Source organism: Macaca fascicularis, chromosome 2 (genome assembly GCF_037993035.2).
Source record: "Macaca fascicularis isolate 582-1 chromosome 2, T2T-MFA8v1.1".
NCBI classification, from domain to species: Eukaryota; Metazoa; Chordata; class Mammalia; order Primates; family Cercopithecidae; genus Macaca; species Macaca fascicularis.
In genome coordinates, this window is record NC_088376.1 from 180,510,882 (window position 1) to 180,655,060 (window position 144,179).

At 36.0% G+C, this 144,179-nt stretch overlaps 1 protein-coding gene and 1 long non-coding RNA gene across 3 annotated transcripts; both read right to left on the reverse strand.

Annotated features, from left to right (window-relative positions):
- Nucleotides 1-19,660: 19,660 nt before the first annotated feature.
- On the reverse strand, nucleotides 19,661-22,464 carry LOC135969417 (uncharacterized). The gene is made up of 2 exons (XR_010584670.1): nucleotides 22,348-22,464; nucleotides 19,661-19,821 (listed from the first exon to the last, which is right to left on the reverse strand). It is a non-coding gene; the product is annotated as an uncharacterized lncRNA (long non-coding RNA).
- Nucleotides 22,465-43,269: 20,805 nt separating this feature from the next.
- On the reverse strand, nucleotides 43,270-104,078 carry ZPLD1 (zona pellucida like domain containing 1). 2 transcript variants are annotated; one of them, XM_015445343.4, is made up of 11 exons: nucleotides 103,931-104,078; nucleotides 84,214-84,327; nucleotides 69,666-69,886; nucleotides 66,433-66,614; nucleotides 64,968-65,040; nucleotides 60,397-60,494; nucleotides 58,858-58,938; nucleotides 54,013-54,184; nucleotides 52,651-52,759; nucleotides 46,137-46,166; nucleotides 43,270-45,727 (listed from the first exon to the last, which is right to left on the reverse strand). In XM_015445343.4, exons 2-11 carry the CDS (start codon nucleotides 84,317-84,319, stop codon nucleotides 45,552-45,554), a joined length of 1,248 nt encoding a protein of 415 aa, XP_015300829.3. In that variant the 5' UTR covers nucleotides 84,320-84,327; nucleotides 103,931-104,078; the 3' UTR covers nucleotides 43,270-45,551. The 2 variants fall into 2 exon arrangements, with proteins under 2 accessions (XP_015300829.3, XP_065395311.1); XM_065539239.2 differs by lacking the exon at nucleotides 103,931-104,078 and having other exon boundaries at nucleotides 84,214-84,360.
- Between the last annotated feature and the right edge of the window lie 40,101 nt (nucleotides 104,079-144,179).

The following is a 144,179-nucleotide window of genomic DNA, read 5'->3' on the forward strand; positions in this document are numbered from 1 at the left end:
ATCCAATCAAGAATCATAAATTTGAGAAACAGCAATGCCACAAAAGAGGAAAACAACTTTAACAGAGAAAATAACATATCTGAGATAAACACAGTTAATAGAGCGAGGAAAACAAGATTTTAAAAATATCTTAGAGATTTCGGCTTGAATACTACACTCTTTTTAAAAATTAAGCAGAAGAATTTTGCATCCAAATATGATGATATAACTAATACCAGTCAATCCCTCTAACATTAATAATTATAAAGCTTGCCGGGCGTGGTGGCTCAAGCCTGTAATCCCAGCACTTTGGGAGGCCGAGACGGGCGGATCATGAGGTCAGGAGATCGAGACCATCCTGGCTAACATGGTGAAACCCCGTCTCTACTAAAAAATACAAAAAAAAACTAGCCGGGCGAGGTGGCGGGCGCCTGTAGTCCCGGCTACTCAGGAGGCTGAGGCAGGAGAATGGCGGGAACCCGGGAGGCGGAGCTTGCAGTGAGCTGAGATCCGGCCACAGCACTCCAGCCTGGGTGACAGAGCGAGACTCCGTCTCAAAAAAAAAAAAAAAAAAAAAAAAAAAAAATTATAAAGCTGGACAAAATGTATGAGGCCATTATTTTTAGATTGGATAACATGAAGTGCAATACTGCAAACCTTGAGGAAAGGGAAAGCCCGTGAGGTAAGTCCTATGATAACCCTAGTTTTCTGCCCAGTGACAGTTTCATGACCAATGCACAGTGAGCTGGAGCCCAGAGAGAATATGACAACTGCTTCAGCTACCCTACACCCTGATTTTTACCTCTTCACCTTAGTAGGAGCTTCAGAGCATCAGGAGGAAGAAGCTGTACAGAGGATGGGCAAGTCTGTTTGGGGGTTCCAGGCAAGTCTTTCATTAAGGGATGAGTTGCACATGTGCAAGCTGAGATCTCATCAAACTTAACAGACAATAGCTGCTGCATGCTTCAGAGCTTGATATAAGAGACTGAATATTGCTAGAAGATGGAGTCTGGCCCAGACAGTCTCTTAAACACTTCAAGAACCCTGGAAATTAAGCTGAGACACTGCAAGGTTTAAGACAGACTACTCTAGACCTGTCCAATAAAGCCAAAATCTAAGCCATGTCAAAAGTTTCAGGAGATAAGTAATTTGGAAGAATTTAAATTCTGGCAAGTTGCAGTGACCTGGGAAACATGTTACGCTGTTGTCATACCTACACTAACCAAGTGAAAACCATGTTTACACAAATTCAAGTTATTTAACAAATGATTACTTTTTTTGCTAGAATGAACACTGGGACACTTAGAGTAAGACAGAATAATTTATATTCTTTACAATGCATTATCCAAAATGTGCAGTACACAGTAATTATTTGTGAGATATTCAAAGAAATAGGAAAATGTGACACTAATGCAATAAAGCAGTTAATAGAAATCAACCCTGTACTAGGCATAATGTCCACTTTAACAAAGATGCTAAAGGAGTTATTATAAATACCTTCTAAGAATTCAAGGACAAGATGCTCAAAGAATTACAGAAATATATAACATGAATTAGTATACTGAAAAGGATCCTTTGCAACAAAAAGGAAATTTAAAACCAAAAAATTAAAGGAGCAAATGGAGATTCTAAAACTGAAAAGTAAATGAAACTTGAAAAAAAAATTCCTTGATATCAGCAGATGGGAGATCTTGAAGAGGGACTTAGAAAATTTGATAATAGATTGATATACATTATCCAGTCTCAAAAACAGTAAGAAAAAGATTGAAGAAAACTGAAGAGAGCAACATTTACCTTTGAGTAATATTTACATATGGTCTAGAAGGTATGTAATTTGAATCCCAGCAGTGGAAGAGATTGTGAATGTAGGAAAAAGTGCCTGAGGAAATAGTGACCAAATTATTCCTAATTTTGATGGAAAAAACAAACACTGACTTACAGACCTATAAGTTCAGCAAATGCAAAATAGAATAAATACAAAGAAAATACCCACATACATCATAATCAAACTACTAAAAAGCCAATACAAACTCTTGAAAACAGAGAAAGAGAAACATTACCTGCATTCAGAGAGAAACCAATGTACTTGACAGCTGACAATGATACAAATTATAGCTAATTTTTCAAAAGAAATATGAAAATCAAAAGATAATAAAAGGATATTTTTTAAACACTCAGAGGAAAAAATAGCACTATCAATTCAGAATTCTGTATCCAGTGAAAATATCCTTCAGAAACAGTAATGGAATAAATATATTTTAATATAAATTAAATCTATTATCAGCAGGACTTTACAATAAGAAATATAAAAGGACTGGGCACAGTGGCTCATGCCTGTAATCCCAGCACTTTGGGAGCCTGAGGTGGGTGGATCACCTGAGGTCAGGAGTTGGAGACCAGCCTGACTAACATGGTGAAACCCCATCACTACTAAGTACAAAAAATTAGCCAGGCATGGCGGCACATGGCTGTAATCCCAGGTACTTGGTAGACTGAGGCAGGAGGATCATTTGAATCCAGGAGGCAAAGGTTGCAGTGAGCCAAGATTGTACAATTGCACTCCAGCCTGGGTAACAAGAGCAAAACTCCATCTCAAAAACAAAAACAAAATATATATAAAAATATATAAATGTAAAATATTTATATTACGTAAAATAAAATATTAATATAGAAAATGTATTTTATATAAAATATATTCAAAATATATTTATATATTTCACATTATAATATATATAAAATATATATATAAAAGTATATTCTCCAGAATGAAGGAAAACAATGCCAGGAAAAAACTCAAATCAATAGGAAGAAAGGAATACCACTATAAATGGTAAAGAGGTAAATATAAAATACTACCTTTTTTGCCATAAATTCCTTAATATACAACTGCCTTAGTCTGTTTGGACTGCTATAGCTGATTACCATAGACTTTGTGGCTTATGAGCAACAGAAATTTACTTTGGGCAGTAATGGAGGCTATGAAGTCCAAGATCAAAGTGCCAGCAAATTCTGTGTCTGGCAAGAGCCCACTTGTTAGTTCGTAGAGCACCATCTTCTCTTTCTCCCTTCACACGGCAGAAGGGGCAAGGGAGCTCTCTGGGAACTATTTTTAAGGCACTAATTCCACTAGTGGACTCTCCGTCCTCATAACCTAATTATCACCTCCCAAAGGCCCCACCTCCAAATACCATCACACTAAGAGTTAAGATTTCAGCATCTGAATTTTGGAGAGCTGCAAACACTCACACTCACCAGGAAGACTCAAATGTTGGACAATAAAACATTTCTGAATATATTTCAAAAGACTTAGGTCATCAAATATGTTCCCTGACCATTAAAATGAGATACTTAATCAAAACAATAAGATACATAGAAAACAATTCCAAATTACTTGGAACTTAAGTTAGACACTTCTAAATAACCCATAAACCAAAGCAGAAATTACAAAGGAAATTAGAGAAAACTTCGAACTGAAGGATAATGAAAACATATCACCTATATCAGCATTTAGAAGAAAATTTACAGTTTTAAATTCCTCTATTAGATAAAAAGATTTTAAGTGATCTAATATTTCATATTAAGATGCTAGAAAAAATTGAAATTCATAAATGAGAGGAAAGAAACAAAGATAAGAACAGAACTCAAATTAACAGAAAGCAAAAATAATAGAAAATTTTAAAAGGTGAAAAGTTTGTTCTTGGCAAATAATAATAAAACTGATAAACTCACAGTGTTAAGGGAAAAAGCCACAAATGACCAATTATCAAGAATAAAAACAGAGATACCTCTTTCACTCTTACAGATATTAAATGGATAACAAGATAATATGAACAATTTTATGATAGTACATTTGATAACTTAGATTAAATAGGAAACTTAAGAAAAAAATAATACTGATTTTACCCAAATTTTTGTTTAAAAGACAGGCAGAGAAAAATCCCACATCATTTTATGAAGTCAACATTACCTTATACCAAAGCTTTAAGAGATAATATAAGAAAAGAAAACGTTTGTGTCATAACGAAGACATAAAAATTCTCAAAAATAGTAGAAAATCAATTTCAGCAATATATATAAAAAGGACAATACACCATGACAAAGAATGCAAAGTTGGTTTTACATCTTAAAAATTATTTAATATAATTTGTCATACTTAGAGAATAAAGATATATCACATGATAATTTCAAAAGATCCGGAAAAAGCATTTGACTTGTATTAGTTCATTTTCATACTACTCTAAAGTACTGCCCGAGACTGTGTAATTTATAAAGTAAAGAGGTTTAATTGACTCACAGTTCAGCATGGCTGGGGAGGTCTCAGGAAACTGACAATCATGACAGAAAGCAAAGGGGAAGCAAGGCATCTTCTTCCCAAGGCAACAGGGAGAAGTGCCCAGCCAAAGCGGGAGAGCCCCTTATAAAAGCATCAGATCTTGTGAGAACTCACTCACATAATGAGAACAGCATGGGGAGCTGCCCCTGGGATTCAATTACCTCCACCTGGTCCAACTCTTGACACGTGGGGATTGTAGAAATAACAATTTAAGGTGAGATTTGGGTGGGGCCACAGAGCCCAACCATATCAGATTAAATTCAAACCTACTGGTTAAAAAAAAGCAGAAACGAACTTTCTCGTCTAATAAAGAATATTTTCTAAAAGGTTATTAAGTAACATGAAACTTAATAGTGGAAGAATAACTCCTTTCTCTTCAGATTAGGAACAAAAGCGAAAGCATCATTTTATTGTATTGGAGGCCCTATCTATGTAATAAGGCAAGAAAAAATAAAGTATGCATGTTGAAAACCAAGAAGTAAAAAAGTTTCTATTCATAGGCAGTATGATTATTGACAAGGAAAATCCTTTTTTAAAGTCTCAGAAAAAGTACTACATTAACAAATACAGAGTTTACAATATAGAAGTCCAATATAAACCAACCAACTATATTCTACAGACCAGCAATAAATAACTGAAATTTGAAATTTAAAAACAACATCATCCAAAATACAAAACATTTAGGGGTCAGTTTGATAAAAGGTATTTGTAAACCCTACTATAAAAACTTCACAACATTGCAGAGTGAAAGTAAAGATCTAAATAAAATAAAATACAACTTGTTCATGGATTAATCAGCTCAATATTAAGATGGCCATTCTCGCCAAACTGATCTATACATTCAACACAGTCACAAACATAATCCCAACAGGCTTTTTATTTTGCAGACATTGACAAGTTGATTCTAAAATTCATCTAGAAATATAAAAACCTAGAATAGGCAAAATAATTTTGAAAAAGAACAAAATTGGGTAATTTATTGGATTTTAAAGACATGATAATGAAGACTGTGGTATTAGCATAAAGGCAGGAATACAGATCAAAGGAAAAGAATACAGAGTTTAAAAATAGGCCGACACATATAAATCAAGTGATTACAACAAAGGTGTCAACATAATTTAATAAAATTCAGATATTCCAATTGGGAAAGGATATTCATTGTTTTCTAAGCAGCTACAGCTGCTTAGAAAACAGGTAGGAGGTACAGGAACACTCCTCACAAACCCACAAGGGGCACTATCACTGCCAAGAGGTCATGGATAATTAGGCAAAGCTGAGATTAGTACTGCAATTACCCAGTTTCCTGTCCTTGATTTAATCCACTGAATCACTCAGTCCCTGTATTTGGTTTAAAGCAACATAGCAAAGTTTCTCTAATTGACTTGCAAACAACTGAAAGCCAAATTGCAGTTATAGTGGAAAAAAAAATGTATACGGGATGAACATCATAAGATGGGGAGGAAATTCTTTTTTTCTTTTTCTTTTAATCAAACTGATTTAGGTTTCACTTTTCTGCTTCTTTGTTTGACCATTGAAACTTCTTGGAACAAAAAAAAATTTCCATTAATTAGATGTAATTTGCTTCTGTTATGAGTGAAGGAACGTTAACAGAAAATTTATTTTTGTTTCATACAATGTGTAAGTGAAAATAGAATGTATTTTTGCCAAATACATTATCTTTACTCTAAGTTATTTTTAATTGTAGAAAGCTAATTTTGGTGGAATCATTTCTTAATGAAATTTAGCTTGATTTGAGTAAGAAAAAAAATCACTGCATAAATGCTTCATTTGTTCCTGCTCATTTGAATAACAGCCAAAGTAATATTGTCTCAAAGAGATTTTTTTTCTAATGTGGTTTATACAGTAATAAGTTATTGATGTTAACATTTCCAGTCATTATTACTACAAAGCTAAATATCACCAAAATCTATTCATTTCTATTTGATACACAGGATGTGATCAAGGTTGAGAGGTCCTACATTGAACATATTATATTTTTCTCTTATCTCCTAACGAAGTCCATATAATTTAATTTCACTGCATCATGTTCTGATAATATGTTAATTTTTAAATGCCATTCTTCCCAACAAGCTAAAATACAAACCTCGTATATAGAGAAAAAGTCATGTTGTCACCGACCACTGTTTAAACACGAAGGCTGTTGGATTTTTGTTCTGAAAAGCTTCATCTTCCTCTTCTGTTTCCCATCAACACAAAATAAGTGGAGCTTTGGTAATCAAATATTTCAGTGAATTTGGATTGTGAAAAAGCGAATTTGGACCTTGTATCATTTAGCACTTATTGTCCATGAGAGATAAAGGTGAATGCTTTAGTCTGAACTATGCTAACCATCTATAAAGCTGGGTCATGAAGCAATTGTAAATTTTCTTGATTGGGCAGGAATTCCCTGCTCTAGTTACATTATTTCACCAAATACATAAACATAAGCCTGGAAATTTTTATTTTTATTCTCTTCATTGTGCAACTTAATTTTGTAAGGATCTAATTGCATTTAGTATCCACTGTTCACTTTATTTTACTTTAAAACAAATAAATGGGCAGCAAATCATGGAGTACAGGAAACCAAGGACAATACATAGGGAATCCATTATATATGAAACTATTTGCATACTGTTGAAATCAAGAGATCTTTAAATTGTGCCTCTTCGCTTTCTTTGCCATTCTCATAATCACTTAAAGGGAATGAGTCATCATTAATGTAACCACTAAGAAGGGCAGTAAAGACCTCAGAGAAAAGGACTCAACTTGAGAAGTCATTGAACTCCAAGATTCAAATAACACAAATATGCATTGGCATATTAATGGGTACATCACAAGGTAGTTTTATCTCGCTGCAACTAGATTATACTCCGTATAAATTTCCTAACTAGAGGGAACCTATTGCAAGAGAATGTCAGTGAAAATTATGCATGTCTTTCAGAAGAACATTCTGCCCCAGAACTTGTTTTTAAAATGACAAACTTTCAGACCCTGAAATTTATCATTTGCCATAACTGTAAAAACTACCACACCAACGTGCTGAAGGTTCTTTGAGCCAATGCTTTCAGTTGCCAGTCTTTACAAATGTCTTCCTTTCTTCTCTAATCTGTTCCTGGGTTCTTCTGGCTGGAAAAACTGGAATTGTGCCACAGTTTGAATGCAGTGGACTTGCTGTGTACATAAGAAAATCCTCCCCACTTTCTACCCAATTTGAAAGTTCCCTATTACTAGCCTAAATATAACATTACTTAATTATAGATTGCTTTATTGCAAAGTGGTTTTTTTTCAGAAATTAATTATCAAAGTTGCATAATCAGCAACCTAAATATAATATGATGCTAGTTTCACCTTTTATAGCACAATTAAGTGCTCTAGAAATTCATCGAATTCTTATGCTTCAAATGTTTTATAAATAACATCACCTAGGGACTTTACCAAAAGCATCAAAGATTCACTTTGCCTTTTATGCCAGCAGAATTGCTTCAGTGTTGCTACTTCTTGTCTCTGGTGTTGGAAAAATTTCTTAACTCATCCTGTATTGCAATGTGGAATTACAATCTAAGAATGGGGAGGGTTTCCTTACTTACAGGTCCAGAATGAGAAAGAGTTTTGTCAGAGCAAGAATCCATCAGCTTCTTGATGCCAGGAGTTGGGGTGTGGGTATCAGCTGTTTACAGGAGCTGTCTGAGAAGGCTAGCTGCCCAGCAACTGGAAACCTTGTAGCGTATAAGATGCTGGCAGAGTAAAGGATTCATTAATGCCACGGGAAGGACGCAATGTCACCCTTCCCACCTGAAGAGAAAGAAGAAGGTCTCCCTGCTGCCTCACTGTCCAGTCAACTCATACTTAGCTCTTGGGACCCCTTTCAGATGATTCTGCTCAATGCTTCTCACATTGTTTTCAAAAATGTCCTTACTAAAGTATTATATCACATGATTTGGGAAAATAAGCCAGCAAAGCTCAGGTTAATTTCCTTTCAGGACTTGGTTCCAGGAAAGTTTACTCATTATTAAACCTTTGACGATAACAGAAAGACTCTGGTTATCCCCAAAACAAAGAATGGTCTTGAACTACCAATGTTTTACCATCAAAGTAATACTGACTGACTTCTATCTGCTGACAGTTACAGAACACAGCAGAAAATTCCTTCAAAGATGACCTTGTCCCCAAAAATACATTTAGTGGGCTCTATCCCATTAGATTCTACAAGAAATGTTGACTCCTTTAGGAAAACATGTATTCAGTTGATTTTTATTTGCTTTGCCTTTTGATCCAAAGATCAGAACACTGTTAAATTCTTTGTCAGCACCACAATTGTTACTTATTCATCTTTTGTTTTATTATGATTATCTATTTCTATACTAGCACATATGGGTGTTCTCATCCATTGACAAGTTGAACAAAGCAAGGACGAATTATTTTAGATTTTCAGGAATTCTAGGTGCATGCCATTTATTGTTACCAAACTTGTTGGAAGACTCCTGGTGTCAATGTTTTCATGTTCCTGAATACTCATGAATAAATCTTATTTTATACATGTCTCCAAAGAAACTTTGAGTTTTACAGGGATTTCCTCCTCCATGCAAATAATCATGCTAGAAAGGAAATAATTACTACGTTGTTAATTTGTTTATAAATTTGAAATTGAATTGCTAATATTTTCTAAAGTCAGGATGTATGTCTCATGTGGTAAAGAAAACAAATCATCTTTTTCAAAATGGGTACTTCTGTTTTTGAAATGGCATTTACAAAATCTTCGGGATAGGTAAGACTGAAAAAGTATCATATTAGCAATGTTTATGACTAATAGACAGCTACATTGTATGTATTTATGCATGAGCTGTTCTGCTCCTGAACCAGCCTGTTTCTGTGTGAGTATACTGTGGCATGAGGCAGTGCTAAGTTGATGGGACTGTATGTTAATGTTCACAGATTTACTGAGGCATCATATTACTGGAGTGATTAGGTTTGGTATACATAATGCCATGATGTCAGCAATGTTGATGTTGGCTCAGAAGCTTTTGAAATTAGCATTGCTCGTGGCATTTTTTATATACCAAGATGTTACTCATAATGGCACTACTGAAGAAAATACTTCTTTTGTAGGTGTCACACAACACCCCCAACTGTCAGCAAAACAGATTAAGCAGAATTTAAATTCAGCTTTCAGAAAATAAAAGGATGGAGCATTAGAAATTATGTGATCATTTACAAATGACTGTTCCAAAATTCTTACGTTTATATATTTACTGCAATTTTAGGCTGTGTTTACGTTATGAAGACATAACTCCTGTGCATGCTGTTGGGTTTTATAAAGGCTTCTTTCAGACATTTGCATTAGGAATTCAGTTTTGAAATAAAAGTCATTCCCAAATAAGGCTGATGTTTTTTATTAAAATAAAATTTATGCCCAGTCCCCCAAATGGCTCTGGTGGTAATTAAGCAGAATCAAGTATTGGAATGTAGCAATTTTTAAAAACCAAGCTGACAATTAGTTTTTAAAGAGAGACAGTCACCTAATAGAGATCAAATTTTAATGCATTTTCTTAGCCTGCTGCCATTTCCAGAACTTTGTCAGACATTTTCTGTTTTCCAAGTAGAAGAAAAAGTGGCACATTACAATAAATTTTTTTCGTTTTTACAGTAGTATTTCTTTGCTGAAACATGTACTCTGTTGAGCTTATTTACATGACCTCTTCTCTTCCAAAAGCTCATTGTATTTTATAATATAATCTAATTTTAGTAATTACAGTGTCTGTATAATACCAGCCAGTGAAAAAAGAGCACTCCCATTTTTCAGCTGAGTAATTGCAGAAAATAAAAAATAAAAGGTAAGTCACTTTTCTAAGGTCACTCAAATGAGAAAGGCATAAATATCTAAACAGAATTCATGGCCCAAACAGCTGCAGTTCCTAGGGTACATCCCACAACTCCCTTGAGCATTCCATTCACTTTATGATGAATGATGGTATAGGATTTAATCTCATAGCCCCAAAAGTTTACGTGAAACTTTAACATATGTTGTTACATGTAATTCTTACGACGATGTGAATTTTTAATCCCATTTTACTCATGATGAACAATGCCAACTTTAAAGACATAAATTGTAGGTTCTGCATATTAGCCCTTTGTCAGATGAGTAGATTGCAAAAATTTTCTCCCATTCTGTAGGTTGCCTGTTCACTCTGATGGTAGTTTCTTTTGCTGTGCAGAAGCTCTTTAGTTTAATGAGATCCCATTTGTCAATTTTGGCTTTTGCTGCTGTTGCTTTTGGGGTTTTAGACATGAAGTCTTTGCCCATGCCTATGTCCTGAATGGTACTACCTAGGTTTTCCTCTAGGGTTTTTATGGTATTAGGTCTAACATTTAAGTCTCTAATCCATCTTGAATTAATTTTCGTATAAGGAGTAAGGAAAGGATCCAGTTTCAGCTTTCTACTTACGGCTAATCCAGAACCTACAAAGAACTCAAACAAATTTACAAGAAAAAAACAAACAACCCCATCAAAAAGTGGGCAAAGGATATGAACAGACATTTCTCAAAAGAAGACATTCATACAGCCAACAGGCACATGAAAAAATGCTCATCATCACTGGCCATCAGAGAAATGCAAATCAAAACCACAATGAGATACCATCTCACACCAGTTAGAATGGCGATCATTAAATAGTCAGGAAACAACAGGTGCTGGAGAGGATGTGGAGAAATAGGAACACTTTTACACTGTTGGTGGGATTGTAAACTAGTTCAACCATTATGGAAAACAGTATGGCGATTCCTCAAGGATCTAGAACTAGATGTACCATATGACCCAGCCATCCCATTACTGGGTCTATACCCAAAGGATTATAAATTATGCTGCTATAAAGACACATGCACATGTATGTTTATTGCGGCACTATTCACAATAGCAAAGTCTTGGAATCAACCCAAATGTCCATCAGTGACAGATTGGATTAAGAAAATGTGGCACATATACACCATGGAATACTATGCAGCAATAAAAAAGGATGAGTTTGTGTCCTTTGTAGGGACATGGATGCAGCTGGAAACCATCATTCTTAGCAAACTATCACAAGAACAGAAAACCAAACACCGCATGTTCTCACTCATAGGTGGGAACTGAACAATGAGATCACCTGGACTCAGGAAGGGGAACATCACACACCGGGGCCTATCATGGGGAGGGGGGAGGGGGGAGGGGGGAGGGATTGCATTGGGAGTTATACCTGATGTAAATGACGAGTTGATGGGTGCAGCACACCAACAAGGCACAAGTATACATATGTAACAAACCTGCACGTTATGCACATGTACCCTACAACTTAAAGTATAATAATAATAAATAAATTAAAAAAAAAAAAGACATAAATTGACCTTTCTAAGGTTACATAGATGATAACTGGAAGAGCGGAAATAGGAGCTTCAAGAATAACATTCTTTCCTCTTCCTTATAACTACAGTTGCCTTTTCCTGAGTTATTTCTGTCTCTGCCTTTAAAGTGTATTTCGCCCTTCAGGATCTGTCTCAATGCTACCTACTCCACAAACACACTAATGCCCCAACATTCCCACAAGGAACTTTGTACAAATACCTTGCATACAATTATAATATGTGCCTTATCTCTTTTTTCTAGAGTAAAGCAGTAAAGGGAAAGGACTGATGAATCTTGTTCATACCAGTTATCAAAGAACATAGATTGGATTAATGAATGGAATGAATGAAAGGACTAACGAAAAGGACGGATTAATGAGTGGAATCATTAAGAAAAACAATTTGTTTTTTTATTTTCCATTACAATAATAATAAGATGAAAGTTCAAATACTATTCTGGCCTATTCTCAAGGAAAAGAGAATATCTATGGCTCTGCTATGGCCTGAGTATAGAAAAAGGCAGGGATAATGCTCAGCTGTGGAAAGAACGAGGTAGGAATTAATTCCCAGTCCCAGGTGAGGTGTCCAGGAAACCTGGCAAGTTCTGGAAATTCAAGTCAAAGGAAGCAGATAGAGATGGATCTTGTATTCTACAAAACTAGACACTGGTTACAAAACAAGCTTGTCAAACAAGCTTTTTTTTTTTTTTTTTTTTTTTGTGTGTGTGTGTGTGTGTGTGTGTGTGTGTGTGTGTGCATGTGAACCAAGAGGTGTTTATCTAAGCAACTTATCCACACAGGTCTCAGAGCATCTCATGCATCTAAATTTGCGTTTGCAATCACAGTTGAGTTGAAATTAGGGCAAAAGAAACTTTTCTTGCTTGTTACTTCACTAGACTCTAAGCTCCTTGGTGGCCAGGACTGTGTCTTAATCATCATTATGTTACTAATATCACTGATACAAAGCAAAGTGCCTGACACATTTGAAATATTTAATACTTTTTAAAGAATAAATAAAATGCCAAAATCCAGAGTATTATAGAAGGGAGGCATTCCCTCTACATTCTCTGTGGAATGCCAGCATATTCTCCTCCCAAGATGTTTTTCAGAATTATATTAACTTAATAATTTTTCTAGGACGGAAAATCTGGCCCTTAGCCTTGAAGAATATGAAGCCTTATTTGTCAGCACAAATAAAGTGATCTGTCTCTCAGAAGCAGATTCACATCAACTACACACAAAACTGATAACTAATACTAGTGACAACTGATTAATTTTAGTCTAAAATCTATTTGATTCAACTTCCTCATTTCTATCCAACGCATTATCTCCCTGAAGACAAAATATATGGGAAATTCAATTATAATAAAATGTTGTTGGGTGAAAATACAATTGAAAATTGAATATTCAAATAAAACCACTATCTCCTATAAAGGATAATTTTGATAAAAGAGCAGACATAGTCAAAGTCATTGGCCAAAGGTCTTCTCCACTCACCAGACTGTGCCAGCATGGGTCTTTCCTGTTTACCTCCCTAACTCTTTTTATTTGTTCTGGAGGCTCTTAGTACTTTTTTCTGATAGATTCATTCATTTTAAAAATAGTCTTTGTTAATATATTTCACTGGGTTTCTATCAAGTCTTGTAGGACTGGAAGCTAGACTCCTTTGTCTAGCTGTATTGATATAAAAATGTGACTCTCATAGCAAACAGAACAAATAGATTTCCCTCATTTCAAAGTTCCTAGGAGAAACCACATTGTATTATGATGACATCACAACAATTAGATACAAGAATAATTAAGGAGAGGAAAAATTGTGTTTTTTTCCTACTAAAAGAATTAAACTTTCACAATGCCAAAAAAAGAGAACGATTACTATTGAGTCTTACCTGGGTTCATGATGCGTTGCTGGCTTCACAGAACAAGCCTGTTGACTTCATCTGCAATGCAGATTCAGCTCACTCAGAAGCTTTTCTTGATTGTTAACTCACTACACTCTAAGCTCCTTGGTGGCCAGGACTGTGTCTTAATCATCATTAAGAACAAATATGTAATCATAGGCAAAGGAGATTCAAGAAGTTTTGCCCTGAATTCTGGATATCTTCCTCAAGCCTCCTTACAGTTAGCCATATCTCTACTCTTACTACAGTATGACAACTAGGCATTTTACATGAACTGGAGACTGTATCCCTTCATGTGCTAAACTATTAGATACTCTGAGAGAAGAGACTTGGGCAGCTTGAAATGAACCTTTAGGGAGTGATGTGACTGAATATATACTTTGATCTCAGTCCCCTCCTTCCTTCTCCTAACTCCCCTCTAATCTCCTCCCGTCAGCAAGAGTAAGGTGGAGAAGGATGCAGAGTGTATCCACAAAGCAAATAGAAGATACTTGAAACCATAGGAAAAAGTGCAAACGAGCCGTGTAAATTTGAACAAGTCTCTTCTCTAGACCTTAATCTCTCCTTCTTTTTGGAATATCGATAACAAGAGCTACAGAATTGGCAGGAAAATTAACTAATTCATGAAAGAATGTTTAGCAAAGCACTTGGCATCTAGTACAAGTTTTAAATCTACCAGCTCTCATTGATGCCAGCGTTATTATTATTACAATTACTATCACAGTCCATTCTTTGGCACAAATTCACTTCGAACAATACTGCCAGCAAGACTACATCTTCCTGAGGATGACTTTGTCCATGAACCTTGACTTGTGAGAAATACCTTCTTGCCTGATTATCCAGGTGATCAAGGCTGAATCCCTGCCTCCTTGCCTTTCAGATCCCCCATCACTGGGTTCCACTGACCATTATTGCTTCCCTGAAAAACATTGCCTTACTGGACTACTCACTGATGAGCAGTGCTACCCCTATTAAATATTTGTATTAGTCCACTCTCATACTGCTATAAGGAAATAATCTATAAAGTGTAATTTATAAAGGAAAGAGGTTTAAATTGACTCACAATCTGCATAGCTGAGGAGGCCTCAGGAAACTTACAATCATGGGAAGCAAACACATCCTTCTTCACATGGAGACAGGATAGATAAGTGCTGAGCAAAGGGGGAAAACCTCCTTACAAAACTATGAGAACTCATGAGAACTCACTCACCATCATGAAAATAGCAGCATGAGGGTAATCACCCCCATGATTCAATTATCTCTCACTGGGTCTCTCCCATGACTACAATTCAAGATGAGATTTGAGTGGGGACACAGCCAAATCATATCATTCTACTCCTGGCCCCTTCCAAATCTCATGTCCTTCTCACATTTAAAAACACAGTCATGTCTTCCCAACAGTCCTCCAAAGTCTTAGCTCATTCCAGCATTAACCCCAAAGTCCAATTCCAAGAGCTCATTTGAGACAAGGCAAGTCCCTTCTGTCTATGAGCCTGTAAAATCAAAAGCAAGTTAGTTACTTCCTAGATACAATGGGGGTACAGCCATTCATAAATACACCTGTTCCAACTGTGAGAAATTGGCCAAAACAAAGGGTTTATAGACCCCATGAAAGTCTGAAATCAAATAGGGAAGTCATTAAACCTTAAAGTTCCAAAATGATCTCCTTTGACTCCATGTCTTACATCCACATCACGCTGATGAAAGAGGTGGGCTCCCATGGCCTTGGGCAGCTCCACCCTTGTGGTTTTGTAGGGTATAGTGCCCCTCCCAGCTGCTTTTGTGGGTTGCCATTGAGCGTCTGAGGCTTTTCCAGGTGCATGGTGCAAGCTGTTGGTGGATCTCTCATTCTGGGGTCTGGAGGATGGTGACCCTCTTCTCACAGCTCCACTAGGCAGTGCTCCAGTGGGGACATTGTGTGGGGGCTCCAACCACACACACATTTCCCTTCTGCACTGTCCTAGCAGAGGTTCTCCACGAGGGCTTCACCCAGCAGCACATCTCCACCTGGAGATCCATGCATTTCCATACATCCTTTGAAATCTATGTGGAGGTTCCCAAACCTCAATTCTTGCCTTCTGTGTACCCACAGGACCAAAACCACATGGAAAATTCCAAGGCTTGGGACATGCAATCTCTGAAGCAATGGCCTGAACTGTACCTTGGCTCCTTGTAGTCACTGCTGGAACAGCTAGATGCAGCGGCCGAGGCTGCACACAGCAGGGAAATCCTGGACCCAGCCCAGGAAATCATTTTTCCTTCCTATGTATCTGGGCCTGTCATGGGAGGGGTTGCCTCAAAGGTCTGTGACATACCCTGGAGACATTTTCCCCATCGTTTTGGCAATTAGCATTTGACTCCTTGTTACTTATGCAAATTTCTGCAACCAGCTTGAATTTCTTTTTAGAAAAATTTATTTTCTACTACATCATCAGACTGCAAATTTTTCAAACTTTTATGCTCTGTCACCTCTTGAATGCTTTGTTGCTTAGAAATTTCCTCTGCCAGATACCCTAAATCATCTATCTCACGTTCAAAGTTCGGCAGATCTCTAGGGCTGGGGCAAAATGCCGCCAGTCTCTTTTTTAAAGCATAGTAAGAGGCATCTTTGCTCCAGTTGCTAACAAGTTACTCATTTCCATCTGAGACCATCTGCACCTGGATTTCATTGTCCAAATCACTCTCAGCCTTTTGGTCAAAGCCACCCAACAAGTCTCTAGGAAGTTCCAAACTTTCCCATATCTTCCTGTCTCCTGAGCCCTTCAAATCTCTCGGAAATTCCAAACTTTTCCACATTTTTCTATCTTCTTTTGAGCTCTCTAAACTATTCCATCCTATGCTTGTTAACCAGTTCCAAAGTGGCTTCCACATTTTCAGGTATCCTTATAGCAGCACCCAACTCCTGGTACCAATTTATTGTATTAATCCATTCTCACACTGCTATAAGGACATACCCAAGACTGGGTAATTTATAAAGGAAAAAAGTTTGATTGACTCACAGTTCTGCATGGCTGGAGAGGCCTCAGGAAACTTGCAATCATAGTGCAAGGACAAGCAAACACATCCCTCCTCACAAGGCAGCAGGAGAGAGAAGTGCCAAGCAATTGGGGAAAAGCCACTTATAAAACCATCAGATCTCATGAGAACTCACTTCTAGCACAAAAACAGCAGCATGGAGGTAACCGCTCCCATGATTCAATTACCTTCCACTAGGTCCCTCCCAGGACACATAGGGATTATGGGAACTACAATTCAAGATGAGATTTTGGTGGAGGCACATTGAAACCATATCAGTATTACAGTCTTCTTACCACAAGGGTAGAATAGAGATAGAGATGGGCTTAGTCCCTGGGTTTTAGACTTTTTAACTCCATGTCTTTATTCTTAACTAACTACAGTTGATATAATTATATTCCATGCTATGACAAGGAAAAGAGTTTTATTTTTAATGCCTTGGTATTATTCTGAATCATATGCATTACTGTAGCATTTAAGAGTGACATTTAGAGAACGAAAGGATGCACCATTAGGAATTATGAGTCTGTGCACAAATGAATACAAATGCAAACATGAAATGCCTTGGTCATTCCCTGTTTCCTTCCTGAGTCTATGGTTTATGGGAGAAAGCTTCATTGCTCACAGAAACCATTTTGGAAGGATCATTACCAATTGCATAAAAGTTTTTGACAGTCAGAACATATTAGGTGATTGTTGACCATAACTTACTGAAAATATGAAAGTAAGTGAAGCAAAACTGAGACTAGGGAATTACTCTGAGGCTCTGAACACCAACAATTTAGTTGAATCCAGTAATTTACTGTTGCCAACTTAGTATGGCTCTCTGAAGCACTTTAAGCTCTACTGCTTGCCAGAGTGGTCAGTTGGTGGGTGAAACGGTTTTTTTTTGTTGTTGTTGTTGTTTTATTTTCTAACATGTTTAGTTTTTTTTTTTTTTTTCTGGCAATGAGGTTCTAATATTGCTTCTTTTCAACCCTCAAAACCCTACTCTTCTGCCCAGCTTGAGGTGTCAGGGAATGATATGGAAAATAATATTATTTTTACTCCAGGACTGTGCCCAAAAATCAGGTAGAAAGACTTGCTTTGTTTTCTCAAGGGCTGGAAATCACTGCCATAGGAATGAAAAAAGGGTGAACTGGATAGAGTAAGACATCTATCTCTTAAGCTGGGCATCTGTAAAATACCTAAAGGGACGTAATTTACACTCCAGGATTTCTCAGCCTGATTTAATTTTTTGTGCTCTAAATGGCAGGCTTGGTGTGATATATTGGATATAATCTCTGTGGAAGGTAAAATTACAAGATTGTAATTGTGAGGGCATGAATTACAATTTCTGTAATAATGGGCAATCAGAAGATGTGACATCCTCAGTCAGTGCTGCTGATTCCTGGACGAAGGCCCTGCCCGTGTCTTTGCAAAGCCTCACATATGGTGTTTGAAGTATACTAACAAAAAAAAAAAAGAAGAATTATGAGTGGTATTGATGCTGGTGCTGTGATTAACAGTGATACAAAATCCTTTGAAAAAAATATAAAATGGCATAATTTAAAGTTCCTTCAGTATCATAAAAACAGCATGGAGGAATAAATGAATCTAAGCATTCAAACCCAAAGGAAAATAGCTATCTCAGCCATTTGTCAGGAAATTGAATGAATTCTGTAATCTTTCTTCGATCAGTTGATTGGGGGTTTTAGGAAATGGCGTAATCACTTGAAAGTGGTAGGATTCCCCTAGATGCACACAGAAGTGCTGCTCACAGTGTCCTAGACAAAACGTAGAATCTAGTGGTGGGGAAAGGTTTTCCAAGACCATGAAACTTGTCCCTCATTATGTGGTGCAGCACCTAAGCACTAATTAGCTGTGAGATCTTGGGCCATTTACTTAGCCTTAATCTTCAAATGTAAAATAAGAGGTTTGAGAAAAGTGATCTTATATACTCTTATGATGATTAAATTATGAGATCCCAGGTAGATACCTGACTTCCTCTGGAATGGAAGGGCAGTCAAATGAGCAGGTGTTTATTATCACATTTCTTTTTTCTTTTCTTTTTCTTTTTATTTATTTATTTATTTTTGAGATGGAGTCTCGCCTATTGCCCAGGCTGGAGTGCAGGGGTGTGATCTCGGCTCACTGCAGCCTCTGCCTCCCAAGTTCCAGCAATTCTCCTGCCTCAGCCTCCTTGGTAGCTGGGATTACAGGCACACGCCACCATGCCCAGCTAATTTTTGTGTTTTTAGTAGACACAGGGTTTCTCATGTTGGCCAGACAAACTTCTGACCTCAGGTGATCTGCCCGCTTCAGCCTCCCAAAGTGCTAGGATTACAGACGTGAGCCACTGCACCCACCCCAACCTATTATCATATTTCTAATTTTGATTATTATATGCTGTATTTTTGGTTGGCAAGGTGATTGACAATTTTAATACCTTGGTTTCTTCAAGAGCTAAAAAATAATTCTTCCTAGAAAGTTATATTATTGTCAGTTTCAAATAAAATATATAAAGCATGCCAAGTATTACTGTAATATACTTTTCCCAAGCCACTTGTTCCTGTTCTTCCTCCTCCTCCTTCTCTTGGTTATTTCTTTCTTTCATATCACTCATTAACTGGCCTGAATTGTCTACTCACAGTTCAATGCTCATAAAAGAAATAAGTGACTTTTACATAACCAAAGATGCTCGATTCTAACCCCTATGTAATTAAGCTTTAGACCACTTTATACCAACACTAAAGGCACTCAACCCTACAATGACCCTTATCTACTTATCTACTACAGTCTTTGAGGTATGTCCTAAACTTAGACACCCATTCATTGTAGGTACTCTATGCTGTACTATAATTATTTGTCCGACTACATGGTTTTTCTTGAAGAACTTGAATACAAAGAATAGAGAGACTCAGATGATATAGCAGCACAGAAGAAAAGTCATGAAGAGTTTTCAGTAAACAAGAGCCATAATACAGGAATAACTGCAAAAATAGAAACCAGTTAGCTCAAGTCTCAGTCAATAGTAGAAACAGAAGTAGAGAAAGAATTATATAGAGAGATTGAAACTGAGTTGCGGGAATAATTTACTACCGGAATTGTTGTTGTGCATCTAGAGTAGCTTGAATTTTTTGAGTTCCAGTTCTCCATGCGACCTGATTATGTACATGCTGAGGCCTTTTTCAGTGTTTCCTGGTTCTTCTGTGTGAATCCTGATCAAAACTAACATTATCTGAAAAAAAGAAAAAAAAAAACAACTTGTGTACCTTTTTGTTCTTTGCCACCTTAAAGAGCCTAATATAAGGAAGTGTCAATAAAATTAGCCTGTTGTTTCTGGTTCCAAATGGGCTTATTCCTGAATATGAAAAAGCATTTCAGTAAGGGTAGGCAGAAGGGAATTACAGTAAAGCCTAGACACGTTAACCTATTTTGTTTTGTATTTCAGGTTTTAGTTAAGGGATAAGTAGTCAAGGAATCTGAACCTAAAAGTTTACATGAGGTGAGTATCTATAAACTGCATGTATCCATATTATCTCTGTTCATGATTTGTAGGGATAGTCAAGGTTGAGGTGTAATAAGATTATTTAGTAAATAGAATTTGGTTAATGTTGTTATTACCTTCGTGAATCCCTGGTATCAGCAGTGTAGTTTATCATTCCCTACCAGAGAATGGTATAAATTAGACTGCAGAATGCTTATTCTGTCTGCTAGTCATTGAAGTATTTGTCAGTGTGCTAATTAGAGTCCTGTTTATGAGGCTGAAAGAGCTCAGGGCCAATTTCCCACATAGCTCCTGTTGGTGGGCATAGTTTCCAGAGAAGCATGGTTACATCTGGTGTGCATGTTGTAGCTCAGCATTGATATTTTATTCATTTCATAGCTAGCAGCAGTTTTTCAGGCAATATCTGTCTGAAACAGTGGATTCCGTAGAAACGGCAATGTAGCTCTGATATGCTCTGTTCTATCAAGTGGAAAACTTTAAAGGAAAACCTGTGTGATTTGAATATCCTCGTAAATCATGTTTAATGCACCTTTAAATTAAAGGAGAAGAGTTGATCACAGAAACAATAGTGCTTAATACAAATCTCTTCCCGGTCTGATGCAAAGTAAGCCTCATACGATGTCATGAGAATGAAGCCATAATCGTAGGGCCAATTCAGGAACCAAGAAGAGCAGAATAATATTTTGATCCATGGAAAAAAGGGCGGTGCTTTCTCCACTCCGATTTAGTTTGTCAGTCAGGCAATAGAACATTTACAAACTTACTTGTTTTGGTCAGCATGACTGTGAATTTGAGGGTGAACATACTTTCTTTTTTTCAGTCCATCTATTCCTATGTTTAAATTGAGATCCAAAACAGGAGGTACTAAGATCATGCATTCCTCACAGGAGAAACTGACTAATTTTCATTGTCCATAGGTCCAGTTGAGATGCAAGTTTAGCTGCTGATCAATTTCATTCATTTAGAAAAGCAGGTGCCTCTAGGTGGATTTAAACATCTTTAAAGGGACAATGCTATTTATCCAAATTATTACTCTATCAAAGGTATGACTAGTTTATGACAGTATCTTGTCCACAGCCATCAACACTGTGGTCCCTAAATGACCCACCCAACTATATTATCGACACAGTTCACAGCAGTGTCCTGTGACTTACATGAAGGATGAAAAAACATTTGAAAAGCCTGAGGTCATCCTCAAAATGTTACCTGCTTGATAGACATAGTAGACATTCATAAATCTGCACCTCTCTGGTGTTGAAAGCCAAGAAAATATTTTATAACTCTGCCCTTCTATTTTCAACATCTCACCTGGAAAAGCAAGTTAGGTCTAGAGAGAACCATAAAATATTGGGGTAGAGTTAGAATGCAGAAAATGAGAAGAAGGGTCATTGATAAAATGTTCTTTTGTTCTGTGATGACTTTTCTCCTTACCCTGAATATTAGACTGGCCAGGTCAGGTTAATACAGGTTGCCATCAAATGGCAAAAAGAGAAAAGAAAAGTCAGCGAGCGATGTATGCACTTTGTTGCAGTTGCTGAATGACAGTGGGGATTTGTTATGGGACTTTGTGAAACACTTTAGATTTTGGTCCACAGTGATGCTTTTGGTTTCGGGAGAAACTTTGTTTCTCCCTCCATCTTTTATCCATGACCTTCACCTAACACTTTTATCCTAGTGAATTCTGGTTAAAATAAAATAAATATCAAAGGAATATACAGCTTAAGAGAAATACATTTTAAAAAAGAGAAGGAGGCATCAAAGCCAACCTCTGTCCCCTATGGGTTCAGGGATTTTTTTTGAAATCCAGCTACTGTTCTATTTTTCGTTCTCGTATTTTTTAACTGCAGCTTAGTATTGGTAAATACATCTACAGAGAAAAAGACAATATTTCCTCTCATGAATTAGCACCTATCTTGCAAAAGATGTTCTACTTAGCATTGTAGAGAAAACGGCAACCTGATTCTTGCTCAGGCCTCTCAGATTATGTTGTGAATGAAAAACTAAGGTAGAAGGATGAATGTGAGTATGTTCTAGAAAATGGAAAACAGGCAAGGGAGACATTGATTCTCACCTAAGAGATCTGAGAAAGCTACATTAAACAAAATTTAAAGGTGGAATTTGTGATTCTAGCATTTTAGGAGGCTGAGGCAGGTGGATCAATTGAGCCCAGAAGTTGGAGACTAACCTGGGCAACATGGCAAAACCATATCTCTACAACTATAATACATAAAGTAAGCCAAGCATGGTGGCACATACCTGTGGTCCCAGCCAGTAAGGAGGCTGAGGTGGGAGAATAACCGGAGTCCAGGAAGTCGAGGCTGTAGTGAGACATGATCATGCCACTGCACTCCAGCCTAGGTGAAGAGTACGACCCTGTCTCAAAAATAAATAAATAGAAATAAAGGAAGAATTTGGGGCGTAGAAATAGTGGAAAAGAGGAACCTTTTGGTAGAGAGAGGAGACATATGAAAAACTCCTCAATCAATATTCGTCTGATTAACTAAAGAGTTGACTAGCTATATAAGTCAAGAAAAATTAGAACAAATTCAAGGAATGGCATCTTTTTGCATGCTGGAGAATAAGATGCTGGAGAGATCTGAGGAAAATATTAGAAGACGAGGTAACAACAAAAGACAATGGCTACGTTCAATAGAACATTATTCGCTGTACTGAGGGGCCATGGAAGTGTTTTGAATAAAGTTGTAATCTGAAAATATAGGTTTTAAAAGGTACCTCTACCAACACCATTAAGAATGGATTAGGAGGTGTAATGACTAGTAGGTAGAATACCAGTTAATTAGTTACTATAGTTCTGGTAAATTTCAATAAAATGTTTAAAATTCTATGGTGTGCTGTAGTTTGCAAAGTTCTCACACACAGCAAAATTCAAAGTCTGCTCATTTGAATAGTACCTGATTCAAGGGAGAAGGGCATGACTGAAAATAAAGCACGGATGTGAGAGATATTGTAGAGACTGAATTGAAGTATCTGTCTGCTGTTTAAACGACGACGATACAAAAGCTATCAAAAGACATCAGTCTTAGCTGAGAATCACTTATCATCGTCACCACCAACAATATATTGAGGACATCCTGAGTGTCAGGCCCTGTTCTGAGGTGATCGCCTTTAATTCTCACAACTGCGTGTAGTCACTCCCATTTTAGAGATGAGGAAACTGGGCATTAAAAAAGATGAGGAAATTTGTTCAAAACCACACTACTGGTAAGTGACAGAGTCAAGATTTGTTTGAATTTGAAACTGTCAACCACTCTAACATTGAGTGCCTTCTGTAATACTGGTGAGTGACAGGCATGGAAACAATCTGTTTGTTTGTATTTTCCTGATTTGGTGCAAGAAATAGGGGTCTTACGAAAAGTTTTAATTTGACTTTTTAAGTTATTCATTATTTGATTCAAGATAGACAGTACTTTATTTTAAATTATTAGCCAGAAGCTTGTCAGATTTGATTATAATGGCAACAGATCCCACTTAAAGAAACTTGGCAATCTCTTACCACACTAGATTTTAAACATGATGGCGGGCAAATAATGGGAAGCTTTTCTGCCAAGGTGCTGCAGCATCATGAAAAAATCACCTTCACTCTCAGAAACCGTTATATCCAAAATCCTCAAGGCTTGAGTGATAATTTCCTCTTACCACCCATACACATATGATAATATGTGCATTCTCAAAGTTATTGTTATGCAGTCACAAAATGTATTTCCAACATGTCTTACTTTTAGCAATCCCGTATCAACTACTGTAGATTTCTTTTGGAGCCCAACTTAAATCTTTCAGTCCCCAGGGATCACTTAATAGGTTACTGCTTCAATGCGCTAAGTGGGCCCTTGGTGGCATGAAGCAATTAATGAGTTGTCCAGAAATGCCTGGTAATAGCTTAAATCAAGAATACAAATGAAGCTCTCATTTGCTACATCTTCTACAATGTATTTTCATGTAAGTGTAAATGTGCACTATCTGATGGTTTCTCTATGATTTCTTTCTATGCTGTGCTTGAAATCACAGTACAACTAGTACAAATTTCTTTTTCTCTATGTACTTCTTTTAATTATATGATTATACACTCTCCAGAGAGGTTGTATTGGAAATGACCTGTGGAAAGAAATGTTTAAAGGTGCAAAGTCATACTATTATGAGAATGTAGAACTCTTAGTTCAAATGAGAGGGCCATTTAGTCACAAATATTTTTTAAAAATAGTAAGTATCTATGCGCAAAGTAACCATTATTATGTTTCTTATCTTGTCTTTCCCTTATATGGCACATTACTTTATTTTATTCATAAATTTGTCCTGAAGTACAGAAGAAAACACAACAACAGGCTGTATTAAAACTATTTCTTTCCAGAGAAAGCACTGGCATGGGAAAAATCTATTTAAAGAGCATTGTATCTTTGGTTAAGCAGGAAATGAATTTGCTACAAAGGGCTGTGGAACCCTGCTCTGATAGAATTGAAGGTAATTAAAATCTAATGGTAGAATCTAACCATTTAAATTGCAATTTAAATTGGTCAAATAGGATTGAAATCAGAATATTTGACAACTTTAAAATGGGACTATAAGAGATTCACTGTGTGCATATGAAATATTTTCCTTCCTCTGGATTGAAATTAACATTGCATGGAAGAAATGAAATAGTTTTTACATTTATATGACTTTTCATTCGTCTAAAAAGAGAGTTGAGTTGTGAGCATTTTTATTTTATAATACATCATGATAAAGAACAATTGGCAGTAAATTAAAAGCTTTCAATAACAAATGAAAGATGATTAGGTATTTGCTGTTTATGAGATCTTATTATTTTAGCATGTTTACTTTATTATATAAAGTCTGAAGATGAGAATTTTATATTATCAAATTACATTTATTGCTGGTTTAACTTAAGGCTGCGTGGTTAGGAACAGTTTTTCTCTTCCTAAGTGTGGAAAACTTAAAGTTGCAATGCATATGTTTCCACATGTAATTTTACTATTTTTATTAAAATGTTAATACATTAAAGTGGTTTGACACATGAAGTCAAGGTAAAGCTAATTTTACTTTTTACAGGAATTAATAAAACACAATGATAAAGACTAATGGAAGTTTAGAGAGATTATGATTTGCCTAAATGAATAATTCTTCCAAGTTTTTGCTCAACACTATTTTTTAAAATTATTTTAAGTTTAGGGTGACATGTGCAGGTTTGTTTCATAGGTAAACTTGTGTCATGGGGGTTTGTAGTAAAGATTATTTTGTTACTCAGGTATCAATCCTAGTACCCATTTGCTATTTTTCCTGATCCTCTCCCTCCTCCCACCCTCCACCGTCCAACAGGCCCCACGGTGTGTTGCTGCCCTCTATGTGTTCATGTGTTCTCATCATTTAGCTCCCACTTTTCTAGTACATCACTAATTCTTACCATTTTGCACATTATATAAGGCCCTAGGTACAACTATTCTTAGTACCACACCAAACACCAGATGTCCAGTGTTTTTGAGGATATGATCCACTGCATCTACATCTGTCAGACTCCATCTTCTATCAGAAGACCACGGAGAAAGTTTTCAGGCCTTATTGGCCACATACAACCTACATCTCTGAATAGGGCTAGGAATTGAAATACACCGGTAGAAGAATGGCTAGCTAAAGTGCTAATAATAAAAGATAGATGTAGGTAAAATCATGTAAGTGTAAATGTGCACTATCTGATGGTTTCTCTATGATTTCTTTCTATGCTGTGCTTGAAATCACAGTACAACTAGTACAAATTTCTTTTTCTCTATGTACTTCTTTTAATTATATGATTATACACTCTCCAGAGAGGTTGTATTGGAAATGACCTGTGGAAAGAAATGTTTGAAGGTGCAAAGTCATACTATTATGAGAATGTAGAACTCTTAATTCAAATGAGACGGCCATTTAGTCACAAATATTTTTTAAAAATAGTAAGTATCTATGCGCAAAGTAACCATTATTATGTTTCTTATCTATAAATATAAAATAAAATATAAAATTTTATTTTATATTTCAATAGCTTTGTTCTTCATTAAAATTGTTTTCTAATTAAGGATTTTAGGAGGGGGGTTGTAATACATTTATACAAACAATTCTCTCCTACACCCCCCAAACACACATACAGGCACATTTTAAGAACTTTAGTTTACGAGAATTTTGTATCTCAAGGAAATGTGTGCTTAACTCATAGTAAAGGACTCCAACACTACATAAAGTAACCACATAATTTGAAGTGAAATCATTATTTCAAAAGGGAAACATAGGGAGGAAATAAAGTTCTAACAGCAAGAGGAAAATCTGGTTCTCCATCCATTAGCTTCATTGAAATTATAGACAAGCAGATGTTCATGAAAGACAATATATTTATGTATTTTCCCATAGGAACAATGTTAAAATTGAGAGTTCTATTCTTGACAGGAGATTTGGCATAAAAGTAAGCCTAGCTTAGGCCAACGATGTCATTAAAAAACCCATAAAATTCTTCCATATATTTAATAGTAAAATTATGCTCAGAGCCCAATAAAATGAGCATAAATATCCTATACACATTGATTATACAAGAGGGCACTCTATGCTATAAAGTATACATGCTTCACATAAATAAAATTACACTATACTATAAATTAAAACTACTTAAAATTAATATGCTAGCTATAATAAAGATTGAATATTTAATTAACAATATTTTTGCTTGCCTTCTTAGAAATTTTATGATTTGAACGGATTGGGTATCTTAAATTGCTGTCTAAGGAAGATTGAAATAACTTATTTTCTTTGAAAGATTCCCTGTCTTAACTCACACCATCCAGACTGCAAGAGATGGTGAGACTGCTCAGCAGACTATTGCGTACGAGAAGTAAGCTGAGAATAATCATGGATAAGAACACACAGGCACTGGACCCTCTGGCATTGGCCAGCCATCCAAAAATCAAAATCAGACCTCAGACAGATTTACACATGACTTGAGCTAGTGTAAAATTCCAAAAGGGGGAAGAGATGGAAGAGACACAAAAGAGAAATCTTGCAACATTAGTGATACTTTTGGTCAGGAAGCACTGCAGCTCTTGATTCCTCTATATAGCAGGAAATACAGCCGGGGAGCAACTGACAGAGGCAGGGAAAAGGGCTATGGAGATTATCCGAAAAGTGAGTAAGTCAAAGATTAGAGCTAAGGTCTAGTCTTGAGAGGTGACAGTAACAGAAAAGGGTGCTACTTGGTGGATATACAGATGTCCGGAGAATTCCCAGAGATCTAATGACAATGGATCTTAGAGGCAGCAAGACAAACTTAAGACCCTATCATCAACCCTGATGGAGGAGGGGTCTCTAACACACAGTCGGGTTTGTCTTTACTGGCTCCAAAATTGGATCTTCAGTAATCTGCAGTTAGGTGGCCTGGAGTAAGAATTGATAGGCCGGGCGCGGTGGCTCAAGCCTGTAATCCCAGCACTTTGGGAGGCCGAGACGGGCGGATCACGAGGTCAGGAGATCGAGACCATCCTGGCTGACACGGTGAAACCCCGTCTCTACTAAAAAATACAAAAAACTAGCCAGGCGAGGTGGCAGGCGCCTGTAGTCCCAGCTACTCGGGAGGCTGAGGCAGGAGAATGGCGTGAACCCGGGAGGCGGAGCTTGCAGTGAGCTGAGATCCGGCCACTGCACTCCAGCCTGGGCGGCAGAGCAAGACTCCATCTCAAAAAAAAAAAAAGAATTGATCAGCACTTCCCCCAGTAGACAGAAGCTCAGCTGTCATCCAGTGACCCTCACATGATGCTCAAAAATTGAGTTCTTATTTTCAGAACAAGAATTTTATTTTATTTTAGTCCATTCAGATATCTATAATAAAAATGTCATAAACTGGGTGGCTTATAAACAACAGAAATTTATTTTCACAGTTCTGTGGGCTGGAAAGTCCAAGAGCAAGGCACCTGCAGATTCAGTATCTAGTGAGGGCCCCTTCCTTATAGACCGTGCCTTCTGGCTGTGTCTTCACTTGGTGGAAGGGGCAAAAAGCTCTCTTAAGTCTCTTTTATAAGGATTCTAATCCCATTCATGAGGGCTTTGCTCCAAATACCCAATAACCTCCTAAAAGCCACACCTCTTAATAGCATCACTTTGGAGATTAGGTTTCAGTATATAAACTTGAGGGAGGAAGACACAAACATTCAGATCATAGAAATCTTCGTGGCATATAAATGTTCATTCCAAAAAATAAACTTAGTAATATGCACATAATTGCAGCAGTAAATCATTTGCTTTTACCCCTCATCTCATTCCACCAAGACCACTAAGGCTGCCAAAAAATGCAAATAAGTTGTCTGCTTATGTTATTGATTGCTTACTTTGCTGTGCATAAGTATGTTTATTGGAGCACTATTCACAATAGCAAAGTAATGGTGTCAACGAATGTGTCCATTAAGAGTTCATTGGAGAAAGAAAATGTTGTACATATACACCATGTAATACTATGCAGCCATAAAAAAGAATAAAATTGTGTCCTGTGCATCAAAATAGATGGAGCTGAAAGCAATTACCCAAAGAAAGTAAGTCAAAAACAGATACTCAAATACAGCATGTTCTCACTTATAAGTGAGAGCTAAACAATGGGTACATATGGACATAAAGAAGGAAATGATAGACACTGAGGACTTCAAAAGGAGGGAAGCTGGAATGGGAATGAGGGTTGAAAGATTGTCTGTTGGGTACACTGTTTATTATTTCGGTAATGGATTCACTAGAAGCCCAAACTCCAGCATTATGCAATATAGCCATGTAACAAACCTTCACATGTATCCCATGAATCTGAAATAAAACAATAAAATAAAATAGAAAATGCAAATAGCAAACTGAGGAATGTGATTTGAAATGAGCAGCTATCGCTATCTTCCTCTGCCTTCATGTTGTATAATCTGGGGAGGTGTTGATTGTTCAATTATCTGCACATGGCCTTGAAGCTTTTTATTTCAGTTTTTGGAATCACGTTCATTACCTCATTTTATTCACAATGCTCTAACATAGATACTGGGAGAATTATTATTATCCCCATTTTACAGATTAGGAAACTAACTTGAAGAAATACAAAGTAATAAATGCAAATTTGTGCTTCAATAGTATTAGGCAAAGCATCTATCTGTGCTCAAGTTCTCTCACGTGGTAAATCCTCAAAAATATTTATTTGCTAAATGAATGAAGTAATGGATGATTTTTTTCCACCAAAGTATTATGTTTTAGGGTACAAGCAGAGTAAGGTAGAGATGTGAAGTCACACCAACCTGATGAATGAAGATGATAGTCGTAGCTAACATTAATTACATGCTTACTATATGTCAGTCATTTGATAAGCACCTTATGCTAATTTATTCCTTGGAAGAACTTATGAAGGTGGGTAATAGTATTTTTTACATTATACACATGAGGAAACGACAGGATGTATTTTAGAGCTGGAATTCACACTCAGGTAGGCTGACACCACAGCCTATGCTCTTAGCTCCCACCACTCCAGGTAGAATCAAATCTAAAAGTCAGAAGTCACAACGATGGCAAAGAGCAGCCTTTGGAATAGCAAGGGGAAGCCAGGCAAGTTGGGAGGTCTAATATCTACCATGTGCCCGGCCTTCAACTAGCTGCTTTACATAGATTATCCCTAGTTCTCAACTTAAGCCTAAAAATTGATATGACAATCTGACTTCATAGATAAGGAAGCTGAAGCTCAGAAGCTAAATGACTCCCTCAAGGTCATTCAACTAACAATTGACAGAACTGTGGTTCACATCAGGCCCAATACCAAACCAGGTCATTTTTTTCATTATACATAATAATCTATGGAACTAATCTGCAAAGGAATTCATATAAGTGTCTTTTTCACCAAGGAACAGTCTTTCTCAGTTTGAAAAGTTCACCCCTTTTAATGGAACATATATATTAATGCCTCCCGAGAATAAACAAGGAGCTATGAGGAAAAAACACACTGTTGTAGACGTTGTGTGGTGTGTATACTTCTTTGTATTTGAGGATATAAAAATGATGCCACATATCGATGATGATCTCTTTTTAGCTTTCTGGAATTGAATTCAACTTTACTCTAGAGCAGTGGTGCTCAAACTTTAGGATCAAGTGGAGGGCTTGTTAAACAGAAAATCTGGGGTTCTACCCCCAGTTTCTGATTGAGAAGGTCTGAATTTGGTCTTGAAGAATTGCATTTCCAACAATTTCCCAAGTAATACTTATTTTACTGGTCAGGGAATAATGCTCTGAAGACTATGGTTCTAGAGTTATTACAAGTTTCCAATTTATTCCTCTTTACCCCAGACCCATGTTCACCATGACACAATATTAACTTTTAGGAATGAGCAATATGTTCTTTGAGCAAAGCGCTGAATTCCTTGACTTCGGGTATAACAAGGCCTCTAGGGAACTAGGTACTGACTTGCAGATGTTATGCATTTCATAGTGAGTTCCACATTTTCCCTAAGCTAAAAAGCATGGATATAGATGATAACTAAAAGTTAAAAATAATAATGCATACAAATGCAATGTATGCATAGGTCCTATACTTTTTAGATTATTTGAGGTAGCCCTGCAAAATAAACATAATCTAGAAAGCTTCACCTGATCAATATTGTAGAATTTGTTCATTTTTTCTGCCAATAATCAAAAAGAAATAAGGCGTTGCTCATGTTTTGCAAATGTTTTAAAAACAATTTTCATAGCTTCACAGCAAGCCTTGGACTTTTCTAGTTGTCAAAATTCAGCTAGGAAAAGCTATGACTGACTGTTTCATTCTGACAGTTCCTTTGGAACAATTATTTAATGTGAGCATTATTTAAATGTGAGGGTGGAATGAATATATCTTGGAGTGGCTTTTAAAATTTAGTCTCAACATCTTATCTTCCACCTACATTTAAAACAGCGCATTATCCTTCGCTTCCTGCCTTCTATCTAGAGTTAGCCCAGAGTTTACATATTGGGAGAAGCAATTTTGATTAAAGAGCAAAGGATAAACATAGTAATGTGCTATCCTTGGCTCTGTTACTCTGTTAATCCCATCTGAAGAAAAATAATGTTGATTTTTAAGCTGAGAAAAAAAAATATGATCCCTTTTGAACTGTACAGTTGACATCAGAAACCCACACAGTCTTCAAAGCACTATTTTAAATCTCTTGGGTATGTATAAAATGACTTTCACTGGTTGCCATTTTGAGGAAAAACCCTGACGTGAATAGAGTCAATGAAGGAAGGCTGCTGTAGCCTTTCTCTTCCGACATGCGGGAATTACAGTTATATTACAATGCAGTTATATTATAGTTATTTTTATAATGGAGTCCTGGCCACCCATTCTAAGATATTTAACAGGTAATGAAGGAAACATTTGAGAGTCGACAAAGCAATTATCACTGTTCTCCTGGGGAGATGGGGTAAGGTGGAAATGCATAAAAAAGAGTTAGTCATTTACTTCCAAAAAATGGGTAGTGTTCAACTGAAGGGGACAATCTGAAGAGTTTCTGTATCTTTTCCACATGCCATTTCTCTCAAAAATCATCAGACAATGGTGTTATACTCATTCTGGAAATTGCCTTTATGTACAAATAGCATTCATTACATGCAGCTTTTCTCAGCTCTAAAGGGCAAGGGGAAAACAAATTATTTGTAAAATAAAAAACAATAACACTGGCATGGATTTTTTTTTTCTGGATGAGTGAGAAAATGCCTGGATGTTGTTTTCAAACATTCTGGCCATCAGCTCCAGAGAGCATGGACAAACATAATTTTCATTGTTGACATAATGAAGATGATGATGCTTTTCAACCATTTCCCAAAGCATAAACTCATTTTCTGTGTGAGCTTGGCAGTGTGACCATAACAAATGCTAGTGATGTGGGAAAAACAAATGCACAAATGAAAAACAATGAGTCAGATAGCTCATTCATTGCTGTCGGTAGGAGCCACAGCTCCCCAAATCTGCTTAATATGCTGCTATTGTATAATCTGAAGTTTGTTGCAGACCATTTTCACTTTGAATAAAATGTTAGAACTGGTTAGGAATAAACAAAGCCATTATGTTTTCACTACATCTCAAAAAAGATTTGGAAATTTATTTTCTTGCTGTACGTACTCATTAGATTAGGTACAAATAATTTTTTTTCAGTAGGAAAAACTAAATGAAGTTGAAAATTGATGTAATTATCTCAACAGTATAGATAAAACACTTTATTCTGCTTATCAATTATCAGACAACTAAAACTGTTCTGATTTAAATTACCTGAATATTTTCTCATAAAAAGATAGCATTATAGATAGTAGCATAAGAAGACTAGTATTAAAACCAATTATTTTTCCTTACTGTTCTTAGTCAATATTTTTATCAACTTCCTTCCTGTAGTTTTTTCTGTGTAAACTCTTATTATATATAGTTGTGTATTAGTCCACTTTCATACTGCTCTAAAGATACTACCTGAGACTGGATAATTTAAGAAACAAAAGAGGTTTAATTGACTCACAGTTCCACATGGCTGGGGACACCTCAAGAACCTTACAATCTGGCAGAAAGTGAAGGAGAAGCAAACGCTTTCTTCACAAGGTGGCAGGAAAGTGAGAGAGAGAGAAGGGGGAACTGTCAGAAACTTTAAAAACCAGTAGCTCTCATGAGAACTCACTCACTATCATGACAACAGCCTGGGGGAAACCATCCCCATGATCTAATCACCTCCCACCAGGTCCCTCCCTCAATACCTGGGGATTACAATTCAAGATGAGATTTGGGTGGGGATACAGCGCCAAGCCATATCATATGCCACTGGCTCCTCCCAAATCTCATGTCCTTCTCACATTTCAAAACCAATCATGCCTTCCCAACAGCCCCCCAAAGTCTTAACTTATTCTAGTATTAACCCAAACATCCAAGTCCAAAGTCTCATCTGGGACAAGGCAAGACCCTTTCACCTATGAACCTGTAACATCAAAAATAAGTTAGTTACTTCCAAGACACAATGGAGAAACAAGCACTGGATAAGTGTTCCCCTTCCAAATGGGAGAAATGGGCCAAAATAAAGGGGCCACAGGCCCAATGCAAGTTCAAAATCCAGCAGGGTAGTCATTAAATCTTAAAGCTCCAAAACAATCTCCTTTTACTTAATGTCCGACATCCAGGTCATGCTGATTCAAGAGGTGGGCTCCCAAGGCCTTGGGCATCTCTGCCCCTATAACTGTGCAGGGTACAGCCCCCATGACTGCTTTCACAGGTTGGCCTTGAGTGTCTGTGGCTACCATTCTGAGGTCTGGAGGATGGTGGTGCTATCATTCTGAGGTGCACGGTGCTACCATTCTGAGGTCTGGAGGATGGTGGCCCTCTTCTTACAGCTCCACAAGGGTAGCAGTCTTCTGCTTGGACATCCAGGCGTTTCCATAGATTCTCTAAAATCTAGGTGGAGGTTCCCAAAACTCAACTCCTGTCTTCTGCACTCCCAAAGGCCCAATACCACATGGAAGCCACCAAGGATTGAGGCTTTCACCCTCTGAGGTGCAAGGTCCGAAGATATGCCTTGTCCCATTTTAGCCACGACTGGTGCTGGAGCACCTGGGATGCAGGGCACCAAGTCCCAAAACTGCACAGAGAAGTTGGGCCCTGGTCCCTGCCCAGAAGCCATTTTTCCCTCTTAGGCCTCTGGCCTGTGATGGAAGGGGCTGCTGTGAAGGTCTCTGATATGCCCTGGAGACATTTTCCCCATTGTCTTGACTATTAACATTCAGCTTCTGATTATTTATGCAAATTTATGCAGCCAGTTTGGATTCCTTTCCCGAAAATTGTTTTTTTTTTTTTTCTATCACATGGTCAGGTTGCAAATTTTCCAAACCTTTATGATCTACCTTCCTTTTAAACATAAATTCCAATTTCAAACTACATCTTTGTGAACACATAACTGGACACTTTCAGTATAAGCCAGGCTACCTCTTGAATGCTTTGCTGCTTAGAAATTTCTTCTGCCAGATACACTAAATCATCTCTCTTATGTTCAAATACACTAAATCATCTCTCTTATGTTCAAAGTTCCACAGATCTCTAGGACAGGGGCAAAATGCTGCCAGTGTCTTTGCTGAAGCATAGTGTGAGTGACCTTTACTCCAGTTCCCAATAAGTTCCTCATCTCCACCTGAGACAACCTCAGCAAGGACTTCATTGCCCATGTCACTATCAGCATTTTGGTCAAAATCATTCAACAAGTTGCTAGAGTGTTCCAAGCTTTCCCACATCTTCTGAGCCCTCCAAACTGTTCCAGCCTCTACCTGTTACCCAGTTCCAAAGTCGCCTCCACGTTTTCAGGTTATCTTTATAGCAGTGCCCTATCCCCAGTACCAATTCTCTGTTTTAGTCCATTTTCACACTGCTATAAAGATACTACCTGAGACTGGGTAATTTATTTAAAAAAGAGGTTTAATTGACTTACAGCACCACATGGCTGGGGAGGCCTCAGGAAACTTACAATCATGCTAGAAGGTGAAGGAGAATCAAGCACCTTCTTCACAAGGTGGCAGGAGAGAGATTGAGAGGGATAGAGAGAGAGAGAGAGAGAGAGAGAGAGAGAGAAAAGGGGGAACTGCCAAACACTTCTGAAACCATCAGCTCTCATGAGAACTCACTCACTATCGTGACAACAGCATCTCTTTTTTTTTTTTTTTTTTTTTATTATTATTATTATACTTTAAGTTCTAGGGTACATATGCATAACGTGCAGGTTTGTTACATATGTATACTTGTGCCATGTTGCTGTGCTGCACCCATCAACTCATCAGCACCCATCAACTCGTCATTTACATCAGGTATAACTCCCAGTGCAATCCCTCCCCCCTCCCGTCTCCCCATGATAGGCCCCGGTGTGTGATGTTCCCCTTCCCGAGTCCAAGTGATCTCATTGTTCAGTTCCCACCTATGAGTGAGAACATGCGGTGTTTGGTTTTCTGTTCTTCTGATAGTTTGCTAAGAATGATGGTTTCCAGCTGCATCCATGTCCCTACAAAGGACACAAACTCATCCTTTTTGATGGCTGCATAGTATTCCATGGTGTATATGTGCCACATTTTCTTAATCCAGTCTGTCACTGATGGACATTTGGGTTGATTCCAAATCTCTGCTATTGTGAATAGTGCCGCAATAAACATACGTGTGCATGTGTCTTTATAGCAGCATAATTTATAATCCTTTGGGTATAGACCCAGTAATGGGATGGCTGGGTCATATGGTACATCTAGTTCTAGATCCTTGAGGAATCGCCATACTGTTTTCCATAATGGTTGAACTAGTTTACAATCCCACCAACAGTGTAAAAGTGTTCCTATTTCTCCACATCCTCTCCAGCACCTGTTGTTTCCTGACTTTTTAATGATCGCCATTCTAACTGGTGTGAGATGGTATCTCATTGTGGTTTTGATTTGCATTTCTCTGATGGCCAGTGATGATGAGCATTTTTTCATGTGCCTGTTGGCTGTATGAATGTCTTCTTTTGAGAAATGTCTGTTCATATCCTTTGCCCACTTTTTGATGGGGTTGTTTGTTTTTTTCTTGTAAATTTGTTTGAGTTCTTTGTAGGTTCTGGATATTAGCCCTTTGTCAGATGAGTAGATTGCAAAAATTTTCTCCCATGCTGTAGGTTGCCTGTTCACTCTGATGGTAGTTTCTTTTGCTGTGCAGAAGCTCTTTAGTTTAATGAGATCCCATTTGTCAATTTTGGCTTTTGTTGCCATTGCTTTTGGTGTTTTAAACAAACCACTGCTCAGTGAAATAAAAGAGGACAAAAACAAATGGAAGAACATACCATGCTCATGGATAGGAAGAATCAATATCGTGAAAATGGCCATACTGCCCAAAGTTATTTATAGATTCAATGCCATCGCCATCAAGCTACCAACGAGTTTCTTCACAGAATTGGAAAAAACTGCTTTAAAGTTCATATGGAACCAAAAAAGAGCCCGCATCTCCAAGACAATCCTAAGTCAAAAGAACAAAGCTGGAGGCATCACGCTACCTGACTTCAAACTATACTACAAGGCTACAGTAACCAAAACAGCATGGTACTGGTACCAAAACAGAGATATAGACCAATGGAACAGAACAGAGTCCTCAGAAATAATACCACACATCTACAGCCATCTGATCTTTGACAAACCTGAGAGAAACAAGAAATGGGGAAAGGATTCCCTATTTAATAAATGGTGCTGGAAAAATTGGCTAGCCATAAGTAGAAAGCTGAAACTGGATCCTTTCCTTACTCCTTATACGGAAATTAATTCAAGATGGATTAGAGACTTAAATGAGACCTAATACCATAAAAACCCTAGAGGAAAACCTAGGTAGTACCATTCAGGACATAGGCATGGGCAAAGACTTCATGTCTAAAACACCAAAAGCAACGGCAGCAAAAGACAACAGCATCTCTTTTACTTGCAATGGACTGCGATTCTAACCAATACAAAAATGTGTACCTTAAAATGACATGAAACTAATAATCAAGTAATCTAACACAAATTAACTCTATCTATAATATTTAAAATTTTACTAAACAGCTAAATCAAGTTGTTATTAGTTTACTCAGCTGTCTACTAATGGTACAATATCTATAAAACTATATTAATACTAGCGAATTTCCCTGTAATCAATGTTCAGTTCTTCAACCTTTATCTTTCACACACACTAACACACACCTATTAATATACAAGGAACTTTGATCAACTCTGTAAACTGGAGTTCTTTATTCTCTCCCTTTCTCTCACATCCCAAGTGGTGAATGAGAACTTTGTCAAGGGAAACAATTAAAACATTAAAAGAACAATGGCTACAAAAGGTGAACTAACTAATTAATAAAACTTAGAAGGCATATTACACCTCCAATATATTCAAATAAAATATGACTGAAAGTTTTCTAAGTAAATTAGGAAAATATCATCTACTTCATGAAGTTGTTACAATATGTATTAGATATAAAAAGTATCTACAAGTAGTAACTATTCCCTTCTTCTTAGTTTTCCCCTATTACATATAGATTAAAATAATACATAACAGGAAAAGCTAGATGATTCAATTATAATTCATAATTTTTCTTAAAAAATCTAATATGCAAAAAATTATGAGATCAAATTAAACTATATGTAGATATTGCCTTATTTGCCTTAGAATAAAAAGATTTAATATAAATTTTAAAATGCAGATTTCTTTTAAGAGTGCAACATAATTTTTTAAAAGCTGTTGAAATATATAATTCTCTAGTAGATAAGTACTTAGATTTCAATTACACTAAGGAGATTTTATTGCCCCAAGGCTTCTGAAAAATGTGATATTGTTACTAATCCCCTAAGATAAGGCTTTTAAGAGAAATACAGTGTAATTTATTTACAGTTCCTTTATCTCTCAAAGAGGTCAGGAAATTCGGAACTTTAATGTAACCGTAACCGTTCTTTGACAATCTATGGGAAAAGCAATATAAGTTTTAACAACTTGGAAAATTTATCTTACAAACTGAAAAAAAACGAGTGATTTGTAAGTGACTACCTCTAGATAAAAGTACATAAAGGCAACCAGCCTTTTAGTATTTCCCCATGTCCTATCAACCTGAAGAGATTAAAATGAGGGAACAAGAGTCACCATCATGTAGGCATTAAATAAACCATACACAATGAGTCAAACACTCACCAGCATCACTATTGGGCACCTAGTGGCCCAGTCTGTTACTTCCCAACTTTGTTGCTTTATCTGTTCCCTCAGTAAACTTGGGCTGAGAAGTCCAACCCTGGCCATAACCTTTGATGTGCCTGTCCTCTATTCCAACATTGCTTTCCTCATTAGAAGAGACAGATGGCTAATCTTAGTGCCTTAAGTGACGCTAGTGCGGGGACTCTTTCCCTATGGAACTCCTCATCCCTGTCCATCACTTGGCTTGGGATGAGTGCTAAGGGACAGCATATGCAGCATGTAACTTTCCTCATTGGCTCATGGTACACTAATACCCACCTCCAAAAGCAAATTTTAAAACATAAGGTAAGTTTGATGAAAAAATATAATAACAATCAACATGTATGAATTTACCAAATGCATCCACAAATATCACATTTATGACTTATGTAGGAGCTGACAAAAATCAATGTCCTTTGATCATTGTCATTCACCTACTTCTGCCAGGCAGAGTTTGACTTTCAGAACTAGCCTTGGGCTAATAACACTTCCAGAAGTTCCCCATGACACAGAATACTTCCCTGAATGACTAACACTATTTAGTAGCATTCCAAAAAGCCCTTTGGAGAAACCTTCACATAAGAGACAAAGATAATAAAATGTGATTAAATAAAAAATACAGACTGGGCACAGTGGCTCAGGCCTGTAATCCCTGCACTTTGGGAGGCCGAGATGGGTGGATTGCCTGAGTCAGGAGTTCGGGACCAGCCTAACCAACATGGTGAAACCTCATCTCTACTATAAATACAAAAGTTAGCCAGGCATGGTGGCATAGGCCCGTAATCCTACCTACTCAGGAGACTGAGGCATGAGAATCGCTTTACCCAGGAGGCATAGGTTGCAGTGAGCCGAGATTGTGCACTCCAGCTTGGGTGACAGAGCAAGACTCTGTGAAAAAAAAAAAAAATTCCAAGGATGTTGCTGAGAAAAATAAAGGGTACTTTGAATGAAAGCGTTTGGCTCCAGGGCCTCATTGTGGACTTTGGGTGCCCTGAACAGGTCTGAGGGAATCCACAGCCAGAAGGGTTATAATACAAACTTGATACTCTGTCAATAGTGGTAAATAAAATATAAAAACAAAATCACTAATATTTGTATCCAGCAGCAATATGTAATTAGAAAGTTTAGTTCCTAGAAAAGATTTCGTTTACAATAGCTGCCAAAACCTATGACAGCTACAAATAACTGTAACAAAAGTTTTATATTATGAACTTTTATGGAGAAAGTACTAGACTCAATTGAAGGTATTGCAGGAAGACTTGAATAAATGGATCCATAAAACAAGACTGATGATGGAAAAATCCCTCAGTATCAAAAATGTGGCAATTTTTCCCCATTAATCTACAACTTCAATGAAATTCCAATCAAAGTTTTAACATAATTTTTCTCATATCAGCTTTGAATAAAAGTAAGATGCAAAAAGAGCCAAGGCAATTCTCAAGGCCAAAGAGGGGAGAAGGAGAGAAAAGGACTTTCTTATAAGATACACAAAGTAATAATTGTTGGAACATAATTCAAGCCGGAAGTTATTGAGGCAGGAATGTAAAGATGTCATGAAACTGATCTGTCTCAAGATAAAGAGATTTCAGTAACATGCTATTGACTTCAAAAATCAGCATGTGACATAGTGTGATAAGGAAGTATAAAATATGATAACATTAAAACTCTGTTGTTCGAAAAATATCCACATGTAGTAATCATTTTTTAAATGGATGGAAAGAAAGCATGCAACTTACTGACAATGATCCCTCTGGACAGACAGTTAAAAGAAATAGAGTAGAGAGGAGGACAAAATGGACTTCAACTTACATGAAAATTTTTTTTGTAGATCTGAAACAATTAAAAAATATGTGCATATTTGTTAATCCAAGATGATAAAACTTCTGTGGTTGTTACATTGCTGTCTGCAGTTTTCTATAAGTTTGAACGTTTCAGGAATCAGAAAGAGAAGAAAATTATAGAAATTATGGAAGACAAGTTTGAGGAGAATTCCTATGGGTCTGTGGAAATACCTCCTCGGGGAGTGAGCCACATGGATTTGGAAACCACTGCAATGGTAAACAGGCAAAGTTCTTTACACATCTAGCTATGAATCCAAGGCCAAATGTGTGCACACTTCTTCAGCCTGGCATATCTTTGTAAAAATAACCATAGGTCCTACTGGTTTAATCACAATATTCATGGCAACTTTCAAAAGAGTTTCTGATAAAGTCTTAGAGGCACGAATCGTCCATGTTGATGATTAATTTGTGAAATAAGAGAAACTCTCAATATATATCCATTGACAAGGTAGAAAGAAAGCATTACAGTTTTTCTATTAATTTTTAAATTTTTAAATTTTTTAAGTAGAGATAGGTTTTCACTATGACCAGGCTGATCTTGAACTCCTGGGCTCAAACAATCTGCCCACCTTGGACTCCCAAAGCTCTGGGATTACAGGCATAAGCCACCATACCCAGCCTGTATTAAAATTTTTAGTGAGCATTAGTGAATTGCCTTTGTTCCACATTGTATTTATAGAGTGAGATGAGATACCAAAGAAGCACCTATGTCTTATCTTTACAGGATTCAGAAGAAATTATTGGGTTCCATTTTCTTTACAATGAGAACCCTACATCATTTTCTACCATCTCATTTTATCAGTCACAAAATATACATTAGCAAAATGATAGCTTTTAAATAAATAAGTTCAAATTTCCAAGTCATAAATAATTGCTAAACACAACTATATTTCCTCTGGAGTAATTTTTCAGTTTAGCCAATTGTTCCCTACTATAAAAATAAATAAATAATTTACAAAACTACATACAGGAGAAGAAATAGCTTCAGGACCTGTATAACTCTGAGTCAGGGTTGCATGAAATTGTCAAACCACAGCTCTCCCAAGATCTTCTAGTGTTAGTTGATTAGTTAAACCAGCAGGATTATTCAGTAATGGATTTTGCTCTGGGCAATGCTAACGCAGCTATGCTCCTGATGAAAACTAACCTCAAAATTTGGGTCCCGTTGCCTTTGACTAAAGCTCCATGTAATGATTAGCACTGCTCCTTTCTACACAGAAAATGGAAGAGAAAATTGAAGTAATTATGTTGGCAATTTAAATAAAAAAGGAAATATCCAGATACTTGAGGCAAAGAGGAATTGGAGATTTGAACTAAGCAGATAACAATCTGAGTTCTCAATTTCACTTTGCCAAGAATACAAAGCATTTTATAAATGAAGATTACTGAGCAGAGATTTCTAAAGGTTACGTCTAGTCCACATGAGCAGAAGCCCCCAAACTAATCCTCTTCTGGATATCTCAGCAAAATGTGGCATTAATTAAGGCTATTTCAGTTTTCTTGTGTTATTCAAATTTTCAGAGACTGCATTTGCCAATAAGCTGTCAGGCAAGATATCCTCACAAACATAAATATATAACTTTTTAATTCAATTTTCACTTACCTTTGAACTTCTGCAGGACGGGCAGCTGTCATGAGGAATGTGGGTAACAGCTGTCAATAATTCTCGTTCTGTCTCCCACCAAAGAACTAGTTCCTCCTAAGAAGTGGCAGCGGCCTCTTCTCCCAGAGTCCAGCGGCCCCTTGTTGCATTTGCCCCCTATTATCTCAGCTACTCTGTTTTATGTTCTTTACTGCTTCCAGCCTGTTGTCACTGCTGATGTCATTATTCTTCTCCTTGGCTACCAGCATCCCCGATGCCAGCCCTGTAGGATATGGGTCCAATAAATACCGCCTGGCCATGTATCTTTGTACTCTGTTTCTCTTGATGCCGAGGAATAATTTTGTATAACTTTAGAGTTCATCACTCCCCACCTACTCATGGCCCTGTTTTTCTTCAATTTGATCAATATTATCCAGGTAATATAAAAGAGGACCCTCAATTCATGAACCCTTACCTCCAGACAGTAAATAGTTTTAAACCATTTCAATTGCACTGTCAGATTTTGTAACACTTTTATTTATTAATTGCTTAATATTCCTGGACTGATTAGGAAGTTTAGCCTTTTAACAGTATGATACCTCCAATCAGTTTGGCCCTCCTGTGAATAATAATGATTTCCTTCTGCCTACCTGCCTTTCAAAGTTGGACTTTTGTTTCTCCTGCCTTTGGATTGCATGGAAACATCAACTCTTCCAGGGCCTCAAGCCTACCGGCTTTTGGACTGGAACTACACCATCAGCTTTCCTGGGTCCCGACCTTGCCAACTGCAATTCTATTCTTAGGACTTGTTAAATCTCTAGAATTATGTGAGCCAATTCCTTATGTTACACACACACAAATACTATATATACACACACACACACACACACATCTTATATAACACACATACTTATTAAATATATATAATATGTGACATATATACCAATATCATATATTCTTTTTCTCTGGGGAACACTGACTGATACACCAACTCCAGCTCACTCTGATATTTGTTTTGTTTCCTATGCAAGTATTTTTAAATTTTTTTTCTAGATTATGAGTTTAGATTGTTTTATTTTAAATGTTTCCCCTCTTGTAAATAATTGAAGAATCTCATTCCCAAAGGCAGTTGCTCTATGATCAGCTTTCTCTTTTTCTTATAAATATGGAATCAAAATAAATGCGTGCTGGCCCTCCATCCTGTTGCAATTCTTCAAACTATTCTTCATATTATGTTCATGACCCGTGTTCACAAAAAAGGGTCTCCCATGAACTTCTGCTCTATTCTAACTTCTGGAAGTTTACTGTCTGTGAGGCTCCATAGAGTGGCCGTACATTTTCCACAGCTGACAATGCCCCTCATGAACCACCCTGTCTTGTGAGGCTCCCAAAGCTAATTGTCAATACTTAGGGCTCCGGGTAGTGCCCAGTTGTGTGGGATTGGATTATCCCTGGGTCAGGAAAAGGATTTTGCCTCAACACTATGCCACTTTCCTACCAACCCTCCCCCAAGACACAGATCCTGCTGGCACTTAGGAGAGACTGTGAAATTCCGGGCAGAAGCCAAGCTCCTTGTCTTTCCAATTTTTTTTTTTCTGTCCCTACCAAAGTTTTTAAAATTGTAATTTCCATTTTAGTTAGAGCTCAAGCTCAAAGAAAAATGTCCTTCCTTACCTTTAGCTGATATTAAGAATGTGTCTCCCTGCACAGGGCTCAGTATTGAGAGGGCAGACTTTACCTACATACAGAGATCACTGGCCTTCCCTGTTGCATTAGGCAGCTTATTTTACACTAAATCTTTCTCAATACAGATGCTCCTCAATTTCCAATGGCGTTATGTCTCAAAAAACTCATTATAAATAAAAAAAAAAAAAAATCACAGGTCAACAATGCATTTAATGCCCTGATAAGCCCATCTTAAAGTCAAAAATTGTAAATGTAACCATCATAAGTTGGAGACCCTCTGTATTTGTGAAAGTAGGAATAGGATGTCGAGAGCAGGAAGGAGGAAAAAAAAAAAAAACAGGTCAACATTTTAAACCATTATTTTATTAAACGATCATCTTTTACATGTCATCAGACCTTACCCCTGAAGTGCAAAAAACAGTTTGAGGTATTAAAACTGAAGAAATGTTTGCACATATTTTGTAAGGTTTTTCACACTATAATAACTGTAAAATTCAGTATAACTAAATACTCCATATAACTGCAGATTTATAAGAACAAAGTTGTAAAAAACAGGCTTGGTTTATCTCATTATAACTCTGATTCTTCCTTTTATGATGAAAGGGTGGCAAAAAAAATATGATACTTAAGTTGCTTCCCAAATGATATGTGTCCATTATTCGATTCTATAAAATGGAGTATAGAATTGAAAAGGCCAACAGCTGAAACAGGGGCCGTTCCAAAAGCATAAAAATCAAATTGACAAAACAGCTTAAATGATATAATGTCCTATTCACAGAACTTAATCCTAGAATCAATGGCAATTCACTTAAAGTATCTGAAATAGATTTACCAGTATATTTCAATACTATCCCTGTACACATAGGGTAACATTAGTAGTATGGTCAGTTAATCATGTTAACACAGATGAAGTTCAGAACAGTCACTTCAAAGTTATTTTGCAGTAACACAGGGAAGAGTAGACTGGCTTTTTACGTGATTTAAAATTTTTTGTGTGTGAATAAATTATCCAGAGACTTTCCAGATCCCACTTCCCTTGGTGTCTACACCTTGAAATAAAAAGTTGATGCAATTTTATAGCTAATTATTGCAATATAAATACTTTCTCCTGAAATATTCAGGCAAATTGGAGAAAAAGTGTTTTTCAGCTTGAGGACTGATTTAATTATTAACTCACATTGTAGACATTTCATTTGAAGCAATCTAATATTGCTTGATGATTCACATGCAGTATAGTAAATTAAGTCCCGACTAATGGGTCACCAACGTTGAATAGAAATTAGCAATTACAGCAATTTCTTATAGTTAACATGGCACTTCTAGTAACTTCACATGCTGGGTTTTGGTTGGCTATTAAATTGCTTTATTTGTTCAGCGCATAGGTAGCTGAAACAAAGAGAACGTTGATTTTTTTGTAAGAACATGGGCTGCTTAAAACTTGCTTTTCTGCAAAACTGATAAAGGATCAAATGCTTCTTGCAGTTTACTATTAGAGGAAAATATTGTTTATTCATGGCAATTATGAAACCTACAAGAAGATACCTTAAAAAGAAACCCTCTCCTGATTAATTGTATTGCCTGGCACCAAAAATATGGGGGGAAAGAATATCTTTTAATGTAGATTCCAACAATGTTCTGCAAACGACACTTAACCTAAGTTTCCTTTTTGTTTTAGGAAAAAGGGAATCTAAACTGTTCAAAACCCTTCTAGGAACAGTAGGTTTATGAGCTGATGATAATGTTCTCTTTTCACAACTACAGCTTGTTTTCACATGTAATGATTCCTGAATTAAAAATAATCTTTGCATAGTTACCTCACTGCTGGAAGCACAGCTGCAACAGCAGTTGAACTGTTTACCTGGGAGGAGAGTTAACATGTGCTGATGTTCTCACGTGAACCAGAAGAAGAAAACCGATCACAGCCATTCCTATTCTAACAAATAATGATCTAGGGACACTTAGTACTAGGACACTTGGAAGCTAACAACTATTTTCACTATCTTCTATACAAAAGGATGCCCCAGTTTAAGAGATATGTCCCAAGAGTTTCTTTTAAAATGAGTATTGTCAGACATGGAAATCAGCCAAAAACACAGGAGGTCATAGAATGAGTAGTTACATCTCAGGTATCCAAATTGGCCAGTCCAGTTAAAACACATCCTGAAGCAGGGAATATCTGGATTAAAACAAAAAGCAACATTTATTCTAGGACCACATGTACAAATCTAAATGCCGCTGCACTGGGCTTTAATGCTTAAGGGGGAAATGCAACACATTTCATTTTTTGTCTACTCCAACCTTTTATCTTTTAACCAACAATCAAAAGCAAACTGACGTAAAATGAAATATTACTGATCCTGGAAGAGCTAAGTCCTGAATATTTTTCACTTATTGTCAATATATTCATTGGTGGCATAAAAGTACGGCTGGCCACATACATCAGTGACAATAGCAATATTATAAACTTCTTTCACTATCATTACGCTGACAAGCTACACTGTGAAATTTATCAAACCTACAAATATTGAATGTGGACTGACATGAAATTCAGATGGAACACTGACTGCAGTCACACATAGTTTAGTCAGTGAAGCCTTCTCTAGAGAGGAGGCACCTGTTACAGTCAGTCAAAGACTGGGTTTCTTATGCCATTCAACACTAAACTGGTGGGTCCCTTCCTGTGCAGAAGGGCCAGTGAGCACAGAAGAAGAGAAAAGCTCATAACTCCCAGAATGACCATTCCTGATATCAGTGCACTGGTGATGGCGTTCAGCTGGAAGGGAGGCACACTTGGAGAACCTGCAAATAATGAAACACACCCAGTTGTAAAGGCCCCATATAATATTTATCCCACCTTAACCCAATTTTACCTGCAAAACGTCTTTCATCAGCATCTCATAGAATAGCAGCATGGCACTGAATTGTGTTACAATCTATTTGACTGTAATTCAACCCAATACCAAAGGATTGTATGGTTTAGAGGCTGCCCATGGGCCGCCAAAACCAAAAATACCAAAAAGCTATCAAATGCTATAAAAATTGACCAATAGATCACATATGAGCTTGAAAACCCTCAGTGAACTGTTATCTAAAATGTACCAAACTTGGAAAACTCAAGCTCATTACACTGAGATGATTACAGCTTTGTAACTGATCACCAAAAATGTAAAAAAAAAAAAAAAACAGCAAAATATGTTAATTATCTTACCAAGTTGTGAATTGTTGGTTGGAGTCTCATCTGAGGGGAAAAAACAGGAAAAGAGAAGTGACATCATCTCTCCAAATATTTACCTTTGTTTATTCTGATCAATAATTACTTTGTACCTACATTTTTACCTATATCTCCTCTTACTTCCACCCATAATCTCCTTGAGTAAGGCAAAAATGAAAGGCCTCCTAAATCATTCTGCTTTTCCATGCCCTGTTTCATATGTCCTGGATTTCATCATCTTTCTATTCCCCAAGCCCACATTCTGCACCTGTCCTGGGTATACAAATGTAATCGAAAAAAATCTACACTATGTTGTTTTCTTGCCTGCCAACTTTGTTTCATCATTAGCTCTCCAGTCAGGTTAGTGGGGGCAGTAATTGTTAACAGCTATTACATTTTTTATGGTCCTATAACCTGCTATTTGTTATTCTGTTATACAGAATATTCATTATTTAGTGCCACTCTATTTTAAGTATTGCCAATTTGTCCAACATAATCTGCAAACACATCACTTTAAGTTCCAAGAAGATAAATTTACACTTAATAACTATATGAAAGGAAAACATGACTACTTAGCTTGAGTTGTAGTTTTATTTGCATCTGTTAAGTAAAAGATTGAAGCTGTTGATTTTTGACTTTTCCCTGCCAAATACAATAATAGATATGATAAACATATTACTTGATTTCCCAATTTTTATTGTCCAATTTGTCATCATGTTGCTATTAACCCTTGAGCTTGTATGAGCTCATATTTCATATTTGAAATAACAATAATTTCATATTTGTGTTTTAATATTTGTGTTTGTTATTTGAACCATATAATGTGTGCAATTGACTGTTTATTTCTGGAATATAAATATTATTATAATCAATATGTGTATAAAACTACATAGTTCATAAACTGCTGTTTCATACATTATCACACTTCATTCTCACAGAAGCCATATGGTTTGGATATTATTGCTACCCCCATTTTACAGATAAAGAAATTTCCATCTGTCACAGCCTTTATGACAGAGTAAACATATGCTTAAAACAAAGCTCAGTTTCAGAGTCCTTTTCCTAAAATAATATAAACTGGCCAAGTATGAAAACTATTTCTGGTGATGAAGATGAATATCTCAAGCTATGAAACTCTAGGATGAGTATTTAAAACAAGTAAGGGGAGGACCTGGTGAGATATTTATAAAATATCTGACACCATTTTTTTTCAGACACATGAATCTTGGCAGAAACGATGCTGTCTGATCCTGAAGTACAATGCTCAAAATTAATACGGCACTCATTCATAGCACTCTTTTGAATGGTGCAATGCATCGCTATAGGACAAAAAGAAAAATAACACACATTTTTATTATACAACATTCAGAAAAATCCTAATCTCTAACCAACACTACTTTATAATCACACTTGCTTCTCATGGAAACAGATGGGATGAATGGACTATGAGCAATTCTTCCAAAATATCCATGTGCTCTTTTCCCAAGATGAGCTGCCTCACTGGAACACAGGGGGAGAATATATAATGGTACAAAATTTCTTTTTGAAAGCTATTGTCTTTTTTAGAAATCACACTTAATTGCTTTAAAATATTTCAACTAAAAAATAGAAAGTTCCTTTCTAATAAGTGTTCCAAATAAGACAAAAGTGCTATGACTAGATGCCCTCTCTGCTATTTTCTGCCTCCTAAGGTTAACAAAAGTCAGACTGTCCCCCTCACTCCCCATATTACCACCAACACTTCTATAGAAGCAATATTTCAGGTGTCATTAATGAGGACTTGGCTGTGGACAAAATCTCCCTGTGTGGGGAAAGGACGCACCCTTTTCCAAATGAGACTGGAATGACTAAATCCAGGTTCCAGGACTCTGAATAAATGAAAGCATACTACCTTTGGCAGGTGGTTGAAATCAAAACCTGTGATATTCTAATACTATTTGGAATTGTATTTGATAGTGGATAAAGGTGGAGAGAATTGCTTTATCTAGTTGCTATTTCTGGTAGCCTCCAATTTTTGTATTATTGCAAACAAAGCAAACAAACAAACAAAACATCAAAGCACTGTAAAGCCTTGAAAGGGAAGGTAGACATTTTTTCAGGAGACTTTTATCGCACCACAGCTTGTTTTTTCCTCGAACCCACTTGGTCTTCACACGTACATATATGCTAAAAGAAACACCTGAAGCCTTCTGGAATTAGAACTGATTGGAATACCAAACTTTTGGGGGTCTCCAAGAGTATATTTATCTATTTGAAATCCTATAGGAGGAAGGTGATAGCAGCAATGCCACAGTCATTTGAAAGCCAGAAGTGGCAGATAAATTGTCATTCTCTGCTTTCTCATGTAAGTAGTTGAAATAATAATAATAATAAAAAGACCACGAAAGATATATGCAGAATAATTTTTTTTCTCTTAGCACTAGAAAACTATTTTTTTAAAAAACTTTAATAACCTATATAGTAAAATAGACCACACATTTCAAGTTAATAAGCGCCGACCTTTTTACTTTCCACAGTGTTATGTTCGTTAATAGTCTGTTTCTACCTCTGAACTCTAAGATCTCCAAGGACAAAGTCTGTGGCCTGTTCTCTGTTGTATTTCCAGTTCCTAGAAGAGTGCCAGTCCCATGAAGAGACTAAACAAGCATGCTCAAGTGAATTATTAACTACTCTAATAATTGAACAAGAATATGGCTTGGGTTTCTCCACAGGAATTTAATTAAACAAAACAATTAGGTATTGTTTTCTGGTGTTGGTGCCTTTAGATTTCCAGAATTGCACCCTTTGATAAGCACTCCCCTATCCAAGCACCTTTAGCATTTTGAAGTTTTAAATAAGAACACTTCAGGAAATTTCTCTTGAGGGGTTGCATTATGAGGGTGTGAAGATTTTCCTAAGTCAAGTAACAAAACTATTAACAATGTTGGGTAAAAAAAATATCCAGAATGGATTTGATTTCATTAAAAAGCAAAACAAAACAGGAGTTCTGAGGTTTAACAACTTACTGAACTTGACCTAAGCTAGATGTCTAGGGACAAGGAGTGGTTCAATGAGCAAACAGAGCAAAACTTCCAAGAATCAGAGAGCTTTGAAGAGAGCAAATCAAGCCTGAAATTGGACTTGTCTATATAAAATTGGCCACAGGACCTGAAGAGATAAATTCTAGCTGACCTAAGATAAAAATAAAGCGAAACTAAGGAAAAAAGGTAGTTCTGGTCATGAAGCTGAACATGAAGTTTACATAGGATTTGCATATGGATGGATAGGGCTTGAGTTCTGAGTTCTGTGTTCATGTAGAATTTTTAAAAATATATTTTTTCATGGGTATCATAGTATTACAATGTAAACATCTTTATATATGTTCCTCTAAGCAGTGAGACCACCATGATGACTAAAGAAGACCATGCCAAAATGTATCAAAATTATTTAAAAATAATTCCAGAGAGAATGAGAGAGGATTCAAGGGAACTCTGAAAGTGTGAGTGTGCTCCTCTGGGGACTCTGCCGATGGAGAAACTGGAGGTGATCCCGAGACAACTCTAGCATGTTGGGCAATAAGTGACATTCTTGAGGTGGAAACTGGTTGAAAATTGGAAAGAAATCCAGGCATGACATCAGAGGCATTGTGATAGCTCTTTGTGGCAACTGGACATGGCATGGATGAAACCTATAAACCTAGAGAACTGTTTACTTATGTTAGAATTAGAGACTTCTACTTATTTATCTTTGCTGGGTTTTGGGGGATCTTAGAATCTTTTTTGAATTTTAAAAATTATTTTACACTAATGATATGGTTTGTGTACCCACCCAAATTTCATCTTGAATTATAGCTCCCATAATACCCACATGTCATGGGAGGTAATTGAATCATGGGGTCGATTTTTCCCATGCTGTTCTCATGATAGTGAATAAGTCTCACGAGATCTCACAGTTTTATAAAGGGCAATTCCTCTGCACATGCCCTCTTGCCTGCCACCATGTAAGACATGCCTTTGCTCTTCTTTTGCCTTCTGCCATGATTGTGAGGCCTCCCCACCCATGTGGAACTGTGACCCCATTAAATCTCTTTTTCTTTATAAATTACGCAGTCTCAGGTGTTTCTTTATTAGCAACATTAGAATGGATGAATACAGCTAACAAATTATTTAAAAACTGTAATACTTAGTTCTGCATAGGCAAGAAGGAAGACAGTAATTAAGGAGGAAAAGCCATCTACCCAAGATGAACAGAAGAAATATCACTTTTAAATTTCTTTTCTTATAGCAAACTGACTCTAGATATGCTCCATGGAAATAAAAATCTCTTTTATTGTGCCTACCCAAAAGCAATCCTAATTATTGGCAGCAAGAACTGAGTTTCCATTCAATGTAATTCTATGAGCCACTTCTGAAAGCTAGATAGAGATCAAAAATGGGACTTTCACAAGCCACAAACCAGTCTTTTATTTTATTTTATTTTATTTTATTTTATTTTATTTTATTTTTGAGACAGAGTTTCACTCTGTTGGCCAGGTTGAAGTGCAGTGGCACGATCTTGGCTCACTGCAACCTGCGCCTCCCTGGCTCAAGCAGTTCTCCTGCCTCAGCCTCCCAAGTAGCTGTGATTACAGGCGTGTGCCACCACACCCGGCTAATTTCTGTATTTTTAGTAGAGATGGCAATTCACCATGTTGCCAGGCTGGTCTCAAACTCCTGACCTCAGGTAATCCACCCGCCTCGGCCTCCCAAAGTGCTGGGATTTCAGGCATAAGCCATCGTGCCTGACCAAACCAGTCATTTTTAAACCAGTCAGAGCACATACCAAAAATCTTCAGGGAGTACGGGCTAAGTTTGAAATTTCATATTTAATATATCTCTGCATTATTGAAAGGGCCTATTTGTTTGTTTTTAAATAATGTTAGGACTACACAATTGTCTGAATGTTTTGGGCCAAAACCACTTTTTACTGATTTGCCTATTTCAGGCAAAACTTTCTTTTGACTGTGGGATGGGCAGCATGGAGAAAAGGCACCGAAAATTTAACTGAAACATAATAACAGCATTAAGGCTAATATAAAATGGAGAAAACATTATTAGCATATAATCCAAATCAGAATTATTCTCTTTTTTGGGAGAAAATTTAGAATGATAAGAGTTAGAAAAAAAAAAATCTTAAAACTTTTATTTTAAAATGAAAAAAACATTTTAAAACTTTTTAAACTTTTTAAAAACTTTTACTTTAAAAATGAAGAAACATTTGCCCAGAGAAATGAAACAAAACCTCTACTCACATGGCATGTTAGAACAAAAGCTAAACCTAGAACCTGTTTTTCCGGCTTTAGTTTCAGAGTTTTTCATGCCACATCTCTGTTTTATTCAATGGACTCCGGAAGTCTCTGGGTTCACATTGACTTAAACCTACAAAATCTACATCCATTTACTGTGTGTGTGTGTGTGTGTGTGTGTGTGTAGGTACATGTATGCACATATATTTGTATACCTGAGAATATGTTTATAAAGAGTTATAAAGAGTTGTGTCCATTAGATCATATAAATTCATGAGCACAAATGAATGCAGTAGATGAGAGTATGTAATATGCACAATTCTGAAAGGAAACAAATGGTACTCAAACTGGGCCATATACGGAGTGTTTAATAGGCTATTTATAAAGACGTAGAAAATTCACGAGAGAGAGGAGAGTTAAGGGACGAGGAGAGTTAAGGGACAAGGAGAGGGTTTTCAGAGTAGTTACAGGGAGAGAATTGTCTAGGAGGAGCCCTGTGGACTCCACAATTTCTGTGCCCTCCCATCTGCTTACAGCACCACCGATTGGTCAAGCCCAGCCAGAAACTAGAGGGCAAGGGAGCTAGAGGCTGCAGTCCACTCAAATTAGTAGTCATGGGTGACAGCAGGGCAGAGGAGGGTGAAGCGTATTCACGGGGTGATTACACACGTCCAGCATGGGCTGGGCTCACGCCTGTAATCCCAGCATTTTGGGAGGCCGAGGTGGGCGGATCAGGAAGTCAGGAGTTCGAGACCAGCCTGAGCAATATGGTGAAACCCCATCTCTACTAAAAATACAAAAATTAGCCAGGTGTGGTGGCAGGCGCCTGTAATCTCAGCTACTCGGGAGGCTGAGGCAGGAGAATCTCTTGAACCTAGGAGGTAGAGGCTGCAGTGAGCCAAGATCACATCACTGTACCCCAGCCTGGACAACACAGCGAGACTCCGTCTCAAAAAAAAAAAAAAAACCAGGTCCATCATGGCATACTCGTGTGTGTGTGTGTGTGTGTGTGTGTGTGTGTGTGTGTGTGTGTGTGAAAACAGGAAATGTAGTAAAGACAATATTGCCCTTTGTGTGAAAGTTGAGTAAACAGGAAAACTACTGTGAAATTAAAGTTGCTTAGCAGTTTATCTTGTCTCACAGTTAATTAGTGCTGTTTAGGAACCACTTTGAGTTCTTGTTAGAAGCCAAGTAACGAGGCATTTTGGAACCGTCTATTACTACATACAGAAGGAGGAGCACACTTACCACTCCGAGTAATGATGGGACCAGCAGAGAGCACCGCACTGCCAGAAGAGCTCTGGGAGCTCCAAGTCGTCCTCCTCCCAGCATCTCTCCTTTCTCTGTGGCTGCAAATCTGAGGTGTTAATGAAAACAAATGAAATTCCACAACCGGCACAGAATTGTTTCTTTATGGCCATTTGGAAAGCAGATTCTTTTGGAAGAGATACCACATGTTTAATTTTATTCATTTCCTTCTGTGCATTTATTTAATTACTTTGCATGTAACTGCTACAGTGTTTCTTACCCTGGCTTGGGCCACATTTCTTATTTCCTCCCTCTGTAATTGTGCACTGCCTCATTAATTTACATAGCTCAGTGGCTCTCTTGAAAAAGTGCTGTGTTTATCAAACTTTTCTACTTTTATTTCTCTCAAGCCTTTAATAAATCCTTCCTGGAAATGTTGGTCAGCATGGACTCAAGGTAATGTGGACTCTCCATTTACCCCTATCTGACATTGCTTATTAGTCCAAAGGGATCAATGAGTATGAAGAAATAGCTTCCCATTTATGCATGAATTGAACATAAATATAAACATATTAACGGTATTTCAAATTAAAAAGGGGCCTGCGTTTTTCTCAGGTTAATAATGATGTGACCCTAGAGAGCCAGTCAGAATAGAATTTTTTAATTCACTACTAAATGGATCTTTATTTTAATGGTGACTGTATGCAATTCAGATGCACACCTTTCACTGCTTTTTTAGCCTTTAATCTCAGTGATTTCCCGACCATCTGACCACAATCTACCTTTCCAGCACCAGCCCAGTGCGCTCCCCGGGTTTTCCAATCATCTCTACTCTGCTCTACAACCCTCCTGAAGAACTAGAAGCTCTCTGATCACACTAATTTATGTGTCTGTGTCTTTGACCATCGTTTGGCCAGCAGTGTCTCTCACAGTCTTGATTTTGGTTCTTTGGGGTTCAGTCCACTTCAAAGTAACAGTTGGAGTTCATCTCCACCAATCCTCTCAACCTGTCCTGATTTAACTCTCTTGCAATGGTGAATACCGCCTATTACTACCATATATTTGTCTGCCTTTGCACCATAAGATTTTTGTCTTGCTTTCTTCTGTGACTAGCTCATGATCCTAAAAGATAATCTAATTAAATTCAGAATTTGTGCATGCCTCATCTATGTATCCCCAGTACAATGCTTGGCACAAAGTAGGATATTTAGCAGACCTTTACTAGATAAATGAATAAATCCTACTTCAAACTATTTGACCTAACACCTATCCACTTTCCAAGCAGAAATTAGTTTCTGACATTTGATAAACTTTCAGCTTAGATCAATTCAACAACTTAGAATGAAGTTCTTCAAAACATACCGGCATAAGGAAGGGACAGTCATCTGCTCTACAGAGCTTGGTAACACAGTGCAAGAAGACAGTGGACATTTTCTGATTCTTGTGTTTCACAAATCGGAACACTTCAAACGAAAACCGGCCCCGCTGGCTTCGGCCATTCTCAATGACAGTGGTCTGAGGATCCTTGTCACAGCTAAATTTTAGGGAACGTGAAAACAGGACATCACTGGAAAGTATCAACCTACTGAGACTTGTAAATTAATTTCTACCGTATTAAGGATCCGCCATTACATTAAGAGCTAACAGAACCATGCCACGTTACAGACATTTAATCATAGTATAAGCTAATTCAACAGATATGACAATAAAACCTGAATCATAAAATTTAAACAGATCAGTTTCTGATTGCAATAATAGCTAGAAGAATTATACTTTCACATAGTTCAAAAATCCAAACAATTTAAAATATATAGAAACCTGCCAGAGGCGATCTCACTTCTTTTCATTCTCATTTATTTTCACATCATTCCCAGGGTTTATGAAAATAGAAACTGAAGCAATGTATTCTTACTGTCCTCCCTCCTTAAACATGTGATAGCATATTGTCTACGCTATGTTGTACCTCGCCTTTTAAAGATTTAGCAGTGTTAGAGATCTTTTCGTATCAACATTTAGAGAGCTTCCTCATTTTCTTCCACAGCTGTATAGTATTTCATCATGGACGTGTTTCAGACTTTATTTAATCAGTTTCCTATTTATGTACATGCATTGTTTTTAATCTTTTGCTTTTTTGAAATGAAGTAATAATGAATAGCCTTATGATATATCATGTTGAACATGTACAGGATTATCTACAGAATACATCCATATATCAGAATACATCATTTAATAGATATTGTCAAATTGCCTTATATAAATATTGTTCAATTTTGGACTTCACAAGCAATAGATGAAAACAATGCTTACTTCTCCAGAGCTACATCAGCAAAATGTATGGATAAAACTTTTTATTATTCCCTATTTGAGAGTAAAAATGAACTATCACCCTATAATTTTAACTTATATTTTTCTTATAATTAATGAGTTTGTATATCTTCACATATCTCATAGTCATTTGCATTTCTTTATCTGAAAATGGTTTATGTCTTTTGACCAAATTCTGTTGTGTTGTTGGCCATTTTCTTTCTGATTCTTATGAGTTCTTTTATGTGTTAAGAAGAGTGGTTACTGGTTGTTATATATAAGTTACAAATTGTTTCACTTTGTTATTTGGCTTTGGACATTCCGTGTGTGTTCACAGTTTTACTCTTATGTAGTTAAATTTTCAATGTTATTTTGTGGCTTCTAGTATTTAGACTGAAAAGAGTTTCCTTACTCCAAAGTTTTGAGGTATTTCTCTTGTTTTATTCTACCACTTTTAAAGTTGTAGCTTTTACATTTAAATTAATAATCTATTTAGGTTTTATTATGGTGTATTGAGTGAAGTATAGGTCCAATACTATCTTTTATCTTACTATTATCCATGTCCAACACTGTTTTTAAAAATCTACTTATCCCACTGATTTGTGGTTCCACACTCCATCTTACACTAAATTCCTATATGTTTGGGGATCTATTTCTCAGTTTACTGTTCTGTGACTTTTGTCTATGTGGCTAGCCTTGCATAATATGACATTCCTTTAATAATTGCAGACATTTTATTGACTGTGATATCTGATAGAACCGTACTCTGCTCATTTCCATGTTGATTCCCCTCTTATCTTTTTGTATTTGTCATTTATCCCTTTTTTTCTGGATTTGATTAGCTTGTGATTCTCTATTAACGTATTTTTTCAAGGAACCTACTTTTTCTTAACTTCTTCCAGAACATTGATTCATATTTTCATTTTTGATACAAGTCTTATTTATGGGTTTTACAACTTCCAGTGGTGAGGACTTCCTGGTTTTTGATATTGTTATGAATTGTTGTCTCTCTGTATATAGCTTATTGCTTATGTCATTTAGATCTCCTATATCCTGACTTCATTACTTACTTGTTGGCCACCAGAAGTAAGTTTTCTAAGAGGTAAAATCTCTAATTTTTTATTGTATTTCTATGTCTTTTTATATTTCCCCTGGTTTCTGCTTAATGAAATCTTCAATTTCATCCAGGGCATCAATTCATTATGTCAATGACAGATTTTTTTTTAATTTAGGAAAGTGTTCCTGGATTATATTTTTAAACATGGTGTTCTATTATTTTGACTTTTGGGTGGACAATTCTAATTATGCATATTATACATATATTGAATTCCCTTTCTCACCTTTTTATTTCTATCTTACTTATTCCTCTTTTTATTTTCCTTTATATTTGTTTATTTTTATTTGTATTTCTTATACTTATCTTCCATGTCCCACACTGTTTCTGCTGTGATCTGCACACCTTTTGAATGTCTTCTAATTACGTGTCCCTTCCTCTCATACATTTTTTTATATTTCCATTTATTTTCACTTATCCCAGTTTCCTTTTCACATTTTCATAGCCATGACTTTTACTGTCCTATCCTTACTTACCTAAGTTCTCATAATTCTATCTTCATAACCATGATGCTTTTTGCTTTTTAAAAATGAATGTTGGAATGTATATATTATATATTCCATGGCAACAGTTTTCTGGTGAGTTTAATTCATCTTTAAAATTTCTTTTCTGCCATTTTCGATATTTTTCCTGTAGAATATTGGAATACTGCAAGAAATACCTGCATCTGTTTATCATTCAAGTTTGAAAGAGTTGGATTTCCCTAAAGCTAAAACTTTTAGGACCCCTAAGGCAGTGTGGAATGGTAAATACCTTCCTAAAGGGTTTCCCCAACTCAAGGGCTCCCTCCTCTGTTTTTCAATAACAATTGTCTTTGAATAGAGCAGAACTGTGCAGCTGACTGAGCTTAAAAGATATTCACGGGTTCTACCACCAGCTCTGGGTTCTTGAGGTTTATTCACCAGCCTTGCCACCAAGGCAGAGCCCCTGCCTTCCCAGGTGATTCCTTCACCTTTAGAAGGTGTGCTTTTGCGGGCACTTTCTAAGATCTGCCACTTCTGAGGCTCTGAGCATTCTCTACTGTTTCATTCTTCAGATTCCCCAGCCCGGGGGATAGCAGTTTCCATTCAAAGTAGTGCGCTTTCCTTCTAGGTGTGTATTTCTCCTGCTGCTTCTGGGAGCTGACTCCCTTAGGACCCCTCAGCACCCACTTTTCCTCCCTGCCTTCCTTACCACCTCTTCTACACTGCTTTCTACACCATTTTCTCTTGATCTTAACTGTTTTCATCAACACTAACATTTCCTTTAGAATTTCTAGGTTTTCTTTTCCTCCTACATTCACACAAAAGGACATTTGGGAAATTATTTTTCTTTATACATTTCACTCTGAATAGTTTCCAATACGAAAACTGAAAAGATTCAGAACTAAGCTGCTTCTATATTCACACAAGAAGTCTGATGATCATATTCCAGATTATTAATATATGAGGATTATAGAAGTTTGGGAAAATAAGAGAAATGTGAAAAAAAATCCATAACCCTACCAAGCATAAATAACCACTGGGAGCCTCTTGCTGTTTCTCCTTACAGTCTTTTCTGTTATATAAATGAAGTTCATTATATATACACAATTATATATTATGATCCTTTTCCTTGATATTTTAATACCTTTAAATGTTAAAGAATCAATTATTTTCAAAGATAGAAATACCAATTAGATAAAAACGGAGAAGGTAAGAGAAAGCCAACCATTTTTTTTCTAAGACATAACTCTATATGATTGTAATACCTGTATGGACTCTCAACTTACTGGTTGTTCATCATTCACCTAGCTATTTCCTTATGGCTGACTATATAATTCGTTCCCATGTTTTACTATTGTAAATATCACTGATAGACCAGAACATCATACATATTTTAAAATGTATTTCCCAATTTGTAAAGCTAGAATCAAAGAATATGAAACTTTTAAGGCTTTTGATACATACTGACATTTTTTCCCAAAAATGTTGCCCAAATTAACATTTCCAGAAATAGGCTATGTTAGAGTAACAGTTTGACCATACCCTCTGAACGTCATCTTACCCTTGATTAGCCAATAAAGTGTATTCTTTTGGTTTCCCATTACATTACTTCCATCATGTGTCAATAAGCTGCAGTGAGCTGAGCCAACTGCACTTTATAAGCATGATTAGAAGACATTGCTTTACTCTCAAGTCTGTTCGGCTGTCAGATAAAAATGCTGAAAAGGAACTGGGATGATTGAATGGTTTTATGATCAATGTCCTCTTTCCCCAAATGTATATTACATTCACTCTATCACTGTCTATTGGGGAAGGAGGATGAAGTTATTGGCTCTAATAAAAAAAGGAGTGGTAGGTTATATTATAGTTTTATACTAAATACTGATAAATGAACAAAAGTATTTTGGGGTCTAAATTATCCAGACCATTACTTTAATTTTACTCTCCTTTTGACATATGAGCCAGTCTAGCTGCAGATAAATAGTAACCTCCATTGCATTTCTTTTCCTGCAAATAATGTCCTAACTATGCTTTTCCTAAGACAGTGAAATATTCCCATATCTCCTAAACATGAATAAAATATCTTTGGTGGACCTAACTTACTTACAACTCTGATTCAACAATAGCTTTATCAGCATTTTGTGTTGAAAACTTCTCTCAACTTTTAAACTTTCAGCTTTATAAGGACTCAAAGTTCAAAATGTAAAACTTGAAATTCAAAAGCTATCTTAGTGATTTATAATTTATCTGACTTAGATTTTCCATTTCAGTTATCTACAACTGGGTCATTGGTATCAATACAATACTTAGACAGCTAAGTCTTACCTAAGGAAGAGATCATATCGAATGTCATCATTTGGGTTTCCTGATGGAGTTGTATAGCAATAATCCATTAAAACATTCCATCTGAAAGAATGTAAGCAAACATAATCTAGAGTCAGAATTTCTTTTTGGGTATTAGTTACTAATACAAGGGAAGTAAATATTGACAAAATTATTATCTCTTGGAATATAATTGTTTATTACCTGTTATTTGCAGAGGTTTATTGTTTATTAAAACTTTCTCTTATTCCATCCTGCTTATTTCACATGCATGCCTGCATCAAAACATCTCAAGTACCCCATAAATATATACACCTACTATGTACCCATACAAGCTTTTAAAAAGTAATAACTTTCTCCTAAACTCAAAATGTTTAAAAATCTGCACCAAATTGTCAATTTCACAGTAAGGGAGTCAAGGCTAATGTCATAAATAATTGTGTACAAGACAACTGAATGGTCAAAGTCTGAGAAGTAAACTTTAAAATGAGCTACATAGATGCTTATATGTTCACTGTAAACAATAGCCTTTTGTTTCTAGATATGACTGTCTCTAACAGAATCAGAGAATATTATAATAGCAAATACAGCAAAGGAGTTTAGAGCATAAATTGTATATCAGAATCAGTGATTTGGCGATTGTGGAGTCCCCAATAGACACTGTGTTAGGGAGAAGAAAGCCATGAGGCGCATACACATCCACATCCTTCCTCCATAATGTTAGATTTTGCTCACACTTATACATTAGTCCACTCCAACTCTGATGTTATAAAAAAAAACTAATCCATGGGTAGTGAATGCCAATGAAATGGAAAAAACTCCTGCATTATTAAAGGACAATTTTAAAGACTTATACAAGAATAGAAATATTTTTCAGGACAGGAAGAGGGAAGGTAAAGAAGAACGAAATTTCTGGAGTATACCAATCTCTTTAGGATGCAAAGTTTAAATAATAATACATGAGCAATCCAAAAGAGGCCATTTTCACATTACTTTTTTTTAATAAGGCAGGGTTAGAGCTTCAGCTTTTGAGTTCCATTTCAGTTTGATTGCTCTGAATTTTCTTAAGTATCATCCAAAATTTAATCGTTTTTTTATAGAGATGTTTCTGGAGATCATTTTGTGTAATTTTGACACACTCTTATGCAGAGTCCTTTCATTTTTTAATAAATTCATATTGAAGAGTAACATACATATGGAAAAGCAAGCAAATCAATTGTTCACAGAATGACTACATCTGGTTAATCATCTTTCTGATGAAGAAATACAACATTTCAGCATCCCAGATCTTCCCATACCCCCTTCCAAGAACCACTCGCCTTCTTTGTGGGAAGACTTGTTATTTTCCAATTAATGACACAACATGAGTGTAACCTCTTAAACTTTGTAATTTGTTATTTCTTTTTAGTAGCATGCCTAAATGGTGTGGCAATGATAATATTTTCAAACTGAGTTTAAAAATGAATGGGCCAACTTTATGACTCATGAGGGTTTGGGCAGTCAAAGTGTTTTGACCTAAAAAAGATAAGACTTTGAAATTACCTGCCATCCAGATTAGTGGCTTGGACAGCTGCAAATACTTTGGTTTTCAAAGGTAATCCTATACTGGGGATAATTAACTGCTGGTTGTAGGTTGAATCCTAATGACAAAACAATAAAAAATCTATTATTACCTCCCCAACAACAGCACACTTACTACTTAAAACAACAATGTTAGAGAGAAAAAAAAGAAAGTAAATCAACATAAATCTACAGAATCAATGGAAAAAGGATTTACGTGACCCTCTGGTTTCTTGGCAGAACTATTATTAAGCCATATCCATGTAACAAATTGATTCCATGCATAAATCTTTTGTTTCCATAGTTTACCATATATGGTGGCTGATGTTCAATGTATCTCAGTTATATTCAGTGGTCATTAGTTAATATTCAGTTTGGTTAATATTCAATGGTCAATATTTAGTTTACTTAAATTAATATGCCATTTATTTGATTATATTAGAGACTAATATTCAGTTTATTTAAATTACATCGGCTTCAATTTAAGCCCTTTACTATAGACACTGTAGGTCTTATACTTCTGATAATATTTTATTTACTCAAAATCACTTACCTGGCAACTTGAAATTGTTAAAATGTAATTGAAAATCAAAGTAAGACCATTTTAAAGTCACACAAGAACAGAAATTTTCTTCTAGGCACAATAGGAGAAAGTACAGGAGAACCACATTTCTAGAATATATCAATATCTTCAAGATGCAAACTTTGAATAATAATACACGGAAAACATTTACACATTATGAGACATTTACACATTACATTTTGTATAGGGCAAGATTCAGTTTTTGAGACAAACACAGACTCCAGGCTGCTAGAATACATGCCGTATGGTTCCTGCACAAATTCCTTAGAGGTCACTCATACAAGGGTATCTCAGGACTTCATTTTCACTTTTCTACCCTTATTTTAGACCAATTCTAGAGAGCTTATTTGTATCATTCTCAAACCCACAGTAGATTAAAGCATCGGATTAGAAATTAAGAAGTGGCAGGTATAATTTGATAATGAAGAAAACCAGAAAATATAGAGTGCAAAAAACAAACCAAAAAAACCCTCCGAATTTACACAGTCATGTAATTTAACGTAGAGGCCAATTGTTTCCCTAAACTTAGTAATTCTGAAGACATTGCTGTTTGGCAGCAAAGAAAAGTTTTTAAGGGTCATTATAAAATCTTAAAATCGTTGGGAAAGACAACATCCCAACCATACTCTCTTTAGAAGGCTTGGAAGAAAGCAACATATTTTAAATTTTATAATTTAAGACAGTAATAGTTTGGATGCTTCACTTTTAAGAAAAAAATGTTAATACGGAATGTTTTATTTCCAAATAAAGTCAAATAAATAAGAGATATACTTAAAAACTGATACTCTTCAGTCTTTTGTTTTCTATTTTGGTGATAAATGATCATAGCTCCTCTAACCATGGTGGGTAGTATTTTTATGTAATTATCTTTCAGGCTCCCTTTTCCAACTTCTCCAAGTAACCTACACTTCATTAACTATACAGCCCTTTCATCTTATATTTGAATCAATATTATCCAGAAGAATGCTTACTTTCTTTACAACATTATATTGCTGAGTCATATGGCAAATGACATATGATCCAGCTGTGGTTTAATTATGAATCATCAATTTTTTCTTACTGAAATTGCTTCTAAGAGGTAATTTTCCAACTTTAATTTGTATGATGACTTTTACTCATTAGTAATATATTGTCCCTAAAATCAATTATATCCATTTTAATTTTTCTCCAGCATTTAAAAAATGTTCATAATTATAATAACCTTATGTAATATTTGCTGACTCTCCACCCTCTCAGAAGAATCTAACATTTAAGTAGAATTCCAGTACACAAAAGCATCCTTACTTTCCATTTCCACAATGAACAAAACTGACATATTTATATTGCACAAAATAATGCCACAGTTCAATTAGTAATCTTCATACATGAAAATCACGTAGTTGATGTCATTGGTTTTTTTAAATATAATTTCCCCTCAGTATACTTACTGAATCCCAGAACACATAAAACTAAACTATTGTGCTACATCGAACTGAGTACAACTTTTCCTCTCCAAACAACAAATCAGAAAATGAAAGTAGTAGGGATGTAATATAAAATTTCATCATCCTCAAGGGTTAGAAATAAAAAACTTTCCTTGTGAAACAGGAATTAATGGATTCGAAGATTATAATATTTTATTTGGAATGCTACAATAAAATTACATCTGGCTAGCTACATGTTAATATTTCAAACAAATAATAAGGATGATTTTGGATCAACTAATGAAAGTGTATCAAATTTTTTTCTAGTGTAATTTACTAATTTTTAGATATCCTGTAACATGCCAAAATACTATGATGACACTGTGTTAAAAAAATTTTTAGGTTGAGGCATTGAAACTCTTCTGTATTCTTCTGTATTATACATCAATGATGAGCAAATGCCACTTTATATTTATCAAAACCCATAGAATGTACAAGAGGAAGAGTAATCTCAACACAAAATAAATGTCAATTATGAACTTTGGTTAATAATGTATCCATAACGGTTTATTAATTTTAACGAATGTATCACACTAACACAAGATGTAAATAATAGGAAAAAAATGTGTGCAAGGGGAGGGGTATGTTTGGGAACTCTGTACTTTCTAATCAACTTTTCTGTCAAACTAAGACTGCTCTATAACTGATTTAAAATGAGAAGTATTTTGGCACCATCTATTTCACTTGTAGTCTAATATAAAAAAATTGGTTACCATATAATTAAAATATTAAGGTTATCATCTAATTATAGGCTTTTTAAGCATTATAACTTCAGAGATTCTTTGAAGGATTATACCTTGTTAGCGACAGAACTACAGTACCATCTCTAGTGATAAAAGAAAGACCTTAATAACAAAGCTTTCCTGAAATCCACACTTCTAAATTTTGATTTTCTGCTATTTCAGTGAGAGAATAGTTTAATTTCACAGAAAGTAATAGTATCATTAAATGTCATATGGATATATTTTTCACTTTCTTAGGATCAGGAATTCTCATCTTTGTCTCACTCAATTATAACAAATAATATTAAATCCAACTAGTAAAAAAAAAAAAAAAAAATCCAACTAGTAATCTCAACTCTACCTCAGAGAGATTATGCATATAAATTAACAGACAGAAATTTTCCAGTTTAAAGTTATATAAATATTGTTCACAATAGTAAATATCTAGCCATATCAAAAATGAATATTGGCACACGTTTGCTGAGTATTGTAGAATCAAGTATCTTGGCAGCTTCTCTCTTTCTCTCTCTCTCTCTCTCTCTCTTTTTTTTTTTTTTGAGACTGAGTCTTGCCTCTGTCGCCCAGGCTGGAGTGCAGTGGCCGGATCTCGGCTCACTGCAAGCTCCGCCTCCCGGGTTCGCGCCATTTTCCTGCCTCAGCCTCCCAAGTATTCGGGACTACAGGCCCCCGCCACCATGCCCCGGTAATTTTTTTGTATTTTTAGTAGAAATGGTGTCTGACCGTGTTAGCCAGGATGGTCTTGATCCCCTGACCTCGTGATTCGCCTGCCTCAGCCTCCCATAGTGCTGGGATTACAGGCATGAGCCACCGCGCCCAGCCGACAGCTTCTCTTTGCAGAAGGAAGTTCAGAAACGACAGAAAGGCAATCTTGATTCTAACACATTTTAATTTGTTGTTTAGAACTCTGTGGTGTCAGATTACAAACTTATAAACATGATTTTTTAAAATGCCTTTGGAAAATGTCCTACTATAATATTTATAGCTCATTATATTCAATGTATAAAGCACTGACTTTTAAATCAGTTGCATGAATTATAACTCGGTGCCATGATGACATGAATAATATTGTAAAAATCCGATTCATAATTTACAAAAATGTTGGTTGATAGATTGAAAAATTGATATTTAAATCAGGCATTTAAAATGTATGAATAAAAATTTTTAATCAACATGAAAATATCATTTAGGGGATTAATGTTAGAGTTATAAATAGAAATCCATGTATTTTTCACGTTTTGCTGCCACTGTCGATATTTACATGACAAAAATTTAGATAATGCTGTGTAGTCAATCCAAATTATTTCAGATGTGACAGAATTGTCATCAGCCAAAACCCACATCGAAAATATTAACACATTCATCACCAAGGATGCCGCCAAGGCAAACACCGTTTGTACTGTTAAAATCTTTGCATCACACATAAAAAATAATTTCCTAAATCTTGAAGCTAACTGTAGCTACTCACACACCCCTACCTAAACAAATAAATACCTGTAAATGTAGATAGACATTTGAAGAAATTATTTAAAATCACACTTATGATATAAAATTTAAATCATTTATCAACTTTTAGAAAATTTAATGGAGATGTTACTATACCTTTATCACTAAGATATATGAAAATGGTAGCAAAAATAGATAAATGTTACCAAGGCATAACAGGGTTAATGTGGCTTTCAGTAGATTTTTATGTAAAAGCCATTCACATAAATGACTCCTCACAACAGTGAAAGAGAAAATAACATCCTTCACCCATCAACTTACGTTATAAAGGAGCAGGTTCAAAGTGCTGACAAATGTGCCATTGTTCTCTCTCACAGAAATAGCAGCTGAGGACCTAAAACACATTTAGAAAAAGGAAAGCACTCATGAGATTTTAAAGTAAAAGTGATACCTGGATGTTAGATTTAAAGCACTAAAACTCCCGAATAATTCTGACATACTGTTAACATACTGTTAATTATGCTTGAAGTTGCTATACTGTTTAAATCTCTGAACAGATAAAATAATAAGAAAGCAAGAGGGAACAAGTAAAGACAAGCTATTCTTCATGATCATTTTATTTTTAAAGCAATCTTTTTTGTGTGTTTTGCATTACTTTTAAGAGATTTGGCAAATAAGGGCTTGAATCTGATGCAAATACACTTTCATCAATTCTATTACAATAGAAGTTTCATGAGATCAGGGAATTTGTTTTACTTTGTTCATTGCTAGAACATTGGATGGTAAATAGGTAAGTGATAAACTGAATAATCAATGAATTTCCATGCAATTGAAGCTCAGGAACGTGTTCGGTGTGGGGAGTAGGGGACAGAATGAGAGACGCTTTCCTGTACAGCCATATTCTTTTGACTCAAAGCCTTTCCTTTCTCATTTTCCACATCAAAGTCTTGCTTCTGTCCAAGGTACTTATCATCACTGTGCTATTAAAACCAGCTATGAATATTTTTTCATGGAAGTAGAATGTGGCCTCCACATTTCCTCATAACTAAGATTAAGCAATAACTAAGACTTCATAATAGCAAATCCTAAAATGGGAGAAAGCGTTCACTTAATCATCCCATTTTGTCAAAAATATTCAACAAATCCAGGTGATTACATTGGAATATGGACACAGTCCTCTCTGGGAGTATGTGCTTTGGAAATAATGAATACACGAATACAAACAAAAGGCTACACCCTCAGTCCATATTTGGAGCTCCTTGACTATATGCCATGCCATGTTTCTGGGAGAATCATGAGCACCCATGCAAGTGACAGCTCAACAGAGGGATGGAGATCCCAGAATCTGGGTAGAAGAGCCCAGCAGTGAAAGCATATGGCCGAGACGGAAGCCAACCAAAATTCAGCAATGTAGTTACCAAATGTTATACAGGCTGGAAACACCACAGGGCCTTCAGGGCCATGAAACACCCAAGGCTCTTGGGCAAAGGGATTGAAGAGAACCCAAGGCAGACAACTGGCTAGTTTGATTCAGCTTAATTTGGGGGAAAAATGGTTTGGGTCTGTTATGGATCATAACAATTAGAGATAGGTAGATAGATAAATACATAGATAATGATAGATAAACAGATAGAGATAAATATATTAGACATAATATGCTTCCCATTACATTGTCTGAACTTAACTATTTTCAATAAATCCTACTATCGTTCTAAGTCCCTGAAAGATAAGAAACAACCGAAGCAAAAATGCCATATGAGAAAGCAGGAATAAAATGCAAACTTACGAAGCAAGCTGGGTATTATTAACCAGGTATTCCAATGGATAGCTACAACTAAATTTGTAAAGAAGCCCAGGTAGATAGCTGATGATTGTTGGTGGGTCTGGAGTATCAATATATCCTGAAATATTTCCTATTTGCACTGAAGTTGCATTTCCATAAGCACTGACTCCAGGAATTGTGGATACCTGTTAGAATGTTAGATTAGTTTAATGATTAAATGGCTATATATACGTCCAGGCACTTCATATGCAAAATAAAACATTAAGCAAGATCAACTATAAAATGAGAAGGTTTTGAAATTGCAAGTTTATAAGTGAGAAATGCGATTTATAAGTGGCCTGTAAGTAAATGAAACTTTGTATTTACCAAAACACTTTACTCATCCTTTATAAAAAGAAAGAAGATTATAGGTTCAGATGGTTACAACAAGTAATCTGAAAACACTCATGGATGAAGCCAAAATTCTCTGGCATGGCTGAAAAAAAAAAAAAAAAAAAAAAAAAACCCTGTTAATCTGAACCTTTTTCCCTGTTAGCTTCATATCTCCAGGCTCCAACTCTCGAAAATAATGCTGTCACTGTCCCTACTTTCCCGTGATGTATCCTACTCCTCCCCAGGATCTCACCTTCCCTAGGAAATTCCCCGGACTCCCCATATGCAGTGTTGATCTCCACAATATTTGTAGGCAGAGCAAGAGCAGCCTGCTCGCTGGGCAGTTCCCTCAGCCATCACCGACACTCTTTGTGGGCAGGGACCATCTTGTCCACCTTTGCAAAGTCAGCATAGCACAGCGACCAGCATCTTGGGCCCCACAAAGGATTTTCAAATAAATGAATGAAGGTCGTAAATTTTCTGAGGACTGATCTTCTCAGGGTCTTCCTGTCTAGTTCATAAGGATACTTATCTACTTCTAGGACAATAGTTTATAGGTGGGTTTTGGGGGTTCATGAACTTTCAGAAGTTATGTAAAAATGTTGTCCATGTGTATTTTCTTGGGTCTGCTTGGCCTTCGTTGAATTCTCCAGTCTTACTAAAATTTAAGATCCACCATTTTAGGAATAATCAATAATTTTTTGACCTTCGTAATACCAGAGAGTTATTCGACCTTGTCAAATACAAGAGGGCATTCATTAGATATTTTAGCAGATACTACTTTATTACTAAGATCTGTGATAATTTTCAACAATAGAGTAAACTTTACGCATGAACCTAACAGCACATGGGTAAAGCTGTGGCAATTATCTAGTTAATTTATAAATGGGACAAGAATCTTTATGAATGAAAACATCATTATTCCAATCCAGAGACTTAGTAGCCTACTTAATTTTTTTCCCATGCAGGAACGATCTTAGAGCAGTTCCAAAGCTGATAGCACTTAAGGCAAAAATGAAAGATAAGCAAATCTTCCCCTCATCCCACTACTTGCTTGATTTGATAACTAAACACACCAATTCTGTCTATGAAAATAAAATACATACATATATATATATATATAGCAATTTTTTTTTTTTCCTGAGACAAAATCTCACTCTGTCACCCAGGCTGGAGTGCAGTCATGCAATCTCGGCTCACTGCAACCTCCACCTCTTGAGTTCAAGTGATTCTCCTGCCTCAGCCTCCCAAGTAGCTGGGATTAGAGGCACACGTCACCTGGCCCAGCTAATTTTTGTATTTTTAGCAGAGGTGGGGTTTCACCATGTTGGCCAGGCTAGTCCCAAACTCCTGACCTCAGGCGATCTGCCCACCTCGGCCCCCCAAAGTGCTGGGATTACAGGTATTAGCCACCATGCCCAGCCTGGCAATTTTTATAGCAGACTTATTCAGCTTTTTAAAAAGGTAAACAGCACACACATTGCACACTTTTCCTGGCGTTTCTCCTGAATCGTTTTCTAGGCAGCAGGGCAAGGTGACACATTCAGACAAGAAAGGGAAGGAAAGCCTTCAGGGCATGGTGGGAGACGGGGAAATGCTGCTCATCTCCACATAGGCTCTTTCCTTCCACACAGAACAGGAACTTGTAATAATCGACCTGCATCACTCCCCCTTAGGCCCACTTCATAACCTCTCTGCACACAACTCAGAGAGTTGAATAAACGTTTTTAATAAAAAGAGTCAACAATACTCAGGCTGCAGGCTTGGAAATGGTCATGGGCACAATATTCTAACTGCCCTCTGGGAAAAGATAAAGAAGATTCAAAGAAATCTATTTTCTCTGTCTTCCATCTCCCACCAAGTCTTAGAAACCCTGGCCTTGGAATAATCAATCCTTTCTCCTTAATACAAAATAATAACCTGCGAAGAGTAAAAGTCAGTATCTCCTTCCCTGGGCTGAGTGATCATGTTTATTGTGCTTCCTTTTTTATATTTGCAAATTCACCAATAAGATTATATTTAAATAAGCAAAATAAAAAATAGTACTAAGTGAATTTCAGTGTAACTATTTAACTAATACTCCCGTCAAATCACAATATATTCACTTCTACTAATTTTAATTCACTGGAGAGTCAATTCCTTATTCAACTCTATTTTTGGTGTTCCATGCATTAATAAATAAATGAATGCTACAAACTAGTATTTCTAATTCAGGGTGGAAATGTTTGAAGAGATGTTTCAATTTTCACAATGACTACAGAGAGTGTGCTACTGGGATTTCATGGTAAGACTGGATATGATAAACATTTTGAAATTCAAAGGACAGTCCCACACACTTAAGAATATTATACCAGAAATACTGACAGCCCCTTTTTACAAGGCACTCGTATCGATCATTCAATGGTAAGCATGAAAGAAGATTACAAGCTTCCCATTCTGTCTTTCATCTTTCTTTCCAAATGAGGTCACTGAAACAACAGGCCAAGTGGTTCACTGCCAGACTCACTGGAACAAACATTGTTTGAATGGTCAGACACTTTCTTCTAAAGCCTGAGGAATATGGCTAATGCTAAACTGTAGAAACAGATCCATCAGTGTCACTCACACAAAAAAATGCTGCTTAGAGGGGCACAGCTGACCTCAGGCCCTTTGACTGCCCCACTGCTATAAACATAACCATTACTGGAAGATAGAATTGTGTATTTGGGAGTGCATGCCTCAAACAAGGCAAAGGAAAGTGATTTGTTCAATTTTATTATTTTTTTTTTCTTAAGAGATAGATTGGGCTTCTTATTCTTTCATGAAATGGGGAGATTTTTTATTTATGACCCCAGACCTAGCACAAAATATCACACTAATCTTACCACCAAGTTGTTTCCACAGCCCTCCAAGGTGCTGAGATTGATGATAAAAATGACCACCGCTGGAAAGGTGTTGTTATTGATGAACCCTCTGCAGTGGGAGTCCCCATGCCTTCCATTCAGTGCCAGATCTGTTTCCGAATAACCCGAGAAAAGTACCGTGCAAAAATTAATCTTCATCGTAATGGCCTGCACCCCACAATAGACACTGATGTCTCTTTCAGCTGAAATAAAAATATATAAAAACAAACAGAAGTCAGAAAAGCAGAAAGAATCATAAATACCATTAACATCCCACTGATATATTTATTCATCTCCTTTGTCTGTGTAACTCATTTTTATATTTGATACACCATAATCCAATGTGCCAGCTATTAAGTAGACAAGAAAAATAGCCTTTTATTTAGTTATTTAAGGAGAGATCTTTGAGTGTAGAGATTACAGTTCACCTCTGTTTCCTTGTGCTTGGTGTCCAGTGGATGTACATTAAGTGTTGATCAAGTATTGCCAAATGACCAGAGAATTGAGTGGAAACAAATCAGGTTACTGAGGAAATTCAGAACGAGAGCAACTGGATTATTCAGATCACTTGTCAAGAGTAGTGAAAATCACTACAAATGATGCATTTTCCCAAGTATAAGGAGAAAACTGTTGAAATCCACCCGAAACCCAATTGTCAAGCACTATGGTATTTGGTAACCCATCTTACGGGTTGTATAAATAAAAGCCATCCATCAGAATTCAATTTTATTTTGCCTAAATTAAATCACACTAGAGAGAAAGGGAATGAAAAATAGTGTTGATATTATGAGCAAAAATGCACAGCTCACTATAAGAAAATTTTGCCAATGACTACGCATGCCTCAGTTAAAAAAAAAAAAAAATGACCTAAACATGGAAATGTAAAACACAACTTGCATGGTTCTCCATGACTCCGTGGGCTATCTGTGATGGGATCTAGCCCCTGTCTATAGAAGTGAGCTATAGAAGTGAGCACACACACACGGTCTTCATATCTCTTGTTAGTTATTTTTCTACTTGTAATGTAGAAAATGTATAAAGGAAATGGGGAGAGTGGCTGCTAGGTAATTCCCTAGAGGCAGATTATTTTACATTCCTCAGTTCTGGTAACTGCTATGGGTTGAATTATGTCCCCCCCAAAAAAAGATATGCTGCAGCCCTAACCCTCAGTACCTTAGGCTTTATTTGGGAAAAGGTTGTTGCAGATTAAATTAGGTAAGATGAGGTAATACTCGGGTAATTACTGAACCCGTAATTCAGTATGACTGGCGTCCTTATAAAATAAACATCCAGTGAAGAGACAGACACACAGGGAGAGACCATGTGAAGGCACAGGATTAGAATGATGCATCTACAAGCCCAGGCACACCCAAGGTTGCTGGCAAACCACTGGAAGCGAGGAGGAGACAAGAAAGGATTCTTCTCAGACTTTCAGAGGGAGCATGGCCCTGCCTGGATTTTGAACTTCTGGCATCCAGAACTGTGAGGTAATAAATTGCTGTCTTTTAAATCACCCAGGACACAAGTTTCCGTTGTCTCAAATCACATTGTTTGTGGTACTTCGTTACAACAGCCCTAGAAAACTAAGAGAGTGACTTTACCATTTTTTATCACCCTGGTATACCAATTAGATAAAGAACCTGAAACAAGTATCAAGCTTTCAACATGTAGAAACAAACAAAAACTGATTCTGCTTTTCAATGGGGAAATGACCTTGATTGTTCAAAAGAGGAAAACCAAACAAAATAACACATATTTTTGGTGAATGATGGTATGTTCACCTAAGCAGTATGTAAATTTCATTCAAGGTTTTTAGCATAGAATTAATTTGCTTAAATAATTCAGTCCTAATCTAACAGTAGAAATGTTCAATAGCATTATCTCTTTAGAGTGTTTATTCTATATACACACTGGGGTTTTTTTCTAGCAAAGCAAGTCATATTTGGGGAATGTGAATAAGCAATATGGAAACGTCTATGTTTTTTAATAAGTTTAAACTCATTAAAATTACCTATAAAGAAAGATGAAAAATCTTTTTCATGGCCAAAAACCAAAAGGCTAGGTGTTGTAGGAAATTCTACACAGTATTTCCTTTGTTGGTGGAAAAATAATGAATTAATTATGAAGTATACTTCGCCAACCTAGCAAATAATAAACGCCATTTAAAATTAGGGGGCTATCTCCATAGCCTTCAGCAACATTAACTATTTAAATGCAAAGATAATTTTTAAATGATAGTTTTTTCTAAAATAATACAGTTTATTTTAATAAATGTTGATGAGTACCTATGAAGTATGTCTTAAATCTACTGATTTTTCTCTATCTACATGCTATTCCTTTGCTCCTGCCATCATTATCTCTCCCCTGGAATATTGTACTAGCTTCCTAACTGGTTCCTTTATTTCCAGTCTCAATGTCCTTCAATTAGTACAGCTGTTAATATATTAATCCAGTCATGTCATCCTCATGCTCAGATTTTCAACAGCTACCTTTTCCCATAGGCCAAAAGCCCAAATCTTGAACTAGGTGCTCAAGTCTCTCCATAATCTGTTACCTACCTACCTCTGCATGCTCCTCCCTCTCTCTCTCTTCTATCAACCTTGCTCCCTCAATTTGACTCTGAACATTTTTCATATATTTAAAGATAGAAACCAGAAAAGTAGTTATCTCCTGGGGTGGAATTGCCTATAATAGGAGCACGAGAAAAATTGGAGAAAAGATAAAAATGTTCTCTATCTTGATTTGGGTGCAAGTTATATAAGTATATACATGTGCTAACATTTCAAGCAGTACCCTGAAGATTGGCACATCTTATTATATGTAAATTATTCCTCACCAAAGTACTGTGGGCATTTTTAAAAGCACAATACAGGAACGCACACAAAGTATGTGCATCAGCGCTCTTTCTTCTGTTTGGAATGCTCCACCTACCCCAAAGCTTTGCCGAAGTAACTCCTACTCGTTCTTCAGGTTTCAAATTTTATTTACCCAAATACTTGACCTGATCCCAAGTCTAAGGTGTGCCACTCTGTTTTATGCTGTTTTGTTGACTTAGAATTGTATATGTATTTGTATGTTTTTCTTAATAAACTGTGAGTCCCAGAGGCAGAAAAGGTTTTATATTAACCAATGTATTCCATTGAGTAATTAGCTAATTAATCATATAAGGTACTGGAGCAACAGAGTGCACTGAGGATTCAAAACATAGTGGTCGTATTCCCAAGCACACGAGTCCTCTCTTATCTTCTAGGGATACATTCCAGGACTCCCAGTGGGTGCCTAAAACCACAGATTATAATGAACCTTATATATAGTATGTTCTTTCCTATACATGCATACCTATGATAAAGTTGATTTTATAAATTAGGCACAGTAAGAAATTAACACGAATACTAATAATTATTATGAGTAAAGTATTATTAAGTAAAATGAGGATTACTTGAACACAGCAAAGCAACGCTGAGACAGTGAATCTGATAACCAAGATGGCTCCTAAGTGACTAGTAGATAGGTAGCAAATGTACCATGGATAAGCTGGACAAAGGAATGACTCACATCCTGGGCAGGATGGAGCTGAATAGCGTGAGATTTGTTTACACTACTCATAAGGCACACAATTTAAAATGTATGAATTGTTTATTTATGGAATTTTCCACTTAATATTTTCTGAACACAGTTGACTGCAGTTAACTGAAACTATGGAAAATGAAACTGCAGATAAAGGGAACTCCTGTATATTACAGTCCCTTAGAGGAGACAGACACATTAGCGTGACAGAAAGATGGACAGAAAGATCACGTGGAGAGCTATGGAGTAGCATAGAATGCCAGCTTTGCCCAGACCAGCTGGTTAGGAATGGCCTCCTGGAGAAGAGGCATTAGCTCAGTCTTGAAGTATCAGTAGGAGTTAGCTGGATAGAGGAGTGAAAATTTTATAACACAGAGGGGACAAATGTGAATAAGGAAATATGCTCAGCCTGCCTGGGAACCAGGGAGTTCCCAACCATTTGTAATTAAAATGCAAAGGAGGAAATAGCAGGCAATGAGGACATGTGTTAGGCACAGGTGAGATCACAGGGAACCTTTACCTATAAAATGGCCTAAGATACCATCTACCTGAATGTCAAATCAAATCCTCAGCTGTGAGAGAGTTCACTACAAATTCACTTTCCGCTTGGTGAAATGGAACAAGTATCATTGCACTCCTTGATATACCATAAATATACCAAAGTGAATACCTATTCATGAATATGTCACGAAAAGAGAAGTATCATTCTTCTTAACATAAACCAACTAAAGACCAGTTTCCTCAGCTCTGTTTAAGGGTATTAATTAATGCTTAGAGTATCTGAACAAATGGCAAATGATTACTGTGACCAGATGTAGTGCTTTTTTCTGTTTTCTGCTTTATAACCAATTTGTAACTCCTGCAATGAGACTGAATTTGCTACAAGCTTATCCCGCTTTAAGATATGATGACACACTAAAGGCTTTTTGCAGTGTAAGAAAAGAGATCTGTCCAAGTCTTTCCTAACCTAGCTTTCTAAGGACTTTTCACTATTGTTCAGAGAAACACATTCTTTTCCTGGTTGTAGGTACTAGAGACATCCATTCAGCGCAACGCTACCATTTGTGAGGCTTTGAGGAGGAAAAAAGAAGGATACCTCAAGTTGCCAAAGGGCAATTTCTGCCACAAGGAGAGAGAGGTTTTCAGTTACTGAATAACAGTTGCTCTCTTGCCCTCAACAGCTACATTTTTTAAGCCTTTTACTGTCCAATCCCTGGCCTGAATTATGATGTTCAAGACTACTAAACAACCTGATGAGTAGATATCTTTAGGGGTTTGATTTTTAATGTTTTATGTTTAAAGATACTAAGTATGTCAAATGGCAGGCCCGCAGACAGAGTTTATGTGCAGTTACATTGCCAAAATGCAATGGTTTTTCCCCTGATATTAATCAAGCTAAGCTTTTCATAGAAATTAGCAATAATTGAATACTCAGTTGAACAGGGTAAAAATAGTGTTCTGTACTCTGTCGTCCATCTATCGGGCAATGGTTTTATCTATCTCAGATTTTCTAAAATTTTGCAAATTTTAAACATCCTGTCACATTGTCAGCCACGTTTCTCTCCATGTATAAAATGTGTCCTGATTTGAGGTTCATAGAATATGGTTACCATATAAATGGAAGTCAAGAAGGTACAGATCTAGTTCTATATACATGAATAAGAATTCATTCAACTTTTTTACCCCCAATAAAGTTCTATTCCTAGAACATTTAATTACACCTTTTACACACAATTACTGAAAATATATTTGCATTGTATTATTTACATATCTAATAATACATCTAACTTTGGTCTTGCTTTAAAAATTCTATACTCAATTTGCTTAAATCTAACAGCATTCAATTGAGTCTAACGGTGAGACTTTTGATAGACTGCATCATTTTCAGATCATCTCAATACTGTTGGAGCCTTCATTTCCCTTCACTAGCATCAGAATGCTTAATATTTTCCAGTTATTTTACAGAATAATGAGTACAGATTGATACAATTATTCAAATAATTTGCACATATATATTCTGCAATACAAAGATGGCAACACTCCAAAATTTGGCTGTAGGCTGGTAGTCAGCACTGTAGTGCAGTGACTCAAGATGTTCCTTCATCATTGGTCTGAAACAGTAAACATCTGCATGAAAAGAAATTCTGGAGGTCAGTGTATAGTGTAAAAGAAAAAAGATGTGGAGGCCGGGCGCGGTGGCTCATGCCTGTAATCCCAGCACTTAGGGAGGCCGAGATGGGTGGATCACGAAGTCAAGAGATCGAGACCATCCTGGCCAACATGGTGAAACCCCATCTCTACTAAAAATACAAAAATTAGCCGGGTGTGGTCGTGCATGCCTGTAATCTCAGCTACTTGGGAGGCTGAGGCACAAGAATGGCTTGAACCCAGGAGATGGAGGTTGCAGTGAGCCAAGATCGTGCCACTGCACTCCAGCCTGATGACAGAGCTAGACTCTGCCTCAAAGGAAAAAAAAAAAAAAAAAAAGATGGGATGCACAAGAATCAAACATGAAAAATCAGTGCCATCAATTTTCCACTAGTCTAGAGGCAATTGGTTTTATTTATTTTCAAGATCTAAACTACATGCCACTTCTTATCAGCAACGTGTTTCAGGAAAGGATTTATTGTGTACATATCATGTGCCACTCTCTGTGCTAGACTTTGAGAAAACAACATTAACAAACGACCCCGTTTCTTCAAGGAGCTTACTGAATAAAGAAGACAGAAGAAAAGTAAACAATTACAATACAGCCTGATATTGATACACTAGAGATTTGTAAACAACATTATAAACAACCTTGTCTTGGTAGCAAAGTGGTGTTTGAAAGGGATTGTTAGGAAGGAATAAAATAGTTCCATCTGGTTAGATTCTCTAAGGAAGTGATGGGAAGATTGAATGAAGAAAAAGGGATGTCACTGATGTGTAGGTTTCTAGCTTTGGTGAGTGGGTGGATTATGCCCTAAGATAAAAAAATTCAGGGAGAAAGATGATAAGCTCAGTTTTTGAGAGGCTGAGTTACTTAGGTGACATTCAAGCAGAAATGTACAGTAGGTAGTTCAAAATATGAGTCTAATATTTGGGGACAGAAAACAAGAAATACAAATTTGAGAATCACCAAATACTCAGTATATCAATAGTAAACAACAGTGATAGCTGAAATTACCAATGAGAGTATTCAGATAAGAAGAGAAATAAACTTAAAACAGAAAAATAATTTCAAAGCTGACCTTTGATGAGCCTTTCTGTAATTTTCCCAATGGAGTGTAACCATCCTCTCATGGTCTATCCTATCTCACTTTAACTGTGGGTCCACTGTCTCACTTACATTCTATCTGAGAGTGGATATTTACTTTCCTATTAAAGTATAAACTAATAGTAGAGAGTTCTGGGTTTTCCTAGAGTGTGTCACAAATAGCAAATATTGATTAAAATACATTTATTTCAATGGTGTCTAAGTCTTTAATATCAAGTTCCAATATTTACAAACAAAATATGTGTACAGTTGATATGGGTTCGTCTTGACTGTTCATCTATCTGTATTCTGCCAACTGCCTGAGATGATGCCTCTGTTTTCTGAGTGTTCAATGAACATCAAAATCCTTAATGTCTAACTTCAAATTGAGAAAAGGCAACTCATTAAATAATATAAAATTAATAGATTATTGCAAGTTATTTGTATTTCATCTCTTTAAGTGTATAAGGCTTGGTGACTAGTTATCTTGCCTCATTAAAAACTGAATTTTTAACAGTGATAGGTTAGTTGATACCTTTTACTATTAATAGCAAGCAATTTTGCATGATGGCCAGCTGGGGCTAGTGTAAATACTGTGTGGTTTTGTAACAACATAAAGATAGCAGACCATCATGGGTACCATGTCCTAATCAGCACTTCTTATACTTTACTGTGCAGATGAACCACCAAAGAATCTTATAAAAATACAGATTCTGATTCAGTAGATCTGAGTTGGGGCTGAGTTTCTGCATTTCTTACAAGCTTCCAGGTGATCTTGATGTTACAACTTTTCAGTCAATTCAGGTGCTAAGTCACAGCTTTGTATTTTGACTGGACAGAAGATCACTCATAGGTGGATTTCACCTGGCAAGTTTAAGGCTCCTTCCAAATATCCATTTGTCTGATTTACATGCTTACAAGAGAGAAAAGTTTGGTTGTAAAAGGGACAGGAGGGAGAGTGATAAGAATCGTGAAGGGGCTAGAACTGCGTCTGACTCCCTTTCTCGTCTGAAGAACTGACTGGTTTTGAATCTCAATGAAAGAAGGCTCATAAAATGCTCTGTGAGGCTGAGTCTAAGTAAGCCTTCTTTAGTGCCGCAGTGGCAATGTGTGAAACAAAACTGGGAACAGGATCAGCCTCTTCTCTTACACCCATCTCTGTCTCATTCTGTAAACCATAGCAGTTTAATACCCGGAGGAAGCAGAACAGCCCACATCAAAAGGCAGCTATGCCAAGTGGGGCAGTGTTTCCATAAAAAGCATCTCTGGCAGTGGTGGTGCCTGCAGCACTGTGGTCAAGGAGTCCAGACCAAAGAACCTAAGTGGACCTTTCCTGAGCATGTGTGACATGCTGTCTTGGGGAATCGGAAGCAACTGGAGAGGATGGGGGTAGAGTGGCTAGTCCGCAGCGAGCAGGCAGGAGGGTCTGTACAGTTCAGATGCGGAGATTCCTGTGAATATCATCACGTTCATACTGATGCACTGGTTTGTATGTACTTAAAAGCAGTATTGGTTTAAAACTGATAGTATAAACAGCAATCTGTTCAATATAGTGGGAGGAACCTTTTCTGTATGCTGCCGAGTGCTTTGTGGCATGGTAGAAAATCTCACCTGAAAATAATTTACATTCTTGGCTCCAATAAATATTCCAATACTAATTTATACCATCTTCGTAGACCGTAATAATAATTTATATATCAGTTCTGCTTTTATCTCTAAAATGACAGTGGTGATATTTGGTACTACCTGGGCTTACAAATTGCCTAGAGAACAGATGCTACATATGTTGTTTTAGCTCATTTTCGAAAGTTAAGATTTGCTCTTACCAAGTTTTTATATAAGATTGAGGTTTTGGTGCTAAAAGAGCTAGAAGTCCTAAAGGGGTATTGATATTTCATCTACACGAAATACCAACAGCTGATGAAGAACTTAAAGTGGATTAGGAATTCAAGTTTCCTCTGTCTATTGAACAGGTTTTGTGCCACCTCAGTTTTTCATCGCAACATCTGTTTCTCGTTAGCAAATGCAAGCTGTTGTTTCCAGTGCTGCAGGAAATTCATACGCAGTCTGAGGCAAACTTTGCAGACTTATAATCACACTTGCTGCTCCACATTCTTTGGAACCAGAGAAGTTTGGTCATCTTTTTTCAGGCAGAAAAAAAAAAAGCAAATGGGTTTTATTTATAAAAACAGAAAATGTGAAAATTCGTGCAATAAAGAATGCTGTTATTAAAACATGGGAGAATATGGACCTTGAATCACTCATTGAACTTGTGGATTGCTGTCTTCTCCACTGTACTTTATCATTGTAAATTAACCAGAATGCAATCAGCAATAGCCGCCTGGATCTGTTCTTCTGCCTCATCTGTTGTAGTAATTGCAGTCACAGGTGCAAAGTGGAAAGCAGGCATCCTCTTGACAACTTGGAGACCAAAGCACTATCAGTAAGTAGGAATAAAGGAGAATTGGCCTTTCCTTTCCACCCAGAGGACCAGAATATATTCCCTAGGATAATTATTCCACTGGCCTCTCTTACTTTGTCTTTGGGCACAGAACAATGCCATGGTTAAGCAAAGCCTAACACAAAATTAGACAGTTCATTTTACTGAACTCACTCATGATTCTATTGATTAAATCATTGATTCTGAATTTTATCTCCTGTAGGACACTTGTGTTCATTGAATATTAAAATATTAAAAATATTACCAATAAAAAGATTTCCTTAGTCAAGCAGGTCTTGAAAAAACTAAGCAAATTCCCCTAACACATGACTTTTCAGATCCTTAAACATGGTAATTTCAATTGAGAATCTCCATACATACATCATTTTTAAAACTTACTATTCAGATTTCATTTTCAGACATCATTGTTTGATGGAAAGAATCCTAGTTTTATATCTCTATTAATTTTCAGATTTGCAATATTAAACAAATTTATATCCTCAGTTTTCCTACTGTAAAGGAAGGATTTAAAAAGATTTTGAAAGTTTGTTGTAAGAAATGAAAGAATTCTGTGAGGTACCTGGTACTCAAAACATGGAACTTATTGCTTGTTTCCTTATTAGTATTATTTACAACATAATATCAAATCACATGTTATGAAACACTGACTCATACTCAGTTTCCCATGACTACTTAGTTCACCTTAAGACAGTGTCAAGCCATAAAGTTTCTTGTGCTATAAGCCCATTTTTCTACTTGGATGTGCCTTTATCATTGAAGATTTCTTTAGAGGCCAGAAAGTTTAGTCTAATCCTCATGTACTTCCAAAGAAAGGGCTGGCTTCAGAAAATACACACCAGTCACAAAGGCCAAGTGCATTCATCTGTATGTTTTACGTTAACCAAATAAAGTAGTTGAGTTTTATTCTAGAATCATCACAACTATAATTTTGGTGGTTCATGAGTCTGCTTTTGGCTGTAAGCTTGGATAACCAAGAGTTAACTACCTCTAAAAATTAAATGGCATTCCTTTAAATTTAAATGAATTAGACCATGGTGCAGTCTCTTGGCCCCAGGATAAATGCCATGGAAATTAAAGAAAATAGTTCTAATGTCATGAAACAGCAAAGGTCAGATAGGGTGAGATGATTACTCTCATCATTATTAACATTGCTTTGCATTTAGATAGCCCCTTTCCTTTGCCAGACTCATTCTCATTCCATCCCATTGCTTAGGCTCTGAGCAGCTTGCGGAGCTCCTGATGACATCAAGGGTGATCGTGATGTGGAAGAGATACTGAGAGTCAAGAAGGCAGTAAGCAATTGATCTTTAGGCTTTATTTGCTCACTCTGATCTTCTTTTTGCAAACAACCTCCAAAAAAATGGGTTAAATAATACCCATCTAAATATAAAGTCTCTCCTGGGACTTCAGCATTATTTGGATTTTATTAACATTTGTTTTATTAAAATGCAAATTTAATGTTTTTTAAATACAAATTTTAAAATTGTAACTCTGTGTGTGTGTGTGTGTGTGTGTGTGTGTGTGTGTGTATGGGTGTATGTGCTTATGAATATATGTCTGGAAAGTTTGGGTGTTTGTTGCCTAAGCCAGATAATACCTAAAGTGCTAATATGTGTAAGAAAAAATACAAACACAAAACACAAATATAATCGAAAATAGAGGAAGACACTTCTCCCTCCCTTTTTCTGAGAGCATTTACTTTAGAAAACTTATAATTAGAAGTACTTTCTCCTCTCTTTGAAGTGTGTATTAATCCTTTTGAAAACTAGATAGGATTCTTGTAAGCTTTATGACCCAGGAATGGCTTTCTCAAGGATCTGAGAGCCATCTCTTTGAAATGTAAACATCAAGGGAGATGGTAGCCTTATGTCCCAGTTTCTGCACTGGGGAAGGGAGCCTAATTTTGATGTGAGCCTTGCTCCAAATTGCAAAACTCCCTCCTGTCATAAAGATATGAGCAGTTAATTTTTCCTCTGGATGAAACAAATCAGCTAACACAGATGGTCACCCTACTTACCAGGTAAAGAGAGGATTCATATGCATCACAAATGGTCCTGTCAAGTCCTCTTACTTGAGGACTAGTTATTGTCCATATTGAAAACATATGTAATGAATTGTCTCTGCTTGGCTATATAAAATGGCAAGGTTTCTTTCTGTTTTTGTAATCTCTTACTGATTACTTGTCATGTGCATCATATTCTGGTTTAATGCTTATTTAATTATGAAAGTGTTTTTATGTCTCTACTACCCAGGCAGAGAGTATTTCTAGGTTGGGAGAAGATTTTGTTTTTAGTTATATTTCCCCAACAAATAATTGTGCTTTTCATTGGAATAATTGACTCAAGAAAATGATAGAATACACTATCAGTTGTTCTTCACCATAAAAGTACATTCGATTCATCTGCAGGGTTTAAGCTACAGATTCCCAAGACCACATTCAGAGATTCTAACATCACTTCTTTGAGGTGAAACAGGTTGAGTCCCCACTTTAAACAACTAACCCATATGATTCTGATGCGGGTGGTCAGTAGATGCCATTGCACACAGACTTTTTCACATGATTTTTAAAACTTCACCATATGATAACTACTTCTTTTTCCTGTCTTAGTCATTTCATGGCTCTTTAACATGTCTTATTAACCTTTACAAGTATATAATTACCACACCAGTCAGATCTCTGCTGAGCAGTCTTTCTATTACATGGCCTTCTTATCCATCCATAACAGGGTCATGGCTTGACCACCCCGCCCAGGCCTCCAGTGACTCTGATCACAGGGAGTCACAGCCTCCCACTACACTGAGGGAGTGAACACAATTAGCATCTCTCACCTTCTCCAACTGTGTCTTTATCTCTCCTTCTCTTTTAAATCAAACAAACAACTACTACTTTTCCGAGATTAATTCCTTCATCTGTACCGTTGATCGCTTCGGTATTTTCTTTTCTCATTTCATCAATTATTCTTTATTAGTATTTCCATTTTTTGAATACTGTCCCTTTAATCATGTATGCTCAGGCCTCTATAGTCCCAGGAATTGATTTCAACTCCTGCCTTAGGTTGCTCCTTTCTTTTGTTTCAGTTCCTAGTTCAGGTTGCTCGTTTCTTTCTTTTTTTTTTCCCAACCACAAAAGTTATCTAAATAGCAGTCTATTTTCATACTTTATATTTTCCTACTCTCTACTCATGGCTTATCCACTGCACAGGGAATCAACTCTCATACAGCCATCTTCAGTTTTGATCTCTCTTCTCAGACCCAGCTCCATATTTCCTACTATTGAATAGAAAGAAACTGCCACTATATATTCTAAAAATGCCTCAAGCCCATTATTTCCAACCTCGAACTTCCTTTCTAACACATGCAAGTGTCCTGTGTTTTTCTTGTCTGTTAACAACATTAACATCCAGTTGTTCCAGTTAAAAAGATCCTCTAATCTTCTATTTCTCTCACCTCCCCAATCAATTCAATTCTTCTTATCTGCTGAGTCTACCACAAAAATCTCTCTTAATAACTGTCCCCTTGTAGTGCTTCCACTGCCACTGCCTTCAGGATATTTCTTTCTGCCTCTTGTCTATCCCAACTTGATTCTATCTTGCACACTTCTCCTAATGTCTCTTCCTAAAACAAAATATGACCACATCAAACCTTTAAAAGGTATGTTTAAAAAGACTCAATGACTCTTGATTGCATTCAAAATTAAGAGAAAACACTTTTATTACACTACATAACACACGTTCTCGCCAAAATAATTGTACTTGAATTTACTCAAACTTCTAGCTCTAATTGGTTTACAGGATAGACAGGGAAAGAGGACCCTGTTCAATGACACCTGAGAGTTGCAGTCAGCCAAATCCAGTGTCAGAACTCTACAAGACAAATGACCAAACTGCTCAAAGAGATAAATAGCATTTTGTAAAAGCAAAGGACAGAGAAGAACAGTTATAAAACAAAATGAAATAAAAGATATATCAACAAATACTCTGTGTGAAGATTTTAGAGGCAACTTGACTGAATTTAATGATATTAAGAAATTACTGTTGACTTTATTAGACATATACGTAAAGGATAATGATTTTTAAGTTCTTTTCCATCACATACAAACACCAAAGCATGAATAATACATTTATTTTAAATATGCTAGAGATGGGAGTGGTAAGGACAAAGATCAAACAAAATTTATAAATCTTGATAATTGATAATGCTGGATAATCAATATGAATGATCTTTCTACTAACCTCTACTTTTATATATGTTTGAAATTTTCCATAATAACAAATGTAAAAAGAGCTCATTTTTGATATTAAAAGCCATTAACAACTCTGCCTTAGCATATTTTCCCTGAATTCCTTTAGTCATTCCCACCATGACCTTCACATTTTAGTAACAAACCAAGCACTTACATCCTACGTCCAAGTTCATGAAGACATTCAGACAATTTCTGATGTGTGCTCTGTTGCAGAAATCGCGCTTTATCTATGTAACTACCTACTGATTGCTCTATGCAGGTTTGCTGTTCCACAGCATGCTCCAAACACAGGAGGACTGGCAGGTTTTGAGAATGTAAACCATGGCCAAAGAGATTCCATTTGCATGGCAGACTTGGAAAAGTGTGTCTAATTATCTAATCTTTATTTTGTAAATGTTGAACTGTGGTTCCATTACTTTAGCTAATATAAAATGATGAATACTTAGGTAAAACGTTGAGTAACCTCTCATTGGGTGCAGGTTTTAGAAACCTGTGGGACATGCCCATCAATGTTGCCAAATCTCGTATTTGTCATGACATTGATGGGCTTCTGTGAAATTCATTCTGAAGCTCACTGTGTACTTTGGTGGTAATCATCATTTCATTGAAATAGCATTTTTTGGTATTGTACAATATTTCACAATCTTTTTCTTAAGATTATTCCTAAATAAATATATTAGCATTTAAGAGCAGTTTTTTAAAGTCTGAATTAATTTATGAGAAAAAAGATACAAATTTTGCAAATTTTGAATGAAATTAGTCTCTCCCAATTTTTTACACAATAGGCAATATTTTTCATATCTGTGAGCAGCCATTATAATAATATCAACTATGATGAACACTTTGTATGTTAATATGGATGTAAATTACAGCTCTAGAAATATGTCTTGTCATTTGCCATTTGTTAATATCCACTTAATGTAAAGAGATAGGCCCCATTCTCTATATTTATTTAAATGACTTGCTCTTCAAATATAATCACTCTTTCAGAAGCAATTAGAGAATAGATTAGGCTTACACTTACCAGGAAATCTACTGTGGAGGTTGGCATCACAGTTGTAGCCATTGAACTGAGCAGACCCTGAAAGCACTCTAATTGTTAGAAGCAGCAGCAACCGTATTTGTTCCATTGCAAAACCTGGAAAAGAGATATCTATCATGTGGACACTCCTACTTACTCCTTCACTCCTACTTACTGGAAAAACTGAGGCTGATCTCAGCTCACTGTTGGATAAGCAGTCTACATCCGTGCAGACAAAGCTCATGAAATAACTGAGGATTATCAGTAGTAAAGGCAGATATTTGGGTTATAACATTTCAATATTGTTTTCATTGTTGCCTTCTGTTGGCTAGGGGTGACAAAGCTAGATTTTCATAGTAGAAGAGCTAACATATAAATCATAAAGTTTACAAAAGGAAAATTCTTTATTATGCATAGGAAGAACTCAAACCAAGTATCTAGCAGATTGGAATAGCATAACTAGGCAGACTAACCAATTTGGAGATGAGTCTACATTTTATAATGCCAACAAATATATAGTCAGAGGAATTTAAATGTTGAATACTTAATTCTAAGAGGAATCTCGATAATCTTAATGACCAAATAACAATTTGCCCTCAACAGAAAAAAATTTCCCCCAACAGAAAAATTCCAGACTACTGCCACTTTTCAAAATCAATGGTTTGTGTGTCATTTTCTTAGGAAACATAGTGATAGAGCAAAAGGAAGAACAGGGAAATATTGTGTGTGTGAACGATATTGCAGTTCCTCCCATGACTGCTCCTTGGTGGGTAGTAAGGACCGATACAGACATAAGAAAACGTTGAATTCTTAGGATAAAGTAATGGAAGATGTTTTAAAATACATCAGTGTGGGTTGAACAGTTAAATAGAAATGGACTTTAATACTTAAACACCGGTCAGTCTTGCATTTAATAATTCTTTTTCTTGGATGCCCATTTATTGGCCTGATAGAGTTAAAACATCTTTCAGAAATACTAACTTATTCTCAGAGCATAGTTTGTATCCTGAAAAAAATCTTTTGGGTTGGTGGTTTTGGTCAATGCATAAAAAGCAAAAAGAAAATAAAATTGCAAATGGTTTACTCAAATAATTTAGTGCATTTTAAAAGCTAGGGTTTTGGAGGGAAAATGGTGTTTTAGCTGTCCTTAAAGATCTGCCTTTAGATAATCAATCAAGTCTTTAGGAAAAGGAAGAAAACACATCTTGCTTTTGAATCATCATTTCACAATAACTAGTTTACAGTGAATAAGGTCACTTTGGTGAGGATGTGGGAAAGAAAGGTATGCTTACTCTCAAAAATAGACTGAAAAAAATACTAATTCAGCAGGCACTTCCTTCCTTCGGCACTATCACATAGTACTTAGGCACAGATCTAAAGACTTTGGAGAGAACAGCCATATGCCTAGTTAGTTCTGATTGCCTGTGACAGTTCATAAGCAAAAGACTCACACCAGTGGCTGACCCAGACCCTAGGCACTCTTGGCCATACCTGCGCCATCATTATCTAGCTCCTCAACATACTTCAAATAGAATAAGACAGTCTTGCTCTTTTGGAGTCTTTGGAAGATACTAGAAAAGAAAGAAGCCTGAATAGGCAATACACTCCACTGCACCCACATTTATTCCATGCCCCACCACTTCCTTCTCATGGTGGGTCTCAAGAACTCCTGGAAGACATTGGAAACTCTAGACCCACACTGTTGTCCCCAACATAGAGTTGTATCCTAAGAAATTACAGAATCAGGAATTTAAGTTGGTGAGTTATTTTGTGGTTCTGAAATGCTTTCTAGCTAATATATTTTTTCACAGGAGAAAATAACATTTCTTGAATGTACACTTTGCACAAAGAAGGCACTTGGTGCCAGATAACTTTCCTGTAGCTGCTCATTTATATTTTTTATAATGATGGGTGAGATTACAATTATTGCTGCATGTACAGAGAAAAGAATGAGTCTCAGGATGTTTAAGTGACACAAGAGTAAGTGGAGGAACTAGAATTCAACCCTAAGTCTTTCTGATAGTAAAGTTTGTTGAACAAGTTACCTAAATTTCATGTTATTAAATTTAAGATTTTCTTTATTGCCATTTAATCATCAGCCTTTTTCTTTAGCTTTTTACATTTTGTATCTTTTAATAGATCTGTTCATCTTATAATGAGTAAATAATTTTTATGTAATTAATACAATTTGCTTTATAGATATATTTTATAATGGGGCATTATGAGGAATAAAATTATTTTTAAAGAGACAGAAGTCCTTATTTCTCATTGTGAAAACAGCAAAAACATTATTATTGACTAAACTAGACACATTTGTGTTGACCAAAAATAAATGAAAAACTCGTGTTAATTGAAACAGCTCACTGAGAACAAGTAGTAAACTCTTAGCCTCAAAGCTTTAAATCACACCTAAGGTTGTCCAAAAAAGGCATGACACTGTCCTACTCTCTTTAAGAAAACCTACTGCATTTTCATGAGGATTAATACCCTAACCATTTTTTAATGAATAAGAGGTGGAAGTAGAAGACAGCTTTCTTTAACAGAAAATATATTGATTGGATTCAAATAATCCCTTCTCAGCCATTCTCTAGATTTGTCATTTAAAAATCAAGATAAAGGCCGGGCACGGATGCTCATGCCTGTAATCCCAGCACTTTGGGAGACCGAGGTGGGCAGATCACGAGGTTAGGATATCGAGACCATCCAGGCTAATACGGTGAAACACCATCTCTACTAAAAATATAAAAAATTAGCTGGGCGTGGTGACGGGCACTTGTAGTCCCAGGTACTCGGGAGGCTGAGGCAGGAGAATGGTGTGAACCCGGGAGGTGGAGCTTACAGTGAGCCGAGATCGCACCACTGCACTCCAGCCTAGGCTACAGAGCAAGGCTCAGTCTCAGGAAAAAAAAAAAAAAAAAAAAAAAAGTCAAGATGATGATCATAGACTTTACAAAGTATAAGTGCATAAAGAATAGTACAGTTTGATCTGTGTTTTAATATTAAGGCACATTAAGCAAGGAATTTTAAAAGGACACCCATATCTCTTATAGAGGCAGTATCCCTATTTTTAATTTCTACACTGTGGGTAGAGCTTATGACATTTTCAAGCCTTCTGGATGTTCTTTATAGTTCAACTATAAATTAAAACGAACTGATGAACTATTATCTTGCAAATTTCCCATCCTCAACCTTACCTTCATCATTTCCCCTGCACGTGGAAAACCTGAGCATCATCTTGCCGTAGCAAGCTTGGAGATGCTATTTTACCACAGTCCCTAAATTCTTTTCTGAAATTGAACTGTATGGGATTGGGGGATTATGTTAACACCCTTTACATTCCTCAAAAACATATCATCCTGGCTGCTCAGGCTCCCTGGCTCTTAGACAGGTGCAATTCCAGACATGTGTATTTTAGTCCTGATCTTGTTATAAAGGTTTAGTGGAGTTTCTCTTCAGAATGTAGAACCTGGTTCCTGTGGTTTACTCTGGAATAATCTGAGGTGCTTGCTGTCGCACTGTGGCTCCAGCAAACTCTTGGCAGAGAATCTGAGCAGAGGCATTTTTCACCTTCTCCACCACATCTAAGTGCAGCAACCAGTGTCTCTGCTTGGATTCTAATAGTGGTTTACAAGAATGACTTGCCTAATACATCCAATAATACAAAATATTAATACCACATTCTGAGATGATAATGGCCTTGAAGATGTGTATGCAAAAGAGTTTTTTATGTGTTTCTTACTTAGAATCTTCATAAGTTTAAATTGATGGGAATGGGGAGGAGAAGGAGGATTATAAGTAAAAGGTTGAATTTTAAGAAATTCAGAAGTGTTTATATAAAAAGGAGACACCCGTATCTCATAAACTGTTACTAATAGAAGAGGAAATCATATGCTAAGTGATTTGCTGTCAAATATGTCAATATTTCTCATACTAAATTTTCTTTTTAAAATAACTTCTTCCAACATGTAAATCTCTAATTTCTTTGCTTAGAATTAAATTTGGAGTCAGAAAAATATAATGCACTTTCAATTCCTCCTCAATTTTATAGTAATTGATATAGTTCTGTCACAAACATTGTTCTTTAGATTTTAATATAAAATAATCTTTGTTTAATCTTTTTATTGAGATCTGTTACTGTATGTACCAGGCACTGTTCTATGTTTAATATTCAACTACTTAAATAGATTTAATTTTTACTTATGTTAAAAATGTGAAAACCAAAGCTTAAAGATTTTAATTGACTCGCACAGGATCACAGACATAGTAAATGGCAATGCAGAATTCAAAACCAAGCTTGACATTTGGAATTATTACATTACTCTGTTTGACTTGATTGGAGTTTTTCAAATAAATGAAATTAATGTCCTACTGATTTTCAGAAAGTAAAATATATTAATAATGTATGCTTAAGATACGCTTTGAATTAAATAATTCAGATGATTGAGACAAAATATTTGTTAATATCTACACAATTTTCATGACTATTTCATTTAGGCAGTGAGTGCATAAAGAATATTGTTCTTTTCAAAAATTGATTTAATGCAATACTTACAAGTTTTAAGAGCTGACTGTGTACCAGAGTGTTTTAAGTACTTTTATATGTGTTTTCTAACTATGAGACGGGCAATTTATTCTCCTTATATTGGGGAATGAGAACACTTAGGCACAGTAATCTGAAGTAATTTGCCCAATGCTAAGCAGACAGCCAGTGTCAGAATCAGGATTCACGCCCAGAACAATGACTCCAGAAACCACCCTCAAGTATTATATGTGGCACTGCCTTCCAGAAAATGATGCATATAATTCTAAATCAAATGGAAATTTGGCAATTTCCTTGGTAAATTTGATCAGTATTGATTTATTCTTGTGTACGCTGTTCAAATAATTACTGAATGTTTGTATGTGTCTGGTACTCTCCAAGGGGTGGGGAGATGCTAAGGTACAGCAATTAGAAAATTTTTTATCTGCATATCTGCATAGAACTTACATTCTAACTTCTAAGAGCAGTCAGAAGGAATCAAAATCTATAAGTAAAATATAGAGTATATTTGTGAAAAGCGCTACGGAGAAGAATAAAGCAAGAAGAATAGTAGGAAGTTCTAAGGTGGAAGGGAAGAAATGTTGAAATTTTAAATAAAGTGGTCAGAGATATATAACTAACCCATATAAATGAAGCTTGCTGGTGGGGAACATTGATTATGAATAACCCAGATCTCTGTGTCTATAACGTATACCTCACTTGCTTTTTTTTTCTTGCTATTTAGGTACTTCTCAAATAAAATAGACTTTCCTAGTGCACAAATTACTCTTTGGGAATAACTTGGACACTTTAAAAATCTGCATTAACCTTTTCAGATGAATAAAGGTGGCTCTTAGTGCCTGAGAAAAGTAATTTATTAAATAGCACCCCTGTGACTTGAAAAAAAAAAGTGAACATGTTCGAAAGTGCCTTTATCTGCTCTCAAGAAATAACTTTTGCAGAGACAAATGAGCTCAACAGTTTATCAAACTTTTAAACTTCCTTAATTTTATTGCCTTGATATAGGCTGATCTGTTGTTATAGTTGGAAAGAAAAATAGAAAATTCAAACTAAATATCATCTCTTCAAATGTTAAACATCAATCTGAGATTCATGCACTTTTCCCCAATAAACTAAAGCTAACTTTTTATCACACAGATTCACAAAACTATGAAACGAGTTCTTTGGCATTGGTGATGCCGCAGTCCTCTCATTCTTGGCTCTCCTCTGCATTTACTGAGCAGCTACTCTCCATAGGCTGCCTTTCCTGCAGGGGCATGGCCTCAGACCTGGTGCTTCTGTATCACTCACTCAAACCTGCTCTGCAGAAAAGATCACAACAGTTCATTAAGGTTTAAATTACTGGAAACATTTAAAGTTCTCAGGAAAAAGGAGGAAAAAAAATGTGCGTATTTTAACAGAGATCAAAGTTTAAGTTAAAGGATGAAACTCTACTCCAGCATTGGACAACTAATAGATCCTAGGTAAACAGGCACTAAAGCCACACAGGTAGGCAACTGTATTGCCCAGTTAAGAATCTTGATGTTACACAGTCTACTCTCCAGGAAAAGTACATATTAAATCACCCTCCAAAATCATTAGTGTTGTTTGTTTGTTTGTTTTGTTTGTTTGTTTGTTTTGTTTGTTTGTTTGTGAGACAGAGTTCCATTCTTATCACCCAGGCTGGAGTGCAATGGTGTGATCTCGACTCACCACAGCCTCTGCCTCTTGGGTTCAAGTGATTCTCCTGCCTCAGCCTCCTGAGTAGCTGGGATTACAGGCACCTGCCACCATGCCCAGCTAATTTTTGTATTTTGAGTAGAGACGGGATTTCACCACGTTGGCCAGGATGGTGTTGAACTCCTGACCTCAGGCGATCCACACACCCTGGCCTCCCAAAGTGCTGGAATTACAGGCATGGGCCATCATGCCCGACTATAAATCATTAGTTTTAAAGTGCTAAGGATCACAACTCCTTAATAAAGAAACATGTTTTCTGATGGGGCGTCTAGACTGAAGCTCTACATTCTTTATCTTTATCTTGCACTTGAACAATCGAGTCAACATATATATTTTTTAAAAAATGAAAATATATGACCTTCATTGGAAATATTCATTATTATGTACATATACATTCACTAATGTAGAATGTCCTTGTCTTGCTAAACAAAGAAAAAAACACACCATGTACTTTAGGAATAATGCCTCAAACAAAGCAGGAAATATGTTTAGCCATCAAGAAGACATTCAGAAATTTTATGGCTCTTAAGATTCTGACGTATACCATAAGTAAATATGAAAGCTAAAGGCTGCTCCTAAGAGAAAAACCTACTCCAATTTTCTCTGACACAAACTGAGTGTTCATTTATTTCCCTTTGCCTGCCTTCCTCATTTGTCTTTCTGTTGAGGGTTTTCTCAAGTAATCTACAGCATTTAAATGATCTACAGTGTTTAGAACATTTATTGTAGTACCTTACTTTTGGGGGAGTAAGTGAAATGACAGATTGAACTACGTCACTTTAAAAGCTTTCCCTTAATAATTCACCAGGTTCCTTTTCAAGATATTTGCACATTTTATTCTTCTGAAGTAGCATTGAAGATATGCTAGCATATTGACTTCCTTCCTCCTTTCATGAAGTGTAATCATAACAAATTAATAATAAAATAATAATTTTACTAGTTATCTTAATTGCTAATTTCCCTCTAATAAACTTGATTATTAGTATTATTACTTCAGAATAAATATATTTCTTTCTCAATTGAGATGATAGGCAAAATATTTATGAGAAGGTACAACACAGAAATCAATCACAAGGGACACAATGTCAACATCTTTTGGCTGAATATAAACCCACTCCCCAATGTTCAAAAGTATGTTCATGGGCACCAACAACAAATAACGGCAATATAATTTCACATCTTTGTCAACCCTTTCCTAAGAATAAAACAGCTCTTTTTCCAATAGTACTCCTCTCTTTGAGATTTCTGTTAATTAATTAACTTATTTATTTCACATATTTTTGGTGAGCAGTTTCTAAGTGTTGGACTCAGGGTCCTGGGAAGCCAGTAGTAAGCAAAACAAACATAGGCTTTACCCACACAGAGCTTATAGACTAAAGACGAAGGGAGTTATTAAATTAATAATCAAGCACATTAAAAATGTTTACAAAATATACTAGGCAATTGCTATGAATGAAAAGTAAAGCACAGTAGAACCTGATTTAGATGGCAGGTGTCAAGAAAAGACTTTCTGAGAAATGCGATAGTTGAAAAGTATTGAAGGACTGAGTCGAGTTAGTCAGATGAGGGCTGGAGCAAGGAGAACTAGGTAGCATTCATCGCATGACCATAGGTCCTCAAATATCAAAACAGTCAATAGTTCACAAACACAAAATAGTTTGTGAGTTCACAAACACAAAATAGTTTGTGAAACTGTTTTGGAAGAAAGTCCATCATCCTGAGCTAGGAGGAGAGGACCAGAAGTTAAGTCTCCCTGTAGGCAGCAGGGCCGGGCTGTACCTTTTCTCCTAAGTGGAATGGAAAATCACTGAACACCTTTGAATTGAGAGCTAGCAATATACTACTAGGGGTGCATTAAAGTAAACATACTGAAAATATTATTTTGAAAAAGAAATAACAGGACTTGTTGCATTCTAGGTGCAGAATGAGTATGAAAAAGGAATCAAGAATGACTCACAAGTTACATTCTCAGAAACTAGGACTATAACAGAGTCTAATACAACCTTGAGACATGGAGATTCCAATCAGATATTGTATTTCTCATCTTTTTAATCTATGTATTTACCCAAACACATATACATCCATCTATTTATCCATCCATCTATCTGTTGTGGTAGTGGTGGACACTGAGTCATTTGGAAGTAAGTTTTAGACATTTTGATCCATATTCCAACACACATCTCATAAGAATAAGGCCCTTCTTCACATAACCACAATGGCATTATCAGTCTCAAGAAAGTTACAATCCAATATCAAGTCGTAGTCAAACTTTCTCAATTCATAAAAAATATATTACATAGCTTTTCCCCCCAGTCCAGGAAACCCTAAAATAGGCCAAGGAAGTAATACAACTAAGTGAAAATGATTATGTATTACATTTGGCTGTTATATTCCATTAGTCTCTTGTAATAAAGAAATTTCCCTTCCTCAGATAACATTTTAAATTTGTAATTCCATGGTCCTACCAGACCAGAAGAATGGGAGAAAATGCAAGATTCTGTCAAATCAGAAATAAAGTGGCATGACAAGTTATTCAAATATGTTAAGAATCAAGAAATGCAAAGTTTAATCAAATATTAAAAGCTGCATGGTTGCAGAGAGAATTGGGTAATGTGTCATTTGCATCTAAGGGATGTTAGATACTTAGATACATGAGCTAGATGAGTTATGTGGGCTATAACAACAATGAAATGAATTTCCCTAATTTATTAAGTCCTTACATGGACTATAAATAGGATTATGTTGCATGATGGCTGCAAATAAGAATCTAGCCATGGTACCAGCCAAAACTTTGACTAATAAGTAATTTCAGTTAGTTTAGAAGATAAATGCATTTCAAATGGATGAGCATCATTTAACCCTAGGCATATGTAAGCACATGTTTAAAAGAATCAACAATCAGATAAATATTTTAATGTTAAAGAATCTATGCATGTTGTTTGTTTTAGCAGTTCAAATGTGTTAAAGAATTTGACCTACTTAAGTAACCGGTTAGTCTTTTTATTATGACTTAAAATGTGTAACAAGTAAACAATTGAAACTTCTTATGTAAAACTGAAATGCTACCAAGGTTATATATATCACCAAGGTTACATATATATATGTATAGTTATTTAATAAACCTAAGATTGAACAAATTTATTTTTTAATTTTTAAGCATTAGTTAAATGCTTGAGATTTTTTAATAGCAGATAATTAAACTCCTGTAAACATATTAAACTGCCCCTACTAAAAATGTAGCATATTTGATTTCCTTTTCAGTACATCAATCAACTGGCTTTGTATATAAGATGAAACATTTTTCAAAGCCCACTTAAAAATTATTATTGAATGTTTTTAAGTCAGAATTTGAACTTAAAATCTTGAGGAATGACTAGATTTGGGCCTAGTTTTTTATTTGAATATTAATTCTTAAAACTTTAGAATATATTTTTAAATAATTCAATGTAGGGGATCAAAAACATCATAGTGAACACAAAAAAAAGTGGTTGCTTTGCTTCAGAAGCCATGTTAAATGTAAGATTCACTTCTTTAAACCGTAAAATCATAGACTACAAGGTGAGATGCTCACACTAAGAGAGTTATATGGGAACAAAAATCAATGGAAGCAAATCTGTTTGATATTGTCTCTCACATTTATACAGGGTCACAAATAAATTCATTGACCGAAACAACAGGAAGACTACACATACTATTTTCATTAATAGCACTTCCCTCTTTTTTCCGAGAATATATAGTTGAGTTTGTTAATAAAAATACCAGTTTGATGTGACTTCACTAATTGCATAGAGTATCTGTTTCTTCCTCAAAAACATTTTAATCAAAGGGAAGCACTTCAACTTTATAATAATCGCATTAAAAACAGTAAAACTTACAGAAGTTAATATAGGAAACTATCTTTATGATCTAATGGTAGTGAAAGTTTTTTAAGGAAAAAAAATGCTTTACCACCATAAGTAGAGGGCTGAGCCTGCCAACAACTTTTAGAGGCTCACTGAGATATTTGTGTTTTCATGTCGTCTGTGTATTTCATGTAACATGTCATCTATGCCACACACCAGGGCACTCCTTCAATAAATATAATTGTAGGCTCTGGTTCTCATTCTGCCACTAACTGTGTGTGTGCTCTTGGGGATGTCACATGCTGGGTCTTAGTGCCAAATACTTCATATGTGAAATGAAGTATTGCCCTAGAGATAAAGTGCCTGTGAAACTATGATGTTTTAGCAACTGGGGGATAAAAGAGTAATACGTTCCCTAGGACCACCTTCAAATATCACCTCCTTTATCAGAATGTAGGCTTTACTATTCCAAAAAGATTTAGAGATCTTCCATTGTCTTCTTGCTTTATCCATGACAACTGAAGAGTTGGCAAGTGATGCATCCCCACAACACTCATATCTCCCTCTGGTCATTGTTTAAGAGAGAAAATCAGCAAGAGATCTTACAGCCTAATCTCCATGTTGCTAAAGAGAAACATTAGCCCTTCTGCTTTTGGATGATTTTGTTCTTCCTTCCAGACAGAAATGGCAAAATTAAAATTACGTGAAAAAAATAAGTCGCTATTGGTGGTATACTTTTATTTCTTTTTGAGTCTACATTTTTGTTTCTCAATGGCCTTTAGGAAGCAACAATCATGAAATAAAATAGGCTGCTGTAATTTATAATGGTACTTTATTCTGCCCAAAACACATTTTCAACCCTGTTCTCATTAACGTTCATGATTTTTTTTTTAATTAGTTGTTGACCTGTTTGAGGGGATGTAATGTTAAACTTCATGACCTCACTCAGGAAGGTGTTGAAGCAAACAGAACTGCCTTTGCTCTTTAGATCTGGAAATTGATGTCAAGTGGCTAAATGTTTTTCTTAGATAGTTGCATTATTGCTATAAGTAATATAAAAGAAGACAACTAAAAACCTCTCCTGAAATAATTTCTAAAATTTATAGCTGCTTGTGAACAATAAAACTACATCCACAAAATATGATACTTTCAGACATGATGAAATCACATCCACAAAAGTTTTAGCCAGTTGGATCAAGTAGCATATATACCTAAAAGTATTACTGAACAATCAATATTGAAATCTGGGAGAACCTAAAATTTAAGCCCTTAGTTTTAAACACTTCAGTTAGCACTATACTAATTGCTTCTATTTTATGGATTTCATAAAATCACTCATAGACAAATGAAGATAACCATTACACAAATCTTTACATTGGAAATTAATAATTAAAAGGAAAGAGTTAAGTATGAATTCTGATTTTTTTTTTTTTTTGAGACAGAGTTTCACTCTTGTCACCCAGGCTGGAGTGCCATGGCACAATCTCGGCTCACTGCAACCTCTGCCTCTTAGGTTCAAGCAATTCTCCTGCCTCAGCCTCTTGAGTAGCTGAGAGTACAGGCATGCACCACCATACCTGGTTAATTTTTGTATTTTTAGTAAAGACGGGTTTTCACCATGTTGGCCAGGCTGGTCTCGAACTACTGACCTCAGGTGAGCCACCTGCTCAGCCTCCCAAAGTGCTGGGATTACAGGCGTGAGTCACCGCACCCAGCCCAATTCTAACTTTTAAGTAGTGGCAGTATTATGTTTTGAAATGGCTCTTTAAAAAATGTTCGTGTGTGTGTGTGTGTGCGTGTATGTGTGTGTGTGTGTATAGGAAATACGTCAAAATGTTAATGATTATACTAATTATACTATTTCAATGTTTGTATATTTGAAATATAATATAACTAAGTTATAGAATTTGCAAAGGATATTTCATCTAGTAGACTTAAGGCATAGAAGTAGAAATAAGACTAACTTATTTAAAGGATCAAAGTAAATGGTGTCAAGATATTGGAGAATGAAAGCATTGAAGGGAAGGAAAATTATTACTTAAGAAGATAGCTAACATGCTTTTGTGTCTTAGATGAAATGAACATAATTCTAAGAAAATTATATCCCTACCATAGTCAAAGTTGGGGATATGAGACATAACGCTAAACATAACTTTCAGCTCCTATCTCAATAACCAAAATGTTCTTTGAGATCTGAAACACCAGGCAAGCTCTAGAAATAGCTGTGAGCCACAGTAGGCAAGCTAAGCTGTTCTAGCAATGGATCTCTGTCAAAGGAAAAGTTACTTTACTGGTGCTAGGACCAGGGGCAGGGAGGAGGTGAGCAGAAAGATGTATTATTCTGGTTCGGATTGCAGATAATGTTGCATTATATCTAGTAAATCAGGATTTTTGGCAAATTTGAACATAAACATTTACAGGCATGAAGACCTTCACCTTTTCTGTATATTATAATATATAATAAATTTCATAATATTTTGGTAAAATTCTATCAAGAACAGTATGAAAATCAAGATTCATCATGGCAAAACTATCTCTACCCAGAGACTCACACAAAAGATATCATCCAGAAATACATAACTACTTGCCAATTGAATGACAATAGCTGTTTAGTTTGGTCTATTCCTTGGTCAGTGCCATAAAACAAAGATGAAATATAAATGGACTTGAAGAAGATCAGGGATTAGATATTTGAAAAACATAAAATAGTCAAATTTCCTCCTGTATGTGATATTTGAACTTCTAAATAAATTAGCTTTCTTCACTAAAAAGAAATCAAAGTAATGGAACAACAACAACAACAACAACAAAATAAAAACAGCTATTTTTCAAACTACCTACACACCCTGGAGAGTTTTACTAATTCCCTGTTCCACAGGCCCTGCTGAAAATCACGGGATTAGAACAATGATTTGCAATGAACAATGTGCTAGAATATTGGTTAATGAGTCAAGAGCAGCATTTTTCATGAAACAGAATAGGATAGCATAATATAGGAGCAAATAGAAAGTATTGGAATAGAATGGAACATCTTAGAGAGCACTGTGTATGTACTGTATTTGTAAAATATATATGTGCTTTGTATGCATTTATAGGTGTGTATATATTAGATCACTATTAACATATCTTACCATGAGTCATAGTCAAAAACTTTAAAAGTTACTGGTTTAGAACAAGACAGCAGCATGGTACCCATGGGCTGAATCTTCCCACCCACAGACAAGTTTTGATTGGGTTCACAGAAGAAGCAAACAAGAGGAAATTAGCATTCCAAGACCAAACACTTACAAGAACAATGTTGAGAGAAAATGTATTTTCCCAAGTTCTAGGTAAAGACTCAAAGTTGGATTATAGAGTTTGATTGATTCTTCAGTTGTGTGTGTCTTGGGAGAATGCTTGTTATAAATATATAATATTATGGTAAGGAAGTAGAGGGAATAGATATAGGGCATTCATTTGTGAATTAAAGGAGAAAAATATGAAGGTACCTAGAAGGAAATTTGTATCTAGAAGAAAATTTTTCACAAAGGGAAAACTTGATGGCAGAGAAAGGAAATGCAAAAATATGTATATTCAAGACACTGGAGAGACGAGGACAATTTATAACAATAGTGTTTTCTCTTTTGCTCATTGATGCAGTGTTGTAATTAATTCATAGGGAACAAAGTCTGAACCATTGTTTCCTTTCTGTTTCCTGACGGATAAAAGAAAATCATCCCCTTACATAGAGCAGATAATTAATGACTATTTGTAAACAAAGGATTAAGACTGACATCTTTGATTACTTTTTACAAGGATGAATTAGCATTGGTACACAGTTTCTCCTGTAGCACTCTAGTAAGAAAACCCCCATTTCCAAAACAGCTACCTAGGATGGAATATGTGACCTATATAGCTGAAGAGTAGAGAATGGGCTGCAGGAAAAGCAAACTCTCAGCCATTCCATGGCTAGCACACTGCTTACTAGCCATGTTAACCAATCAATTACAGAGCTGCGCAGCACAAAATAGGACTTTTTCAGAGTATGCATTGCCACCATTGAAAAACTCCACGTTGAAATCTCTAGCTATCTCTCCGCTACTTGAGATTCACCTAACTCATGAACGTTAGGTGAGAAATCATAGTCGAGGTCCCTCTTGTACTGTAACAATGTCAGAAAGCTGCTCTTTGAAAGTTGGTGTATGCTTAGAAAATGCACATTTATTTTAATTTTTAATGGAAATAAGAAGGTGAGTTCACTGGAGAAAAAAATATTTAAAAAAATCATTACGGAGCCAAAATAAAATTGGAAGATTAATATTCTGTGTTTATAGGAGAGATCCTTGAGTTAAGATAATATAATGGTCTGCATCCTAACTGCTAATTTGAGTTACCTGAGGAGTTTTAAGAAATATGAATGTCCAAATTTCTCCCGCAGTGATTCTAATAAGCGTTTGAGATTACGAACTACTGAGATAGAGGAATAAGGTTTTGCTATACTTGAGATTCCATTTCTAGTTGTCTTTTGTTACTGGTAAGCATATTTACTTTTTCCTCACCATGACTCCATAGCTGGAATCTGAAAACAGAACTTCCAAGAAAGGATAATGCTCCCTGATGCTACAACATGGCAGTTTAAGCCTGAAGGAGTCAGCCAATCAGCAACATCGCGCGTTTATGAACCCACTGAAAATGAATTCAGTTTGCATTTCTTTGATAGAGTTCTTACAAATAAAGTGAAAAGGTTTGGACCAAAAGTAAAACAATTGTAAGGAAAAAAGATGGGATCCTTCTTCCCACTGAGAGACTCGCTCTCTCTGTGGCTCTTTTCTGATCAAATGATATAACATTTTGTGCTTTCTTAAATAACCATGACATTTCACACCAAGGTTGATGAATCCTATAAATAGACTGCCTAAGCATGTCATGTCCCTGCTTGAAACCCTTTATTATTTTCAACACCATTCAGGAGAAAGCTCCAATTCCATGACACGGCAAAAAACAACAACAAAAAGTTCTTATCTGCCCAATAGAATGTTTCTATTCCCTATGCCCATCGTATCCACGCTAGACTTACTACGGTTCCCAAATTCAGTAAGTTGTTTTCTGTATCCGTATCTTTGCTCACTTTACTGCTTCCAGCTATAAAGCAGCTCTTCCCAAGCCCGCCAACCCTCCACAAAGCCATCTCTCTGTTCAGATTTTCAAAAATCTTCCCACGCTCTTCTTTCAAGACACTCCTCTATCAAAACAATCCCGTCTTGCGCATAGAATTGACCACTTCTTCTGTATTTTCATCAAAGTCTATGCGTCATTCTATAACAGCAGTTCTAAAAATGCTACGCATTTAGATCAGCATTTCTCAAAGCTGGCACTATTGATGTTTTGGGCCAGATAATTCTTTGTTGTAGGATGCCATAACAGCATTGTAGGATATTTAACAGCATCCTTGGCTTCTACCCATTATATACCAGGAATAGTTCCCCCACAAGTCGTGACATCCCAAAATATCTTCAGACATTGCCAAATGTCTCCTAGGGGGCAAAATCTCTCTTTGGATGCACATCTTTGTTCTTTCCTAGTAAATCTCTAAGCTTCATGAAAGGAAGAGTATTATATTTGTCTTTGTATTTAGGAGCTGCTAGAGTGCCAGATCCACTGCAGATTTTCAAGTAATGTTTGTTAAATGAATGATTACCTTGCTACAAAGGGGATAGTGCCATATCATCAAAATGTAGAAAATTAAGTGTGTCAACATTTAGTCCTCAAGATAATGCTTTACTGTTTAAACATTCCATCATTAATTAAACTTTTCAATTTCATCTAAACATCAATCAAACTAAAATCATCAAATCAATCTACCCATCACTAGAAATAATGTATATTTATTTTTGTATGTTTTTAATACAAAAGAAAATGGGACTTGGGGTCTAGAAATTGATTTGAAATTGTACCCACATATATAAAACTCACATTAAAAATTGCTTGAATTTAGTGAGTTCCTTGGTTCAGTTTTTTTTAAGTCTCACTAGTATTTTTATGTTCTATAAGTAGCTTTAATTAATTGGTTCACTTTTTAAAACAAGGTTCAGCTGTACTTTTTATGCCCTGTAAATAACTTTGATTTTTATAAACTAAAAAAAGTAAAACAATACAATCTTCTACTAAGTGTCCTTTACACTTCACTGACAGTGATGGCACACATTTTAATAGAATTGATAAATAATTTTAGAAAATAGAAACATATTACCTTACTTTTAAATATTTATTCAATAGGTTTCTAATTAGAATTGCTCTGCCAAAATTCAAATACATGAGCACAAATACATAATACACAAATGCACAAAAGTTTTTTAAATGTGTGTACTCTATGGATAACAATTTTAAATCTCTAAAAGATGAGTAGTTTTTAAAAATTATTCAATTATTATAACTTATTACATGAAAATTGTGATAAATTACATTTGAAATATAAAGAAAAGTTGGTCACAAATTCTTTCCAATTCCATAATATTATATAAAGAAAAATGATTTAATTTCAAAGTACAATTCATGTAATATAAACAAGATTTATATTCTATCATGTAATGATGGTGTGTTCAACTGAGAGAGAGTGTAGTTGTAACTCTGGCTTTTCTCAGATAAGCACATATGAGCAAATATCATACTTTAAATTCTAATGGATAACAATGAGTGGTCTTCAGTCTCTCTTACTTTTTGAATGGTGAAATTTTAGATTCAAGAACTTACAATGTTAGTGAAAGGTTCAAGTTAATCTCATTTTATAGAGAATCCTAAGTTTACAAACAAAGCCACTGACAGTTTCATTTGGCCTCAGGTAACTTTTAATCAAACTAAATATATTTTTGAATTCAGCATCTCTATTTTTCACAGATACAAAAATAGAAATAACAAAATCATTATATTGGTATAACTTTAACTTTACTATTCTTGTGGCTTAGCCACTTTACAAAACTTTGGTTTCATAATTTTTTAAATATTTTTATCACTTTCCAAGAAAAAATCCATAAAGCTCCATGTATATAATTTTGTTTTTTTAAATGTATTTCTTGATGTTCTAGGATATCTTATTGTGACTTCCAGAAAATTAAAATGTAAACCAAGGGATTGGTAAACTACAGCTGGCAAGCCAAATTCTGCCCATCACCTATTTTTGTATGGTCTATGTGCTAAAAATTGTTTTCACATTTTTCAAATGGTTGAAAAAAATCAAAGGAAGAATAACCTTGCATGAAAAGTGAAAATTACATGAAATTCAAAGTATAGTATCTATAAATGAAATGTTATTGGAACACAGCTTATCTGTGTTTAAGTTTTCTTTGGCTGCTTTTGAGATACAGTAGCGTACTTTAGTAACCATAACAGACACCAACAAAACCTAAGATATTTGCGATCTGGCCCTTTACAGAAAAGTTTGCTGACCCTGCTATAAACAATTAGACTATGACTATAAACCACACAACATATAAATCTGGGGGACAGGACACAATATATTTCTAAGGAAATTCATTTCAGCAAATATTGTCTTTCAGTACTCTCTCATTGATATATTCTTTTGTAAGCCTTGATAAAGGCCATTGTCCGTTAGCAATAAAATACCATGATGTTCATTCAAACTGGTGGAATTGATCAGCTGCTTTTTTAAGGTGTACCTTTCTTTACCTCATCATTCAAGTCTTGAGAGTTTGAAATTCCTATAATTTCCCACTTGAAATCAACTTAGACATCTAATAATAATCAGCAGTGACTCTGAATCTGTAAAATTCAGTCTAGTGCTTTACTTTATCATGTCTTGGTAGAGCTGTTGTGTCTGGCTTCCAGCTACACCATTTTATAATGAAGACAAACACAGCAAACCAGATCAAGCTTAATTAATAGCCTTGACCTACTTTACATTCCAGCTTAAATACAGAAAGAAAATAAAGCACAAATTAGGTAAATTAACCAAAAAGATGAATTCCTTGCAAGCAAACATTTCTGAATGATACAAAAGATGATCATTCTCTACTCACGAACTTAATGTTATTCAGGCTGCTGAAAAAAGCTATGAAAACATGTATCTTTAGCCATTTACTGTTTGATATCATAACTGAATAGATTACAATCTGAGCATCTGCTCACAATTCAGTGGTTCAAAAGTTACGTTTAAAATAAGGAGTCCTTGCAAAAAAAAAAAAAAAAAAATTCAGTGGTTTATTACCTCTGCATTATGGGCCCTTTTAAGGGGAAAATAAGCTTTAAATGTCTTGAAAGAAATGTAGAATCTTCCCTTAGTTCCCAGAATCATGAAAAACAAGTGAGAGAGAAACAAAGAAATGTAGAATTTGCTGTAATATCTACCATGATCTTGTTACTATATTACATGGCTATTAACAATAATGATAACTTTGCGTGTTTTTTTGAGGTTGTTTCTGAAAAATCTGTAAAATGAAAATATATACAACACATTTTTAGATTTTTATATTTACCTAAGTATTATAATAGTAAAGAAAAATAAAAACTTACACAGGGAAACTTAAAAATACAAAACTAGGTGCAGTTATTCAAATGGAAGTTCTGAAATGTGTCACATAAGGGAAAGCTAGTGACTGAAAAATAACATCATAAAGAGAGATTTTCAATTATGTATTAAGAGAAATATTAGATGTCTAACTAAATTCAACCTCTTCGTTATTGCTACCAAATTTATTTAAACTGACAGTTTAGCGCTGTTTTTGATTTTCCTTTTTATTTGACCCTTCAAGTGAATTATAAGAACCAATTCAAAGGAGCAAAATGAATAATGTCATAACCCTGAAAACCCAAAAGATCAGTATCTCAGATACACAAACACGGTCTCTTCCTTAACACCAAAAAGTAACTGGTTTTTCCAAAGGCAAAATGGAAGAAGCCATTGGAATGGAAGGAGCCTTAGAGATCACCCAAGAAATGGAAATCACAATGTTTCCCCTTATTCATAAATAACTTCTCCCAGGTTATGGGAGATTCCATGTCAATTTTAACAATACTAGGCTAATCATTAGAATAATTTTTATTTAAAAGAAAATCACACCATAATCATTTTCAATTATCATATCATCATTGTAATTAGAGATGATGCCACACATATCCAGCCAGCTTCTCTGGTGCAATAGAACCCTGATAAGAAATCTAAAATATACACTGTTTGCTTCCATTCATGGAGCATGTGTGGGCTGTAGCCTGCTGGCAAAGTCTGTGGTTGGAATTCATGTCTGAAACACAATGGTGTGGTAAATCCTGCACAACTTTTGACCTCAAGCCTCAACCTCAAGATTGAAGAAACTGCCAAAAGACTCGGTCCTTTCTCCAAATATAATACAAATATTTGGGATAAATTGAAGTTTACAAAATACAATTTTGTTTCTATCTTCCTGCACCCAAATAGGGGAAGATGTTTGTAACCTCCTTTTGCTATATTTAAGATACTTCCCAGGCCAAACTTTAACCATCACTGGAACCACAACAACTCTAGGAGTTTTACTGGACGTTGTCTTGTGTGTTAAAGAGAAAACGTTATTAAATTAAACTGAATCTTCCATGCTTAGTAAAAAGGCAGCATTTTTAGTCACTTCCGGTGGCTTCAGTGATGGGCACTTACCCCAGTCCCTGGTTCTGTGGAGTCAGCTGTCCTCCATGTGCTAGGTTCTGCTGCATGTGGCTGAGTGTTCAAATGCCAGACCTTACCAAACTTTTTCAGAAAAGAGTCAAGCCTTCAAATAGGAGAAGAGCTGGTCTTTTTGAAATGTCTTTAAAAAAAAAAAAAGAAAGAAAGAAAAAACTGAATTTTAGACAAGCAAATGCTTCCACAGGTCTCACAAGGTTTTATAAAACCAGTCATCACCACCATGAAACCTGAGCTCATCTTTTAGGGACCTTTGTTTCCTTCTATTTCTCTTTGTTTTCATTTCATTCCTTTCCTCTTTTTTTTCCCCCTACCTGTGTTTGATCTTGTATTTTATGCTGTACAGATGTCGTGAGTGGTATATGTGAAGTGAGCTATCATCAGCCTGATGAGGGAAAGCCTGCTGAAAAAAATCATAAAGAAACAAGGCCTGGGATTGGAAGGGGAGCTAATCTGCACAGTTATCAATGTCCTGTTGTGCTTCGTGAAAGATGCCGGGCCCTTTCAATACTACATTTCACGTAGTGATGAAAACAGGATATGGAATATCACCGTGAAAACTTGTTTGATTGGAATAATAATGACTAAGAGGCAGACAATGCAAAAAACCCAACAGGACCCAATTGTCAAGAGGAAGCTAGACACTGAAACTGCTTCATAACCTCTGCTTTTGTTTAGGGGCCTCCAAGCAACTCCCACCTCCACCAGCCTTTGGAGCCTGGGACCCAACTGGAAGTCATCTAAGCATTCCGCTCCAAAAGCTATTATGATTCCTCTTTGGAAAGAAGAGTGGGAAGCTGGGATACAGGCACCACAGCGAACACTTTTCAAGATGTTTTGGCCATAGTGAAGTAGTGAAATACTTTGCTGCTATTTTAGTACTGAAATGCACTACTGTGCTTAGGGATAATTGTGTGCAAGATTGAATGCTTTTGTATTGATTCGTATTACTCCATCTGCCATTTAATAATGATGGCTACCCTAAAAAAAGCACATTGCGCTACCAGTGATTCCACCGGCCTACACCTTTATAAGATTTCATTTTAGTCTATTGGCTCAGGGTACTTTAACAACATTTACATTCTCAATTACCTCTGGGATAGAGGCAAGCTGCCTATGGCTACTGCAAACTGAGATTAAAATCTAAGAGTTCAGCCTCTTAAAATTTCTAGTCAACCCCCTGGACCAAACTCTTTCCCTAAATGGTAAGTGATTTAAAATCTAATGTAACCACTAAAAATATAATAGCCAGAAGCTATTCACACTGCTTTCTATATTCTGTTTAGTGTTGAGTGAGAGCTTGGTACTTTCTACACCAAACAAATCCAGGCTCATGTTCTACAGGGAAGTGTCAGCTCCACGAAAAAGCATACTTATAATACTAATCTACCCACGAATAAATGTGAGGTGCACGAGTTACTGATTTTTCAAATACCTTTAATATAATCTGTCTTGTATTTGAGGGGGTTAAGCACTCATTAAAAACATAAAAACATTAATGTATCAAATTATTGCATGTACCCCCAAATATGTACATCTATTATGTATCAATAATAAATAAGTAAATAAATAATTTAAGTGATCATGAGAAACTTTTTTTAGGTCTTCCTAATTATGTTGACAGTAACTGCAACTTTTTCTCATTCTCCAGAGACTCATGTGTGTTTTACTCTATAATGAAGCATCAAGCTAGATATTTTCAAGCAATGTTTCAGGTTTCGCTTTGAATGCATATCCATCATGTCTTCTACTATTTTAAAACATAAAATGAAAATGCAACAGGTTCAAGTAGCAATTAACAAATTCTGTCATTTATAGAAAAATATCAGTAGCTCTGTCCTATGAGAAAATGAGCATTTCATAACTATTGAATACCACTACCCACATACTCTACAAGTTGGTTAGCTAAAAAGACAGTAGCAATTCCACTAAAGGCTTTCAGCAAGGAAAAGATAAAATAGTTGAGATAAAGTAGCTGACATTATTTGTTACTATTTTACTTTTAAAACGTGATGAACAACAATGTCATACATTTCACAAAATTTCAAAGGAAATTTTACCAGTTTTTGGAAAACATGGAGCCCCTTATCAGGGAGATTTCTTGTCTTCCAAGCTGGGTGACTTGGCTGAATATTTGATTAGTTGTACATGCATCATATGCTTTATCAGGGAATAATTTTAGGCATATGAAATATTCATCACTATCTGATAGCACCAGAAGTGGAAAGCTCAGGAGTTATCCTGTCCAGAAAAGGACTTAATGTTTCATAATCAGAGGAAAAGTGACCAGTGCCCTTTAGTTCCCTAAAGAAGGCTGAATTTAGATTAAGAAGGCATTCTGACTGGTATCTGTTTCTTCAAACTAAATGGCTCATTCCTGTCATCCTTTAAAAGTCATATAACTAAACTCTCAATGACTGAATTACTCCAGTTGGAAAATGAAAGTAAAAAGCCCTCCTTGTCACAGGGAGCTGTAAATTAAGGATCATTAGTAAGTCAGTACTTTAGGATCTTGCTTGTGGGAGGATTATGTCCTTTATATTATTCAATATAAGCACCTTTTCAATATGAGAAAAGCAGATTACATTTTTTCTTTAAAGCAAAGTTTTAGATTCACACTAAAACATCACATTATAAAACAAATGTAAGAAATTTGTATCTCTAAACCCCTATGCTTCATGACATTTGTAGCATCCATCGAAATGTTTAGCCTCATTTTCAGAGTTCCTTTGTTTTTGCTTTACAATGGGCCTAAACTGAGCAACATAAATATATATTTATATTGATTTTTCATTTGGATTGAAATAATCAGTTAATCCAGCAGCCAGAAAATAGTTTTGAACATCAGAGATCCCACCCCTACCCCCACCCTGGCCCAGCTCATTTTACCTTTTATTTTTAACTAGTATGTTGGTATCTCATAGACACAGTGTAATGACTTTCTTGCTGCAGACCTAAATTATAGGAGAGCTATAGGCTTTTCAGTTAGTTACAAAATGAGTTGTAGTCGAGATACTCTTATTATACACAAATAAATTGGCTCTATGTCCTAATGGGATTTCAGGCCACACAGCATTGTAGACGAATTATAAGAACAGACCCAGCCACACTTGAAAGAAGGCCCAAACAAGCTTCATACATAAGTACAATCGATTTCCCAGTTCAACAAGTGATTTACCCAAATATTTCTAATCTCAGAGTCTAAAAGCTGAATAAATTAGCCTTACTTTTGATCAGCATGAATTGTTAGTTGATATGTTAGCAAGCAGTTATAAGGCTAAAGCTTTATTGTATTGTACATATTATTTTACCACAAAAGGGGAAAATGTTATTTTTAAAATGCTGAATTTATTACTTTAAGACCATTAGTGGAAATACTGATATATTGTTCATATATGGCATGATACTTAAACCTCTGTTTTTGGGGTATTTTTAAATAATTCCCCTTACGTATAAGATTTGCTGATATATTATAGATGGTTTCAATGAAGAAGTCACGGTGAATATAGTATTTATTGTACTGTAATTTCTTCTCAGTTACTTATTTACAGATGATCAATTCCAGGAACTAGCTTTACTAGGTAACTGATATTGAATAACTTTAAGAAAGCTTTTAAATCATCCCCAGATTTGTAAGGCATTTCCTTGTTTCTTGGATTACTTAAGCTTACTTATTTCTGGAAATGCGTAATCAAAAGCATTAAATTTAAAATAATTGTAAATTGGAGTGCTGATGGCTATTAAAGTGCAATTACTGTATCAGCTCGCCAATACTGCTCTATTTGACAATAAAAGCACTGAAAGTATGGTTTGTATTTCCAGCAAATCTCTGTTGAAAGCCACAAACTGGATAATGGTAGGAAAAACCGTTCTAATCATACTTCTATTGTCATAGTGCTATTCCTTTCGAAACCAACAATTCTAAGCAACATGCAAGCTAGAAACAGGCTACTGTAATACTTTCAATACACATTATAGAATTGTGGGAGTTTGTCCTGAACCCAGTAGTTAAATTGAGAATCCCTTCTTCGCTAGAACAGGAAACAAACTTCAAGGACCACCAAGGCTGGAAGGTGATATAAATAAGTGATAAGAGCCACCTGGTGAATGGGCATGTGAACACATTCAGCAAATAGCAGGAATCATGTCCAAATGGAAAGCACACAGCTCGCCTCCTCGCCTCAAGGTAGCAATGGTTGGCTATACTCTTCCAGAAGATTACTGCCATCCAGGGATGCGTTATCCAACATTGCCAGAAACTTCCATTTTTTACCAAAAAAAAAAAAAAAAAAAAAAGCAATCAAGGTTTTTATTTGAAATCACCCAAATTTTATATGAATTTTATATTGAAATCACCCAAATTTTATATGCTGCTCATGTTTTTTAATCATTTGCACATATTTGGACTGGATTAAACCTTTGAGCTTCCAGTTTTCCACCTTATCTAGAAGTCTGACAAGTCGATAATATGTTCTTACTATGGGATCATTTTCTACTAAAATCTCATTGCTTTTGGACAGCACTACCCAGCTAGCCAGTACTGGCATTGTCCTGAATTAAAGAGCAGATTTCGTATGCCCATTTATAGGGAATGTCCATGGGGCTCAGCATCAAAGTTGCATGTATATATGTTCAGCATATAAAAAGCACCATATACTTAATTTTTGTTTCAGGATGGTCATTGTCTAACAGATTTTATAAAACCATTGTCCATAAAGGAGTTTTCTAAAAAATTAAAATACAGATTTTTTATAAGAAAGAAAATAAATCATTTAATAATATAAAATAAGCACTACCCTGTTGATAAGTAGCAATGAGGCTATTAAATGAATGTGAATAAGTTTCCGACACAAATAATTAACTTTTCAAATTGATTTGGAGAAAGTGTCTATGACCGTCCTAAGATCATTGCCTGCACTGTGAACCCCCATCCAGAAACAAACACAACATGGTCTTAGTCATTTAATTTTACTGGTAAAAAAATAGCCTTTTAAAAAATTTTATGACTTAGTGTGAGCTGTAGAATAAGGACATTTAATTTTAATCATTTATTAATATTTATTTATTTATTTCTATATTTATTCTTGATAAAAACTAAGTGTAATAAACACCAAAGGACAGATGATTGAAGTGTAGTCTAGCAGAAGTCAAACCAGTTTCTATTCTAGCTCTGCATAGCCATGTAAAATCATTATAGGCTTCAAATTTTTCAAATGTCAAATAAAATTCAAGAATTATTTCAAAAATCATTTGAATAATGATAGCGGCCATCTACATAATCCAATACACCCTCGATGTTTGAATCTCTTCTAACCATTCATGTACATAGTCTCATAGTGTCTCTCCCTCTCTTACACACACACACACTCATATATATACACATATGTGTGTATATAGAGGGATATATACATACATCCCTATCAAATGAAACAAGCCAGTCTGTGCTTGTAAACCGCCTACAGAGCTCACAGTTCTTTGGAGCAACGATGACTATCAGTAAATTTATCCTTATGTTGAAGTAAACTCTTTCTGTTACAGTTACTTATTCTTCCTCCTTTTTTACTGGAGCAATACAAATTATGTGTGACAGCACTATATATTTCAATACAGCAAACTGAATACAGCTATACATCATCTCCAACTTTTCCACTTTTCAGGCAAAACAACTTTAGTTCCTTCAATCATTCTTATGATAGGTTAAATCCTCCCTAATATCATGTTCACTTCTAAATATCCTACGCTGATATAGCAGCATCCTCTTCTCTATGTCTGGTTCTAGAATCAAACATAATCCTCTAGGTAGGAGCTAGTGAGCATACCACACAGGATTGAAAAGTTCTGCTACTTAAGTATTCCAAATCATATGCCTCCCAAAACATATTTTTGTTAAGCAAGTATGATGATTAATTTTATGTGTCCACTTGGCTAAGCTATAATGCCCAGCTGTTAGTTCAAACACCAATCTAGATGTTGCTATCAAGATGGTTTTTAGATATCATTGTTATTTACAATCAGTAGACTTTGAGTGAAGCAGATTGCCCTCCGTTATGTAAATAGGCCTCATCCAATGTGAACGCCTAAAGAATAAAGACAGAGGTTTCCCAAGAAAGAAGCAATTCTGCAACATGGAAGCCCTACCTGAGGTTCCCACCTGCTGCAATTTCAAGCTCCAGAATGCATCAACCCCTCACTGGATTTCCAGCCTTCCAGCCCACCCTATAGATTTTGGACTTCCTAGCCCCACAATTGCATAAGCCAATTTCTTTCTTAAAACATTCCCTAGATAGATATATAAATTGATAGATAGACATTAAGACATTGAGATAGATAGAGATATATCCTATTGGTTCTGTTTTTCTGGAGAATCCTGACTAATAGAGCAAGCTAATTTTACACATGCTGCTGCTAAACTCCATCTCTCCTATCATATAATTTAATTTTTTTTTAGTTTTTATTTGTCCATACCCAAAATGAAAGAAATTATATTTATTCACAATAAACTTCATTCTATTTGAGTTGACTCATTATTCTTGAGGGAAGGATTCTTTTGGAGACCTAACTCTGGTCTCCCATGTTTTCACTATCTGTCCAGCTTTATCTCAAATACAGATGATAGAATGATACTTGTTTCACCAAGCCTTCTTCCAGAAGTTCAATCCATATAGGAGTTAACTCTGTAAGAAAATAGTTTAACACTAGCAATAACCTATGTGAGTGTTATTCTTGTTTCTCCAAAGTATAAGTAACTCTTTTTAAATCATACTAGACAAATTATAAAGCTCAAATTTAGTAATACAGTTTATTTCTATCCAGCTTACTAAATTTTCAGAAGAGATCATACCCTTTGAATGAATAATCCCAAATAAGCATTGAATTGAGCCTGTGTACCCCAAGGGGATTTAGACCATCTGCTAATTTTGCTGGGCAAAGGATTTCTTGGTGCAGTTTTACATACTTTCAGCTTTGGAAAAATAGAATCCAATTTGCCTCCAGCTCTCATCCTTTTTTCCCACAGTTAAATACTTTGTCTATTTAAAACAAACTTTTGAAACCACTTCGTGTTATTTAAAACCCAATGTATTTTGTCCCCACAGCGAACACAGCTGGGGATATTAAGGCCACTAAAAGACTATTTTGCAACAGACACAATTCTTTCTTAGGAACTGGGTCCTTTAAAAATTATTTCCCGAAACATTTTTAACCTTTCCATAAACAATTATTAGGTCAAATAATATTTTTATTTAGTCTAATAAATATTTTGGAAGGTGAACAATATTACATTTTGAAGCATGACACAAATCTGTTGGAATTTTTATCTGACCACCATTCCCAGCTCCCTACCCTCTCTGTGAACACAGGCATCTGTAGCAAGCCTTTCATGAACAAGGAATCCATTCAAGACTTGGATTCCTAGGCCAGTTCTCAGTCAGCAGGTTTCCTATGCACTTGTAGGTGCCAAACAGCAACTCTCCTGTTTCTCCAAAAGAATTCTTAATAGAGAGGGGAATAAACTTTAAGTGGCTTCCTGATTTCACCATTTCCAAAGACCAATGTTAGGTTGCTGAAAGATTACTTCATTTGTGCCATCAGGTGTCTAACAAGCTTTAGAACAGAGTAAATTATCTAATGATTTTTTTTCTTCCTTTTTTTGATGTAATAAATATTAGTGTAGCTAGCAATCTGTTGCATTTTTGTGCATACGAATTTTTGAACGACATTCTTTGAAAACAGCACTTCTGTGGTGTCCTAATTTTCAGCATTTCAGGCTTTCATGAGAAATTAGAGATTAACATTATAGTAATTTTAATAATAATCTGTGTAGTAATAGAAAAAACAAAAGTAAAGAAATGTATGTGTTTGCCCAATACTGATTCTGAACTCCACTCTAAGCAAATATTTACTCATTATCTGAATACAAAAAGTAAAATGTCCTCAGGGTGGGAGTGCATCCATAAACTCCCAATCTACAGATGTCAAAAGCCAGGTTGCAGCAATGGTTCCACATATTCATGTTCAATCAGATCAATATGCAATCAAGATGAAAAAGGAAATATAATTCACACTGAAAGGAAGACTCTCCAATTGATCAAATACAAAATTAAAACAGGAGACAAAACACTAAAACTATTACTTTTATGAATATGATCAGTAGTCTGGAAAATGAGTTTCATACAGATATAATGACCCCTCAAGAATAATTTGTGCAAAACCTAATCAATGTTGTTAGCCTTGTGTAAATCATGCCTAGTGCCCTCTTGGTTATGATTTCTTCTCCTAAAGAATGTCCATTATTCTCTATGCTTTCTGAGGCATAAGACTACCGAATAGCCACATTTGAACCACGTGATCCTGCAAGTTAATCTGCGAAGATTTATTTGACTTGGATCCACAGTTGAGCTCTCACCTTGAAATCAAGGTTCGGCATTACTAAAATAAGCAGCTTCACAGAAGTCAGCTTTTAATCACTGTTTCAGCAAGAAATGGAAACTCCATAGGTAATTGTGTTTACTGATATTCATCCTAAGGAATTTTCCTTCTTTTCAGAGGAGGTGTGTGCCTTCCTCAAGTTTTAAGAAATACAAGACAAAAGGATTTAGAAGGATTTGGAAACAAATACTCCATATAATGCTGAAATTAAGGAATTAGATTATATCTTTGATAGTTTAACATGTTTTTAACATAATTTTATTTTTGTATAATTCCTACATTACACAGGGAATATTCTGGGCAGTCATATGTGTGGGCGTGTGCGATGGTTTGAATGTCTCCTCCACAACCCATGTTGAAATTCAATTGCCACTGTAACAGTATTAAGAGGTGGTGCTTATCAGAGGTGACCAAGTCATGAGGGCTCTGCCCTCATAAATGGATTAATGCCACTATCTTGAGAACAAGGAGTGTCCTCCTACACTTGATCTTAGCCAAAAGGTGGAAAAATGATGGAGTACACCCCTGATAAACACATAAATCTGACCCCCATTTTTCTCTCTGTCTCTTGCGCCTTCTCTTTCTCACCATGTGATTGTCCTTCTGCCATGTTATGCAGCCAGAAGGCCTTCACCAGATGTGACCCCTTGATCTTGAACTTTTCAGCCTCCAGAATAAGCCAAATAAACTCCTATTGTGTATAAATTGATCTGTCTGCCATATTCTGCTGTAGCAGCAGAAAACAAAGACAATATGTTTTTGTCAACATTTGTGTATTCTGTTTATTGAGGATCTCAAGGTCCATTGTACTAGATATGTGGTTAAGAAAATATTTTAAGAATCAAGTATGCTTCCTCAAGTTCACCATATTATCACATTCGTTTGTTTAGATTATTATTAGACTTCTAAACTGATTTAAATAATCTTATAAATAAGAAGAGTACATATAATAAAGGTTTTGTGAAAAATTTAAAGAACAAATGTTAAACAGTGAAAAGGGGATTTAGTGCATAAGAGTGTATAAAGGACCATTGACTAAGATATGAACAGTATTTTTAAGAGCAACTCACAGAAACCAAAGAACACAGTCATTCTGCTTTTAGACTGTTTCTTATCATTGTTTCTTAAAAAAAAAAAAAAAAAAAAAAAAAAGTTGAGAAGAAAAGTTAAATGACAAGAAATCTCTCTTTCCTGTAAGTCTCTAGATGGTCTTCTGAGAATTTTTCTTTCTTTCATTCTCAGTTTCTGCAGAAATCATCCCTGTGCTAGACATTTTTAAGTGTCCTCCTAGTATCTATTCACTTAATTTCTCTTTCCAATAGAATAGCAATTAACTTAATGGCTAATGTTTCTGTTTGAAAATACTTAGCTTTCCACAATCCCATGAATCTGAAGATGGGTGTGTGATCCAGTTCTGGGCAAAGAAGTGTAAATGGCAATTACAGGGTTGGGCTTTTCAGTGTGACTGTCTTCATGAGAAATGGAGCAAATCTACTCAGTGTATCTTTTGCTCTTCATCTTCTCCCTTTTTCTCCTTTTAGAATTGAAACATAAGGTCCAGAAGGGTAATAGTTTTTTTGTTTTGTTTTGTTTTTGTTTTGTTTTGTAAGCATGATGAAAACAACATTACTCTAAGGATGGCCAAACTGAAAGCTAGACGGCATCTGGGACTTCGATGTGATCATATCACGGTAACAACCCTTGACTTTCTGCCTGCAGACTGTTACATAAAGAATAAGATAAAATAATAAAATCAAGCACTTGCGTTAAGTTTCTGTGACATACAGCTAAAAACAACCTTAATTCTTGAACTTCCTTTATGTGTCCCCAGTCCCAGTCTGGTTTAGGTGCTCCTCCTTGCCTCTGTGATATTTCATACAAACCCAGTATGTTTAGAGTGGCACCTGAGTCTCATTGTATCATGCTGAAAGGCAGATAATGGAGGATAGGAAAAATAGCATTTTATTTTTTGCTATAAATAAATAATCATAACTCTGCTCTGCTTCAGAACCTTTATGTTGGCACTCAGGAATAAACATAAAGTAAAAAACATAGCAGTAAAAAAGGTAACGCCTCTCTTATCTTTTTCATAGCTCTTATCATTGGCTGATAGTACTGGGTATCTGCATCACTCTATGGCAGTCCATGAGTACAGAGTCATGACTGTGTTCATGACTAGTACCTAAAAGAGTTTCTAGTAAATAGTTAGATATCAATAAATACTAGTCAAATATACAATCAGTCATTGAAATGAAATATTTTGAGAACTAAATATTGTACCTTTCTACTCGTTTAATTTAAAGCAGAGAATAGATTGTAAATTTTAAAAAATTGATTTGTTTATCCCAGGTAGACTCCTAAAGGATGGCATATGTATATATATTTGAAAATTAAGGCTTCTATAAATGCCTGAAATAAAAATTTTAAATACTCACCTATTAGTTATAGACTTGGTGAGATTTGAGATTGATTTTATATAAATATTGAATAACTTATCTGTATTCCTACTCAGCTGCAGAACAACAGAGTTGGGAAGGACCACGACTTTTCAGCAATTTCAGTTCTTTCCAAGGTATGTTCAAGAATGCAATTAAATCCTTGGAGCGCAGCCTCATACCTTAACTAAAAAAAACTTTAAGAGTATACTTTAATAATTTTCAATCTCTAACATGTGAGTGCTGAGAAAAATTTAAATTTGAGGAGAATCACACCTTAATGGCATTTCAAGATGAGTTACCTCCACAGAACCTGCAGAATAAACTTGTTAAGCATCATTCACTTGGATATGTAATCATAACTTCAAAAATGATAACTTTCATTTTGGTGAAGTTGACAGTGAGCTCTTACTTCTGATAACATTTGCACAATATGTTCAAGATGACCACCTCATTGTATAAATAAAAGAAACATGTTGACACCATAAATAATTGGAAAATGCAATTCTGAACGATTTCATTCAAAAGAGAAAGATAGGCTCTGAATTACAGCAGTGGATTAGAAGATGACTAGAGGTAATCATTCTTTTTAAAACATTTAAAACTGTGGTTTAGAGTAAAAATCATTTATTTTTTAAGAACTTCTTAATGTAGCAGGTGTTTTTAAAGTTCTAACATAAGAAGTTTGTAAAAATTATCTAGAATTTGAGGAGAAAGTAAGCAAAATATAAACTTCTACAAGTGAAGTTAACCATAACCAATATATTTGATCAACCATCTATAGAAGTGTCCATCCTAAAAGCTTATATATAAATATCTTGATACTTAGGTTAAGGGTGTATAGACAAATTCCACAGTGGAAGGGACCCCAAAATTATAAGTAATAGAAGATCAATTACATAACTGAAGTTGCAGTACCCAAGGTCTTCAGAAGGGTGAAATCCTGGTAAACAAGAGTTGAGAATTACATATTGCAACTATGTGTTGAGTTGAAGGTAACTTGTGTAGTTGTGTGTCAAGCCTACTCCACAGAAAAGGGTGCCTTTCTAGGTTTAGAAACCTAGTCTTCTCAACGGGTTTATTTCTATAGTAAAGAAGGATGCATAACAATCTATCAGCATGGTTTCAAAGTTAATCTAGACTTTTGTCTGAGTTTTCTGATAATCATCTGATTTTCCTAATAGATATCTCTTCTGTGAAGGGATCCTTAGTGTACAACTTTACGACTTCCATGCCTGGTCATATTAATTATAAAAGTAATATATTATGAAAGCAAGCATTTCTGTCAGATCCCATCACAGACTTCCATTTCCCAAGACAGTTAATTGTCATTGATTCCTATTATATAATGAAGTAAAAATAAAATAGTTTTTAAATGATGTAAAATAGAGAATTTTAGAGCTGGGAGGAATCTCAGGAGGCATACAGCCCAACTCTTTCACTTAACAAAGAGAAAACCAAGGCCCAAAGGGGCAAAAGATCCTAGGTCATCAGCTGGTTAGCCCGAGGGCAAGAAATGGAGCCAATACCATCTCACTCCCAATCCAGGCCTCTTTTAAAGAAATTGAACATGACAAGGAGAAATTTTCTTTTACCAATGATTCAGACTTTTAAAAAAAAATCAGAATTAGAAACAACTTATCTATCTGGTTATAGCTGACACTGATGGAACATACTAGTATAAATTTAGAAGATAATTTGGCACCACAATGAGTAAGGAGTTATCACTTTGATGAAATTTCTTTAGGTTTCATTTAACACACTTTACCTTGGTGCATTCGAATTCAAAGGCCCCTGGAAGAGGTGGACCCGTTCCTCCCAAATTTTAGGTTCTTGTTCCTTATACCACATGACTTCAAGTCTTCTGTTAGTTATCTTGCTTTCCTTTCTGCTACTGATAGCCAACATGTCGATCTGATTTAAATGAAACATTTAAGCAGCTAAAGTAAACATTCTACTTTTATGAGGCATAGATTTGGACAATAAAAATTGAGAAATCACCTTTCTTTTTAGATTCTTAGGTAAGTATAAATAGGGCAAGCTAATTCAAAATGGAATCTTGTGGGTGTTGGGTAAAGAAAAGGAAAGGAACTTCATCTTTTCCCCACAAATCAGAGAATGAACTAAATGCATAACTCTCAACAATCTACTTATTTGGAGAAATGTTTGGATTATTAAGTGCACTTATTATGACTCTTGCTTTGGGATTATCATAAAACCAAACGCTTTTCTCATGACTCTACTCCACTTCACAATACTTGTAATATAGCAAATAGTAATCTATTAATCATAATTATCAAGTAAAGGAATATCACAGGAGCTGTTACAAGCTCAAAGATACTGATATCTTCCTAAAATATGTTGTTGTTTCAAGGACTAGAAAAGTGTACAGTACTATGCTGAGTAACTCTTAGGGGAATGTCTCTGAGAATATTATAGCTTTGATATGGCTTTTCTATTTTATAATATGTAACCTTGTGTCCCAGTAAACCACTTGGCTGATGGAGTTATTCCCATTTGCACATTTTGATGCTGGGTGCTGTCTCTAGGAAGAAAAGAAATAGAGAACAACTTTCTATTGTCTAAGCACTTAGAGTTGAACTGGAAATACAGACCATACACAACAGATAGCCGAAGAGTTAGCATATCTTGCTCTGCCTTGGCTCTGGCCTCTACTTACAGTTGTGCTGCTTAGATGTAGATCAACTGAGTTTTGTTTATACCTGAAGGGAAAAATTCACCATCATATGTTACATCGAATCCTAATAGAAACGCCTGCAGCACAAAAGCAAAAGCAGATTTACTATTAACTCACTCTCACCTGAAACATTCATCTCAATTCGAACTTAGGTTAACACATAGGCACTGGTATTGTCCTCTGGGACAGTTCACACATCTTCTAGAATTTAGAATTTTGAAATGAATGTCTAGGTGAAGACAGAGTATCGAGGCAGCCTACATTTTAAAGGCTCAAAATGAAAAAAGGCACAGTAAAATAGGTCAGCGGGACTACTTAGTGGTAAATATCTCATTTTCTTGTTGTGTTTACCCTTCTGACCCAACAGAACAGTAACGTATATCCTCTTACTGCATTCTTAATAAGGTTATTTACACTGCATATCCAAGGAGTTTATGCTGTATGCAATAAATTCTCGGCTCTGAAACGTGGGTGAGATTGTAGACATCAGTATCGGAGGAATTAACCTTGTAAATGAGGAGCACTCTTATTGAAGTTCTGGATTTTGATTATTCAAGAGTGACACGGGAATATAAGCAGTTTTCTGCAGAATGATAATGATCAGCCTCACAAAATACCACTCGCTATGAATAAGTAATAACATCTGGGCAAGGAGTGAAGAATTCTGACTTCATTTTTTAAATGTCTAAGTACTACTTTGCAATTTTCCATGCCAACAGAGGAAAGAAATATTGTGAATATCTCTGATACATAGAATTAAGGTCTTGTTCATCTGTAGTGATCTGTATCATGAACTGGTTGGGCTTGACAAAACTAGGAGGAGGAAATCTAAGTAGAGTAGAACCTTCTCAATTCACACTGCCTGTTACTCATGCCCCCCAGTATGCCCCAGAGATTCCTTTATGTCCCACCTACCACTCAGCCATACCTATGTGACTTCAACTTCCACAGTTAAGACACATCAGGATAAACTAGTTTATTAATTTCCTGATTTGTGAAGAAGTTGCAGGCATCTACGGGTATGATTAAGCTATTGAATTAAAGCCCAAAAATGGGTTACTGGGATCAAAAGGAAAAACTAATATTTTCTCATTTAAGTAAAAGACTCAGATAATGTTATGTGAATTTAATTTCAGCCAGTTTTCTAACGAAGAAAAGCCTCTGAGGATTAACATGGGACTTGAAGATTCTTCCACTGATTCTTTCTCCACCAATTCATGATAGTTATATATATATATATGTTGAAGAGGTATAAGAAGAGGATATGTCGGAGAGTCTGTAATTCAGATGAATATTAAAATTTTTCCTAGTAACTTGGAAACAAAAGCTCATCTATCTGATGTCTTTCAAGCCCATGTCTAAAACCTAACCACCATGCCTAGGAATCGGGGAGTAGATGGATGGAGAATTTTTTTTCTCTCTCTCTCTCATATGAATACTTACAGAATATATAGCATCCACAATAGTAAACATAAATCCCATTGCACATTATGGTATAGGCAGGGTTACAGAATGCACCTATTTGTGAAAACTGTAAAGCTTCTATTTGTGCACTTTAATATCCGTAAATTATATCTCACAAAATAGAACTGTAAATAATAATAACAAAGTAGGGGTGGGAAGTGGGCAGAAGTGAAAAATAAAACAAGAATGGCTGAATATTGATACATTTTGAAGCAGGATGATGGGTACATAAGGGTACATTATGCTATTTTGCTTACTTTGAATAGGTTTGAGATTTCCCATAAGAAAAGTTTTTAAAAACACTAATAGTTTTAGTTTCATTATCCCACAGTCACAACTTTTATCGATATAAGGACCATGTTTAAAATCCACTAATATCTTTGACATTTAACAATGCAGACTGAAGACATCACCTTCACACAGCCCTACCTGAAGGAAAGAGCTTGACATTTTCTAACCTCTGGGTCTTTGCTTGAATAAAGATGGGACATTAAAAAAGCATTCTCATAGTCATCAGATATTATTCTATTGCCTCAGAAAGTCAGTGATACCCAAGCAACTCTACACAGTTAGGTTTCTTAGGCCTGCAATGTTGTCTCCATTTCTTTCCACTGCCTTAAATAGACTGAGCCTACTTGGACTTACCAATGTCCTCTCATTACCGACTTAGCCTTTATTAATTCTACCACTGTATTTCTGAGATCCTCAGATTAAAAATACTCTGTACTATTACACAGCATCCTACCTAAAGTACTGATATATCAATACTGAAGTCTTTATAAAAAATGTTTAGTTGATGTTCAAGCTTTGGTACAATTAAAAGTGAAGGTAAAACTGCTTTATAAGCACAGATATCTTCATACTATTACATAAGAAATGGTTAGTGCTCAAAAAAATGTTTAGTGAATGAGAGAATGGTAGAAGGGAGATACTTAAATGATTTTAAATTATTTTCTAATGGACTTCGAACATAGAAGTAAAAAAAGTAGTAAAATACTTAAACTAAAAAAGCATTTTCAAGATTTCATAGTGTCAGTAGGAAGCATTTATGGACTTACTGTGGGCAAAGAAATGCCTCATTATACTGAGGCATTTTTTAAAATACATACAGTATTTTTTAATTATAAAAAGGACTATTGGTCTAATAGCTGCTAAGAGAAGCAGTCAAATCTCTAGGGGAAAAATGCCTCTACTTATAACACATTTATTATGAGGACAGCCTTAGTTTGCTAAGTTTTACTTTGGTGAAAATTGGTTTTAAAAGATCTAAACATTGAAACCTAAAGTGAGGCAAAAAGCTGTGTGGAGGCTAAATTAGCTGAATAGTTACTTTTTCTCTCTCCTTTGCTACAGTTTATGTGCCAAATATTAAGTAGCAACAGCTTAAGAACTGAAATAATCCTAACCATTCATTGACAAAGGGGGCTATACTAAATTTGCACTAAGCATTCTATAACAATGGTTTTCTTTTCATAACAAAGAGTAGCAAGTCAATCATTATCAACATCAAAAGCCAAAACTAATAAATTAAACTTTAGACAAAATCAGCTGGTTTTGCTCCTGCCATATTACGGTGCCTACATGCCCAATCCTTCATTTCAAAGAACATTAGACAGTCAATGCTATTCTTTCTAGAAACAGGCCAAAAGAAGCACATGTAAACTTCTAAGGTATGGTGTGAAAACAAAGCACCAATCCAATGGACTGAGTGCCCACAGTCTGTGAAAAATTCAGAAGAGATCAGAATAAAAGTTTCACATTGTATGCACTTCATACGCAGCCTTTGCAACACTAAGCTTTGCAGTAGCAAAAGCACAAAATGGTGCAGTCCTGTCAAATGTTACATTGCCAGAGCATGAAAATATCAATAATGACTGTATCTAGAAATTGTATTTCGGCAGTCTTTTGAGATGCGTGTGTGTGTGTGTGTGTGTGTGTGTGTGTGTATACACACACATACATATATACACACACACACAGATACACAATGCACATACACATTCATATACATACACACACATACATACATATGTGTCTGTATGAGAGAGAAAGAGATCTGTCTGCATAGTTCATTATAGAGGAGGAATACTGTGGCCGACACGTCATGCATATGACTAGCCATATAACCAAAAGTTGCTCTCACTAACAACTTTTGGATGCTTTTTTCCTTCAGGGCTACAGCTTGTTTTCTTCTTAGACTAAGCTTAACGATGAGTTGTGATGGAAATTTTGTCCTAAAAATGTTTAGTCGTGAGAGCAATGGGTTAGGAAACGCTAAGAAAGCAGAGGAAATGATTCCTATTGGTTTGAAATTCATGTGGAATGAAAATATTCCACACCTGTGGTCAGCTCCTGGTCTGGGTTAACAGCCTCATGCTGAGTATCATAGGCCAAAGGGAGACTAGTTTAAAGAGTGGTGAGAGGTCCAGACGCTACAGGCAGTAATGGAAAGTCAGCGGGATGATCATTCTTCCTCTTTATATTTTTTATTAGTGTGTGGGTTGCTGCATCAGGTGTGGAAACAGGAATAAGGGTGCGATAATATCTCTACCCTTGAGCATCACACCATTCAAGTGAGGGAAACAAGACATATAAATTAGATAAACAATAAATGATAAAGTATAGTATATTTTAAGGACCAAGTAAATCGTGCAGTCAGTAAGTGTAGAAAGAGTAAAGAAAAGGGAGAGATATAGTCAGGGGAAACTTCTGAGGGAGACAACCGTGGTGCTAGCCCTTCTGAGCATGGAGAAGGCAGAGGATGGGTATTCAGCAAAGGGACCCCCCGGCTTATCCCCATAGAGAAGCCTGGGACCCTCCAGCCTGGCAGAAACACAGCTCAGACTTTCCAATGTACATAGCAGGAGGTCAGCTCTTGTTTTTATTCCAGTACTTCTAAGCCTACGACTCATCCTTTAGTTAGCAATAGGAAATGTGAGAGGCTGCGTTCAATATAAAATTTCCTACATAAAACCCTGCTGAGAAAAGTGCACATCAAGGAAAACCGTTCAAGACATTTACTCCTAAAGGATTTCTAAGCTCTATCCTTGGATCAGGTTAGAGCTTCATAAAGCTACATATCATGACTACCTTAGCTTGGACTAAAAGGACTAAAAACTGTCTTCTGAGTTATGCTTTAAAATTAAACTCTCTGGCCAGACGTAGTGGCTCACACCTGTAATCCCAGCACTTTGGAAGGCTGAGATGGGTGAATCACTTGAGCCCAGGAGTTCAAGACCAGCCTGGCAAACATGGTGAAACCCCATCTCTACTAAAAATACAAAAATTAGCAGGGCATGGTGGTGCACACCTGTCATCCCCAGCTACTCAGGATACTGAGGCATAAGAATCGCTTGAACCTGGGACGCATAGGTTGCAGTGCACCGAGATCATGCTACTGCAGTCCAGCCTGGGTGACAGAGAGAGACTCTATCTCAAAATAAATAAATACATTTAAAAAACCCTCTGACTTGGAAAAATATATCAGAAATAATAATCATATAGTCTTTGATCCAGTAATTCTAATTCAAAAAATTATTCCTAAAAACAATTTCCCTTGAGTATATTAGTATGTATTCATGATCATTTTGGTATTTTTTTTTCTTTGTAGTTGAGAAGACTGGGCAAACAGATACACCTTAATTCAGTTAACTCATCCACTGAAAATACGCATTTACCATGCAGACATTTTAAAAAGAATAATTTATCTGTCCAAACACTGACTGAGAACTAGCAAACTAGGAGTTGATATCTACATGATGAGAAGGAACATTCACATGATGATCTTGGATCAGAACATAAAAGGCTTAGGTGACAACAAAAGCAAAACTGTCTAGACAAGATGTCCCAAAGGATCATAATGAAGGCCACCCATGACTGAAGTGAGGTGTATAAGGAATGAGAGGTGATGAGGATTGATATCTGGGCATGGAGAAGATCACACATAGCCCTGAAGACTGCGGCAAAGAATGACATTGTAACCTAAAAATAATGGAGCCAGCACAGTATTTTAAGCAGATATCATAGTTTATCTTTTAAAATAGTGACTCTACTCTCTGTATGAACATGAACTATACAGGGGTAACAGCAGAGTGGGGATACAAGATAGGTGGCCTTGCAGCAGTCCCCGCAAGAAATTGAGTGTGATCACAGGGCAAATGTGGTGGAGTAAACGGTGTGGGAGAACATTCTAGAGGTAAAATGCTTGCTTCTTCTTCCTTTTCATAGTTCTTGTTTTGCTTCATTACTAATGTACTAGCATTGTTATACATGTGAATTTAATTGTTCCATCTTGTATCCTTTTTGAAAACAAGTGGTGCATGAATATAAAGTTATAAATAAAAATGTGTGTGTGTGTGTGTGTGTGTGCGTGCGCATAAAAGCACAAGCTAAGTAGCAGCAGTATAAATATGCATGTAGGAAGAGCATGAGCCAAGAATCCAATAGACATGACTTCAGACTTGTGCTTTTAAAGATTTTATTTTCTTTACATTTAAAAGGCATGATCTTTACTAAATATGATCATGGTAGTATGAAGATTAAGAGTTAATATTTAAAATGCGCAGCACAGGTCACATTGAAGAGGGTCAGTAATTGCTTGGGATTACAAATGGGAAGAACCCTGGATATTATGCCACAGAAAAGATCTGGGGGTTTTTGCACAGAGGGCTAGAGTGCAAAACAGTGTTTTAGGAAGATGTCTCCGGAGGTAGTGTATAAAGGAAAGGGAAAGGCCAGTTAGGAGATTATTGCATTCTTTACAACAACTATATTAGAAAGAGAAAGAAGAGATCTCATTATCACCCTTGACAGACAAAGAAGAGAATGACTCACCTTAGGTCAAACAACAAATCAGGGGTAGAAATGAGACTGGACTGGAACTCATACTTCCTGATCTAAGTACGCTAATTCCCTAGACCTCTGCTGCCTACATTATTCAAATACGGTATGTGAATTTGGCTTTCCATATGACCTTTTTCAAATATTAAATCTTGGTGAAACCCACCATATAAATAATACACCAAAGGTCAAGAGAATAGAGAAAATAGTGGTTTTCCCTAAGTTCAAAAAAAAATCCCATTCCTTGAGATTTGTGTCTACTAATTTTCAATTTTTTCCAAAATCAAAGCTTTTATTTAAATGGCGTCAAACTTCCTCTTTGCTACTGCTGAATCTATATGTATATATGAGTGTATATAGTATGTGGGTGTGCATTCACACATACATTTAAGTGTTAAAGTGATCTGTCTCCATTAACTCAACTGTGCAGAAAACACTTTTAAAGAGAAATTATTACTTAGCTCACCACATCTTTAGAACAAGTAAAGGTTTTACAAATACCTCAAGGAAGTATTATACTCAGTAAATGTGGGGATTTGAAAGCCCGGATGATTAGTGAAGGTAGTGGCCTAGACGATGAGAACGAAGCACAAAGTCACGTAAGATCCTTCATTAGTAATGAACTGTGCTAATTGCATTAAGATCCAGGGTATATTCAGAACAGGGAAAGGTGAGTGAGGTGGTGTCCTGAACAGGTGGCAGATAATGTCATCTTCTAAATTTGCCCAGGAGTAGCAATGCACAGGACTCCCTGTGCTAGAGAGTCACCTTCTGAAATAGAATACAAGGAACTGACACAACAAAGACCAAATATCATTACTTTTCAAAATTTAAGGCTGTAATCTTTAAAATACCTCATCAGAGTTCTCCTACTCACTTCCAATTTATAGTGGAGAAATGCACTTACATTATTTTTGAGCAGTGGGGCAAGACTGGTTGACGTGTTGATTGAAGAGTCTCCCATCAACCCTCCTTCTCCAAGCAACATTCAGTGGCAAAGATAGGGCTTTACACAAGTCTACCCAATTAAGGTATTCCAAAAATACTACATTAACTGAAGCAGTAGGAGGAAAGAGAGAGCGAGAAAAAGAGGACCACTGCTCACAGTCTGTCTGCCATTGATTCTGGTGTGGGAGCGCTCCCCATTGCACAGCATTCTTACATTTCTTGTACTCCCTTAATTCCCTTGATGATAGTGAAGCTAGCACTGGGTATGCGCAGAGTAGATGATCCCCCAAATTTTTTCTGACTGTAATCAAATTGAAGGATATGAAAAATTTGCTGTGAGGAGTGGTGGAATGTATTCAAAAGCAAGTAACATAAGCATCAGTCCTATTTTCCTCCTCTCTTCCTTTTTATTAAGTAGAATTTACTGTGTGCCTGCAATTAATACTAAGCCCTTTACCTGTATTATTTTATATAATCCTCACTGCAAACCTATGACATAGGTACCAAGAAATCTGCATTTTAGAAATGAGGATACCGAGGCATGGTTAGTAAGTAGTGGGGCCAGAGATCTAATCACTTAACTTTTGAGCACATATTTTTAACCACTCTGTTTAGAGAAATTGCCAGGTGTGCAAATTGAGACTAGAAAGAGAACAACATGTTCACAGACCACCGAGCTGTTCAGTATAGCTGGTGGAAACAGGAAAGAGCGTAACAGAGTGCAGTGGTCAAAGGCTCAGGCTTTAGCCAGCACCACTGCATCTAAATGCTGCCTCTGCCACCAGCTAACCCTGCAATCTCGGAAAAGTTACTTATCTTCTCCCAGCCTTAGTGTCCTCATCTGGACTGTGCTGTATTAGCTGTTATTCATATTATTACCATATCTCTTTGATGCTGATGGGCATGTTTTTTCACAGTTTTATGTATCTAAAAATCAAGACGTATTATGTAATCAATATCAAATAATCTTTTCAGCTGAAAGATATAACCCATTTGTTTTTGTTCTGAGTGAAGAAAACTAGTCTGCATGAAAGGTGTTTGTTCATTAACTTGTCTGAGTTCATTGCGTTAGTAGCATCGCATGCAATTTAATTTTCACTGAAATATGAATATCCAGTTGGGACTTAAATGTCTTCAAAAAAGATTACTCTATGAGGCCTATGAAGCAGCTTGCATAAGAAGAAGACTGTTGCAAACAGGTAATGCAATTAGAGGCAGAAGACAGAGCCAATGTTTTCGAATAAATCACAAGACTTTTAAAAGTAGTGAAGCATAGCATGGTTGACTCATGCATTGTGATGGACTATCACTGAGGCACCAACATCTGCCTGACAAATGCTTCTACCAGGTTTTCAAGAGAAACTATTAAACTTCCAACATGTAATTCAATTAAAGAAAAAATGGAACCATGAATTAACAAGTAGGAAATGCAAACAAAACATCTTGAAATGACAATATCTGTCTCTAAAGAAGTCATGAACATGCATTGTTAAAAGCAGCATGTCAAGGCCAAACTACATAATTTCTCATAGCCTAAAGAAAGTCAGAAGAATCATTAAACTCTGACTGTAAAGGAAACTTGAGCTCCAAGTTTAATTATGCTATTTAAAATGATAGGAATATGTAATTGATATAAATTATTATTAGTTCATAAAAGAAATGTTTGTATTTTGTACCCGCCTCCAAGTCTTATGAAATTAGTGCTGTGTCTTAAAATAGATGACACCTTGGAGACAAAGTAATATGATGCAACCATTATGAATGTGCCCAGGTGCATTGGTTTTCTATTACAAATTACTCCAAATATCGTAGCTTAAAACAACACAAATTTGTTCTCACAGTTCCAGAGTTCAGAAGCCCAAAATGGTCTTATGGGGCTAAAATCAAGGTGTCAGCAATGACTGCATTCCTTCAGGAGGCTCTGGGACAGAATTCATTCCTTGCCTTTTCCCATCCCTAGAGGCTGCCCACATTCCTTAGCTTGTGGCCCCTTTCCATCATCAAAGCCAGCATTCACATAACTCCAACCTCTGCTTCTTTCATCAGGTATCCTCTCTGATTCTCCTTATCAAGACCCACATGACTACATTGGACCTACTGGGATATTCCAAAATAATCTCCCCATGTCAAGATTTTTAAATGAATCACATCTGCTATATATGTGTCTGTTAAGTAAAGCAACATAGTCATAGGTTATGGGGATTAGGACATGGATAGCTTTGGAGTCTGTCATTTGCCTACCACTGGAGATAAACAGGTGGTAAATTGGAGTGGGGAAGACTTTGTCTGCCTTGTCAAGCATTTAGAACTTAAGCAATGAAGTATCAGTAAAGGTTGTCATCTACTTCCTGATCCCTCCTTCTACTACCTCACTGACATCTTTGCCATCTTTAAATCTCTGATTTAAGTTTATATTCAGTTTCTAATCTCAAAACCTAGGTATATTTTTGCTACTGTGCTTTGCACCTATAATGGCTTTACCTCTTTCCTTCCATTTAATTGCCCTAATTAAGAATAATCTTTTGAAAAGGAGAGTCTACCCTCTTAAAAAGCCTTCTTGAAATCAAAATTTATCAGATGTGGTTATATCACCACTCTCAATTTCTTTCTATATTGTACTTTGTAAGGTTGAGAAATTTACAAATGTGACACCAAATCAATTTGTTCAGGGAAGACAGTTCCATGCTTAAATGAAAGGGTCAAACCACAGCACCAGGTGATGTTCAGAGACATGGATGACCGCATCCTAAGGAATGTAGGCCATAATTCTGGCTAATTTTACCAGCCCCTTTTTAAAATAACTTCTTCAGAAAGGTATATGGAGGCTGAGGGTAATTCTTAACATTGTTAACATCAGTGATCAATGGAAACTTTTTTTTTTCAGTTTTTTAAAATAAAGGAAGGAAACAAAAAAAGAAAATCTATGTCAATGAAACTTTTAAAGTTACCAATTTAAACATAAAAGCCAGGATATTTAAGTATCCCAAGGGAACATTAGCTTGTTCATATTTCATGTGCTTCATTTTAAGGCATAACACTTAACAGTATAATTAGCAATCAAAAATATTTTATCTGTGTACTGTGGGTGTTTGATGTTATTATGAGATCCTTGAATTTTGCATTTCCTGACTTCTGTGTTTAAATGTATAACCTTAATGTTGCATTATTGTCATGTCTTACATTAGTTATTGATAGCTTGTAAATGAAATAGATGCCCTAGCAGGTCTTTTCTACCTCTAACTTCCGTAGATAATTTCTGCAGACACATTTTATGAACCAATATTACAGAGGCTCTATAAAAACCGTAATGGAAAACAACACAATTCTTGCTGAAATGTATGGGGGGTTCTAAAAGGTTTTTCACTTTGTAACAATTATGTTGAATCTCTTTGAAAGGTTGTTACTTGTTTTGCTTCTTTATGTCATTACATCAATTTTACCTTGCACTGAAAACCTATTTCAAAAAATTAAAGCTCCACAGCAATTTTCAACCTATCAAAGATTTAATATAGCTTTATAAAGCCTGCATTATGTTGTTTTCTCTAAAAATCACCAAGATCTCAGGTAAAGGACAGAGTAAGTCAGTACTTAAATGTATTCTAATTGTGAAAGTCATTTCTTTCTTTGATATTCAGGATTTTCCATTACCACATTTCACTGGCAACTGGCAAAGTGATAGTAGTTTAAACGCCAAAGAGATTTCTAATAAAATTTTTGCCAAGTCAAAACTAGCTTTCAAACCTAAGTGTTTTATCCAAAGTTTGTTTTTTTTTTTTAAATCCACAAAGCAAATGTAATGTGGGAATATGAATCAATCTCAGCACATCAGGTTAGGTAGATTTCTGCCATGCCTTCTTGTCCTCAGAATGTCACCCCATTCCCCAATTCACTGACAAGTAAGCAGAATTCAAAACTGCAAACTCTATTAGTTCCCTGTCTAAATCCAAACACTATTATACGAAAATACTCTTATTCTTTATACTGCACTGGTAACAGTTTGGATATCCAGAGTTGTTGAATCTGCAATTGAAGATAAGATTTTTAAAAATCTATTTAATGGAAGAACAACTTTGAGAAAGTGATTTTTCTAGACAAAACCCTGTGATTTCACTGGTACAATGAACCCATGGAATACCACAGTTGCTTAATACACTTCTGGGCTGGTAGTTGACTTTGACATGTTGTCTTAAAATTTAACCAATTCAGTCACCTAAGGAAAAAAAATGCTAAACTTTTTGGTGTTGTATCTTCACACCCTCTATCTCAATTTCCACCTTGGAAAACTTTAGTTCCAATATATAATTATAATATACATTACATATGAATACAAAATATTTGTGTTGACAAATTCATATTGTTTAGGCCTCAGATAAGAAATGTCCAACAATTATAGACCAGATTAAGAAAATGTGGCACATATACTCCACGGAATACTATGCAGCCATATAAAATGATGAGTTTATGTCCGTTGTAGGCACACGGATGAAGCTGGAAACCATCATTCTCAGCAAACTATCACAAGGACAAAAAAACCAAACACTGCATGTTCTCACTCATAGGTGGGAATTGAACAATGAGAACACTTGGACACAGGAAGGGGAACATCACACATCGGGGCTTGTTGTGGGGTGGGCAGAGTAGGGAGGGATAGCATTAGAAGATATACCTAATGTAAATGATGAGTTAATGGGTGCAGCACACCAACATGGCACATGTATACATACGTAACAAACCTGCACGTTGTGCACATGTATCCTAGAACTTAAAGTATAATAAAAATAATTTAAAAAGAAAAAAAAGAAATTATAGCTATACCAGATATACATGTTTGAAGGAAGAGGAAACAAGGCACTATGCACGCATACAGAGATCAAGAAAATGTTTTCAAATTTCAATTTCCTGCTATTATTTTTGATTCTGAGGTACATAACACCCAAAATATATTTTCTTGAAATAGTCTATTACATCTTAAGGCGGAAATCAACATGGTTGCATGAAGGTACTCAATAAAAAGTGCAACTGTTTTTGAAACTCAGTTTGGTTGCTCTGGTTTGAGTATTTGTCCCCTCCAAAATTCATGTTGTAATTTAATCTCCAATGTGGCAATATTGAGAGATGGGACCTTTAACAGGTAATTAGATGATGAGGACTCTGCCCTCTTGAATGGATTAAACCATCCATAGAGAGATGGATTTACAGGTTAAGGAATTAATGAGTTATCATGGCAGGGCAACTGATGGCAGAAGAAAAAGAAAGAAGGAAGAAGGAAAGAGGAAAGAGGAAGGAAGGAAAGAAGGAAGGAGAAGGAGGAAGGAGGAAGGAAGGAAGGGAGGGAGGGAGGGAGGGAGGGAGGGAGGAAGGGAGGGAGGGAGGGAGGGAGGACGGACCACCTGAGGTAACATATTAGCACATGCAATACCCTGCACCACCTTGGAACTCTATAAAGGGTTCACACCAGCGAGAAGGCTCTCATCATATATGGTCCCTCGACCTTGGACTTCTTAGCCTCCAGAACTGTAAGAAATGAATCTCTTTTCTTTACAAATTACCCAGTTTCAGTTATTTTGTTGTAGGCAACAGAAAATGTACTAACACATTGGTTGTAGAAGGACGGTTACAATAAGGCCTTAAGAAAAAAATACCTGAGAGTTCTTATCATTGTTAAGCTTGTCTTCCGGCACAAAACCAGTTGCACTGATTTATACTAAGTGCCAAAAGAAGAGGATATTGTGGAACAACATCATTATAAAGCAGAAGTCAGCAAACTTTTTCTGTAAAAGGCCAGATAAAAACATATTTTCCTCTTTGTAAGCCACATACAGTTTCTGTCACGTATTCTTTGTTGTTTGGTTGATTGGTTGGTTGGTTGGTTGATTAGTTGATTAGGGTTTTCTTTTCAATGGCCCTTTAGAAATGTAAAACTCATTCTTAGCTATGAGCTCTAAAAAGCAGGCTGCAGGGCCTATTTAGCCTGCACATTGCCCACCCCTGTTACAGAGGTATGGAAAACACTACCAAATTTGAGTCCCCACAAAGTTAAGTCTGATTCCCTGATACGGTTATCCCTTGCTGCCTAACAAAGCACTCCAAACCTTAAAACTACAATTACAATCATTTATTTTGCTCACAAATCTGCAATTTGTCTAGATCTCAGTGGGGATATCTGATTGCTGCATCATAAAATAATGGGTTGGAGTGGTTCAGTTGGGGCTGGATGATCAACTTCCAAGATGACTCACTTAGGGCTAGTGAGAAGGTTCTGGCTATTGGATCCTTCCCAGTGGCTTCTCCAGGGGATTGCTTTGGTTTCCTTATAACATGTTCCCAATAACATGACGGTGTTCTCTCCCAAGAAAACCAAGCAGAAGCTGTATCACTTTTTATATCTAGATTCAGAAATCACATCATATCATTTCAGCTATAGTCACAATCCCATTCAGATTCAAGAGGAAGGAACATAGACACCTCACATCTTGAAAACAGGAACATCAAGGAAGGGAATGCGAAATGGGAGACATTGTTGTGGCAATTTGGAGGATATACAATCTGCCACCCCAAAATTAAGTTTTCTGTCTTCGCTTTTCATATGGGGCAGATTTGGACAGAGTTGAGTAGATAAAATATATTTTTATAGTTTAGACTTAGAGAATCTTTTTAAATACTTCATAAACTTTCTGCAAGTGTGATGTATTTAGTTGCAGAATTTAAGTTTAGAAGCTAGAATCCATAAGCTCTCTCTCCAAAGAAACTGGCAGGAGGTCAGCTCTTTGGGTTGTATAAAATGAGTTAAGAAAGCCAAAATATATCAGCATACCAAAAGGAAAGCATGTGTTAAACACATCCTTTCCCTTTCTGGATTGTTTTTTAAGGAGACTAAAAATTTACTTAGTCTATAACTCAAAAAGGACATGAGGTCCTTTTCTGACATCTTTTTTTTTTTTTTTTTTTCCTTGGGAACCTAGAATATCACTGGGCTTACATGTTAATTATTTGAGGTGCTTTCCCATTTCAGCAGCGTCAACCTACCTTGACATTGTTTCCATTTGCAACATTCCAATAATCTCTCACATGTTGGGATATTGATCTAGACACATGGCTATGAGTGGCCAGTTAAGCAATGTGTGGCAAGGAAAAGACAGGCTGTGGTATGCACCACTGCTCATCTCAGCAATCAATTTCAAGCACCACAACTTTATCAGTTGTTTAGAGATCTATAATCATTGTGAAGACTCACAGCAGCAAACCATGCACTTCATGTTTGTCAAGCTTTGATTTGATTTTCTCTGCTCTAGGGAGGAACTGACAGGCTTAATAGAGGCATCTGCATCATGTGGAATGGATAGGGTGAGGCAATACCTTCAAAACATACTCTTTGCTCTAAATACCTGAGTAAGTCAGGCTTAACTGAATAAAATATTTTAGGATTTTTTTTTATGGATTTTAAAGCACATATGCCCTATTTCTCAGCAAATCTTGTGAACACAGATAGAAGTGTAAAATGTGGTTACATGCTGTTTTCATATTTCCATTGATAGTATGGTGGTACTAACACAGATTCTAAAAAGGAGAGACTTAAGGGTAGAAATCCAGTTGCGGGTACAAGTTGGGAGGCTGCTTTGAAGTCAGTTGGAGTAGAAAGCACGCTGTGTGTTTATTTGTTAGGGCCTAAAATTATCTTTTTGAGTAAAGCACATGGTTTTAATATAGATTGTTTGTTTGAGTGCCTTGAAGAAATCTCATGGAAACTACTGAGACCTAACTCTCTTGCCTCCATCAATTTGTACCTGGTCATTAATTCTGATAAACTCCCCAAAATCACAAGGAGGGTATAACACATTAAGTATTTCTTTTTAGCCTGCTTTACAAGTATCCCTTCAAAGGTCTTCCTCCAGTCCAAAAATACATTTATATTTTTTCAGTATCTAATATGCTATCAACCCTACCACCATCACATATCCAAAGCAAATAATTCTTAGTAATTCTTCCTTCAATCAGCATCAGAAAACCATGACACTCAGGATCTCATCTGAGAATAAAATCGCTAACTCTCTGTTGCATTAGCTAATGGCTTGACAAGAGAAATGATATTAAAAGTGACCATGCAAGAATATGCCATCCATCTGATCCTCAGTTTATATATTATAACTCAGCCCCATCTCTGGATAAAGCTATAGAAACAGAAAGCTACATAAATGAACCACATTAACCTAGACCCATACAAAATCACTTTCTCTGAGTTATGTCTCAATATGCAGCCCTAAATTTATATCTAGGGTCCAAATGAGAAAGAAACATGAAGCATGCTGCCATCGTACTATAAAATCAAGGTAGAATTACTGCCTTTAAGATTATTCAGGGCCTTCTGCACTGAAGTTTTTTTTAATAGAAAATACAGTGTTTCATTTTTGGTATGTCTTGAGGTTGCCTGTGCATGGCAAAGACATGCTTTTACCTAGAACCTTTGTTCATTTAAGGTAGCTTAGAGGAGTCTGACAGAAAGTAAAGACTTAAAGCTCCCCCTGACCAAGAAGTAATGAATTTATTTTAGAGTTTAATACTTAGGACAACCCTTGAGTCAAGATGACATGTCAACCATATGTGTTGATCTTTTTCGCCTCTGAGGATTTCACCAAATTGATTGTAAAAGAATAAATCATAGTTGAAACAAGTAGTAGCACTCTCTCCAGCACCAGGGCATGCTTAGTCCATTTTTATTTTTTAAGGACCAGCCTTCCTCATTTACTTAATTACCTGCCTGGGCCATATGGGCATTTGAGTGTGCAAACACTATCCACATCACTGAAGTGAACAACAAAGGAAAGATAGTACGACAAAAATGATGATGTGAGGATAAAGAAGCAACAGCCCAGAAGAGTAAAACTGAAGTTATACAGCTGAGGGTGGAGGTTGGGGTTTCTTAACACCATCACATGAGAAAAATTGAGGGAAAAATAGGAATATTGATTAAAATCAAACCCTTGCCTTTCTGTATCACCATGTAGGACGCAGACGTCTATCACTTGGATAAAAAAATCAGAAGTCTCTTCTCTAAAGGATTTCCTGATTCCCCCCAGAAATATTTTTAATTGTAATATTTTTGAACAGTTGTAATAGTCACATGCCTGCCTAATTGCTCTAAAGTAAATTCAAAAACCACTGTGCAGAGAACTACTGACATGCTTAATGTTGCTTTATTTTTAAATATATATAGGCAGCAAAACATCATATGGTATTGGAGGCAAGACCGCACCACGGAATAGAGAAACTAATGGTAAATAGGAAAATGTCATTCCGGAGGAAATTGACAGAATTTAGGGAGTAGAGGAGAACATTAAAATACTGAAAATAACATCCTCAGAGATAAATTAGTATTATATACATATAACAGAAAGACACACACACACAGAGAGAGAGAAAGAGAGAGAGAGAGAGACTCTAGGAGAGAAAATCCAATAATATAGCTTAATACATTTTAAAAATTATAGCCCGAATAATAAGTTATAAAATAATTAAAGATAAAAATGTTAAAACATTGCCAAAAATTACAAATATGAGAGAAAACATGTAAGAGAGAGTATACTCTCTCAGTGTATCCTCCAGGAAGGCCAATATCTAACCTACAGTAGTTCGGATGATCAGAGCAGAGTGGAAAAAGATATGAAAATCACGACAGAAAAAACGAGAAAGAATTTCTCAGAACTGAGGCCGGGCGCAGTGGCTCGTGCCTGTAATCCCAGAACTTTGGCAGGCCGAGGCCGGCGGATCACAACATCAGGAGATTGAGACCATCCTGGCTAACACGGTGAAACCCCGTCTCTACTAAAAATACAAAAAAACTAGCCAGGCGTGGTGGCACCTGTAGTCCCAGCTACTCGGGAGGCTGAGGCAGGAGAATGGCGTAAACCCGGGAGGCAGAGCTTGCAGTGAGCTGAGATCACCCCACTGCACTCCAGCCTGGGCGGCAGAGCAAGACTCCGTCTCAAAAAAAAAAAGAAGCATTTCTCAGAACTGAAGGACATGAATCTTAAGATCAAAATAATAGATGAGTGCTTAGAATAATTAATGAAAAATTACAACTAGACACTTTATTGTAAAATTTTGTAGTGACAAATATAAAAAAGAAAATCCAAAAAGTTTCAGAAGGGATTAAAATTTACATACAGGTCAACAAAAATGACCAACAAAATACTTAACCATAAATATTGGATTCTAAAAAGTAATACAATAATGCCTTTGAAATATGAAATAAAATGATTCTTAACCTAGAAGGAAGTCCCAGGATTACAACTTTGATCCAAGAGCCAGTCCTGATTGTTAGAGCATGAAAATAGGCCCGTGATTGAGTATAGTGGTCTCTGATAAAGAAAGTCAAGAAAAAATAGGTAATATAAATTTTTTTTAAATGATGACAGAATACAAAAGAGGTGAAGAAATGTGAGAGCATCTCAATATACAAATGCCTGATAGGGTTTACAATGTGTAATTCTCTATAGTCAGATGAATGTGAAAACCATATATTAGCTATCACATTTTAAAACTAATCTATAGGTAAAATACTGAAGACATGGGAAATGGAATGTGTTTTTATCAACTGTGATGATGCAAAAGTAAAAATAGTAGATTTGGGGAAACTTGGGACAATGGAAGAGAAGGCCACAGGCAGTCACATCCTCATCTTATAAAATGAAGAGTCAAGAAAGCCAGCTCACAGTTAATGTACAGGAAAGAACGATGGAGCTACATAATTAAAATTAGAAAAGTAGCCAGTACACAACTGAAAAATAATGATGTAATTTAATGGAAGGATGGAGGAAATTATGGAGGAGAGTAGACAGCTAAATCTTTGTCATGATTGCAGAAAAGAAATAGACAGAAAAAATATTCCATCAAGAAATAACAGCATAATCATCTTATTTAAAATGCTAAGATAACAACTGGGATGGCCAAAAGGATTAAAAATGGATACTTCTGGAGAGGGAGGCTAGAGTTGTTAAGTTTTGTTTTTATTATAAATAATTGTTCATGACTTGACTTTTGAAATTGGCATACATATTTCTTTAATGACTAAAAATATGTTTAAGTAAAACCTATAACTACCAAAATGTAATAATGAATGTACTAACATTTAATATACTAACCTTCTAAATATTATGATTTCAATTTGTCTTTAATATATTCATTTGCTTCAGAAGCCTAACTTTGGGGTGATGAGACACATACACTATTTTTACATAACATTTTATCTTATTTATTTTCAAAATATCTGGGAAGCCACAAACAACCCCTTAGGTTCTGAAATTACTGATCAAAGTAAATTTTGGAAATTACTGATGAAGAATACATTTTCAAAAGTAAATTAATTTTCCCATAAAAACTTTACAAACTAGGAGAATACAAAAATAAATTTGCCTACGACGAAAGAACTAAAAAATGCTTTTAAATGTATTCTTAGAAATGTGGAATTTATAGAATGGAGAGTAACCCACTGGGGCACTCCTGGAGGAAAAGTTCTCAAACACGGCTACACAACAGAGCCACCAATATTTAGGGAAAAAAAAGACCCCACTTACATCAATTTTCTGGGGGTGGAGGCCCAGGCATAGGTATTTTTTAAAAGTATCCAGGTGAATCTGAAGTGACACCAAGGTTAAAAACTACTGTCCTAAATGAGGCTATTTCCTAGTATTTCCATGAGGAATCTCTTTCTAGCATTTCTTGGGTAATTTATGTGTTTTGCATTGGGAGAAAAAATCAGTCAAGGAGTGGAGAAAATGGAGTGTGATGATTTCTTGCAAGAGATAAAAACAACAATCAACATAGAGACACTGTTGGTTCGAAGACACCCACTAGTCAAGTTTACTAGTCCAGTGGAGAGCAGAGAGGTTGAGGTTGACATTTCTGGGAACCAGACAAGAGGAAGGAGGAGAGAAGTTTCATGATCTAATCAGGTGTCTTGCTTGTGGCTATTGCCCTGTTTTAAATGTATATTCATGGCCCGGTGTACTACTAAAACTAAATCATATTTGCAAATATTATTTATATTAATAAATGTAATGCATAGCATAATTCAGACAAATCCTATGAGTGATGTCCCAAGAAATAAGTTTAGAAAGCAAAATAAATCTTAACATTGGAGATTTTGGCACATGGTTCTGTGTAGTGCTGTTAACTTTGTAAAGGTTGAGAATATTACATTATTTAACTGTAACTCAGTAGTCTTCACTGGTGTATATGCAAGTATTTAAATATGCACCATAAGCTACAGCCCTTTGTAAATATACAAAATGTAACATTTCATTTATCTTTGTAATAATGTGTTTCGGTATTCATAAAGACTACAAGGAATGTATTTCAAGGATCATTTATGTTTTGTAGAATTCCTGAACGTCCCCAGGAATTCCAATTGCTTATTGGAAAAATCCAAAGACTCATATATGTCAGAAAGTTTAAAACATTACACCTTTCTTTATAATGGTAGTACCAATTGTGGGTGAGTGCTGTCAAAATCGAAAGTCTTCACACTTACTTCTTTCAGGTGAAGAGGACTCCATGAGTGATGCGGGCTTTTGGAAGAGGCAGAATGGGGGTGACGATAGTATTGATGGAACGTTGGCATTGGACCAAGGAAGAAACAACTGGACAAATGTGGAGACTTTTAGAAAAAGGTCTGTGTGGGTGCAGTCACTAATGGAGTTACTGAGTCCCGAATTCACTGAACTGAAAGAAAACAAGCATCAGCTGGTCATACGTTCTTCATTTAGTCAGCTTTTCTTTTTCTATCACTTCTACAATAGAATAAGCCTCAGTGCAAACCTTGCAAACATCTTCTACCAAGATTCCCTTTATTTGCTAGCAGTGCATTTTTTAAAGAAAGAGGTGGGGCCAGCGCAGTGGCTCACACCTGTAATCCTAGCACTTTGGGAGGCTGAGGTGAGCAGATTGCCTGAGCTCAGGAGTTTGAGACCAGCCCGCACAACATGGCAAAACCCCAACTCTACTAAAAATGTAAAAATAAAAATAGCCAGGCGTGGTGGCACACGCCTATAGTCCCAACTACTCAGGAGGCTGAGGCATGAGAATCACTTGAAGCCAGGAGGCAGAGGTTGCAGTGAGCTGAGATTGAGCCACTCCCTGCACTCCAGCCTGGGTGACAGAGCGAGACTCTATCTCCAAAAAAAAAAAAAAAAAAAAAAAAAGGTGGCCATATTTGTATCACAGGAACATCCATCTTCAACTTTTAAATAAAAACTTAATGAAATCCGAGATACAAAATAAAAGTAAAAGTACTTAATATTTAATTTTAAATATGTTGGTCCAGAAAAAAAAAGTTACCTGATTTTTTTCTCAACTACTGGCAATAGGCAATACTATAACCTACTGCGTTTCTCTCGTCGCCTTGTCCATCAAGAACCTGAGAGCTAAGTACTACAATTAGTCACGGTAAACAAGATTAGGCATTTCTTTAGCCTAATTGTTTTATCTTCCTTTTTGTTATTCTTATTTTGATAGTTCTGCTGCAATGTCATTTTTTCATATTCCTGTGTTTGTGGTAAGCGACCTCAATGGAGTGCAAAGAAGCAGAAGAGAACACAACTTATTAAAAGCATATAATATTCCATACACTTCACATACTTAGTATTTACAACAACCCTATGAGGTTTGTATTATTCCCATTTTACAGATGAGAAAACAAATTCAGACAGGTTTAGTGGATTTGCAAAGCAAATAAAAGTTAATTATCTGTGAATCCACAGCTGGAATTTTAACTCAAATGTTCTCAATGCCAAGTCCATATCCTTTTTGCTGTAGCACAACACCATTTTTCCTTCCACACAAACTGCACTTACTCTATGAGAGCTGACGAAGGATGTTTTACTTGGTTGTGATTACAATATAATTACAGTACACACACACACACACACACACACACACACACACACACGCACACACCTAGTCTCATTTGCATGAAAAAAGACAAGGCAATAAAAATTTTAAAATATTCACATGACTAGGTTCTAAGCCCCTTCTTGACTCCTGCTACGGTGACATTTTTTTTCACCCTCAAATCCACCAAGGAAAGTTGCACAAATAAATAAACAGCTCCAAAGGACCATCCAAAGCAAGAGAGAAAGTGAGGCCTGTCCCCATTTATAATCTCTGGAACCAGAGCTGGAAGACTGGGGTGCCAGAGCAGCTCCGAGGTTTCCCCAACATTCTGGTGTATGAGAAGACTGAAATATTTTAAAATTATCTCTACACTGCTGTGGCTTTACCCGAAAAGAAGAAAAAATTGAAAATTTATCTCTACGGCTATACTGCCAAAGACAAGTATGATCATTAAAATTTGTGAGAGAGCAGTTAGAATGGGTGGATGTGTAATATTAAACTGTTCATAGATAAATCTTAAATGTTTTGAGTGGGGTAAGGTACTCATGAAATATAAATTTTCAGCAAGTGGAACTTCTCTAGATTTCTGACTATTATGATCTCCTTCTAGGGACAGAAAAGAAAAGCACACTCACATAGCTCCGATTATCCTTCACATTACTGGAAAGATACTGTGAGGTAGATATTAGAGCAACTTGTTAATTGTGATAATGATACAATCAAAACAAATGCTATTAAACATGAAACATTATCGGCTATTGTAATTAGAGAGCACAATTTAAATAATCCATAAAAGTTTTTTTAAATAATAAAGCTGTTCTTATAGGATTTAGACCTTCATTTGCTCCTTTTCCCTCCTGGCTGGTAAATTCATCTAGCTATTATTTATTTATTAAAGAGCTTTAATCAAGGGAACTGCTGTGTTGTCACATTTTATTAAAGTTGGTCCTGAGCTGAGCACAACAGGAGGAGGTCATCATGGTGCTACGCAGCTCCCCCACAATTAGACACTAAAGTAAAATCACTCCATCACTGATTCAATTGATTTTTATAATTAAATAGTCTTTACTTAAAATAGTAAAACGGACACAAAAACATGTTCTGCCTTGTTCAGCATCAGCAGGTCCCTATTTGCATCTTGAGTTTTTCCTCCAGTTATGCTTACACGTCTTTAGAATTTGTTATTTGCTTTGCCTATATCCAAAGCAGTTATATATTTTAAGGTACTCTATAAGCTCTATAAGGCTCAATTATTATCTTTATTTATTTATTTTTTTTTTTTTGAAACAGAGTTTCACTCTTGTCATCCAGGCTGGAGTGCAATGGCATAATCTTGGCTCACTGCAAGATCTGCCTCCTGGGTTCAAGCAATTCTCCTGCCTCAGTCTCCTGAGTAGCTGGGATTATAGGCATGCGCCACCACACCCGGCTAATTTTCTTTTTTTTTTTTCTTTGTACTTTTAGTAGAGATGGGGTTTGACCATGTTGGCCAGGCTCGTCTCTAACTCCTGACCTCAGGTGATCCGCCCTCCTCAGCCTCCCACCGTGCCTGGCCTCAATTAACCATTTTTGTTGACTCCTCTGAAAAGTGGGTCGAGACTGTCACTTCATTTGCAAATGGAGAAGAGGGCACACTAAGCATAAGTGAATTATCAAGGTCAGATCCCAAGAATAATTTCAAGTACTATCTTAAAATTTTAAGATATTCATCTTAACATTTGTCTTTCAATTTTAAGTGCTGTCAAAGTGTTTAAAAGAAAGAACTGTGTAAAAGGAAGCCATTTCATTATTCTCTTAATGAACATGGTTAGCATGATGTCTCAGAACTAAGAAGTTGAAGATGGCCAAAATGTATAAAAATTTAACAAGTTATAGGATTAACAGTCAAATCAAGCTTTTGGATTAGTTTAGGATTAATAATCAACCAAATACCAAGATCAGAACTAAAATACAGTTTGCACCACATGGCCACAGTTTGGTTGAGGAGTGACAGACTGGCATGAGTTTCATGTGTACTACTCATTAAGTAGCTTTGCAACTCACCCTATGAGCATATTTCATGTAACTCACATAGTTCCATCAGTGTTGTCAGCTTTGACAACATACAACAAGTTTGTTTTTGGAAATTATTCTCACTGCCAGAAATAATTTTAAAAATAGTATACAGTAAAGACCTTACAGAAACAGTGAAAATTATGACTCATCCAGCTAGATGTGGATTCCACATTTCAGTGTGCCCCTAATTACACACCTTAGAGGAGTCTGATTGATGATATCCCATAAGGAAAATACCCTCTTAATTGATTCATCACCCAACCAACCCCAATCCGCTGTTGGCAATGACAGCCACAGAAGGCTGTGTGAGTTAGTGACTAGGATTATTAAATTACTCTAATCCAGATACTTTTCAGTTCTTTACAGTAGATTAAAGTAAGTTCACACAAGTTGACAAGAACAAGACCAGAAAAAGAATGAAGGTCACATAAGAAAAAGCAACTAAAAGATTTTATGTCATTCATTCATCTCACAAATATTTATAGAGTGTCTATTTTGTACTAGGTATAGACTAGGTGCCTCACATACCATGGAGAGAGTAAACAGCCATGACCTTTGTGCTGGTTAGCATTACCATCTGAATGACAGAGAAATATTTTTTAATTCTACTTATCTGCTTTTGAAAGTAACACTAGAGAACAAAATAAAATGAAGGCAAATTTCAATCCTCTTCTTTCCCATTTCTTGCTAGTCATCAGACGCTGAGGCTCTCAATCTAGTTAGTGTGAGCTTGAACTCATTATTTAATTTCTGTGTGCCTGTGTCTTCATTAGTAAAATGGGAGAAATAATGGTACCCATGTTAAAAAATTATTGCAAAGATTAAATGAGTTAATCAATGTAAAATGCAATGTAGAACCCTGTAGGTCCTACAGTAGGAAAACAAATGTTAGCATTTGCTATTGTAATAAAATTTTTATTACAATTCATCTGACTTGTAACCTTAAGTGGTTAAAGTAAAAATCTTCAGAGGTAGTGACAATGTTGATGTAAGTGAAGAGCATGGAAATCACTATATTAAGGGTCAGGTTGTTTTGTCCAGGATTGGGCATGTCTGCTCCAGATAACTGGTGGTACAGAACAACCAAGGTTAGGATTGAGGATATTTGTCCAGGGAGTTGAGAAGTCCTTTCAGGGAGAAATAACTCATCATTAAAAGAGCAAGGCTGTGAATCCAGGATGAGGACAGCAAGGTGAGGCTGAGCATTGAAAATGTCACTCAGATTGTCCTTGTGCTCTTGCTCCAGGCCTAGAATGGGGCATTTCCAAAGAAAGAATGCAAAGTAAGTTTTCTTCCTCCCAACTGAATCTCCATAAGAAGTTTAAGGTATCAGCAATGGCAATGTCAGAAATCCCTGTGAGACTTGAGTGAGCACTAGGGACAGTAGGCGGGCACTCCACAGACTTGGCTGGTCCAGCTGCCAGTTTTGGTTCTAGCACCCATAGCTTTCCCACAACAAGCCAGAGCTGGACAGGACACCAATAACAGATATCACAGGATGATCAATTTACAAAGGTCATATGAAACATCCTTGTTAGGAAATTCAACACATTTGGGTGAAGAAACTGAGAATTTTTAGATTTTCTGCAAAATGGGCATTAGCTTATCCAGAGAAACACTGGTTTGCATCTGTTATTTTGACACTTGTTAACTCTCAATTTGTGCTATTTAGGGTATGCTAGTTCTGCTACTCTAAAAAGCACTTTAGAATTTTTTAATGGGGAAACATTTTTTAGATGTGTTGTTAAAGTGTTTTAATCCTACCTGTAGTTTGGAAGCAGCAATATTTTTCTTATTTTCAACAGAGAATAAACCCGAGCTGACTTCCTTTCCTGGGAAGTAAAAAGTGCTCAGTATCATTTTTATAGAAGATTAGGTTTACTGTCATAAGCAGTCGTTGCATCCTGCAATGATTTTTGGCACACTCATACTACTTTTAATTTGAGTTGAAGTTTACTAACCAGAAGCACAAAAGATGTTGCTTTCTAACACATAGCTCCAGGGTAATGTGAATTAATCCAGGAGACAGACTTCATCCCTGAGCAAAAGATCACTAGTTCTAGATTAGGGAAAGTTTGAAAGTTCATATCAGACAGCCTCAGATCAATGCCTAACTTTTGGTTTCCTGCTACACGGAATAATTTTTAGGTAAGTGAATTTTTAGCAAATGTACTGAAAAACGGTTCCCAGTGAGTGCTGTTCTTCAAAAACGAATTCATATATTTGAGAACTAGCAACTTATTCCAACGAAGGTTGCTGTTACTCAAAACTTGATTAGAATTCATTCTGGAAATTTTTTCAGAGCTACTTTACAAACTGTACAAAATACCAGATCTATCAGTATAAATTATATGGTCCCATCTATTCTGACCCTCAATTTAATATCAGGTTTGGTTCAGAATTCCTTCTGTCCTCTTCAGAAGCATCAAACCCAACAAAGCAAAAATAACCTCTGCTGAAGTTTTCAGAAGGAAATTCTCTAAAGGTTATATCTCATGAGAGTTGCAACAGTATCTTGAAAAATAATACCGTAGTTACAATATGTTTATAATCTCATAAGCTGTAAGAGGCAAGATTCTTATTTGTTTACAATTAAAAATGTGCATTGTATAATACATGTAATTTGCATACTTCCACCCAAAACATGAGTTTCAGCAAGGCTGAAACAAAAAAAAAAATGTATTTTGGAGTTGGTCATTTTGAAAATTAAGTAGCAAGCAATTACCTAATACTGGTTCTTCATAAATTGTTTTCTATGATTAAGTTTTATTTTTGGGTATTTTCTGATTTTTTAAAAAAGGTTAAATCAGCGCCATTCCACTACATCTAAGCTCATCTCTGCATTCCCCCAGGACTTCTGGTTTGCTATGCTGTATTTTACTAGTGTGTGGTGTATACATGGTGGTCTATGTATGGATGGAATCGGTATATCCCGGATAGCTTGAGTTAGTTTTATGTTTGAAAGTTTTTGTTTACTTTCAAAAACCTTGACACGAATCAACCCAAGTAGGCTAAAAATCTGACTGTGGAAGTTATATTTTCTCAACATATTAGATCAACAACTGAATCACTCTTAAAGGTAAAATGATTTCCTCAACTCCTGGAACACAACGTATGTACTGACCTGTGTCAGTCAGGAAATTCAGAATGCCAGATGTCTGATGAAAGACGCATTTTCTTAAAAAGAGACCCATTCCTATATAATGGGGGCAGGGAATAATAGCACGAGCATCTGGCACAGTCTGTAGATCAGTTTGCTTGGCCCAGAGGTCTGACGCATAATAGCATTATCGCAAATCCCAGACTCACCATCTTTTGCCCATGAATGTTCGTGGATTCTGGCTGCACAACCAAAAACAAAAGCAGAGGATGGCCATGTCAGGACCAGTTGACTATTGACATACAGAAGATGTATGAATGCAGCCTCTTGATGATCAAGACGGAAGCAAGCATTGGAAGACTACCAAAAGTA

Coding starts and splice junctions, on each gene's coding strand:
- ZPLD1 (XM_065539239.2), bottom strand. CDS start 84,349: ATGATAGATATCTCTTTTCCAGGTTTTGCAATGGAACAAATACGGTTG. Junction 69,887..84,213: donor CCTCCACAGTAGATTTCCTG/GTAAGTGTAAGC, acceptor TTTTTATTTCAG/CTGAAAGAGACATCAGTGTC. Junction 54,185..58,857: donor CGATATGATCTCTTCCTTAG/GTAAGACTTAGC, acceptor CCTAAAATTTAG/CTGTGACAAGGATCCTCAGA.